The 144,179-nt window shown below is 42.4% G+C and overlaps 3 protein-coding genes across 3 annotated transcripts in view; 1 reads left to right on the top strand and 2 right to left on the bottom strand.

The window, feature by feature from the left end:
- The first annotated feature begins 53,630 nt into the window (after nt 1-53,630).
- LOC116476821 (actin-related protein 2/3 complex subunit 3-like) lies at nt 53,631-54,378 on the top strand. The gene is given in 2 exon segments (XM_032167174.2): nt 53,631-53,786; nt 53,789-54,378. Coding segments are annotated over 2 exon segments (534 nt in total). The 5' UTR covers nt 53,631-53,656; the 3' UTR covers nt 54,193-54,378.
- A 2,727-nt stretch (nt 54,379-57,105) lies between these two features.
- On the bottom strand, nt 57,106-110,937 carry PANX1 (pannexin 1). The gene is made up of 5 exons (XM_032167173.2): nt 110,282-110,937; nt 87,362-87,501; nt 64,010-64,233; nt 62,349-63,004; nt 57,106-61,813 (listed from the first exon to the last, which is right to left on the bottom strand). Exons 1-5 carry the CDS (start codon nt 110,460-110,462, stop codon nt 61,734-61,736), a joined length of 1,281 nt encoding a protein of 426 aa, XP_032023064.1. The 5' UTR covers nt 110,463-110,937; the 3' UTR covers nt 57,106-61,733.
- Nucleotides 110,938-125,576: 14,639 nt separating this feature from the next.
- Nucleotides 125,577-144,179, bottom strand: part of HEPHL1 (hephaestin like 1) — a 92,885-nt gene continuing 74,282 nt past the window's right edge. The window contains exons 14-20 of the mRNA XM_032167172.2: nt 138,473-138,613; nt 136,796-136,902; nt 135,078-135,300; nt 133,705-133,844; nt 128,791-128,953; nt 128,251-128,319; nt 125,577-128,164 (exon numbers count right to left, since the gene is read on the bottom strand). Coding sequence (XP_032023063.1) covers nt 127,962-128,164; nt 128,251-128,319; nt 128,791-128,953; nt 133,705-133,844; nt 135,078-135,300; nt 136,796-136,902; nt 138,473-138,613 — 1,046 coding nt within the window. The 3' untranslated portion in view covers nt 125,577-127,961. The remainder of the gene's footprint in view (nt 128,165-128,250; nt 128,320-128,790; nt 128,954-133,704; nt 133,845-135,077; nt 135,301-136,795; nt 136,903-138,472; nt 138,614-144,179) is intronic.

Raw genomic sequence — 144,179 nt, 5'->3', positions numbered from 1 at the left:
CATCAGTTCCTTGCCATGCGGGCCTCTACATACGGCAGTTCACAATAGGGAGCAAGCAAGGCAAGAAGGGCAAGAGAGCACCTGAAAGCCACAGCCTTTTTGTAACCTCATCTCAGAAGTGACAATGCCTCACTTTTGCTGTATCTATGTGTTGAAAGGGAGTCACTAGGTTCAGCACACAATCCAGGAGAGGGAATTCCACAAGCGTGTGAGTACCAGGAATCAGGGATCATCGTAGAGGCTGCCTGCCACAAGGTGTAATTTACGTATCATAAAATGCACAGATCTTAGGTATTCAGATCAATGAGTTTTGACAACTGTATGTGTCATGTACCCATCACTCAATAAGATCTAGAACATTTCTGACCCTCTGGAAAGCTTCCTGATGATCTTTTCCAGTCAACTCAACACATTCCTTTCTCACTCCCCACCACCCCTCCCCTCCATCACAGAGCCAACCACTTTCTTATTTCCACCAGCATAGACCTGTTGTGTCTGTCTGTGGACTTTATATAAATGGAATCCTTCAATCTGATTTTTTTTGTGTGGGTACATATATTTTGTGTGGGTATATATATTTATAGGATTCATGGCATATTTTGATACAGGCATACAATGAGTAATAATTACATCAGGGTAAATGGGATATCCATCACCTCAAGCATTTATCCTTTATGTGACAAACAATCCAATTATACTCTTTTAGTTATTTTTAAATATACAATAAATTATTGTGGACTGTAATCACCCTGTTGTGCTATCAAATACTAGATCTTATTCATTCTTTCTAACTATATTTTTATACTCATTAACCATCCCCACTTCTCACCTCCCTGACTACCCTTCCAGGCCTCTGGTATCCATCATTCTACTCTCTATCTCCATGAGTTCAATTGTTTTAATTTTTTAGCTCTCACAAATAAATTAGAACATGCAAAGTTTGTCTTTCTGCGTCTGGCTTGTTTCACTTAACGTCTTTCAGTTCCATTCATGTTGTTGCAAATGACAGGATCTCATTCTTTTTATGGCTGAATAGTACTCCATTGTGTATATGTACTACATTTTCTTTAACCATTTGTCTGGCGATGGACACTGATCCACTTAAAAATGGCCATTGTCCATATTTATATTCAGCTTTTTGGTTGTTTTCATTTTTATATTCAGCTTTTTGGTTGTTTTCAAAGACATGAGGAAAAAGATCCTGGGTAACTCTGTCCTACTTAAAATTCAGTAGCATGAGAGAAACAGCAGGCAGGAATGGAGGCTGTATTCACTGGTAAAAGCAACTTTAACAATCATCAAACATGCTGCAGGGAACCCAACAGGACAGAGGGAACATGGCCAATGCTGAAGGAAAAACTTCCAGGGCCTGGAATTAAAAGCCCTGGAATCAAAGTTGGCCATTTTGAGGCACTTAGAGACTAAAAGATGAATCTTTAGGGCCAGCTTGAAATCTACCTTCTTTATTTAATGGGGATACCCTGGGTAAAGTGGGGTGGGGTGGGGCCAGGCCTTGGTCTGGAGAGATTAGGAAGGAGGCTCCTACTGGGCCTGAAAATCCCACCAGCAGTAGCAGTCTTATTAGCAGCTTGGATTTCCATGGTCCACAGCTTGCACAGCCATTCTGATCATTGAGGATAAGTCCCTGAGGATGACTTGAGAAGGGAAAGTAGGAGACTAGGCCTCCCGTTTGTTTTCAGGAAAGTCAAAGAAATGAAGATCTGGAGAGAACAGGCTGCCCTGAAGGGATTCCAAAGTGAAGGTGGCAGTTCAACAGAAGGAACGTCAAATGTGCCTTTTCAAGATTCTAAGGCAGGTGTGGTATGGTGGGGAGAAGGACCTCTGGTTCTACTTCTCATTCTGCTGAGTGTAAATGCCACAGAAACTTGAAAAATTCTGACAAGGTACAAGAGGACATTCTGCCTTTGTGCTACCATCCTCAGGCAGTACAGAAGGAATGAACTTCCATCTTTCTAGGCTGATTCATCTAAATCTTTGTTTTCTCAGTCTGCCAGCACTTTGCTCAGGCCTGCCTTTAGGGTTGTTTTGTTTTGTTTTTCTTTTTCTCTCCCAAAATCTGCTTGGAATTTCAATTATATTTTCAATCTCTTTCATTGGTCCTCCAAAAAAGAATTTGTCTCATAAACTCACCACTTAAAATATAGAGATGCTACTATTTTCTCAAGCAATAGATTGCTTTAGAAGCCTAATTTTTTTTCCCAAAGCAGTTTCTTTTTTATTTTTTACACAAGCAGATTTTGGGAGAGAAAGAGAAAAACAAAATGTTTTATCATGCCTCCTCCTGTTTTATCATGCCTCCTCCCTTACAGGGAAGCAGGATTTTGTCTGGCAGACAGGATGTGAGGGCTCCAGCTCTTTGGCTCTACTGCTTTACAGCCCTCCCATCCTAAGAGAAACTTCAGTCCTTCAAGGGCTCCCTGCAGTCCCACCTTTTCCAGAGAGACTGCCCTTCTTAACTCCAGGGTTCTTTGATAGTTTCCTTCTCAGGAACGCACCTATAAGAGTTACCAACAACTAGTGAGTGGAGAAGCACATTTGAGATGACTCAGGAATGATAGGGAAGTGTCTGGTGGTGCCTTTAAGGCAGTGGTGCTCAGTCTTGAATTCATTTTGGAATCTTCTGGGCAGCTCTGAAAAATCCCAATGCCAAGACCCAACCCCATTAAATCAGGCATACTAAATCAGAATCTTGGGGGATGAGGCTCAGGCATTCATATTTTTTTAAAAAAGCAGGAAAGACCTAAAATTGACACCCTAACATCACAATTAAAAGAACTAGAGAAGCAAGAGCAAACACATTCAAAAGCTAGCAGAAGGCAAGAAATAACTAAGATCAGAGCAGAACTGAAGGAAATAGAGACACAAAAAACCCTTCAAAAAAATCAATGAATCCAGGAGCTGGTTTTTTGAAAAGATCAACAAAATTGATAGACCAAGACTAATAAAGAAGAAAAGAGAGAAGAATCAAATAGATGCAATAAAAAATGATAAAGGGGACATCACCACCGATCCCACAGAAATAAAAACTACCATCACAGAATACTATAAACACCCCTATGCAAATAAACTAGAAAATCTAGACGAAATGGATAAATTCCTCGATACATACACCCTCCCAAGACTAAACCAGGAAGAAGTTGAATCTCTGAATAGACCAATAACAGGCTCTGAAATTGAGGCATTAATAGATTACCAACCAAAAAAAGTCCAGGACCAGATGGATTCACAGTTGAATTCTACCTGAGGTACAAGGAAGAGCTGTTACCATTCCTTCTGAAACCATTCCAATCAACAGAAAAAGAGGAAATCCTCCCTAACTCATTTTAGGAGGCCAGCATCATCCTGACACCAAAGCCTGGCAGAGACACGACAAAAAAAGAGAATTTTAGACCAATATCCCTGATGAACATCAATACAAAAATCCTCAATAAAATACTGGCAAACTGAATCCAGCAGCACATCAAAAAGCTTATCTACCATGATCAAGTGGGCTTCATCCCTGGGATGCAAGGCTGGTTCAACATACGCAAATCAATAAACATAATCCAGCATATAAACAGAACCAATGACAAAAACTACATGATTATCTCAATAGATACAGAAAAGGCCTTTGACAAAATTCAACAACCTTCATGCTAAAAACTCTCAATAAATTAGGTATTGATGGGACGTATCTCAAAATAATAAGAGCTTTCTATGACAAACCCACAGCCAATATCATACTGAATGAGCAAAAACTGGAAGCATTCCCTTTGAAAACTGGCACAAGACAGGGATGCCCTCTCTCACCACTCCTATTCAACATAGTGTTGGAAGTTCTAGCCAGGGCAATCAGGCAGAAGAAGGCAATAAAGGGTATTCAATTAGGAAAATAGGAAGTCAAATTGTTCCTGTTTGCAGATGACATGATTGTATATTTAGAAAACCCCATTGTCTCAGCCCAAAATCTCCTTAAGCTGATAAACAACTTCAGCAAAGTCTCAGGATACAAAATCAATGTGCAAAAATCACAAGCATTCTTATACACCAATAACAGACAAATAGAGAGCAAAATCATGAGTGAACTCCCATTCACAATTGCTTCAAAGACAATAAAATACCTAGGAATCCAGCCTACAAGGGATGTGAAGGACCTCTTCAAGGAGAACTACAAACCGCTGCTCAATGAAATAAAAGAGGACACAAACAAATGGAAGAACATTCCATGCTCATGGGTAAGAAGAATCAATATCATGAAAATGGCCATACTGCCCAAGGTAATTTATAGATTCAATGCCATCCCCATCAAGCTACCAATGACTTTCTTCACAGAATTGGAAAAAACTACTTTAAAGTTCATATGGGGCCAAAAAAAGAGCCTGCATTACCAAGTCAATCCTAAGCAAAAAGAACAAAGCTGGAAGCATCACACTACCTGACTTCAAACTACACTACAAGGCTACAGTAACCAAAACAGCATGGTACTGGTACAAAAACAGAGATATAGATCAATGGAACAGAACAGAGCCCTCAGAAATAATGCCACATATCTACAACTATGATCTTTGACAAACCTGACAAAAACAAGAAATGGGGAAAGGATTCCCTATTTAATAAATGCTACTGGGAAAACTGGCTAGCCATATGTAGAAAGCTGAAACTGGATCCCTTCCTTACACCTTATACACAAATTAATTCAAGATGGATTAAAGACTTAAATGTTAGACCTAAAACCATAAAAACCCTAGAAGAAAACCTAGGCAATACCATTCAGGACATAGGCATGGGCAAAGACTTCATGACTAAAACACCAAAAGCAATGGCAACAAAAGCCAAAATTGACAAATGGATCTAATTAAACTAAAGAGCTTCTGCACAGCAAAAGAAACTACCATCAGAGTGAACAGGCAACCTACAGAATGGGAGAAAATTTTTGCAACCTATTTATCTGACAAAGGGCTAATATCCAGAATCTACAATGAACTCAAACAAATTTACAAGAAAAAAAAACAACCCCATCAACAAGTGGGCAAAGGATATGAACAGACACTTCTCAAAAGAAGACATTTATGCAGCCAACAGACACATGAAAAAATGCTCATCATCACTGGCCATCAGAGAAATGCAAATCAAAACCACAATGAGATACTATCTTACAACAGTTAGAATGGCGATCATTAAAAAGTCAGGAACAACAGGTGCTGGAGAGGATGTGGAGAAATAGGAACACTTTTACACTGTTGGTGGGGCTGTAAACTAGTTCAACCATTGTGGAAGTCGGTGTGGTGATTCCTCAGGGATCTAGAACTAGAAATACCATTTGACCCAGCCATCCCATTAGTGGGCATATACCCAAAGGATTATAAATCATGCTGCTATAAAGACACATGCACATGTATGCTTATTGTGGCACTATTCACAATAGCAAAGAGTTGGAACCAACCCAAATGTCCAACAATGATAGACTGGATTAAGAAAATGTGGCACATATACACCATGGAATACTATGCAGCCATAAAAAATGATGAGTTCATATCCTTTGTAGGGACATGGATGAAGCTGGAAACCATCATTCTCAGAAAACTATCACAAGGACAAAAAACTAAACATCACATGTTCTCACTCATAGGTGGGAATTGAACAATGAGAACACATGGACACAGGAAGGGGAACATCACACACCGGGGCCTGTTTTGGTGTGGGGGGAGGGGGGAGGGATAGCATTAGGAGATATATCTAAAGTTAAATGATGAGTTAATGGGTGCAGCATACCAACATGGCACATGTATACATATGTAACAAACCTGCACGTTGTGCACATGTACCCTAAAACTTAAAGTATAATTAAGAAAAAATTTTCCTTAGCATCTTTTATGTCTTGCCAAGGTTAAGAATTATTGCTCTAAGCACAGTCCTGGTCCAGCTGCCAAACAGAATAAAAACAGGCCATCCTGAGCTTACTCCAAATATCCTGTCTCCTGTTTCCCAGACTGGTTTCAACTATGCCTCCCCATATACACCTCAAGGCTGGCTGTACTCCCACTTAGCTCCTGGTGTCTGTCCATCCCGACGCCTGGTACCTGGAAATCCAGGCCTCTCAGGCTGGGTGTGACTCTCACTCCCACTCCCTCCAGCCAGGACACTCCACCTCCATCTAACTTTGCATGCTATTAGGTGTGATTCCCAGATTGCTTCAGGAAAGTCTCACTTCCTTAAGGAGATTTTAAACTCATCGAAGTCAGAGTCCTAATCTATTTCCAGGAGGGACTAGCATACTATTGAGCATACAGCAGACACAGCCTCAATATCTTTATCTGTAAAATGGAGATATCTGTAAAATTGCCTGTAAAATAGAGATATCTATAAAATTTATAGGCACGGAAATTTATATCTTATTCCAAAAGAGATACTTGACATGATGCATAAAAAGTGCCCAAGAAGATCTAAAACACAGCAAGGACCCCATAAGTGGTAGCTATTATTGGATTCATTGAAACCCAGGCATTATGATTTCTGGACCAGTGTTTCTTCTAGATCTCAAGTCAACATGACCTACCAGAAAATAACAGTATCTGAGTCATTCAGAGTACTAATGATGTGGCATCAGGAGCCCATCAGCCATGTCAGCCTGCCTGTGTACCTTATGCCAGGCCAATGCTTAACTTATTCTATGAAAGATGCAACTGGCTAGCATTGGCCCTCCTTTTTCTCTTCATTCTGCCTGGATTTTCTGAGAAGACTGTGAGGACCTGCTGTTCTGGACAGTGTGTGGGATGGGCAGCTTGTTTTGCCACTCAGCAGGAGGAAGGACACATACTTTGTTTTGTCGTCAAAGGAAATAACAACTCTCAGATGTTGCAGTGTTGCCAATAGAGGCAGAATGCAGAACTGCCCCAATCCTGCCTCAGTTTGTCTCTTCTGTTAAGAATCAATAGTTGTCAGATTGGAAAAAGCAGGGTCATACTAGCTAGACCCTATAGAGATCCAGGAGCAAAAAAGACCATAAGAGAGTTCAGAATTCATCTAAGTGACCTTGAGGCTCCCCTGATAGAATAATTCTCACTGTGCTGGGAGAAGTTGCAGATGAAATTGCGGATCTCTTGTTAGTACTTCAGGGGAAGTAGTGGAAGAGAAGGTCAAGACAAGGGAGACCACTGTTACCCTGTTTTAGTTAAAGTGACTCTAGCTGCTGTATGCTAAACCTTGCAGTCTCTGTGACTTAGCACAATACGGGTACCTCTCCCTAGGACACAGTCCGGTGTGGTGGCATGGCCCAGCAGCCTTCAATATCAACATTCAAGTGCCCAGTCTCTTTCCAACTGTGGCTCGGCCTTCCTTATGGTGGTCAGAGTTTTTCCTATTCAACTGGTAAATGAGGAGAGAGACAAAGAAAAAGATACACCCACCTGCTTCCGTCCAGAAATGATACCTACTACTTCTGGCCATGTTTCATTGGCCAGGGCTCAGTCATATGGCCACAACTGATTGCAAGAGACATGGAAAATGTGGACTAGGTCTAGTTATGTGCCCAGGAGGAAAGGGAAATGGACTGGATATGACAAAGCAGCAAGTCAAAACATAAAGCTAACTGAAATACAAATGCATTAGTATAAATTAAGTATTCAGAATTTTAATGCTGTTGTCCCAATTTATTTCAAGCTGGTAAAGACAACCCTTGAGTATTTTGTTCCATTCAAGATGCTACACGAACAGAGACATTGAAATACTGGAGTGCATCAAATAATGAGTGCCATAATCTGAACAGTGTGTCCCCCCAAAATTCAAATATTGAAATCTAAATCCCAATGACATGATATTGGAGGTGAAGCCCTTGGGAGATAATTAGATCATGAGAGTAGAGCTTTTATCAATGGGATTAGTGTCCTTATTAAACAGACCCCAGAAAGCTAGCTAACCCCTTCCACCATGTGAAGACACAGAAATAAGGCACCATCTATGAACCAGTTAACAGTTCCTCACCAGTCTCTAAATCTGCCAGTGCCTTGATGTTGGACTTCCCAATCTCCAGAACTGTAAGAAATAAATTTCTGTGGTTTATAAATTAGCCAGTATATTAGTCTGTTCTCACACTGCCAATAAAGACATACCCAAGACTGGGTAATTTATAAAGGAAAGAGGTTTGACTGACAGTTCAGCATAACTGGGGCGGTGTCAGGAAACTTACAATCATGGTGGAAGGGGAAGCAAAGACATCCTTCTTCACAAGGCAGCAGCAAGAAATGCAGAGGGAATTGGGGGGAAAGTCCCTGATAAAACCATCAGATCTCTTGCGAACTCACTATCACAGTGACAGCATGGAGGTAACCACCCCCATGATTCAATTACTTCCCATGGGTCCCTCCCATGATGTGGGGATTATGGGAACTACAGATGAAGATGAGATTTGGGTGGGGACACAGCCAAACTATATCACCTAGTTTATGGTATTTTTGCAGCAGCCCACACAGACTAAGATAATGAGAAACCAGGGTGGAGAGGAGACTTGACAATTTTGCATACGAGGATCATCAGAGAGAACTGAGACTGTGTATGCTAAAAAGAAAAGACACCAAGGAACATAACCATCTTCAGATATGTGAAGAGTAGAGTAGAACAAAACTGTGCATCAGGTGAAGTTATTGTCTAGAAGATACCCCTTCCAAATTATCTGATTCTAGTCTGTCATCATCTTTGAGCTATTTTACAACTCTATGAGTTGTAGGCAGCTAAGAATGATGCAAAATGATTCTTACATACATGTGAATTCTAGCCTGTACTGAGGAGGTCAAGTTGACTTCCCTCCTCCCTGTAGAAAAACCAGGTTTGCCTCCCTTTGTATATTAATTTAACTACTTTGATCTATAAGTGTATCTGTGCTTCACATTATTATTTGAACCAGTTATAACATGAATAGAATAACATCTTTCACACATATACTCATTTTTATATTTGTATGAGTCATGGTTTTATTTTTTTAAATTATTTTTTAACAGTGATTGTATGTGGGAAAAATGATTATAGATTATGATGAAGAGGCAAAAGGAAAAAATGTGGTTTTGGCACAAAATAAGGAAAAGAGTATGAGTTCAAAGGTCAGAAAAATCTAGATTCAGTTCCTGGCTCTAGAAATCTCTACAGTCTGATTTGGGCACATTTCTTTATCTCAGTTTCCTCAGCTATCAAATGGAAATAACAATGGTACCAACATCATAGGACTCTTGGGAAGAGCAGAGACAGTAATCTAAACAAAACTGTTCATGATATGCCTAGCATATAATGAGTGTTCAATGGGCAGGAGTGATTGTTGTTATTAACTTTATTCATTATTCTCCATGAAAATAAGAGGATCTGCTCAGAGATGGCAAGTAGATGGTCTTGGAGGGTTCCAAGAAGGGATTGAGCAGCTGCAGTCAAGGTGCTGTAGAAGGGATTTCTGCTTTAGGTGGGAGGAAGGATCCCCTGCTTATCCAAGCACGAGGTTCTATGTGCCATGCCCTTTCATACTTCTGAGACTTGGTACATTTCCTCTATGTGAGAGTACAGGACCCTCCTCCATCTAAGCCTTGGTAACCTCTTACCTCAGAACGCAAATGTCCTCTCCTTTGTGAGCCTTCTCTGTGGCCCCCAGGTAGTCAGAAAATCCCATTCTCTGTATTGTTGTGTCACCTTGTTTGTATATAAGAATCCAACTCCATCGCTCTTCTCTTGACTTGAGCCATGATGGCTCGTGACCTGGGACCATATTGTTTTCCCCTGGAATCTCCAGCAGCTAGAACAGAGTAGGCTCTTAATCACTGATATTGAATAAAAGATTTCTGGCAGGGAATCATCTGAATTAATGACATAGCACTGGCTTCCCTGCCATGAAGATGTACCACAGTCTCTACATTCCAACCTGGTGAGAAGCTGATCAAATATACATTTTAAGCATAATTAATATAGAAAAAGAAAGAAAATGCCAAGTGTTGATGAGTATGTGAAGGAACTGCAACTTTCATCGACTGCTGGTGACTGTATAAATTGGTACAACCTCTTTGGAAACAGCTCAGCCATATCTCCTAAAGCTGAACATACGTATACCCTGTGACCCAGCGTTTCACTCCTAGGTGTGTAGCCAATAAAAATGCATAAATCTACTCACCAAATGACATGTTCTGGAATGTTGAAAGCAATACTATTTATAATAGTCACAGACTAGTCACTGCCCAAAAGCCCATCAAGAGTAGAATGAACAAATAAATTATAGTATAGGCTGCAGCAATAAAAATGAACAAACTATGACTACACACAACAATGTGGATGGACCTCACAACTATAATGCTGAGTGAAAGAAGTTAGGAAAGTGTCTATATTGTTTTATTCTATCTATATAAACTACAAAACAGTCAAGTTGGAGTCAGAATAGTGACTCCCCTTGGAGATGAATAATGCCAAAATAGGACAAAAGAGCTTTCCTGAGTGCAGATAATGTTTCCTCATCTGACAGTTGGCTACAAGAATGTATTTGTTTGTGAAAATATATTAAGTTAGAATTTTGACTTATGTTTCTTCTGCTGTGTGTATATTTCGATAAGAAATTGTTTTTTTTTTTGAGACGGAGTCTTGCTCTTTCACCCAGGCTGGAGTGCAGTGGCGCAATCTCGGCTCACTGCAGGCTCCGCCCCCTGAGGTTCACGCCATTCTGCCTCAGCCTCCCGCGTAGCTGGGACTACAGGCGCCTGCCACCTCGCCCGGCTAATTTTTTGTATTTTTAGTAGAGACGGGGTTTCACCGTGTTAGCCAGGATGGTCTCAATCTCCTGACCTCGTGATCCGCCCGCCTCGGCCTCCCAAAGTGCTGGGATTACAGGCGTGAGCCACTGCGCCCGGCCAAGAAATTGTTTTTAATATTAGTATCCTCAACCCACAAAAGTCTCAAAGACCTTGAGGCTTCACTGTGCCTAGATAGCCTTGCATATGGTAAGTCTCAGAAAAAAATAATTTGGAAAATATTTATTTAGCCATTGTTATGTTCAAGACCCAAGCAATCCAAAGATGAATAGGACAAAATCCCTGACCTCAAGCAACTGATAGTATTGTTTGGAATAAAGCAAGATCTCCGATTATAACATGGCTAGAATGCTGTCAGTGGGATATGGAAAAGGATGATAACAGCTAGCAAAAAGTACACAGGTACTATGTGCTTTATGCATATTAATATATTAATATCTCATTTTCATAGTAGCCCTAAATATAGATATTACTATTATTCCCATTATATAGATGAAGATATTGGGGCATGGAGAGATTGAGTGCTTTGCATCATCGTCTCTGTTCCTCCCCAACTTACTATCTTTTAATATTCAAGCTCCTCTTTGCTCTGTTTTCATCACAGTAGTTTCAGTTTCTCTAGGTGGGTCCCCTACCTCCTGCCCAGGACTTTGCAGACACTGTTTCCTCGCTGGAACCATTCTCCTTCCTCTAAGCCCTGTTATCGTCCACTCATTTATTAGCTCTGTACAAAAACATCACTTCCCCAGGGACTTCCAGATAGGTACAATCTTACTGTTATAGGTTCTCAAACACCATATACTTACTCTACCTTCACAGCATTTGTCTCAGCTGAAAATTTACATATTTTAGTGAGATGATTTTATTAAGACTTTCTTTATCCCTAGACTATAAGCCTCATGAGGGCAGGAACCATGCGTGTTTACCACTGTTATCTCAGTAGCTAGCGTAGTAGATACATAATAAATATGTGCTGAGTAAATGAGTATCCACCATGACCAATTACTATATTTTTAAGTGATACAAAATTTAGAGCAAGAATTAAATATAAATGACATGATTATCATCTGGTACAATTTTCATTAATTAAGTATAATCACTGCTTATTCTTCAAAGCCAAGCAGAACATGTTCTTCTAACTTACTCTGAGCCTTTTTATTAGAATAATAAATTTTTAGAAATATTTAGAAACACATTCAGAGGTCTGTCTACAGCCTGTTTTCCACTTTCCTGTGGTTTTCTTTCTTGCTCTAGTAGGAAAGACAGTCTTTGAGTTGTCTGCTTAAATGTTCTCAAGGGAAAGGCCTTAGTTGTCCTGCCAACCCCTTTGATCTTTCCTCAAGGCAGAAGCAGAGAGATAAGACTGTGGGGAAAAAGATTGAAAGCACAGCATATGCCTATATATCAGCAGCGTGAATCCCAATAATTGTGTTTTTTCAGTTATTGGTTTTCCCAACAGTAGACGGGGCTACCATTCTAGAAACTTTTTCTCCCATAAGATGGCTTAAAATTCCCAAGAAATAGTATCTTCAGTAAACTCTTGGGTTTCCAGAGGTTATAACTGGGTCTCTGACTCTGCTTTCTTGACTTTAAATGTAAGTTTTTTGCTGCAATCAAACAGAATATATAACATTCTCAAAGAGAGACAAAAAAGCAGTTGTCCACTATAACTCTGCTCTGCTAGGAATTTTATCTGATCTAAGAGTCAAAGGCTATTCCTGGTGTCAACCAAAGTGCCTTCTGCTACATCATCAATGCTTTTTATGATGGGTTTCAAGTTTGTAGGGTACTGATGCCACAAGTTCATCACCTTTTCCACATGTGAATACACCTTCCTGTAATCACCCAATCTTCCAGGGAAGCAAAAAATAAAAATAAATAAATAAATAAAAAATTCCATTAGAACCTTCCTTCGCCCTGTGCAGTCCCTGAAATGTGAATTTCTAACTAGAAGCAAAAAGTTAAGATCTATAGTTTTATCCCAGCATCCTTCCAAAGGGCTCAATATTTGGGAAACCAACACCAAAAACAGTGCAAAGGTGCCACCAGTCCAAGTGAGCATAAATGCTTCCCTAAGAGATTCTTAGAAGATCCTTCCAGTCATCAAGGCTGTGCAGATAAGAGGCCGACCTCAGCCCCAGCAATCACTCAAGTATCTGCCTGGTGGGGGCTTAATACAAAATCTGTCCTCCAATTCCAAACACCTGCTTCATAGGCAGAGGCCTGGGAGATTCAGCAGCTTTTGTAGGGGGGATCTTGAGGCCAGATAATAACTGATATCCAGTCACCTTATAGGGAGCCAATATATTTTTGAGAGAGAAAAATGTAATAGCGTCTTACTAGGGAACCTCCTAAGGCCCTCCTTCTTAGCAACCATACTAGAACAGTAAAACAAGAACAAACAAAAATTCATAAGATTAAAACAAATCTCCCCAACTACTCCCAGAGAACAAACACTGACATTTATCCCAAGTGGGCCTTCTTTTGCCCTACTCTCTGAGAACATGATGGGATCTTTGAGTCGTGGTTTCTTTCTTTGGGGAGATTCCTCACTCACATAAATTGCTGTTAAGTTAAGCGCTCTGCCTATCTCTGAATCTGTGGCTCAGCATTAGGACAGGTGAAAAGAATCTAACTCTTTAAGAATACTTGCTATCTGTCCAGTGTTCACATCTGCAGTTTTATTCATACCTCACAATTACCTGAATTAGAATGGAAGCCATGAGGCACATATTTCTGTCTAGTTTTTCCACTGCAATATCCCTGGTACCTACAATGGTATCTGGCATGTAGAAGAGCTCAATAGAAACATGAATAAATGCAAGCATATTATTATGGATATTATTATTCCTGATTTTCAGTTAAAAAACTGAATCTCAAAGAAATTATGAAACTATTCAAAGTCACAGGTTTTGTGAGTAGCAGAGCCCTTTCTGATGCCAACTTTTATGCTCTCTGAACTCTGCCTTTCAAGGCTCATTCTTCAATTTCCCTATCCAAGAAAGCCTCTTTTCTCGATGTTTGTCTTCCTTATCTTTCTCCTCCTTTTTCCCCTCCTTCTTACGAGCTACACCACACTTATAGCCAGTTTATTCATTTCTTTCTCCTGTGCTTCTTCATCTGCGCAAAGAGGGGAATAATCTTCACTCTTATGGAAAAAGAAACCTCCTTATGACAATAAGGAAGAGAGAGATCTGAGCTGTAAAGGTGCTGTACCTACTGCTGAAAACATGGACTGCTCCTAAATGTGTGATTTTTTTTGTGTATAGCCACCCATCCAGAGAAACACTTGTTAGACCTCAATGTCAGACCAAGGTTTCTCCTCTTGAACTACTGGTTTGGTTTCCTTTTGAAGACAGTCTGATTCTTCTTGCTGATTCTTTTTCTGTCATCATTTGCTCACTACAAACCTCAATGGTGGGAACTTTACAACGTGTGCTTCTCCTCACCAAAATTGGTAGCCTTTCCTTCAAAATTCACATCCACTTAGATTCTCAGAATGTGACCTTACTAAGAAATAGGGTCTTTGCAAAATGTAATTAAACTAAGAAGAGGTCATACCTGATTAGAGTGGGCTCTAATTCAATGACTGGTGTCCTTACAAGAAGAAAAACAGAAACAGAAATACAGGAAAGAAGGCTGTATGACAATAGAGGTGGAGACTGGGATGATGCAGCCGCAAGCCAAGTAATGCCTGGGATTGCCAGCGATCACCGGAAGTTAGGAAGAGGCATAGCAGGATTCTTCCCTAGAGCCCTCAGAGGAAGCATGGCCTGCCTGGTACCTTGATTTTGGACTTCTAGCCTCCAGAACTGTGATAGAATAAATTTAAGCCACTCAATTTGTGGTACTTTGATATGGCAGTCCTATAAAATTAATACAGGGAGTCTGAAACATCATGTCATGCCAGAAAGCAAGGAATCTATCAAAGACCAGTAGGACCTTTTCAAAAAAATTCAGGAACTAAGTTGAGGAGCCTCCCACTGGCCAAAGATGTAACAGCTTGAACAACAATAAGGATAAAAACTAAAATGAATTTAAACATGTTAAGTATGTTTAAATTCATGATTTATAATAATACAGAATTGGTCATTGATCATCTTTGGAGGGTGCTTTAAACCTTACATATTATTTGAAAACTGGCAAATAAAAGGAAATAAGCATATTTCCTTTTTTCTTCTGGGTAACAAATAGTTAATGAAATGAAGCTTCTCTATATAAAAACAAAGAAGGAATGATAGAATAAGAGCATCAACATTTGTAACCCCTAAGGAATTAACAGACCTAAGTCATGATCAGCAACAGCTGCTGGCATCACAGAACGAGAAACGGTTGGAACTTACGTGCTTCCTGAAGGAATACTCACCACCACTTATGAAATAGTCTGCGCACACACACACACAAATGTGAATCTGATTAAGTCTCTAGATTTACCTACCTATTTGCAAAAAACATAGAGAACAGTGAAACATGTTCATCATGACAAATGAAAAATGGCATCATGAAGATGAGTCAGCAACATCAAGGCTGTGGGAAATCCTATAGGAATAACAACTTGTTTTCTTCAACAAATAATTGCAAGGAGAGGAAAACAGATGAAGGGTGTATTACTAGGTAAAAAAGACATATTATTCATAGAAATGAAAAACAATGAATGGCTCTTAATTGAACCTGATTCAAACAAGCTCTAACTATCTATCTATCTATCTATCTATCTATCTATCTATCTATCATTTATCTATCTATCATCTATATAAAGAAAAAAATTCATGGACAGAATATTTTAAATTTAAAAATTATGATTAACATTTAGGTAAAATAAATTCATGATAGCTTTTTTATATTTCTTTTAGAAAGACGTACTGAAATACCTATGGATGCAATTATGTCTGAAATTTTCTTTACAATAATCCATGGGGTGGGAGGCAGTATAAATGAAACAAGACTGGCTATGAGATGAGAATTGTTGCATCTGGGGGGTGGTTACATAGGGGTTCATCATACCATTCTATTTCCCTACATGTTTTAAATTTTTGTCATAAACAGTTAAAACTTATATTCGTACCACAGTCAGGATTGGCTTAGGAAAATAGGGTACACCAGAGGCTGCAGGAGGGTAGGCATTGGTGAGGTCAACTATGAGAAGTCGTGAGCCTGGAGAAAGAGCCAGGCTGACATGGGAGTTGGGACTCAAGTATAGAACTTGCATCCTGGGGTCACTTGCCTAATCTTTTCCTCCTATGCTCACACATTTTTTTTCCTGCACATCCACTTGCCAAACCACCCTTACTCCCAAGCTTTATCTTCCCAAGCTATGTACCCAATAACCTTCTAGTGGCACTCACCAATCCCCCATTCACTACTCTGTTTCCTTCTCTTTCTCAATGTTTGAGTACAGAGACATGAGGCAGTGGGTAGGCCTATATCTGCTCAAGAATGAACAGGTGGTCTTTGTTGTGTTTAAATGCTGTTGAGTTTCTAGAAGTCAGTAAAGCACTTACTGGTAAGTAGAGACTTCTAAATTCCCTCACAGTTCCTATCCAAGCTATAAACTTTCAGTTGATATTTCATCTGTAATATTTTCACATCTGACTTTTATAGTATGAAATAAATCTCTGGTACATTTAGAGAATTATGTTTTCCAACTTGACGGCAAAACATTTCTGGTTGCTTCACTTTTTCCATCGAGTAAGGAGTAGCCCTTGTTCTTCTCTGCTTCATATGGACTATTTCCATAAATCCTCATACAGAAGGTACTATGGAATTCCAAGGCAATCTAGTGTTGGTTTAATGCAAACCTGGAGACAAGAGTGAGTGAACTAAACTAATTGTGTTGTAATCCCATAGCTTGGCTCCTTTAAGTCACATACACAGTCTAAACCATTATTTACAATAAATTTGCCTTAAGATAGCTTATTCAGAAATATTATAGAGGCAAAGGAAAGGAAAAGTCAGAATTAGCTCTTACTAAGCACCTTCAATATGCCAGGCACGATGGTGTTTATCATTACTCACATGCGCTATGTCATTTAGTACTACAAGGGTTTAAAGAAGAGTAAATGAGATGTAAAGCAATAAGCACAGAAGCTGGTTCATAGAAAATATCAAAAAAGTAGTGCTCTAAAACAAATAAGAATAGTTTTTATTATTAACTCTGGAATAGTTATTGTTACCCTAATTTTATAGATAAGAAAGCAGGGGCTCAGAGCCATTCACCAGCTTTCCTAAGATCACACAGCTAATAAGTAGTAGAGCCAGGGCTTGAACCAAGTATAAAGCATATACTTGAATCAAAGTATAAAACTTGTGTGAGTCAGAGCTCAACCAAAGGGAGATATATAGAGAGATGTTAATGAAAGCAATTGGGTTATGCAATTATGGGGACTGGTAAGACAAGCTGGAAATCTGTAGGTCAGGAATGAACTCTTGGGCACAGGCCGATGCTGCTATCCCAGGCAGAATGTCCTCTTCTTCAAGGAATCCTCAGCTCTGCTCTTAAGAATATTTAACTGAATCAGGCTCACCCAGGTTATCTAGGATAATCAACTGATTATGGATCTTAATCACATCTATACAATACCTTCACAGCAACACCTAGATGAGTGTTTGATGGAATAACTGGGACTGTAGACTAGCCAAGTTAACATATCAGAAAACCATCACAGAGTTCTTCCCACTTTGCTTTCTAAATATAAATTTAGAGCAAGAAGTTACCTTAGGCCTTATCAACTCTAACTTCCACAGTTTAGAAGTGAGAGAAATGAGGCTCAGAGTGGTGGAATGGCTTGGCCAAGCTCACACGGACAGAGCTGGTACCAATGCCCAGGCCTCCTGGCCCTCAGCACAGTGCTCCTTCCATAATAGCAAATGTACGAGCTCACTCAACAAGGATTTGCAGTGTCATGCCGCACCTTGTGGGGCACAAGAGATATGATGTAGTGTATGATCAATGCTGTAACAGGTGCGTGTAGTGCACAGTAGAGGCACAAAGCAGGTCAATTCTACCTTGCAGAGGAGTAGGGTCAGAAAGGGCCTCAGGATAGAAGAAAAGCTGAGATTTGGAAAATGTGCTGATACTGGCCAAGCAGTCAGCGAGCAGAAAGCCATCACTGAAAGAGGAAACAATGGGAGCAGAGGCTTTAAACAGGATTTGTTTGAGATAAGAAGAGAAAGGTCTGGCCACAAGGAAAGCACAGACCTTTTCACATTACAGTATAAGCAATAAACTAGCTGAGGCTCACCAAGGCATGCTCCTCTGGGCCCTGCTGGGCCCTGACTTTATCTTGAGAACCACTGCTGTGCACTAACATATAAAAAAAGAGGTAAACAGGTATCTCAGTTGTTAAATATAGAGGACGATTGGGAACTCTGGCAACTCAGCTAGACTCACCCAGCTCTGAAGCAAAATTTCACCATTCTCCGGTGTTCATGATTAGGAAGAGCCAAACCTTCACCATAACAGGACGTGTCAGCACTGTGTCTCTGGGGATTTTTCTCTGCCTCAGGCATTGTCTGGGCCTCTAGCTGGAGTGGTCTAAGGATTGAAGGATCACTGTTCTGTTCGATGGAATCCTTTTATCTGGTGGATAAGACGTCCTCTGTGATGTGGTGGAGTGACATTTACTACCCTCTGACAAAAGGGGACAGTGAGGGCAGTCCTGCTGCAGCCAAAATGTGCAGGGAACAGTTCTTTGAAGCAACTAAACATCCTGAATAAATTTAAGCTGGCTCTAATACTGCTTCTACATAAAAGACTGGAGGGCAACAGGACCTTTGAGAGTTTGGAGAGGTATACTCCCAGGGGTAGGACAAAGGGCATATGGGGCCTCTCTGAGCCTGCAAGGAAAATGAAACAATATAAAACCCTGACTCCAGGGTTGCTGCAAGGGCATTGGGAGGTAATGCAAGGACAAATGTCCAAATGGCATGTGGAAAATGTTTGTGGAATTTCAAAATCATGGAAAATCTATACTACACGTCAGAACCTAACTGTTGCGGGAAGTCAGGGACCTTGAACAGAGGGACCGGCTGAAGCCATGGCAGAAGAACATAAATTGTGAAGATTTCATGGACATTTATTAGTTCCTCAAATTAATATTTTTATAATTTCTCATGCCTGTCTTTACTGCAATCTCTGAACATAAATTGTGAAGATTTCATGGACATTTATCACTTCCCCAATCAATATTCTTATAATTTTCTATTCCTGTATTTAATCTCTTAATCCTGTCATCTTTGTAAGCTGAAGATGTCTGTCGCCTCAGGATCCTGTGATGATTGCGTTATCTGCAAAAATTGTTTGTAAAGCATGTGTGTTTGAACAATAAGAAATCTGGGCACCTCGAAAAGAACAGGATAACGGTGATTTTCAGGGAACAAGGGAGATAATCATAAAGTCTGACTGCCTGCGGGGCTGGGCAGAACACAGTCACATTTCTCTTCTTACAGAAAGCGAATAGGAGAAATATCGCCAAATTCTTTTTATCAGCAAGGAATAGCCCCAGGAAAAGAATGCATTCCCAGGGGGAAGTCTCTAAAATGGCCACTCTGGGAGTGTCTGTCTTATGCAGTTGAAGATAAGGGATGAAATACGCTCTAGTCTCCTGCAGCACCCTCAGGCTTGCTAGGATTAGGAAATTCCAGCCTGGCGAATTCTAGTCAGACCAGTTGTCTGCTCTCCAACCCCGTTTCCTGTTAAGATGTTTATCAATGACAATGTGTGCCCAGTGAGACATGGACCTTCATCAGTAATTCTAGTTTCACCCTGGCCTTGTGATCTCACTCTGCCTCTCTGCCCTTGTGACCTTTTATTGCCCTCTGAAGCATATGATCTCTGTGACCCACTCCCTATTCGTACCCCCTCCCCTTTTAAAATCCCTAATAAAAACTTGCTGGTTTTGCAGTTTAGGGGGCATCATGGAACCTGCTGACATGTGATGTCACCCCTGGAGACCCAGCTGTAAAATTTCTCTCTTTTGTACCCTTTCTCTTTATTTCTCAGACCAGCCAACACTTAGGGAAAATAGTAAAGAACCTACATTGAAATATTGGGGGCTGGTTCCCCTGATACCTAACTCCCCACGGTTAAACATAGTTAGACATATAGTAAGAGAATGTTCAAAAGGGGATTAAAGCCACCAAAAGTCTTCCCTGAACTCATCCCCCATTTCCCATACCAAATAAATTAGTTTCTCCAGCTAGGTAATCCCATAGCATCCTAGTACATTATCAACATAACACTGACCAGACTTTTTAATGCTTGCTGGCTAATTGTTGGGCTTCCTTGATGGACTATCAGTTCCATGAGGGCAGGGTCCATATTTGTCTTGTTCCCTACTGTATTCTCAGAGGCTAGGATAGGTTTAGCCCATGGTAAGTGCTCAATATTTGTCAAATGAAAGGTGGTAGGAGGGAGTGGGCATCCCCAGGTGCTTTGCCTTCATCTTCTGCACCCTTGGCCTGGCTTCCGGCATAAGATTTGGGAAGAGCATCCAAGGGAGCCAAAATCAAGTTATGGAAGACCTAGACCCAGCTTTGCCTCCAAGTCACCCAATAAGACCTATGGTCTGACTTCTATATGATCTGGTCATTTATGGTCTGACTGGGGCAGAGGGTAAGGAAGAGATGACTGGAACACAGCCTCTCATGAGCAAGTTATAAATGTGTGGTATATTGATTACCTAAGCCCATCAGGCAGAGCCTAGGATAGCTGGAGCTCACAGGTTTGTCACCTCCAGCCAGAAGTGGCTTCAAGTATTTATCCCAGGAGGCCAGGTAAATATTCTCATGCATAATGTAATATAGAGAAAAATAAGTTGGGAAGCACTGTACTGGATGAATACAGATATGGTCCCTGGCCTACAGCACTACTATTCCTCACTTAGGAGGAACTGGGCATTTGGAGGCTGAAAAGGACTCTTCAACAGCAAAGCTAACCTGAGAAAATTGAGCTGCCCAGAAAAAAAACATTAGAGGAGAGGGCCCATGGGATCTGTCTGTGGGGCTGAATCAGCTCCCAGCAAGTTGAGCCCATCTCCTCTCTTACTTGGCCCTGACTTCTGCTATCTTGATCTTTTCTATTTTTACTGATCTTAGAACAATGATGTTGACGTCATCTCATTAGGCCACTACAAGCAATCATGGCAAATTCATATGTGACCCAGCCCAAATATCCACTGTGCCAGTAACATTCATCACATCTGAGGTTCTCTCTACCCTCAGCCACTCAGGAATCTGCCCCTCCCCAGCTCTCCTCCTCTGGACTGTATCTCCTGCAGATTAATAGTTTAAAATTTGGTTACTAAAGATTCAAGGGAAAAACAGCCAAGGAGATTGCTGAATTGTGTGAGGGAAGATCAGTTGTGCATGGCAAAATATGCCTGTCTGAACACTGGTCTGAGCTCTAAGGGAGAGAGACCCAGCCATGTATATAGTCTGCCAGTATTATTTAGGGTAGGCTAGGTTATGCTGTGGCAACAAACAATCCCAAAACCTTCTTGGCTGACCACAGTGAAAGTTAAGTTCTTGCTCAAGCAAAGTCTTCTGCAGGACCAGATAGCTTCCCAGAGAAAATTTCCTCCATAAGTTGACTCATCATTCTAGGCTATTTTCATCTTACAGCATCTCCATATCAAAAAGTGCTTCTGGAAGTTCTAGCCAGAGCAATCTGGCAAGAGAAAGAAATAAAAAGCATTCAAATAGCAAAAGAAGAAGTGAAGCTATCTCTCTTCACTGATGATATGATTATATGCCTAGAAAACCCTAAAGACTGCCAAAAGGCTTTTGCAACTCATAAAGGACTTCAGTAAAGTTTCGGGATACAAAACCAATGTTCAAAACTCAGGAACATTTCTACACACCAATAACATTTAAGCTCAGAGCCAAATTAAGAACACAATCCCATTTACAATAGCCACACAAAAAATAAAATACCCAGGAATACCTCCAACCAAGGAAGTGAAAGATCTCTACAAGAAAAAACTATAAAACAATGCTGAAAGAAATCATAGATGACACAAACAAATGGAAAAACATTCCATGCTCATGGATTGGAAGAATTAATATCATTAACGTGGCCATACCACTCAAAGCAATCTACAGATTTAACGTTATTCCTATCAAACTACAAATGTCACTTTTCACAAAACTAGAAAAAACTATTCTAAAATTCATAAGGACCCAAAATAGTGCCCAAATAACCAAAGCAATCCTAGGCAAAGAGAACAAAGCCCTAGGCAACACATTATCCAACTTCAAACTAACTATAAGGCTACTGGTACAAAACAGACACATAAACAACTGGAACAAAATAGAGAACCCAGAAATAAAGCTGTGTACTTACAGCCATCTTCAACAAAGTTGACAAAAATAGGCAGTGGGTAAATGACTCCCCTGTTTAATAAATGGTTCTGTGATAGCTGTCTAGCCATATGCAGAAGAGTGAAATTGGATACCTACCTTTCACTTATACAAAAATTAACTCAGGATGAATTAAAGATTTAAGTGTTAGACTGTAAACTGTAAGAATCCTAAAAGAAAACCCATGAAACACCATTCTAGACTTTGGCCTTGAGAAATAATTTATGACTAAGTTCTCAAAAGCAATTGCAACAACAAAAAATTGACAGGTGAGACCCAATTAAACAAAAGAGCTTCTGCACAGCAAAAGAAACAGAGTAAACTGTGACCTATGGAATGGGAGAAAATATTTGCAAACTACGCATCCAACAAAGGTCTAACATCCAGAATGTATAAGGAACTTAAACAATTGAACAAGCAAAAAAACAAATTACCCCATTAAAACATGGGCAAAACACATGACCAGACACTTCTCAAACAAGATATACAAGTGGCCAACAAACCTATGCAAAAAAGTTCATCATCACTAATCATCAGAGAAATGCAAATCAAGACCACAATGAGATACCATCTCACACCAGTCAGAATGATTATTATTTTAAACATAAAAAATAGCAGATTCTGTCAAGGCTGCAGAGAAAAGGGAGTGCCTACACATTGTTGGTGGGAATGTAAATTAGTTCAGCCACTGTGGATAGCAGGTTGGAGATTTCTCAAAGAACTTGGAGATTTCTCAAAGAACTTAGAACTACCATTTGATCCTGCAATCCCATACTGGGTATATACTGAAAGGAAAACAAAACATTCTGCCAAAAAGATACATGCAAATGTATACGCATTGCAGCACTATTCCCAATAGCAAAGACATGGAATAAATCCTGGTGCCCATCAATGGTGGATTACATAAAGAAAGCGTGCTACATATACACCAAGGAATACTACACAGCCATAAAAGAGAATGAAATAATGTATTTTGCAATACGGATGCAGTTGGAGGCCATTATCCTAAGTGAATTAACACAGGAACAGAAAACCAAATATCACATGTTCTCACTTATAAGTGGGAGCTAAATATTAGGTACTCATAGATGAAAAGATGAAAACAGCAGACACTGGGGACAACTAGAGGGGAAAGGGGAGGGAACCACTGAAAAACGAACTATTGGGTACTATGCTCAGTACTTGGGTGATGGGATTAATTGTACCCCAAACCTCAGCATCACACAATGCAAACCTGCACAGGTACCACCAAATCTAAAACAAAAGTCGAATTTTTTTAAAGTGCTTCCACGTGTTAAAAGCTGTAGCAACGGAAGAGGGAAAACTGGTGAGTTGACCACTAAGACTTAAGCACTTGGTCCAAAAGTGACACACATCCCTTTTGTTCTCATTTTATTGGCTATATCTGGTAACACAAACATAGCCAATTTTAAGGGGGCAAGGAAACACAGTCTTATTTATCTTGACATAGAGAAGAACCACACATTGGCACCCATTGGCAGGGTCTACCACATTGGCATTGGGCCTTGGTGTGATGTATTTAAGTCAGATGTACCCTGTTCGAGTCCCAGCCCTGCCACTCGCAGGGACAAATCACTCAATCTTGCTATTTTTTCTTTTTGTGTAAAATGGAGATGACACCTGTTCCTGTTGAGACTCAAATGAGCTAATGTAATTGCAAGTGTTTTGAGAACTGTAAGCACTAGCTATTAATTGTTAAGATTATCAGAAGCTCTTGCAAAATTTAATAGAAAAGGGAGCTGAGGTTTCTAAATAGAGAAATGACAAAGTACAAAAACACCATCAGGGGAAACATTTCTAGCAGTTAGGACTAGAGAAGGGATTAATTTTTCATTTGTTCTTAGTCCTCACTGTCTTATATAGCTATTTTTTGTTCTTTTATGAATTGATTGACTCATCATGTACATGTTTAAGGTTTCAGGGACAATGAATTGCATCTCTCTTTTCTATCTGTTTGGAATCAATTGAAAAATAGAAAGAAGTCAAGCAGAGGGAAAATAAAATGTAAATTTTGTTAGTAATAAAGCTGATATTGGAAAACATGGCATTAGTGTATGCAACAGTGGGTTTCTTAATACTAAGTACTAGAATTAGATAGATCCTCTCAAATCATTTCAATATAATGCAAGTGTGTTTAAAGAAATGTGTGCAGAGAGCTATGGAAACAGGGCAAATTACTCCTCAGCTCTGTGGTGCCAACCACAAAATAAGGATGGATTAGAATGTCAGCCCACCATCCATGGCTGTGCAATTGTGTACTGCACAACTCTAGAGGATGTTATAGCCTATGTGCTATTCCCCCTTCCCTCCAACAACAAGTTGAGTAAAACACAGCTTGAATGACTACACATAGAATAACTGCATGAGAAGAATAGACAACCTTTAGGGCGTGTAAACCACTTTGAAGATCTAATGAAATACAGGGATAACACTATCTGTAGAAAGATTCACATAGTGTAGAATTTCACAAATAATTTCAGCGGTGACACAAACTGTCAAAAGCTCATCTTTGAAGAGCCAATTAAGAATTGCTTCAGAAAATGATCTCCAAAACCCTTTATAGCTCTGATAGTCCATAATTCTGGATTGCATGGTTTACCTGGCAACAATCTGGGGAAAATGTATGAATGATAAGGTTAAAAAAAAAAAGATAAACTTCAAAACACAATGCACGCATCAGCAGAGCACAAATGACCCAAGCCTAAAAAGCTCAGGCAAAAACCTAGAGTAGTTACTAGGAGAGGCTTTTGAAATTATGGATAGCTTCATTTCTCTCTCTTTTGACATTTAGAAATTGCTGTGTTATTTTTATAATGTTTAAAAAGAAAAAAGAAAGAGATAAACAACCCCTGTGGTTTCTGTGTCATTGGCATTTCTTTGAGAGTAGACGTTGTTACTGCAGGGGAGGTAAGATTTCCATGACTTCCTGGCTTACCATTTCAGTTGACTCTCCAGAGGTCACGGTCAGTGAGACTCACCTGAGTCCCAGCCCCTGGCCTGGTTTTACTTCTGAAATCACGTTCAGAAGAAAGTTAGACCAGCAGGACCACGTGAGGGGCTGACTTTAAATGAGCTTTGAAGTTTCCTTCCAAGATGCGGTGGACCCTGTAAAGACACAGTTAGGTGTATATTAAGCTTTTCAATTACTTTACTCTGTGAACGAAGGTGCCTCTTTCCTCTCCATTCCCTTCAGTTAACATATCATGGGATGATAACACAATACCTCAAATGAGGCTTTTAAAAGACTTCACTTTTACTTTGAAGAACATTCTCATCTTTTCGTGGGAAGCAACTACTTTTTATTTCCCAGGGATGTAGGAACACCAAGGAGGTAGAACAGAGGGCACACAACAGAGGCATGGGAAAATGCGAGGGATGAGAACATGGACAAGGAGACCGATATTCTCTCCTCTGAAGGACTTCCCTGTTCTGAGAGCTTCCAAAAAGTGAGAAGGCAGGATAAAAGCCACAGTAACCTGCTGGGAGGCCTCCCAAGGAAATTAAAGTCTTCCAATCCTTGTTAGTTTAGACTAGGCTAAGCAGACATTTTATATGTGTTTAATTGGTGCCTTCCATCATGTGAAATGGTTTAAATCTGTTGTTCTTGGTGCAGTGTGGTGGCTCATGCCTATAATCCCAGCACTTTGGGAAGCTAAGGCAAGAGGATTGCTTGAGCCCAGGAGTTCGAGACCAGCCTGGGCAAAATAATGAGACTCTCCCTTCACAAGAAAAGTTAGCAAGGCACGGTGGTGCATGCCTGTAGGTCTAGCTACTTAGGAGGCTTAGGTGGGAGGATCGCTTAAGCCCAGGAGTTGAGGCTGCAGTGAGTTGTGATCACACCAGTGCATGCCAGCCTGGGAGACAGAGCAAGACCCTGCTCCCATTACACATAAAAATTAATTGTTCTCAAGCTTCAGGATCATCTGGATGATTAAAATAGTTGGTTAAGATAGTGGCCTCACCCCCAGAGTTTCTAATTCAGTAGATGTGGGATAAAGACCAAGGGTTTGCACTTCTCACAAGCACCCAGGGAATGCTGTGGCTACTGGTCCACAGACTACACTTTGAGAACTACTGGTTTGACTGTTTGCATTTCCTATTTTCAGAATGAGAAAAACAGAATATGAACAGTGTGTTCAGGGCAATAGAGGATGCTGGAGAGATAAGGAGAATCCAGTTTTCCTGGAATGTCAAGCAAAAAAGTCTATATTTATTCTAAAGTAATAAGAAGTTACTGAATGATCTTAAAAGAGTGAGTCAGACGGCCTAAATTAAAATTTAAGAGATTATTCAGGAGGCATTCATCTCCCCTCTTCCCTTAGAAAGACACCAGAAAGACGTCAAGGGTTAGGCTTACACCAGGAACTCCAGGTGAAAAATGGATTGAAGATAATATACAGTCAAGGAAGGTGATGCCCATTAAGACATGGGTAGAGGGCTGAGGTGGAGGAGGTAGTCAAAGGAGCAGCATGTTTCTAATATCGGTTTAAAGGGTGTAATGAGCATCCATTGTCTGGGCTCTGGGAACAGGCTATTGATTATATTCTGCATGCAGCATCACCAAACTTTCAAATTTAAATCTCTGGCTTTTTCTCCATATAATACTCATTATATATACATCACATAGAAGAAATGTACATGTTAAAGAAAACACATAGTGCATCACACAGATTATGGACATTGTATAAATTATACCACAATGCTTACCATGAGAAAATTTTCTGGGCAAAAGGAGAAGGAATTACAAAGAGTGAAAGAGGAAGCTGTCCCATATGGGATGGGAGCTGGGGTTATGACATTTCAAGATGGAAGGCATGTAGTGACAATATATATTTGCTGAGAAGTGAATGGATGCATGAATGCATAATTTAACAGTGTCAAATTAAAATCTATTGAAAAGATTTAGAATGGAGCAAACCCAGTGGCTTTAAATGCTATGCACTCAGTGGTTTTCAGATCATGAGAATTAACCCCACTGGCTCTCTGCCCTTTCATACTACAAATGGAGACTGTGCTCAATTCATAACAGGACATTTTGAGAGGGCAGTCACATGTTTTTGTGAACTGAGGGAAAGATAATGGCTCTAGGAAGATGGCTCTATGTGAGAAGTTGCCTGTGTCATCTTGTGTGGATGCTTGATTCTGACTGCCCTTGGAGAGCTTGGGTCCTCCTCATTATCTTATACATGTCTCATGCAGATTCTTAGCTCTCCTTCAACTTTCAAATGATAGTCACTTCTGGGTTGAGGTTGGCACTAGAGTACACAGAGTTCCCCTCTACCATCAGTCTCCACCTGCCCTGCTCCTGCCATGATGAAGCCTGGGACCTGCCCTAGGGCAACACAGTGATTTTGAGAACCAGGAGATTTCAAATGTCTTTGCTTGTTCAAACAAAGCCCAGTTATTTTCCTTTGCCAATAATTCACAACTTCTGGCCAGATTGTTTCTGGATGTTATGTTCATTTTATGGCTACATATGTCTTCAAAGCTGAGAAATAGCTTCTGACACAGTCTCCTCTGGCTCTGTTTCAGAAATGCCTGAATTTTCTCTTCATCACATCCTTTTGATGGATCACATTTGGGTCACAAAAAGTGATTCCTATGATCAGTTTGGGCTTTACAGTCCTATAAAATTCTGGATGAAGCACAGAGGACCTTTGCACTAGATTTTAATGTTTCACTGTTTGAGTGGGCTCTCTTAACTGTGCACATGGGGTGACTGACTGCAATACATGCCTCTTTCTGAAGCCAAGCAGTTCATCCAAATTAAACTGCTAGAATCTGCAATGAGCTTCGAGGCAAATACTCTGTCTTCCTAGTGGTTTCAACTGTATAGATAGAAAAAATTGTACATAGAGCTAACCACACACACACAAATCTAGTTTTGGCCACTGGTTTGGGCACACTCAAATCCAAAGTTGGTTTCTTGTTTTCCTCAGCTTTACTGAGGTGTAGCTAACAAAAAACTATACATTTATTATGTAACAACATGTTTTGAAATACGTACATTGTGAAATGCCTACATTGACCTAATTAACATATGCATTACCTCACCTACTTATAATTTTTGTGGTGAGAAAGAACATTAAAAATCCAGTCTTAGTGATTTTCTGGTTTTCTTCCTTCAACTTTTATTTTAAGGTCTGGGGTACATGTGCAGGATGTGCAGTTTTGTTACATAGGTAAACATGTGCCGTGGTGGTTTACTGCACAGATCATCATATCACATAGGTAGTAAGCCCAGCATCCCTTAGCTATTCTTCCTGACGCTCTCCCTCCCCCAAACCCCTATTCCCCACGGGCTCCAGTGTGTGTTGTTCCCCTGCCATGCGTCCATGTGTTCTCATCATTCAGCTCCCACTTATAAATAAGAACATGCAGTGTTTGGTTTTCTGTTCCTGCATTAGTTTGCTGAGGATAATGGCTTCCAGCTCCATCCATGTTCCTGCAAAGGACATGATCTCATTCCTTTTTATGGCTGCATAGTATTCCATGGTGTATATGTACCACATTTTCTTTATCCAGTCTATCATTGATGGGCATTTGGGTTGATTCCATGTTTTTGCTATTGTGAATAGTGCTGCAATGAACATCACGTGCATGTATTTTTTATAACAGAATGATTTATATTCCTTTGGGTATATACCCAGTAATGAGATTGCTGAGTCAAATAGTATTTCTGCCTCTACATCTCTAAGGAATTGCCACACTGTCTTCCACAATGGTTGAACTAATTTACACTCCCACCAACAGTGTAAAAGCATTCCTTTTCCTCCACAGCCTCACCAGCATCTGTTGTTTCTGGACTTTTTAATTATCACCATTCTGACTGGCATGAGATGGTATCTCATTATGGTTTTGATTTGCATTTCTCTAATGATCAGTGATGTTGAGCTCCTTTTCATATGTTTGTTGGCTGCATGAATGTCTTCTTTTGAGAAGTGTCTGTTTATGTATTTGCCCACTTTTTAATGGGTTTTTTTTTCTTATGAATTTGTTTAAGTTCCTTATAGACTCTGGATAGTAGATCTTCAACAGATGGGTAGATCGCAAAAATGTTCTCCCATTCTGTAGGTTGTCTATTCACTTCGATGATAGTTTCTTTTGCTGTGCAGAACCTCTTCAGTTTAAATAGATCCCATTTGTCAATTTTAGCTTTTGTTCTAGTTGCTTTTGGCATTTCATCACATAATCTTTACCCATGCCTATGTCCTGAATGGTACTGCCTACATTTTCTTCTAGGGCTTTTATTGTTTGGAGTTTTACATTTAAGTCTTTAATCCATCTTAAGTTAATTTTTATATAAGATATAAGGAAGGGGTCCAGTTTCAATTTTCTGCATATGGCTAGCCAGTTCTCCCAGCACCATTTATTAAATAGAGAATCTTTTCCCCATTTGCTTTTGTTAGGTTTGTCAAAGATCAGATGGTTGTAGGTATGCTGTCTTATTTCTGAGTTCTCCATTCTATTCCACTGGTCTATGTGTCTGTTTTTGTACCATTACATAATGTTTTGGTTACTGTAGCCTGTAGTACAATTTGAAGTTGGGCACCATGATGCCTCCAGTTTTGTTCTTTTTGCTTAGGATTTTCTTGGCTATATGGGCTCTTTCTTGGTTCCGTATGAATTTTAAAATAGTTTATTCTAGTTCTGTGAAGAATGTCAATGACAGTTTAATGGGAATAGCATTGAATCTATAAATTACTTTTGATAGCATGGCCATTTTCACGATATTGACTCTTCCTATCCATGAGCATGGAACATTTTTCCATTTGTTTGTGTCCTCTCTGATTTCCTTGAGCAATTTTCAAGAATATAATACACTGTTATTAATTGCAGTCACCATATTTTACAATAGATTTCTGGAACCTATTCCTCCTAACTGAAATTTTTCATCCTTTGATAAACATCTCCCCAAATCTCACCTGCTCTTAGCCCCACCATTCTACTTTCTGCCTCTCTAAGTATGTCTTTTAAAAATTACACATATAAGTGGGATCATATAGTATTTATATTTCCGTACCTAGCTTATTTCACTTAGCATAATGTCTTTCAGATTCATCCATATTGTAACAAATGTTAGGATTTCCTTATTTTTGTAAGGCTCAGTAGTATTCCATTTTGTGTGTGTGTGTGTGTATATATATATATAATTTTCTTTATCTATTGATCCATTAAGGGACAATGAATTCCGTGGTATCCCATAAATTTTCTAGGCTTTCATCTTCTTTTTTTAATTCTTTTTTCCCTTTTCCTCTTCTGACTCAACATTTTCAAGTAACCTGTCTTTGATTTCATAGTTTCTTTCTTCTGTTTGACCAAGTCTGCTGTTAACTCTCTCTATTGCATTTTTAAATTTTATTCCTTATATTCTGTATCTCTGGAATTTTGTTTGGTTCTTTTTAAGTGACTCCTATCTCTTTACTGAACTTTTAGTTTAGTTCATGTATTGTTTTCTTGATATCATTTAGTTTTTTATTTGTGTTCTCTTGTAGCTTTCTGAGCTACAACGGTTAAAACAATTACTTTGAATTCTTTGTCAGGCAATCTGTAGATGACCGTTTTTTGGCATCAGTTACTGAAATATTATTGTGTTATTTTGGTATTGTCATGTTCCCTTAATTTTTCATGTTCCTTGAGGTCTTGTATTGCTGTCTGCACACTTGAAAAAACAATTACTTTTTTCAGTCTTTACTGACTGGCTTCAGGAAAGAAATGCCTATACCAGTTATCCTGCTTATGGATTCTGAGGCTCTCTCAAAACCTTTTTATGAATGTGCCTGTTTCATACTTCTTGTTCCCTTTTGGCAGGGAATTCTTGAGATTGTATGCCTCTCTCAATCCCACTAAGCCAGATCAGGTGTTGAAAGCCTCTCATTTGTTTTCCACAGGGTAGTGCCCTGAAACGCTCAACTTTGTATGCCTTCTCCTAATCCTGTAGAGTCAAGTCAGCTATCTGCATGGGATGAACTTACCATCCATGGGGACAGGCTTGAGGAGGAGCTGGCCTGGGGAGGGAAGATGAAGTACACAGAGCATTTGGGTTGCTGGTGGATCAGGTGTGGAGGGGGTCCATAGATGAGGTGTCCCAAACAGCTCGTGGGCAATCTTCCTGATGGAATCTATGGAGCAGTTAGTAGGCTACACAACATCTCTTCCTTGCTCCCAGACTCTTCCAACCTGTCAGCTTTGCTGATCACCTCACTAATACAGGTGAGGTAAGAAAGAGGTGGGCCTCGCTGGCAGCACCTTGCATGACTGGGAGAGCTGGATGATCACTCACTATGTTCCTACTTTCCCCTATGGGAGAAATTGGACTGGGTGGGGGTGTCTTTTGGCACCAAGCTATGCCACCTTAGAGGAGAGGTGATGTGTGTAATGTGAAACTCTTTCTGTATATTTTATGTTTTAGAGACAGGGTCTTGCTCTGTCTCCCAGGCCGGAGTACAGTGGTGTGATCATAGCTCACTGTAACCTGGAACTCTTGGGCTCAAGTGATCCTCCTGCTCTAGCCTCCTGAGTAGCTGGGACTGTAGGCACATGCCATCATTCCTGGCTAAGTTTTGTTTTATTTTGTTTTTAACATTTTTTGTAGAGACGGAGTTTCACTGTGTTTCTAAGGCTGGTCTTAAGCTCCTGAGACCTCAAGTGCTCCTCCCACCTCGACCTTCCAAAGTGCTGGGATTATAGGCATGAGCCACTGCACCTGGCCAAAACTGTTCTTCTTACTCTTTTCATGCATCTATTCTCAGATATTTTTCTCCAACAGTGTGCTGGAACTTATCCACTGGAATCGTGCCACCGCACTCCAGCCTGGGTGACAGAGCAAGACTCCGTCTCAAAAACAACAAAAACAAAAACTTCTCCACTGGACTCCCAGACTCCCACTATTCATGAGTACTTGTCGAAACTGATGCCTCTGCAAATGACAGTAGAAATCTTCTATTCTGTCAACTTGCTGACATCCCAAAGCTGGTTTATCAAGAATGTCATGCTTTGTATATAATATTGATAATAATTTGTTTTGAGCACCCTCTGGCCTGATAATTTTGTATATATTATCTTATTTAACTGTGACATTGGGAATAATAACATTTGCCATATAGTGTGGATTTTCATAGGCTAGCCTCTGTGCTTTATGTAAATTATTCAATGGAGCTTATCAACAAATTTACGTTGTTATCTGCATTTAACAGATGGGGAAATTCAGTATGCTCATATTTAAGTGGCTGACTCAGCATTTGGACCCAAATCTGTCCAGGACAAGGGCCATACTCTATCCACTAGGACACTCTGGCTTCCTCACAGGGAAGAAGGTCATGGCCTATGCAGCTTAACCAAGCCCTAAAAACCTCTCCCACCCCAACACACGTAGGTGCAGCTGGTACATCCACATGCATTCTGACCCTATGACAGTCAGGGCTCCTATTAGCTGATACACACACAGAGAGAACACAACCCCCCGGGAGTGTTTCATTAGACCTGCATGTGGTCTGTTAATAGATGTTGCTCTAGCATATTCAATGGTACCAATTTGGCCCCTGACTTTTAATTTCCACAAAAAACTCTCAGTGGTGTATCATGGAAGCGGTTCTGGAAAGCCAGACTGACAAGCTTAGGCTGACAGCTAGTCCTAACTGCTTGTCTTTCTTGGGTTAGGTCAGACCCTCATGATTCTCAAGCACCCTAAGCCACCTAGCAGAGTTCTAAGCAAAAGGTTGCTTCCCTGGCCCAGCAAATCCTCAGTTTCTTTGTCTGAAAAACAAGATGATTAGACTAGGGAAGCATTTTTCAAACTTGAAAGGTTTTGTTCATAAAAACAGCTTAGACTTAGCATTGACATAAACATTTTTTGTTATATAATGCATTTTTCACATCTGTTTGCTTGTCTTTTTTTCCCTTTAGTCTGTTCATGTTGCCATAATGAAAATACCAGAAACTGGGTGGTTTAAGCAACAAACTTACTTACTTTCTCCCAAGTCTGAAAAAAGCTGGGAAGTCCAAAATCAAGGCACCAGGAGGTCCAGAGCTTGGTATCTGTTGGGGGGCCACTTCTTGGCTTGTAGAAAGCACTCTGCTTTCTACCTTACTTGCATCATTTCATTCAGTTCTCCTAGCAACCTAAAGGCACAGATATTATTCCAGTTTTACAATTGAGGACATAGAAAGTAAAAGGCTTAACTAAAGTTAAGCCTAATAAATAAGTGAAATAACTGAGGTTTGAACCCAGGTCTAGATTGAGCCTAAAGTACCAATACCCACAATCACTGTGTAGGCTGCTTCTAATGGAATTTTCCACATCACAGGTGCCCTCATCTCCCATCTCCATTGCTTTTTTTCATCCAGATTTACCACCATTTCCACCTTTCTTTTGGAGCTTCTTGCTATCCCTTCACAGGGAAGGGAAGATGGAGAGGAGAGAGAGATAAATACATTTTATGCATATCCATATTCCCAGCCTATTGCACAGTCCCTGGCACACAGTGGACATTCAGACAATATTTGATGAATAAATGAATATATGTATAAATGAGTAAAGGAATGGATGGAAGACTGGGTGGATGGATGGATGGATGGATGGATGGATGGATGGATGGATGTCTGAAACAATGAGGAGAGTTGCTGAAGATGTGGGAATAACCCATGATGTGGTGGTAGACGTCCTCTTATACTAAAGGAAGAGAAGTGATAAAGAAGTGGAATATGAAGACCTTATTCCAAAAAAGCATAGATGTGGCAATGGCATGAAGCCATCAATGAACGTAGCAATATCTCAAACAGACCACACTTAAAGTTTACTTGTCCAGCCAACACATATTAATAAGCATCCATTATGTATGTATGAGTGCACGTTGGCACTGTGCTGGGAGCTCCAGAATCAGAAATGAGTAAGACACAGCTTGTACCCTTAAAAAATTATTGGTTATGAGGACAGACAAACATATAAACAGAATTTTTACAATATAGTCAGTCTAAAACAGAATGTATCAATCAGTATAGGTCAGTTAACACTACAGTAACAATCCACAACTTTCAGTGTTTTTAATCAACAAAGCTTGTCCTAAATGTTCATGGCCTCCACTCATATAATTCTCACTCTAGGGCCCAGGCTGACATAGCAGCTGTTGCTGGTTGCTGTGGCAGAGGGAAAGGAACCCTAGCACACTGTGCATTAGCTCATAAGGGGCATGTCACTTTCACTCATGTTTGCTTCATCAAATTCACGTGGCCATATTTAACTCCAAAAGGGCTGGGAGGAATTTAACTCCAAGGGCGCAAAAGGAACACTGGAAGCATCTGGTGATTATTAAACAGATGTATAAACAAACTGCACTGGGAGTACACAAAAGCGCATTACTATGAGTGAGCCGGGGTCCTGTTCAAAGAGGAGCTGCCGTTTGAACTGAGTCATGAAAGGCATGCACTAGTCACACTGATGCACAGGGTCTAGGAGGTCAGTCTACAGGGAGGTCAGTCACCTTCGTGCTGTCTGGAGGTGCCCCAGGGGTCCCCATCATTGTGTAGTGTATCTGCAGTATGTGTGGTGGTTTCAGCTTCACTGGAGACATGATGATGCTTAAAATTACTGTTTTTTCTTTTTTCTTTTTTTTTAGACAGTTTCGCTCTTGTTGCCCAGGCTGGAGTGCAATGGCTTGATTTTGGCTCACTGCAACTTCTGCCTCCTGGGTTCAAGTGATTCTGCTACCTCAACCTCCTGACTAGCTGGGATTACAGGTGCCCACCACCACACCCAGCTAATTTTTTTTTTGTATTTTTAGTAAAGACGGGGTTTCACCATGTTAGCCAGGCTGGTCTCGAACTCCTGATGTCAGGTGATGCACTCACCTTAGCCTCCCAAAGTGCTGGAATTTGCTATTCATTTTCTATCTAAGAGCCTTAAAAAATGGGAGGTCTGCATCCCTCTTGGCCTGGGCAAGGCTCCCATAGGTGCCAGGCACTCTGCTTTCTAACTTCCTTGTATCATTTCATAATTTCTCCAGGCAACCTAAAGGCACAGTATTATCTCAACTAAAACAAATGAGGAAATGAAAGCTGAAAGGCTTAATTAAGCTTAAGCCTAATAAGTAGAAGAAGTGAGATTTGAACCCAGGTATAGCTTGATCTTAAAGCCCTGACACTTAGAATCACTGTGTAGGCTGCTTCTGATGGAATTTTCCACATCTCAGGGCCACTTACCCTCCTTGTTGCTTTTTTTCACCTGGGTTTACCAACATTTCCACCTTTCTCTTGGAGCTTCTGCTTCCAATTGCTCCTCCTGACCCAGATGGAGGTGGCAAGCTGGGAGAAGCAAGCAGAGAGAGTCAGCATTTTGTCAAGCATAAAGTCAGGAAGGAATCCCACTGTTGCACTAGAATTTGATGGCTTCCACAGCAACAGAATCATTCAGTTAATCAACAATAAATTGTTGAGCATCATCTGTAAACTCAGTTCTGTGTTGCAACTGAAGGGCAAGGAAGAGGGAAGAGGGTGGGAGCAGAATTATGAAGATGAAGGAGGCATGGAGCGAGCTGTGGGTGTGGGGGTGGGTATGGCTAGTTTCCTGCACCAAATCTGTGCAGAGAGGCCAGAAGTTGGCTGTGATTCAGAAAGGCAGATGGATATCATTCTGAGCTGCTGCTCAAAACTCTAAACCCCAGAGCCACTGTTGGTTGATCTACTGTGTTCAGGTACTTTTACAGAAACCCTGGCAGCTCCTGAATGTCAATAGAGGAGGAATTAGGGGCAGCCATATAGTTGCTTGAGCGTGGGCTAAAGGTTTTGTTGTGAAACTGCATTTATTTAGAAAGCATACTGACTTTTTTACTTAAATTTCGGATGGCTGGGAGGTGGGCGGGTCTAATTAGGAGGAATTAAACTACCCCCTCCCTGTTCTTGACCAAAGTATTTATTAAAGACCTATTAAGCACATGTTACTTTGCCTTTTCAATGTGGATTTTAAAAGCAGAACAAAGACCGAGGATAATTAAACATACTCTAAGGAATGGTGAATTTAATGCATTCATAACAAATATAAATTGTAAAAATTGAAATCTACCAGCATAACTACGATGCAGCTCTGATGGCATCTCCAGTTCCTTCTCACTAGGCAATGGGTAAAGTTCTCAGCAGGGAAGGCTAGGACCCGGTCTTCTGTTGCTCTCACTGGCCCACAGCAGTTCTTGGTGGCCCTGTCACTTCCTTTGTTCACAGATATCATGCCAGTCATGGAGGTAGCTCTCTCCCTGTTAGTTTTAAGGGAGAGAGCCTTTGCCAACTGTATTTCCAGAGCGCTGCCTACTTCTGCTGCCTGCTGCTGTGCAGATCCCTGTTTAAAGACTGGAAATGAGGCGGCAGGAGAGCCAATTCTCAAGCCCCAACACACATAGGAATCACCTTCAGAGCTTGTGAAGAATTCATATTTCGGGGCCTCACTGTCAAGATTTACTGAGTCAGAGGAGGGGTCAGGAATCACTCTCCAAACATCCCACAAGATTCTGAAGCCTGCGGGACCACCTCTGGGAAACACTAGTGTGCATGGTGGTTGGGAGAATGAATTCTAGTCAGGGAAGTCTGTATCTTCACCTTTCATATCTTGTCCTCTCAATTGTAAAATGGGGAAAAGAGCACCTTCCCTTGGGAGGCCAAGTGCCACACCAGGCCCTGCAGCTAGTAAGTGGCAGAATAAGGCTTGTACTTGCTGGCCCTAAAGTTGCATTTAACCTCGACGTCAGAGTGGGTCTAAAAGCTGTGATATGACTCCTCCCCAGGTCTCCAGCCACCACAGGCCACGTGGGGTGTCATGTCCGTGAGGATGATAAAGAACATATGAGTAGTGCTCACCACAGAGGATGTACTCAGAAAATGTGTGATGAATAGATGATCAGACAATAATTACAGTGGCATCATTTGTGGAGTCCCTTCTCTGGACTGGACCCTCCACTGGTGCTTCTGAGTCCTGCCCTGGAAGTGGGCCCCACTATCTGTCCATGTAGTGACCACTCATGTTGACAGCTACCAGCTCTCCCCCTCCCTACCTCAGGACAAATTAGAGGATATGACGCCCTTCATCTAGCTTCTTTCCCCCTCTACTCTACCTCCCTACCCTGTCTCAGAACTCATCTTCCTCACCTATAAAGTGGGGATAATTGACCCTCTTTTTCCTGCTATTGGAGTACAAAATGAGACGACGTCAGTGCTATGGACCAAATGTATGTGTCTCACCAAAGTTTCTATTTTGAGGCTGTAATCCCCAATGTGATAGTGTCTAGAGGTGGGACCTTTGGGGGATAATTAGATCATGAGGGTAGAGCCCTCATGAATGGGATGAATGTCTTTTAAGAAGCAGCCAGGGAGTGAGCTAGCTCTCCCTCAATCATGTGAGGATACCGTGAGAAGGCATCCCTCCAAACCAGGAAGTGAGCCCTCACCAACAACCAAATCAGCCAGCACTTTGATCTTAGACTTCCCAGCCTTCATACTGTGAGGAATACATTTCTGTTGTTTAAGCCACCCAGTCTATGGTGTTCATGTTCTAGGAGCCCAAACTCACTTAGACAACCAATATAAAGTGCCCCCTCCACCATAAAGGATGTTTCTGACCCCTCTGGCTCCCTTCCAGAGGGACTAATCCACCTAAGGATGGTGTAGTAGTCCGTTTTCACGCTGCTGATACATACCCAAGACTGGGAAGAAAAGGAGGTTTAATTTTACTTACAGTTCGTCATAGCTAGGGAGGTCTCACAATCATGGCAGAGGGCAAAAGGCACTTCTTACATGGCAGTGGCAAGAGATGATGAGGAAGAAGCAAAAGTGAAAACCCCTGATAAACCCATCAGTTCTCATGAGACTTACTCACTATCACGAGAATAGCATGGGAAATTACCTCTGCTGGGTCCCTCTCACAACACATGGGAATTCTGGGAGATACAATTCAAGTTGAGATTTGGGTAGGGACACAGCCAAACCCTATCAGAGGGCCAACCACATTGGCAGCACTTAGCCCCAGTTCAGGGTGGGCTACACTCATGGGGGTGGGGTGCACAGGCCCATCAGGGATGCCCAGCCCTTGAGTCAGGGTGGGCAGCCAAGATAGTCCAGTGGTCCACAGCTGGTGCTACCTCATTGCTTCTGTGAATGTATCTGCCCTCTCAGAACACTGTCTTTTCTTGGAATTGGTGAAAGGAGCTAGAAATGTGTGCAGGGCACCAGGCCTCTAGCATGGCCTATAGTGGGGGTGTCCTCAGGGACCCTCACTGTTCCTTTGGTTCCCAAGAGCTCCACTAGATCTTCCTAATAAACAGGTGTTGACAGATTCTGATCCTTCTGGAACAACTTCCCCTTCTCCCAGCTGTCTTCTGCTGGGTCCCCCTGGTTCAGTGCACAGGCAGGCAGTACAGCACATAGCAAGGATTCTCAGATGTTGGTATGTTTCAGAGTCACCAGGAAGGTGTGATAAATGCACATCCCCAGGCCCTGCCCCAGAGATCCTGACTCAGTGGGTCTGTGGAGAGGCCCAGGAATCTGCCTTTTTAACAAACATGTCCACATATTCTGATGCGAGCAGTCCTCCGGCCACAGTTAGCACTGACGTGACTTGGGTTTTCGAGTCAGGCTGGCCCAGGATTAGATCCTGGCAGTGTGGTTTGGGCAGGTCATGGAGGCTCCCAGGCTTCTGTTTACTCTTCTGGAGAGGGTGCCAACCTACTCATTATTACATAGTAAGGGGTAAACTAGTTCATTTAGACTGTGTGCTTTAGCAAAGCACCTACCACAGCAGGTGCTTAGTGAAGGAAACTTCCTAGGGCCAGGAGACTTCCCGCCTGCCCCCTAAGCCTGTGCACCACAATCTGAGTGCATGGCTCTTCTGATGACATGATGGGGAGTTATCTGAAGGCAGGTTGGTTGCCGGCTTGTTCTGGGGGCTGTAGGAAGAAAGAGGGGACCCCAGGGTGGAGGTGAGCTAAGAAGAGATAGAGTTGGCCTAACCTAGCCTTGGCCCTCGCTGCTCTTCACCAAGAGGCCTCTAACTCTTCCCTGACCCACAGGCCACATGCACTCATCTTGCACACCTGAGCTTGTGCTGTCCCCTGCCTGGAATGCCACCACTGTCTTGTCTTCTTAATCTGGTAAATTAGAAGCCATGTTTCTAGGCTAAACCCAAAGGTAACCACTTTTGTGAAGCTTCCCCTGTGTTCCTAAGAAGTATTCCAGTGATATTTTGTATACCTCTTGACAGCACTTAACAAATTGTATTGGATTTCCCTCTTTATCCCCTTACTCCCAGGCCAGAGTTCAGAGTGCCTGTGAGCCCTCAAGGGCAGGAACTGGGTCTGATTCATCCCCAGTGTTTGTTACAGTGTTGGCTACAGAGGTAAAGTACAACATGTTTGTTCAATAAATAAGTGAATGGATGCTACCAAGCTGATTCTGCTACAAGAACCTCAGAGTCCTCACATTTCAAAGAAGAGAATCAGCCTGGCATAACAGTTAAGAGCACAGGCTTTGGAGTCCAAATTCTACTTCCCTTAAAAGCTGCTTGCTTTGGTCTGAATTAATCTCTACAAATTTCATCTTCCACGTTTGTACAACTGGGGTTGACAGTATCTATTTCACACAGTGGTTATGGATATCAATTGAGTCCATGTCTAAAAAGTATTTGGCACAGTGTCTGACAATTAATAAAATTCCAATACCATAACTCCTGTCAAATGGCCTGGTCAAGCCATACAGATTTCAGGTGATTTTTATTGTGTATACTCTCCAAATTCTCCCCGATGAATGCATACTACCAGTCTAACAAGGAAAATGCATGTACCCGTTGCTAAGTCTTGCGCACTGGAACTGACTCCTATGGACTTGGATTCTGGATTATCACAAGCCTAAGTTCAACAGGCTCATTTCAGAGACTGTCAACTGGATAGATTCCTATTGTGAGGTGACCACTAAAAACAGGAAAACAGGCCAGGCGCGGTGGTTCACGCCTGTAATCCCAGCACTTTGGGAGGCTGAGGCTGGTGGATCACCTGAAGTCAGGAGTTCGAAATCAGCCTGGCCAACACGGTAACACCCCGACTCTACTAAAAATACAAAAATTAGCATGGTGTGGTGGCACATGCCTGTAATCCCGGGAGGCTGAGGCGGGAGAATCACTTGAACTTGTGAGGTGGAGGTTGCAGTGAGCCGAGATCATGCCACTGCAATTCAGCCTGGACAACAACAGCGAAACTCCATCTCAAAAATAAATAAATAGAGGGTGGAGCCAAGATGGCCGAATAGGAACAGCTCCGGTCTACAGCTCCCAGCCCGAGCGACACAGAAGACGGGTGATTTCTGCATTTCTGTTTGAGGTACCGGTTTCATCTCACTAGGGAGTGCCAAACAGTGGGTGCAGGACACTCTCGGTGAAGCGCACTGTGAGAGAGCCGAAGCAGGGCGAGGCATTGCCTCACTCGGGAAGCACAAGGGGTCAGGGAGTTCCCTTTCTTAGTCAAAGAAAGGGGCAACAGACGGCACCTGGAAAATCGGGTCAGTCTCACTCTAATACTGCACTTTTCCAACAGGCCTGAAAAACGGCACACTAGGAGATTGTGTCCCGCACCTGGCTCGGAGGGTCCTATGCCCACGGAGTCTTGCTGATTGCTAGCACAGCAGTCTGAGATCAAACTGCAAGGCGGCAGCGAGGCTGGGGGAGGGGCACCTGCCATTGCCCAGGCTTGCTTAGGTAAACAAAGCAGCCAGGAAGCTCGAACTGGGTGGGGCCCACCACAGCTCAAGGAGGCCTGCCTGCCTCTGTAGGCTCCACCACTGGGGGGCAGGGCACAGACAAACAAAAATTCAGCAGGAACCTCTGCAGACTTAAATGTCCCTGTCTGACTGACAGCTTTGAAGAGAGTAGTGGTTCTCCCAGCACGCAGCTAGAGATCTGAGAACAGACAGACTGCCTCCCAAAGTGGGTCCCTGACCCCCGAGCAGCCTAACTGGGAGGCACCCCCCAGTAGGGACAGACGGACACCTCACTCGGCCAGGTACTCCTCTGAGACAAAACTTCCAGAGGAACTACCAGACAGCTGAATTTGTGGACTCACGAAAATCCGCTGTTCTGCAGCCACTGCTGTTGACACCCAGCCAAACAGGGTCTGGAAAGGACCTCTAGTAAACTTCAATGGACCTGCAGCTGAGGGTCCCGTCTGGTAGAAGGAAAACTAACAAACAGAAAGGACATCCACACCAAAAACCCATCTGTACATCACCATCATCAAAGACCAAAAGTAGATAAAACCACAAAGATGGGGAAAAAACAGAGCAGAAAAACTGGAAACTTGAAAAAGCAGAGCACCTCTCCTCCTCCAAAGGAACGCAGTTCCTCACCAGCAATGGAACAAAGCTGGATGGAGGATGACTTTGACGAGTTGAGAGAAGAAGGCTTCAGACGATCAAACTACTCTGAGCTACGGGAGGAAATTCAAAACAATAGCAAAGAAGTTAAAAACTTTGAAAAAAAATTAGAAGAATGGATAACTAGAATAACCAATGGAGAGAAGGACTTAAAGGAGCTGATGGAGCTGAAAGCCAAGTATGGAGAACTACGTGAAGATTGCAGAAGCCTCAGTAGCCGATGCGATCAACTGGAAGAAAGGGTATTGCTGATGGAAGATGAAATGAATGAAATGAAGAGAGAAGGGAAGTTTAGAGAAAAAAGAATAAAAAGAAATGAACAAAGCCTCCAAGAAATTTGGGACTATGTGAAAAGAGCAAACTTATGTCTGATTGGTGTACCTGAAAATGATGGGGAGAATGGAACCAAGTTGGAAAACACTCTGCAGGATATTATCCAGGAGAACTTCCCCAATCTAGCAAGGCAGGCCAACATTCAGATTCAGGAAATACAGAGAACACCACAAAGATACTCCTCGAGAAGAGCAACTCCAAGACACATAATTGTCAGATTCACCAAAGTTGAAATGAAGGAAAAAATGTTAAGGGCAGCCAGAGAGAAAGGTTGGGTTACCCACAAAGGGAAGCCCATCAGACTAACAGCTGATCTCTCAGCAGAAACTCTAAAAGCCAGAAGAGAGTGGGGGCCGATATTCAACATTCTTAAAGAAAAGAATTTTCAACCCAGAATTTCATATCCAGCCAAACTAAGCTTCATAAGTGAAGGAGAAATAAAATACTTTACAGACAAGCAAATGCTGATTGATTTTGTCACCACCAGGCCTGCCCTAAAAGAGCTCCTGAAGGAAGAACTAAACATGGAAAGGAGCAACCAGTACCAGCTCCTGCAAAAACATGCCAAATTGTAAAGACCATCGAAGCTAGGAAGAAACTGCATCAACTAACGAGCAAAATAACCAACTAACATCATAATGACAGGATCAGATTCACATATAACAATATTAACTTTAAATGTAAATGGGCTAAATGCTCCAGTTAAAAGACACAGACTGGCAAACTGGATAAGGAGTCAGGACCCATCAGTGTGCTGTATTCAGGAAACCAATCTCATGTGCAGAGACACACATAGACTCAAAATAAAGGGATGGAGGAAGATCTACCAAGCAAATGGAAAACAAAAAAAGGCAGGGGTTGCAATCCTAGTCTCTGATAAAATAGACTTTAAACCAACAAAGATCAAAAGAGACAAAGAAGGCCATTACATAATGGTAAAGGGATCAATTTAACAAGAAGAGATAACTATCTTAAATATATATGCACCCAACACAGGAGCACCTAGATTCATAAAGCAGGTCCTGAGTGACCTACAAAGGGACTTAAACTCCCACACAATAATAATGGGAGATTTTAACACCCCACTGTCAACATTAGACAGATCAATGAGACAGAAAGTTAACAAGGATATCCAGGAATTGAACTCAGCTCTGCACAAAGTGGACCTAATAGACATCTAAAGAACTCTCCACCCCAAAGCAACAGAATATACATTTTTTTCAGCACCACACCACACCTATTCCAAAACTGACCACATAGTTGGAAGTAAAGCTCTCCTCAGCAAATGTAAAAGAACAGAAATTATAACAAATTGTCTCTCAGACCACAGTGCAATTGAACTAGAACTCAGGATTAAGAAACTCACTCAAAACTGCTCAACTACATGGAAACTGAACAACCTGCTCCTGAATGACTATTGGGTACATAATGAAATGATGGCAGAAATAAAGATGTTCTTTGAAACCAACGAGAACAAAGACACAACATACCAGAATCTCTGGGACACATTCAAAGCAGTGTGTAGAGGGAAATTTATAGCACTAAATACACACAAGAGAAAGCAGGAAAGATCTAAAATTGACACCCTAACATCACGATTAAAAGAACTAGAAAAGCAAGAGCAAACACATTCAAAAGCTAGCAGAAGGCTAGAAATAACTAAAATCAGAGCAGAACTGAAGGAAATAGAGACACAAAAAGCCCTTCAAAAAATTAATGAATCCAGGAGCTGGTTTTTTGAAAAGATCAACAAAATTGATAGACTGCTAGCAAGACTAATAAAGAAGAAAAGAGAGAAGAATCAAATAGATGCAATAAAAAATGAAAAAGGGATATCACCACCGATCCCACAGAAAAACAATCCACCATCAGAGAATACTACAAACACCTCTATGCAAATAAACTAGAAAATCTAGAAGAAATGGATAAATTCCTCGACAAATACACCCTCCCAAGACTAAACCAGGAAGAAGCTGAATCTCTGAATAGACCAATAACAGGCTCTGAAATTGTGGCAATAATCAATAGCTTACCAACCAAAAAGAGTCCAGGACCTGATGGATTCACAGCCGAATTCTACCAGAGGTACAAGGAGGAACTGCTACCATTCCTTCTGAAACTATTCCAATTGATAGAAAAAGAGGGAATCCTCCCTAACACATTTTATGAAGCCAGCATCATCCTGATACCAAAGCCTGGCAGAGACATAACCAAAAAAGAGAATTTCAGACCAATATCCTTGATGAACATTGATGCAAAAATCCTCAATAAAATACTGGCAAACCGAATCCAGCAGCACATCAAAAAGCTTATACACCATGATCAAGTGGGCTTCATCCCTGGGATGCAAGGCTGGTTCAACATATGCAAATCAATAAATGTAATCCAGCATATAAACAGAACCAAAGACAAAAACCACATGATTATATCAATAGATGCAGAAAAGGCCTTTGACAAAATTCAACAACCCTTCATGCTAAAAACTCTCAATAAATTAGGTATTGATGGGACGTATCTCAAAATAATAAGAGCTATCTATGTCAGACCCACAGCCAATATCATACTGAATGGGCAAAAACTGGAAGCATTCCCTTTGAAAACTGGCACAAGACAGGGATGCCCTCTCTCACCACTCCTATTCAACATATTGCTGGAAGTTCTGGCCAGAGCAATCAGGCAGGAGAAGGAAATAAAGGATATTCAATTAGGAAAAGAGGAAGTCAAATTGTCCCTGTTTGCAGATGACATGATTGTATATCTAGAAAACCCCATCGTCTCAGCCCAAAATCTCCTTAAGCTCATAGGCAACTTCAGCAAAGTCTCAGGATACAAAATCAATGTACAAAAATCACAAGCATTCTTGTACACCAATCACAGACAAACAGAGAGCCAAATCATGAGTGAACTCCCATTCACAATTGCTTCAAAGACAATAAAATACCTAGGAATCCAACTTACAAGGCATGTGAAGGACCTCTTCAAGGAGAACTACAAACCACTGCTCAATGAAATCAAAGAGGATACAAACAAATGGAAGAACATTCCATGCTCATGGGTTGGAAGAATCAATATACCGTGAAAATGGCCATACTGCCCAAGGTAATTTATAGATTCAATGCCATCCCCATCAAGCTACCAATGACTTTCTTTACAGAATTGGAAAAAACTACTTTAAAGTTCACATGGAACCAAAAAAAGCCTGCATTGCCAAGCCAATCCTAACCCAAAAGAACAAAGCTGGAGGCATCATGCTACCTGACTTCAAACTATACTACAAGGCTACAGTAACCAAAACAGCATGGTACTGGTACCACAACAGAGACATAGATCAATGGAACAGAACAGAGCCCTCAGAAATGATGCTGCATATCTACAACTATCTGATCTTTCACAAACCTTACAAAAACAAGCAATGGGGAAAGGATTCCCTATTTAATAAATGCTGCTGGGAAAACTGGCTAGCCATATGTAGAAAGCTGAAACTGGATCCCTTCCTTACACCTTATACAAAAATTAATTCAAGATGGATTAAAGACTTAAATGTTAGACCTAAAACCATTAAAATCCTACAAGAAAACCTAGGCAATACCATTCAGGACATAGGCGTGGGCAAGGACTTCATGTCTAAAACACCAAACGCAATGGCAACAAAAGCCAAAATTGACAAATGGGGTCTCATTAAACTAAAGAGCTTCTGCACAGCAAAAGAAACTACCATCAGAGTGAACAGGCAACCTACAGAATGGGAGAAATGTTTTGCAACCTACTCATCTGACAAAGGGCTAATATCCAGAATCTACAATGAACTCAAACAAATTTACAAGAAAAAAACAACCCCATCAAAAAGTGGACAAAGGACATGAACAGACACTTCTCAAAAGAAGACATTTATGCAGCCAAAAAACACATGCAAAAATGCTCATCATCACTGGCCATCAGAGAAATGCAAATCAAAACCACAGTGAGATACCATCTCACACCAGTTAGAATGGCCATCATTAAAAAGTCAGGAAACAACAGGTGCTGGAGAGGATGTGGAGAAACAGGAACACTTTTACACTGTTGGTGGGCATTGTGGAAGTCAGTGTGGCGATTCCTCAGGGATCTAGAACTAGACCATTTGACCCAGCCATCCCATTACTGGGTATATACCCAAAGGACTATAAATCATGCTGCTATAAAGACACATGCACATGTATGTTTATTGCGACACTATTCACAATAGCAAAGACTTGGAACCAACCCAAATGTCCAACAACAATAGACTGGATTAAGAAAATGTGGCACATATACACCATGGAATACTATGCAGCCATAAAAAATGATGAGTTCATGTCCTTTGTAGGGACATGGATAAAACTGGAAAACATCATTCTCAGCAAACTATCGCAAGGACAAAAAACCAAACACCGCATGTTCTCACTCATAGGTGGGAATTGAACAATGAGAACTCATGGACACAGGAAGGGGAACATCACACTCCGGGGACTGTTGTGGGGTGGGGGGAGGGGGGAGGGACAGCATTAGGAGATATACCTAATGCTAAATGACGAGTTAATGGGTGCAGCAAAACAACATGGCATATGGATATATATGTAACAAACCTGCACATTGTGCACATGTACCCTAAAACCTAAAGTATAATAATACAAGAAAAATAAATAAATAAATAAAACATGAAAATACAGTAAAAAATTTCTGAGAGTTCTACTGTAAGGCCAAAAACAGATTCTAATAAAATAACCAGAACTAATATTAGGCTTCACCTGTGCCAGGCATTGTAGTTGCTGACATCTGTTCCCTCTTTTAACCCTCACAAGAGTCTTCTGAAGTAAGTGATATTATCATTATTTCTTGGTTGAATATTGTGTTGTTAGAAGATCGAGGAAGTTCTTTAAGTTGTGCAGCAAAACTGCATCTGCTGGCCTTCAGAGCCTCTTTAAATCCAGTTGAAAAAGAATTCCTGAAACCAGTGACACTTGACCAAAATGTTACATGTTGATAGAAAAATATGCTTAAATATGTATCAGAAAATTATGATGCTCTTTCCCTTCTGAAACAATTCAGTCCTAAAATTATTAGACAGGTGAGCAAGCCACCTTGGTGCAGAGTATCAGATCTCAAGACAAGCGAGGTGGTGGACACTCTGGTGATAACTGTGACTCTGCTGGGCAGCCCAGACTGGGCTTGTGAAAGGCAGCAATGCATGGAGGACCCTCACTCCATAGACAGTAACGCATTGCATAGTGATAACATTTCAGTTGAGGACAGACTGCACATACAACATACCTTATTTTTCTGCACCTTTTCTATGTTTAGAGTTGATAGATACATACTTAACGCTGTGTTACAGAATTCAGTACAGTAACATGCCGTACAGGTGTGTAGCCCAGGAGCAATAGGCTGCATCATATGGTTATACTATCTAGGTTATAGTAGCTAGGTTTGGGTAAGTTCTCCATGATGTTCACATGACAAAATCACCTAAAGAAGCATTTCTCAGACTGTATCTACATTGTTAAGTGATGCATGACTATATTTCTGTATTATCTGATTTTCTTTTGCAATAAATGTATACTCATCAATAGCTTGCATCATCTTTTAAAATTAAAACTAAAACTAATAAATGGCAAAAGAGAAAGGAGGAGTAGAAAATGAGAGGAGCCAGTGGCCTGTTTTGGGATTCACCTTCTGCCACCCCAGCCAGGCAGGGCAGGATGAGCTGGCAGCCCTGGCCCAGGGACAGGAGCGCTGAAGCAGGCAGAGCGTGTGTCTCCGGCAGTGCCCCCGTGGGTTTGCACAATGGGCCTGGGGGCTGGGGTTCCCCAGGTAGCTTCTCCAGCCTCCGCTCCAAATGCTCGGGAGGTTCACACCCACAAGGTCCATCTGGCTGCTGCCTGTGCTGAGTCAAAGATGTTCTTGAGTCATTCCAAAAATGCCCACGGCACCTTCACAACTCTGCCATCTTTGCTGCCACTCACGCGGGGCCCAGCGACAAAACCTGGGGGTTGCGGGTAGGGTGTCTTGTTGCTCTTGGATGAGGTCGAGTTTTTCTGTCTTAGCAATGGCCTTTCCAGTATCCTTTCCTAGCTGAATTCGCCTCCATTGGGTTCTGAGCAGCAGCTCGAAATGACGTCCTTTTCACTTAACTATTGTAAGTGGGTTTCTATTTGAAGTAAGATAAATAGCTATTGTTGAGCTCTTGTAGAGTGCCAGGTACATTATTCTCATTGAATCCTCACAACAACCCTGAAAAGTAGACACTGGTACAGAGAAAACATATCAAGTGACTCACTGGGTCACCTCTTGGAAGTATTAGAGCTAAGACTCCAAACCAGATTTTCTGATGTCAAAACTCAAATTGAGCTTCCTCAATATGCTAACCCACCTTTCTGTAATGCTCCAATAGTTGGGGATTTTCTTGTTTTTCAAACATGGCTTACGATGTGAATAAAAAAAATGCTGCTAGATTTAAAAAAGACTGAGGGACTGAGTGTTTATTATGTGCCAGCATTATGTTTACTGCCTTTGTTTAATCGACTTCAGCCCTCATCAAAACCCATGACTTTCTGTCATAGAGGAGGGAACAAAGGCCCAGAGGAGTAAAGAACACAGGTCAGCAGGCAACCTCAGGCCAGAACTCAGGCAGCTTGTCTTGAGAACCCATTCCCTTAATGTCCCTCACCCCAAAACTAAAGGAACATCGTCACTGGATTGTGGAGATTTAATGAGCTAATATGCACTGTTTAATGCCTGGCATGTAGGCACTCAACAAATACTAATTTCCTTCCTTCTTTCCATCTGGATTCCCAGGGATCTAGTGTGGGACACGATGAAAGAAGATGTAGACCCCAGAGACACAGACCAATAGATTTTAGAGGTTGTTTAGTCCAAGCCCCTCACTGGGCAAATGGCTCAGAGAGGTGAAATTATAGATGGAAACAAAGCTTTAGGCTTTCTTGGTCTTCCTCTTCCTTTTTGCCACCATAATTCCCAGCAAACTCCATGAGCCCAGAGGCTTACTGGATTTTTCACCTTAATATGCCCAATACCAGATAGCAGGTGTTTGAAAAACCCTTTGTTGAATGAATGAATGAATACCAACTTCACTCTGCAACTGAGTCTGAAGTCATGAAGGCTATTTCCTCATGAGAGCTTCCTATCTAGAGAAAAGCCAACAACCCTTGGCTCCCTGCCCCAACCTGATCAATGCTCAGGGATGACTCACTGGCTTGAATACAAGCCCAGCTTCTCAGTTGATGTGCTGCACAAAGACCATCCTTGGGCCAAGTGGGAGATGAATCACCTGGCACAGATTGCAGGCTTGGAGGAAGGCACAGGATAGTGAAGGGAGCACTAGGCGGGGAGAAAATAGCATATTAATTTTTCTCCACTTAGGCAGTGGGAGTCTATGACTTAGAAAGCTCATCTGATGGGAAAACTTTTGGAGGGACTCTACCATGTGCTCTTATTACATTGCTTTCTCCACTTCACAGGTTAAAGAATGAGCACCCGTAGTTTGCTCTCAGAGGGGTGAAACACTGCATCACCCACACACTGACTTTCAGCTTCCATCCATCTCCCCTCAGCTTGCTGTGTGCTCAGCATGTTGCTAGACTGAGGTTGGGGTGGGGAGGTTGACAGATTATTTGCTCCTACTGTTAGGTTGAGTTGGCCAGAATCTCCTTAACTTCTGATGGTTCCTCTTAGTAATTTTCCATCCAATGACCCCCATCCTGCTTCTTGGTTATAAATTTCCACTTGCCCATGCTGTATTCGAAGTTGAGCCCAATCTCTCCCACTGTGAAATCCCATTGCAGTGGTCCTGATACCCATTGTGATGGTCCTGAATAAAGTTTGCTGTCCCGTGCTTTAACAAGTACATCGAACAACTTTTCTTTAACAAAGACTACTAAGAAGGCACTAAGATGCCTGAATTTAACAGACTTGTAGCCTTTATGAGAACAAGGACTAGCAACAAAACAAAACAAAATAAACGTCAATAATGACAATTAAGGCAAGATAGCGTGGGCACTGGGGAAGCAGCCCAGTTCTTACCAGTTTATTTCAGATAAAAAAAGCCTCAAAGGGAGGAGGCACTTAGTTTGCATCACTGTGAGCAGGTGAGAATATGCATCCAGTTAACCAATTCTGCTTAGAGGGCAACTTAATCTTGCAGAAAGGAGACAGACCTCAAGGGAAGTGAATCCCAGGCCAAAAGAAAGACACTGACAAGGACACAGGGACAGTGAAGCACTTCATCATGTGGGAACAGACGTGCATAAAACAGTCTGGTCAACCTATTCTGTCCAATATGTTAGCCACTAGCTACATAGGACTATTGAGCTGTTTAAATGAGGCCAGTGTGAAATGAGATGTGCTCTAAGTAAAATATACACACTGAAATTAAAAAACTTAGAATGAAAAGTGAAATATCTCAATATTTTGTATCCTGAGACTTTGCTGAAGTTGCTTATCAGCTTAAGGAGATTCTGGGCTGAGACAGTGGGGTTTTCTAAAGATACAATCATGTCATCTGCAAACAGGGACACTTTGACTTCCTCTTTTCCTAACTGAATACCCTTTCTTTCTTTCTCCTGCCTGATTGCCCTGGCCAGAACTTCCAACATTATGTTGAATAGGAGTGGTGAGATGGGGCATCCCTGTCTTGTGCCACTTTTCAAAGGGAATGCTTCCAGTTTTTGCCCATTCAGTATGATATTGGCTGTGGGTCTGACATAGATAGCTCTTATTATTTTGAGATACGTCCCATCAATAGCTAATTTATTGAGAGTTTTTAGCATGAAGGGCTGTTGAATTTTGTCAAAGGCCTTTTCTGCATCTATTGAGATAATCATGTGGTTTTGGTCGTTGATTCTGTTTATATGCTGGATTACATTTATTGATTTGCATTATGTTGAACCAGCCTTGCATCCCAGGGATGAACAGCCCACTTGATCATGGTGGATAAGCTTTTTGGTGTGATGCTGGATTCGGTTTGCCAGTATTTTATTGAGGATTTTTGCATCGATGTTCATCAGGGATATTGGTCTAAAATTCTCTTCTTTCGTTGTGTCTCTCCCAGGCTTTGGTATCAGGACGATGCTGGCCTCATAAAATGAGTTAGGGAGGATTCCCTCTTTTTCTATTGATTGGAATAGTTTCAGAAGGAATGGTACCAGTTCCTCCTTGTACCTGTGGTAGAATTTGGCTGTGAATCCTTCTGGTCTTGGACTTTCTTTGGTTGGTAGGCTATTAATTATTGACTCAATTTCAGAGCCTGTTATTGGTCTAAAAATCACAAGCATTCTTATACACCAATAACAGACAAACAGCCAAATCATGAGTGAAATCCCATTCACAATTGCTTCAAAGACAATAAAATACCTAGGAATCCAACTTACAAGGGATGTGAAGGACCTCTTCAAGGAGAACTACAAACCACTGCTCAATGAAATATAAGAGGACACAAACAAATGGAAGAACATTCCTTGCTCATGGATAGGAAGAATCAGTATCATGAAAATGGCCATATCGCCCAAGGTAATTTATAGATTCGATGCCATCCCCATCAAGCTACTAATGACTTTCTTCACAGAATTGGAAAAAACTACTTTAAAGTTCATATGGAACCAAAAAAGAACCCACATTGCCAAGTCAATCCTAAGCCAAAAGAACAAAGCTGGAGGCATCACGCTACCTGACTTCAAACTATATTACAAGGCTACAGTAACCAAAACAGCATGGTACTGGTACCAAACAGAGATACAGACCAATGGAACAGAACAGAGCCCTCAGAAATAGTACCACACATCTACAACTATCTGATCTTTTACAAACCTGACAAAAACAAGCAATGGGGAAATAATTCCCTATTTAATAAATGTGCTGGGAAAACTGGCTAGCCATAAGTAGAAAGCTGAAACTGGATCCCTTCCTTACACCTTATACAAAAATTAATTCAAGATAGATTAAAGACTTAAATGTTAGACCTAAAACCATAAAAACCCTAGAAGAAAACTTAGGCAATACTACCCAGGACATAGGCATGGACAAGGACTTCATGTCTAAAACACCAAAAGCAATGGCAACAAAAGCCAAAATTGACAAAAGGGATCTAATTAAACTAAAGAGCTTCTGCACAGCAAAAGAAACTACCATCAGAGTGAACAGGCAACCTACAAAATGGGAGAAAATTTTTGCAATCTATTCATCTTACGAAGGGCTAATATCCAGAATCTACAAAGAACTCAAACAAATTTACAAGAAAAAAACAACCCCATCAACAAGTGGGTGAAGGAGATGAACAGACACTTCTCAAAAGAAGACATTTATGCAGCCAAAAAACACACGAAAAAATGCTCATCATCACTGGCCATCAGAGAAATGCAAATCAAAACCACAATGAGATACCATCTCACACCAGTTAGAATGGCAATCATTAAAAAGTCAGGAAACAACAGGTGCTGGAGAGGATGTGGAGAAATAGGAACACTTTTACATTGTTGGTGGGACTGTAAACTAGTTCAACTACTGTGGAAGACAGTGTGGCGATTCCTCAAGGATCTAGAACTAGAAATATCACTTGACCCAGCCATCCCATTACTGGGTATATGCCCAAAGGATTATAAATCATGCTGCTACAAGGACACATGAACACGTATGTTTACTGCGGCACTATTCACAATAGCAAAGACTTGGAACCAACCCAAATGTCCATCAATGATAGACTGGATTAAGAAAATGTGGCACATATACACCATAGAATACTATGCAGCCATAAAAAATGATGAGTTCATGTCCTTTGTAGGGACATGGATGAAGCTGGAAACCATCATTCACAGCAAACTATCGCAAGAACTAAAAACCAAACACTGCATGTTCTCACTCATAGGTGGGAACTGAACAATGAGAACACTTGGACACAGGAAGGGGAACATCACACACCAGGGCCTGTTGTGGGGTGGGGGTAGGTGGTAGGGATAGCATTAGGAAATATACCTAATGTAAATGACAAGTTAATGGGTACAACACACCAACATGGCACATGTATATATATGTAACAAACCTGCACGTTGTGCACATGTACCCTAGAACTTAAAGTATAATAAAAAAAACCTCAATATTTTTATATTGCTTACACGTTGAAGTTTTTTGGATATATTAGGTTAAAATAACCATTAATTTCACTCATTTATGTGGCTATTAGAAAACTTAAAGTTACTTATACACGTCTCTCATATTCAACTGGACAGAGTGTCTAGACCATCCTTTAATTATTATTTTTATTTTTTTGAGACGGAGTCTTGCTCTGTCTCCTAGGCTGGAGTGCAGTGGTGTGATCTCTGCTTACTGCAACCTCTGCCTCCTGGGTTGAAGCGATTCTCCTGCCTCAGCCTCCTGAGTAGCTGGGATTACAGGCACGTGCCACCACGCCTGGCTAATTTTTTTTGTATTTTTAGTACAGACGGGGTTTCACCTTGTTACCCAGGATGGTCTCGATCTCCTAACCTCGTGATCCACCCGCCTCACCCTCCCAAAGTGCTGGGATTACAGGCATGAGCCACACTGTGCCTGGCCCCTTATTCTTTTTTTAATGTTTACTCTTTTTTTTCTTTCTGCTCTCTTTGCCACAGCCATAGTTTTGGGTACTTTCTTTTAAATGAAGCTTCCCTTATCTCATGGGTTACTTACAAAGATGATAAGGAACTCCAAAGGCCTCTGTACTTAACAATGCTTCCGATCCTGCTCCTCTGGGTTGAGACCCGGGCGCCGCCAAGATGCCGGCTTACCACGCTTCTCTCATGGATCCTGACACCAAACTCATCGGAAACATGGCACTGTTGACTATCAGAAGCCAATTCAAAGGACCTGCCCCCAGAGAGACAAAAGATACAGATATTGTGGATGAAGCATCTATTACTTCAAGGCCAATGTCTTCTTCAAAAACTATGAAATTAAGAATGAAGCTGATAGGACCTTGATATATATAACTCTCTACATTTCTGAATGTCTGAAGAAACTCCAAAAGTGCAATTCCAAAAGCCAAGGTGAGAAAGAAATGTATACCCTGGGAATCACTAATTTTCCCATTCCTGGAGAGCCTGGTTTTCCACTTAACGCAATCTGTGCCAAACCTGCAAACAAACAGGAAGATGAAGTGATGACAGCCTATTTACAACAGCTAAGGCAAGAGACTGGATTGAGACTTTGTGAGAAAGTTTTCGACCCTCAGAATGATAAACCCAGCAAGTGGTGGACTTGCTTTGTGAAGAGACAGTTCATGAACAAGAGTCTTTCAGGACCTGGACAGTGAAGGGAGCCCAGGCAGCCACCGTCTCCAGAGCCCTGGGCAGCATTTTCCATCAAGATGTACACAATCTTTTGCCTTTATTTCGTAAAGTTTTATACAGAAGAGAGAAGAGCATGTCTTTACTTGAAAAACTCTTGATCAAGAATTTGGGTGGGAGAAAAGAAAGTGGGTTATCAAGGGTGATTTGAAATTTTCTGCATTACGCTGGCGCTTAATAAGTAATAATAAGGAAATTTCTAACATTCAAAAAAAAAAATGCTTCCTTTGTAACAGTTCTGATATTCCAAATGAACAAATGAGACAAATCTCTTTGAGTCTCTTTAGCTATGAAATTACCTTGAGAACATTGCCTTTTACATTTCTCAATCTTCCATGAAAGCTTGGGTTTTATTATTGGATTCTTTGCTTCCTGAGGTAATGTGAATTTCATTTCTGGGAATTTGGAAGTGATTTTTTGGTAACACTTTAGTTGTTTCCATTTCCTTGTGTCTGAGAAAAAGTACATTGCAATACTGGAACAGGGCTCTTGGGAAGATCCATTTTGACTTTTCCTCATTCATGGGCTTGGTGTGCTTCTCCTTCCCCTGAGGGGTCTCCACAGTCTCTGGTGTAACACAGAGGAGCATTTGGGCCTTTCCTTTCCACTCCTCTTTCAAAGAGGGGAATTCAGAACACTGGCATTATATGAGGGGAGAAGAGGTAGGATCTGATAAGCAAATTATCTCATCTGCAGTTTCGTTACTGTAATTTGGTTTTATCAAGGAGGACACAGGTCGGTAGCCTCCAGCCTTCCTCCTCTGCTCTCAGCACTGGGTGGTGGCAGAAGGGGGATGTGGGGTGGGGGAAAACTTCATAAACATCTTCCCTGGGTGGACAAAAATTATGAACAGAAAAGCCACCACTATTCTTACTACAATGGCATTAAGTATCTCAGATCAATAGCACACCAAACTGTGGAGTTCAAATAAGCTGGTGAATGTTAGAACTCTTAGGAAAGTGAGGCCACTCAGATATAAATTAGCATGGGTGCAGATGGGAGAAACCACCACCAAGAGAAGTTTCTTAGAAGTGCTTTAGAAAGCCTTCAAGTTAAGCCCTCTATTACTAAAATAGGAGAAGGAAATACAGGATGAGCTGTACTTGGCCACTTCAAATTGGGCAAGGTAGGAGTCGTGATAGAGATGGGTAAGGCCTGGGGGAAGAATTCACTTCTAACCTGATGCTGTCACCCACTCTGGACATGTTCAGAAGGCATTCATGGGGGCAGATGGGGGCCTAAATAATCCCTCAGCACATGGACATCAGGCTGTGTGCCAGGTGCTGGGAACACAGGGGATGTGGAAGGCACCACCCAGCCTCAAGGGCCTCCAAGGCAGGGGGAGACAGACAAAGCCATCAGGGTAGTGCAGAGTGCTAAGCACTGAGGCAAGGAGCAATAACAAGCACAGAGGGCATCTAAGTCAGGACAAAGGGAGGGGCAGGTCACGAATACTTCCTGCTGGGGAGGCTAGAGGTGACTTCTGAATAGAATGTATGAGGCGGATGAGGACAGACAGCATCCGAGAAAGCAGAGAGGCTTTTAAGAAACAGTGCATGAGGCTGTGTAAGAGAAGAGAGGGAGAGTAGTGGGTATGTGATGATCCTGAAGAGGTGGGGCCATGTATGATCTAAGAAACAAGGTTGTTCTTTGTCCTGAAATCCACGAAGAGTCCCAAGGGATTTAAAAGTGGTGATGGTTTAATGTTTACTCTTAAACATTTAAAAGTACACTTTTAAATGGTTTAAAAGAGTAAACCATTTCAAAATGGTAGGGAGGGTTTTCATGATCACAGCTGCATTCTAGGAAGTCCACAGACAGGAAATGTGTTAGCTGGGTTAGATACAGTAAGACTATCAGAGGAATTCAGGAGAGACAAGGGCCTGAATGACACCACTGGGAACAGAGGCCGGCCTCAGAAGACTGTTAAGGGGGTAAAGCTACAGGTCTCTGAGACAGACAGGGTAGGATTTAGGTTATCTGTGCTGACAGAGTGTAATGTGGCTCCATGACTCCCACTTAGAGTGTGGGCAGGACCTGTGACTTGATTCTAGCCAAGATAATATGGCAAAGGTGGAGGGTTTTAGCAGATGTCATTAAGGTCCCAAATCAGTTGATTCTGAGTTAGGCAAAATGAATTCTGCCAACAACCTGAGGCAGCTTTGAAGCAGCTCTTTCCCCGGTTGAGCTTGCAGATGAGAATACAACCTTCCACAACTGGGTTGTAGCACTGTGAATCCCTGAGCACAGGACCTAGCTGAGCTGTGTCCAGATTCCTGACCCAGGAAACTGCAAGATGATATATGTGTATTGCTTTAAGCTGCTAAGTTTGCAGTAATTTGTTATGGAGCAATAGAAAACTAATACAACATCCAAGGGTCCTGGGGTTGCCACCCTGGGAACAGCTGGTGAGCAAGACAGTCAAAGCTAGCACTTAGAATTTACTATATTTGTGATATGCCAGGAATGGCACTAAAATTTCACATGGCTCTGATTACCCACAATAGTAAGCTGTACTAATTAACCATTGTACAAAGGAGTCCTCCTTTTGCGAGAGATGAGCAGAAGAACCCATGTTTAGCAGCACATCATTGCTGATCTTTTTTCCCCAAGCCCAGGCAAACAATCCTCAATCAGAAAGCAAGTGATCTGTGCCTTAGAAATTCCAGAATCTGTGGGCCTTAATCAAGGACTCTCTTTCTTTAGTCACTGCCAGCTGGATTTTGGCAAGCAGCATGAAGCCTATGGAATTTTATGTTTCCAGCAGAGAGGAATGAGCCTCAAGACATTTTGGAATGCATCTCCCATTACATCTTCCACGAAATGACTCTCCCTAAAGGGAAGGCAAGAAATATTAAGACATTTTTCATTACTTGCTCAGTTTTATTTAGGTGGACACAACAGTGAAGAACTCAAACATAGTTTGACCTTTATCTACAGACATAGCAGCCTGGATTTTCAGCCTTTCATTCCTCTTTAAATGTAAGTCAGCAGGCTCAAAATGCAGAGCTTGGCTAAGTGACTTCTGTGGAAATATGAAATACAGTAGTGATAACCACCAAGGGCTTTCAAATTCTTGTGTTCTTCTAAGGATCCTTTCCTAACACCATGATTTGTTCTCATCTTTGTGGAAATGAAACCAAGATAGTCTTAATTTGTAAAGTCCTTTTTCATCTGTTGGCAGTCTTCTTACAAAGGATGCAGCAAAAAGAACATATTTTTCTTTCAAAGTTTTGAAGAAATATAGTCATTAAAAAGAATTTAAATTATGCCTAGAGCACCACTTTACAGAATACCATTAAATTGTAATTACGTGCTTTTAAAAAGCCACCTTGTTAAAGAGGAGCTGATGGTTTCAGTTTTTGTAGGGAACACTTGTAACACTGCAGAATTCTACAAGGGCTTTCTCCTCCGGTGGGCAGGGAAAAAACCACCCAATTCATGAGAAACCTCCATAGCTTTCAGGAACTTGAAGAACAATTGCTGATTAAATTTCATGCTTTAGTGATGAAGTATTTTTACAGCTGAAAGAAGAACCCAGAAACATAATACATTTCATTTAAAGCAGGCAGAAAAACCAACCACAAATTAATATCTATTGTATTCCACATGACACAATATCATCATTGTCAATCGTCTTAAATGGTTTCACTTTATTTGTGAAAAATAAAGCCAAAATGCCAACAACTTCCAAGAAGGAACCATTTCATCAGCTCCATCCCCTCAGATAAAACCTCAATTACTGGTAATTGTACATTTCCATCAATATCCCTTTTAAAGAGGTTTATTCTGGGGAATTACTGAGACCAGGAGCTTTAAAAGCTTCAATTTCCCTAATCTCTGAGAGGCTATCTTGAACTTGTATTGAACTTGGAAAGTGGTCAAGACTCACTCCATAATAAGAAGTTAAGGACTGTCACTACTTAAGGTGGAAACCTATTCATTTGCAGAAATATTCCTCTCTCTACCAAGAGGCTAATGAGCCTCCCCTCCTCTTCTCCTTTCTAAAATAAAATCACGTTTGCCTTCTAAAATCAAATAACAGTTGCCAACAAATTAGGATTTATCCTAAGAGTTTGTCCATTCATTTCAACAAACATTTACAGAATGCCTCATCTGGGCCAGTCTCTGTTTCAAGCACTTGCGATACAGCAGTGCATACAAATTCTCACCCTTACAAACCTTTGATTGACCCAGGACTGACAGTAAGCAAAACAAACCAAAGACGAGCACATTTTAAAAAGGTGTCTAAAAACCTGCCTCTGATAGCTGAGCTAATTCTCATAGGCACAAACTGCCCTGACCTGAGCTCACTCTTGGACAGGCAGTTCCCACAAATGAAACTAAACATGCAAACCAGACCCACTGTACAGGTGGAAGTTTCCAGCTTTTTCACGGTACAAGTGTAAGGTAGGACGCAGCATTTTATAGTGTTATGTCCTTCCTCCCCACATTCCTGTGAGGCAGAACAGGAACAATTACTTGACCCTGGAGGAAGATAACGCCTTGTGGTCAGGGAGAGAACAGCAGTTCACGCGGGCTGCCTGGTCTTTCCAGGCCCGCTGCTGCCCAGGCTTCTACTGACCTTGTTAAGTCTGACTCTAGAAAATGAAGGCAGGTACTCAAAAGGTACAGTTCACCCAGAAGAATGTAAATGTGACTGAGCTAAGCAAACGTACAGCTGAGTCTTAGTGTTGGGGGAAGTAGCTTTCATGAAGGCAAAGGGAGCCCCATTCTCTGCCGTGTGGCTTGCTCTTCAGCCATTGGAGCGCAGCTTTTTCAGAGGCATGGACTAAAATGACCTAAGGTGCACTGAAAATGTTGGCTGTAGATCTGAGGAGAGGGTCCATAGCTATAAAAATATTTGGAAGGGGGTTGTAACCCCTCGAAGTTTAAGAACCTCTATGTTGGAAGTCTCTGCCCATCCCTTTGTAAAAGTGAAGATGTGTCGGAACGCTGCCTTCACAGTACTCTGTGTCCCTCCCAGCTGCAAGAATGTTGTTTCCAGCCTGGTTCAGCAGCTTGCTGGTGGTTTACTAGGCAGACGTGAGCCAGAAACAAAATCAGCAACCCTGGAGTGGTCATTTAGGATCTGTTTGTCTCCTTTTACAAAGCAATGAGTGCTTTATAAAAGCATTTCTCCTCAGGAAACTGGCTCCTCAAAAGTCGTTCTCCAAGCCAGCAACTCACAGTAGATGGATGAGTTTACCTGTCCTAATAATACTTTTTTTCCAAGCTGAAATGTATCCCCAGGCCTCCACACCAGCCTTCTGGGGCCCTGAAAGTTGTTTACCAGTAGCTCCACATCCTCCACAGGCTTGTTCTCTCACCTCTGTGAGGGAAGGTTTGAAAGACAACTTGGATCCCTTACTATTCAAAATTACTGTGACTATTTCAAGCAAACTTCAACCTAGAGGATTTGCAGCTAAAGAACCTTAAGGTGGTCATCTGCCTCTGGGAAAAATGATAACTATATCCTCAAAACCAGCAGTTACAGAAACCATAGGAGAGAAAACAAAAACAATGTGGCCTCTCCCAAGAACATAGAGCATTTGCTAGGAGTTTTCTGGCATAGCTTTTACTGTGGCTACACTTTCTCCTCTCAGGCACCGGCCCATGTTTCTGTTGCCTTTTACTGGACTCTGAAGTCCTCAAGGATGGGACCTGCCTATGCGTATCTGCACATCCAACTTGGTACTGGTGCCTGGAACATCACAGACCCTACTGGAGTTCAGAGAGTGGGAATGGCTTGGAGACTTCCTGGTCTCCTATCAATTTTTACCATTTCAAAATACAAACTAAGGATAGTCTACAGAAGACGAAGCTTTTTGTAAAAAAAAAATCATATCCTAGAAAATGTGTCTCATAAATCTTTTTAAATTTTCAAAAGCAACCAGTGTAGAAACTTGTGATGGAACATCTCAGACACGGCAATATAATAATTTTGCAAATTCCATTATTTAGGTTACTGCCATTTCTAAGTCACAGTATAATTCAACAGTAATAAATATCATGTAACAGAATAATTTAACGCACTGATTGCTACTTTGATATTTATCATCAGCTTTCCATTTCAGAAAACATCACAGAAGTACAAATAAAATCTGCTTTTCTGAATATTCTGAAAGGCAGACAGCAGCTTATATAACTTCCGTTCTTCAGAAAACAGTAATTAGATTATGTAAACAACGGTCTGTAAGAGCTAAAAGTAACCTTGGAGGTTCCTCACTTATGGAACCTGCTAACTTTCTAAGACTAGAACTGGGAAGTTCCACAGATGTTAAAGATTTTTTTTGTGTGTGTGTATAAAATGTGAACATAGGATCTATTTACATAGTTGGAATTGGGAACAGTTTTTAACATGTTCTGAATCAGCTTTAAATGTTTATGAAATAAGCTTACATTTGTCTTATCCAACCATTTGTAATCTTTATTCTATAATTCTCCGCCAGTGCTAGAATTTTCTTACCAAATGGCCTCAATTCGGACACTGAATAAACGATAATGAATTTCTTAAAGCTGTGCTTAAATATAAACAAAATAAACCGCTAAGTTTTTCTGGCTCCAAGCACGCCATATGAAGCACACCAATGTCACTTATGTGCCCTGATCACATTCAGGCAAAGTGTTCTTCACTTTAAATACTCCTGTGTTCCATTATTGTTTAAGTAAAATCCTGTTTCAAATGCCTTTGATAACAGAGAAACATCCTGTAGACAAACTCTTTGAAAGTGACTGAATTAACATCTTTTGTGATGTCAGATTTCCCCACTGGGCTCTTTTGGAAGCATTCTTCCTGAATTGAAGTCACTGTGAATATCCTTTAGGTTTCGTCTTGTTAACTCAGTTTTCAGTCAGAGCAGCACTTGGGCCTGCTGCCCTTCAACGCACAGGGCAACAAATAGTGGTTATGGGACTTCCATCAGCCAAGATTGACAACTAACAATGTAAAGAGAGCTTGAGTGTGGGCCAAGGCATCAGACCTTACACCTAACTTAGGACATAGGTCCACCTATGGATCATTAGCCAGTGCATGCTTTTCTTGTCTAACAGTCTTTAAGGGCACATAAGAAACTCACGTTAAATTATATCCTGACATATTATTATTCCATGAAAACAAAACAAATCTTCCAAAGTGCTTGTTTTCCAGTAGCTCTGGGTCTTGTCTCACCACGGGTACAGAAAGGTATTGCTCCGAGGCTCTGACAGGGCTACTGCTCTTGACTAATTATTCTTGTCTTTCTGCTTTTCATTTGATGAGGACTTAAACATAGTTACTTGCTGCAGTTTACTTATCTCTCAGGTGCTTCCTATGAGAAGTTCATAAACCATTCTTCCATAACCTTTTGTTGATCGCCATTTCCATTAGGGACTCAATAAGACACGCTCAATATCTCCCCCAAGAACCATTTATTGCAAACCGGCTGTGAAACCAACAGGGGTGCTTTAGCCAAGTTAAATCCCATGTCACATAAGTCACAGATTTACAGCTCAAGGAAAAAAATCATCAGCAAGAAGAATCCAGAAGTCTCTGTCGGGCATTCTTCTCTCCATTATTTGCTTTAGTTTCACTGTCTATGTTCATAGCTGTCAAAATTGAAAACAAATATTTATGACAGAAATATAGCAGGAATTACCAATAATAATCAATTTCTCTTCTGCCAAAAATTCCTCTCACAGTCTATACCATGTTTTGCTTCTTGGCCTAACTAAATGAATCAATAAACTTTCAGTCCCCTTTGAAAGAGAAAGTCAGAGAGTAACAGAGAAGGAGATCAGAGGTACAGAGAGGAAAGCCAGTAAGGTAAGACAAAAATAAGCAAGAAAGACAAGGAAGAGTGCTGAGCAAGAGAGAGTATGAGACAGAGAGAGAAGAGGGAAATACCAGAAAAAGCACAGAAGTTATCCTTCTTTGGAAATGTAGAGCAGCACCAATTCTTTTCCTCTCTCTCCTAATACTGAGGGGTTCCCACCCCCCATCCCCCCCTACCTTGGTATTAAGGTTTTTAATGCTTGGAAATGGTTTAAATGATGGGCAGGGTAAAGACTGTCAATATTCCCACAAGGCTGCTGCAAAGGCTCTCGGTGGGCTCCCGTAGCCTCTGCCAAAAGCAAACCCTACCTTGAAGCTCTGCTGTCTGGTTCCCCTGCTCCTCTCTCGTCTCTGCAGACATGGGAGTTTTCCCATCAACAACATCCATCTTGATCATGCCAAGGTTTGTCAGGAGTAGCATTGGGTCGATCCCCTGACCACTGCTCTTAATATTCTCCAGTACCTTAAGACACTTGTATGACTTGACCTCACTTATATTTTCCTCCAAGAAGAGATTGTAGAGGCTCAAATCGTTGTACCCTTCAGATTTGAAATGCAGAACTTCAAAAGTGGGGAGGATTTCATACACTTTGAGAACATCTGTCTTCTGTCGGAATGGAACAAACAGCGTGTAGACAACCACGGGAGCCAGCAGGACATAAACCACAAGGTTAATGACACTGAGCAACTGGAAGATGCCCACGGCAATGAGTTTGCACTGAAACTGATTGGGCACGGTGCTGTCATTTCTCAGGATCCCTGATTTGATGCTGCACACAAACTCGTCTGAGAGTGAGGAGAGGCTGAAGTAATAGCCCAGGTAGATACACGCTAACAGTATAATGATGAGTGTCAGCAGGCGGCAGCTAATGTACTTGATGATTAAATTAGTAGAATTTTTCTTTGTCTTCAAGTACTGCTCCACGATTGGGTACTTGAAGTGGCTTTCAGATATCTCCCACAAACTAAAAAATAAAGGAAACAAAAATAACTTACGCACTCATCAAGACCATCAAATATTAAAGGCAGATACACATTCAACAATGTCACACTAAAAATTTCAAACACTCATACTTCTTTACCTACAACTTCAGTAGAGTAGTCAAAAATAAAATCCGTTTAAAAGAGGGAAGAAAAGGAATAAAATACTTTTCCCCTTAATATTTAACAAAAGGCCTAGTTAATTAAATGAGTTAATATTTGGAAATTTTTAGAACGATGCCTGGCATCTGGTAAATCCTAAATACGTGTAAACATACGCCTCTTACAGGCGAGGGGTGGGACAACTCAGGGGGTATGGGCACAAACTACGGGGTCTAAAGGGCATGGTTCAGTTCCCAGCACTCTCACAGCTACAGAAGAGTGTTTTTATCCAGAACAAAAGTGGAGGAGGAGGTTAACAAATGCACTTAGTAATGTTGATCTGAGGGTTAAAGGAGATAATGTACTTAAATAACTCAATACGGTGTGTGAGATATATTAAATATTCAAAAAATGATGGCTATTATTATTCCAATTATTCAATAACAAGAACCAAAAGAAGATTGTGAAAAGGCAAGCCAGGACCTACTCGTTCCCCATTTCTCTCTCATCCCTTGCTCAGCTACCTTGAAATCCTCTGTGCGTCTCCATTAAGGAGTTAAATAGATCAAAGCAAGCAAGCTTCATATAGCACCTCAATCTGTTACCCCTACAAGAACTGCATTTTTAAAATGAGATGGTAACGTTTCACTCATCAAGGGAAGGAGTCTTGACAGAAGGACAAACAAATGGGTGGGATGGGTCGGGGTGAGATTTGGGGACAGTGGACATCCCTGGATCCTACAGGCTGTCACTAGGTGCATGACGTCCCCCTGACTCCACTCCTGCCCTGCCTCCTAGCAATGAGAACTCTGGGCCCAGACTAGCAGTAGAAGGGCAGAGAATTTGTCCTACAAAACCCGATGAGCTGCCTGCTGGGGCTAAGTTACCTTTGCCCTAAGTTGTCGGTAACACCTGGAACTGAGCAGGCTCCATTTCTCATGTCAAGGTCACGTGCACTCTTTGCAGCCTTAATTGCGCGGTTGTAAACTTTGTCAAGTTCTTCCATGATAAATTTCAAGTCTGAGCAAATATGAGGAGCAGCTGTGAAACGCCAGAACAGCGGGGGCAGGTACAGGAGGATCGCAAAGAGCAACAGGATGTAGGGGAAAAACTGAAAAACAAGAGAACAAATCGTGGGCTTAACAGACCCCCCCCATGCAGTAACCTAATGGTGCCAAGTGATGCTCTCATTTTCTCACATCTTGAGACAAATGTGCAGTGTGGAAATTGGGCTCATTACCTAATAACTACTTCTTATGGCTAAATTCCCCTGTCCAGGTAATACCTGACACAGGTAACTACCTATTTTTTTTCTTCCATAGGTATTAATTTGAAGTAATCAGCAACTGCATGGTGACACATGCTGTGTGCGTTCTAATCACAGAAAGAAAATAAAAAAATAAAATTATTCCCATTCCCTGAACAAAATCCCAGTTAAGAAACCTGTAGCTATCACCAAGGCTTCTGCTGGGTTTTTGTTGTTTAATTTTTGTGGTTTTAAGAAGCAACTAAGGCATATGGCTCCATTTTTGCCCTCCTTTGGAATCTGGGAAAATGCCAAAGAAACATATAACTTCCCCCAAAACAAATTAGAAAAGCTTTGACTTCGGTGATTCAGTAATCATCCCAATAAGACAGCTGAAATAAGAAGTTGAATTCACAGAATGCAGAATGAACATGGAACAGACTTTGAAGGCAGTCCAACACCCTCATCGTATAGTTGGATAAACTTGGGCTCAGAGAGGCCATCCACAACAGGCAAGGTAATCAAGAGGAGAGCGTCCAGATCAGGGTGCAGACACACACCAAACAAGACGGGATTTGCACGTCAGAGAGGGTGAGGAGCACCCCAGTAACCAGGACCACTGGTTGGTTAGAGGTGGCTTAGCCTCAGCAGAAGACTTAGGAAGACTGTAAACTGCAGTCAGTGCAGATCTGAATTGAAGCTCAGCGCTGTGGCCTTAGGCAGTGAGGTCACCGAGTCTCTGACCCTCAGTTTCCTTATCTATGAAATGGTCATGGAATAGAGGTGTCATGAAGATTAAAGGAGATAATTGATGGAAAATGCTTAGCAAAGGGCCCGGCATGGAATAGGCACTCAAACACTCCAGGTAACCACAAAAAGGTTAGCTAGGTGGACACGTTATGTTCAGTCCTCACAGTGACCCTGGCAGGGACTCTATAGATGGCTCCATTCCACAAATGGGAAGAGAAAGCCGGAAGCAGTTTCTGGCCCCAGATCACAAAGCTGGTAAGTGAGAGTCAGACTATGTTGCCAACCTCTGTGACCCCAGAGACATCTTTTTCCAATCTAACACACTCTCAATTACTTTACTCCTCTGGAAAACTTCTCCTTACTTTTGGATGGGTCTATCTCCACCATTTCTCAGAGTAGTAATGGAAGAGGCCATGATGGCCTCTAAGTTGACATGAAACCCTCCCTCCCCAAACATTTGTGGGAGTGGATGGCAGACCCCACAACATGGCCCTCACTGTAATTTCAGATGTACAGGGCATTCCCATAAGCCCCTCACTCAGTTTCCCCCATTGCTAATGACTCATATTTCTGTGATACATTTGTCAAGACTAAGAAGCCAACATCGGCACATTATCAGAAACTAAACTTCAGACTTTTATTTGTAAAGTACAGTAGTAGTTTTTCCACTACTGTCCTCTTCCTGTTCCAAGATCCAAATCCAGGGTACCCACTGCATTTAGTTGCCATGTCTCCCTAGACTCCTTGGTTTTGTGACAGTTCTTCAATCCTTCCTTGTTTTTAAATGCATAAAATAATATACATATAAGTTCACAAAGGAAATAGAACACTGATATACAGTTATCAAAATATTAATGTTTTGCATCTGCTTCTTTATTCATACTTAAATTAGGATCTAGCAGATGATCTAACAGCTATTGAAACTTTGAAGTAGTGAAGAGTAAACGATATTCCAGGATATCTGTGATTTTCTGTGGGTGACAAACTCACAGGTACTGCTAATATCACTATGGATTGTTGCCTACATAAAAACTTTTTTAATGCTAAATTTTAGTTGGAAGTGAATAAAAAATAAAGCTGTCATATATTTTCCTATCCCAGTTTGCAGGTCTCCTGTCACTATCACAGACCCACATAAGGAATCTCTGCCCCAGACGCAAGAGAGAAATAAGCACAAATGACCCCAAAACTTTGCAAAGCCCTCTTACCAAGACAGCTGCTTTACTTTGGCATTCTGGCACAGGATGAGGTGTTTCAAAAGTATTAACCCAATTTGCAAAGGGCTGCTACACAATGACACACACAGCAGGCTGTGATTAGCTGAATTTTGGCTGCATAATTCATAGCTGGCTGTGGGGAGAAGGAATGTTCGTTTAATTCTTGCCCAGTCGGAAGGGTGCCCATTAGTTTAAAAACATAACTGCATGACACAGAGTTTCTGCTGCTTCCATAACCATGAAAGCCAGGCATTCTATCTGGGAACCACAGGGAGAAAACTTTTTCTAACATGGGCTTGTGAAACATCTGTATAAGTCACTTTTGTTTCAAAGCTATTTGAATAATGGCATTTCACTTCGAACTGTTCCCTTGAATTAAAAAGTGACTATTTACAGTCTGTGGCATTTTTAAACATGCCCAAGTGGTACAATAATTTGGTATAATAAGTGGTACAATGAATAGTTCAGCACAGCTCATTGTAATTAGAAAAACACATTACATATTGGGTGTAAATTTCCCTAAAATACCCTTGTACCTTGATCACCACTATAATAACATCATTTAATGCCCCATCTCTTGGTTTTCTCCACACTAAAACCTCTTTTTATTTTTTTCACACCAAAAATAAAAAGGCAACTTTCAGTGAGTCTATAAAAATGTAGTAAAACAGGAAATAAGAATCCAAAAAAACCATAAAATTACAGTCTTTAATTTCAAATAAGAAACATGGAAAAGCTGCAGGGCTTTGAGGGTGCATCTGCAGATAGAAACAGCTTTGTTCGTAAGTTGTGTCAACTCCACATTAGGCCTGGGATGCTCAGCATCTCTTGAAGCCATGATGGCACTATTTTGCATGATGTTCGAGTGAGTATTGAGCTCTTCCAAGATTAGGGAAACTTCTCAAATCATCGTGGAACCAAACAGCTGTCCAACTACAATTTTCAGTCTATCTGCCTTAAAAATGTGTGCTGTTTCTGGAAGGGGTTATAGTTAAAACAACAGAAACCTCCAGATGGAAGGAACCTAGAGGGTGAGCAGTACAACTTCCCTCCATATTCAAATCCTTTCTACCTCATCGAAGGCAAAGAACCATCCAATTCGGACTGAACATCTCCTCGCCTAAAATGCATGTGACCTCATCTTAGGGGATTAAGTGCAGATGGGTAAATTCACTCAAAAACATCTCCTGGGGACCTGCTATGTGCCAGGCAGTGGGCTGGATGCATGGCCCCCACAGACTAGGCACAGAGTCTGTCCCAAGATCATACAGGACAGGTGGGAACACAAGCTGATAATTAAATCATCAAAACATGTAGTTACTAAGTACTGAGGGAACAGAAAAGTCCCTAGGGAGGTGGTCAGGGACACTTCATAAAAGAGATAACACCTGAACTATGTCTTAAAGTACAGTGTGGCAATAAAATAAAACAAAGCCTTATGTTAAGACACAGCACAAATGTCACCTCTGTGGCCCTTTGGAATCCTCTTTCCTCTGTTTGGAATCCTTTCCTCCCTGTTTGTCTGTTGAATTCTCACTCATCCAGAGCACCAAGGTAAATGAGCAAGCCTGTGAGTGAGGAAGTAGACAGAGCAGAGGCTGGAAGGGTGTGCTGGGTTGAATACTGCCCCCCAACCCTAACTGATGACCACCTGGAACCTCAGAGTGTGATACTGTTTGGAAATAGGTCTTTGCAAATATAATTAGTTAAGATAAGGTCATGATAAATTAGGGCGGGCCCTGATCCAATGACTTGTGTCCTTATCAGAAGGCCAAATGAAGACACAGAGACAAACAGGAAGAAGCCCTGTGATGACAGAAGTAGAGACTGGAGTGATGCATCTACCATCCTAGGAACACAGAGGACTGCCAGCAGCCACCAGGAACTAGAAGAAAGCACATCACCGACTCTCCCCAAAAGCATCAAAAGGAGTCAATTCTGGCAACACCTTGATTGTGGACTTTTGGCCTCCAAAACTAGGAGGAAATACATTTCTGTTGTAATTTGTTACAGCAGATCTAGGAAATTCACAAAAAGTGTAAGCAGAGACTGAATTAAGAAGGCCACAAATTCCCACACCATACACCATGGGGTACCACTGGTAGAGGGCAAAATCAGATATATTTCAGAAAACCACTATAGAGGCAAAGAAGAAACACATGGGAAGGAGAGGGACCAGGCAGGAGGTCACTGTGGCAGAGAGGCAGGAAGAGAAGACAGATCTGAGAGCAACAGATCGGGGAGACACACACTTCAGTGTCCACACAGAAGAGGGGGATAGAAAAGGAGAAGAACTGAGGATCACGCTGGGTGTGTAGCTCATGCAAGGGCATGGGGGTCGGGGCGGCGGGGGGGGGGGGGGGGGGGCGGGCGGTGGAACCATCAGGTGAAATAAATGAAGCATCCCAGATTCAGAGCAGACGGAAGTGAGGTGGGAGGCAGACCTGAGAAGATGAGAAATTTTGAACATGAGATACCTGCAGTCAAAACGCCCTGGTGTGTAGTAGATAACTGAAAATAAAGGAAAAGAATCTAGCTGTACAATTCAGAATTTGGCAACACACATGTGGTCAAAGCCAACCGTATGGTTAAGATCATCCAAGGAGAATGGGCAGAAGGAGAAGACCAGAAGACCACGGACAGGCCTGAGACCCTATAACACTTAAGGGTCAGGCAAAAAGAGAACCTTGGAAGAAATGGAGAAAAGTGGTCAGAAAGTAGGAAGTAGGTAAACCAAGAACGTCCTGCACTGGGGAAGTGGAGTAAAAAGATGCACGAAGGATGTCTCTTCTGGCTATATGCTGTTCAGGTAATACCGCGGTTACAGACAATCCTAGACAGTGGGAGTCAAGAGTGAATGGCTACCCCAAAAAGCTAATGTGCACTCCCTGAGAAGTTTACAGAAGGCAGAAAATACAGATGGCATGGCTTCTATTCGGCACCCAAGGTGCTGTGGTTTGCACTGGGTGACATTCTGGAGTGCAGCTGGAGGGAACCCATCATGGGGAGAGCCCTGGAGAAGACAGTGAGCAAAGTGTCTGTTCACAGAAGGAGGAAAAGATGCCTACCAAGATAAGTAGAACCAAGTGACAAGGAGCAGCCTTTCCATGGATCTATGAAATGCAGTGAATTGTAATATGAGGCAAGGAGCTCCCTTTCAGTGCAATTTGTGATCATCTGGGAGGGCTTGAGTATTCCAGATTAAGGGTCCATAGGGTTTTCTTGTAAAGGGCCAGAGAGTAAATATTACAGGTTTGAGAGCCACATGGTCTCTGTTGCAGCTGCTCAACCCTGCCATTATAGTGCAAAAGCAGCCACAGATAATGTGTGAGCAAATGGGGCACAGTTGTGTTCCAATAAAATTTTATTTACAAAAACAGGTATGGACTGATTTGGCTCAAGCATGTGTGCCCTAGTTTGCCAACCCTGGCTCTGGATTCTTGCTTCTCAAAGAGTGGTGTGGTCCATAGACCACAAACCTCAGTTATCACCTGGGAGTCTGTTGTAAATGCAGAACTGCAGGTCCCTGTCAGACCTGCTGAATCAGAGCCTAAAGTTCAACAAAATCCCCAGGTGATCTGCATGCACAGAGAATTTGAGAAATGGTCTAGATGGGTGGTGCCCACATTGTACGGCAAGACGGGCTCACATCAGAATCTCCTGGGAAGCTGATAAAAACCACATTCCTGACCTTAACCACAGAAGCTCCAACCTAATGGCCTGGATGGCCTTGGGAGCCTGAATTTTCACAAGGCCACTCTGGCAATGCTAAGGTTTGGAAGCCTCTGGTCTGGAAGCCTCAGAGGATTCCTCCAAGTTTCTGTGAGTCTACTTAAGAGAAATAAAGATTTGCCCACTCTCTTAATTTTGTTCTTGTTTTTCTTATTGGTTTTTTCAGTAAAAAACGGACTCTCCTGTTCTAGAGAGAAATCTTACTAATAGTTGCCTCCTACATTCTAAACTTGAACAAAGGCAACAGAACACTCAAAGAAAAAAAAAGCCAGTTCTCAAGCAGTGTTAGAGCGCCACCTACTGGGTGCCCCCCCTGACTGTACCCACATCTCCAGCAAAGGCCTCACAGTCTGTCCTTAGAGGGCATCAGTAGTGCATGGAGTGGGAGAGAAAGGGAGGAGGCAGACGGAGAAATCAAAGTCGGTTGGGGAGAAATGACACCATTGATCATACCAGTGTCATACCAGTGCTGACTTAAATATTACACTGAATAGCTTCTTTGGGGGAATTGAGCTCTCCTAACTTCATCAGAATTAAATTGAGAAGTGCTGAATAAACCCTGTGCCTCTAATCCCCTATCCTTTGTCAGGATTCTCCTAGAGAACCAAGTCTGGTTCTGAACAGGACACACAGCTACCTCACTGCCCTCCTCCCTTCCATATATACTCTTCAAGCACCCACTATGGACTACACATTGTCTCAGGGGTACATGGATAAACAAGACATAGTCATGGTCTCTGCCTGCATAAAGCTTACAATCTTAAGAGATAAAGAATTAATTAAGCAGAATTATGGCAAGACTCTTCATGTCAAGCTTCCATTTTATTTGAAAGTGGTTGGGGAAGGCCTTGGAGGGCAGGAGGCAGAAATAGGGAGTGGGATGCCTGAAGTTAGTTTCAAGTGACAGCAAGTTCAGAATGAAGTGGCCACAGGAACTCATGATGGAAATGGAAAGGAGGTAAAAGTTCTTGCAGATGAGACAGACTGAGGCTAGATGTGCCACCCGGGAGGACACAGAAGTCACCTTGGGGTGGTGAAGGAGGATGAGCATAACTGAGTCCTGAATGAATGAGGGGTGACTGGGAGAATGAGAGCAATGAGGAGGGCACGGGGAAGGCATAGCCAGTATCCAGAACAGCTAAGGAACTGAGTTTTCTATGAAGAAACAGTAGCAAGGTAAGGAATACAGGCATGGGAAGAAACTACACAAGTCCATGAGCATGCTGAACTAAGGACCTCCTGGGTCAACAGTGGGCTCCCCTGCTGGACAGCTCTTCTGCCAGAAAGACTCTCCTTGTGTTGAACTGCAGCTCATCAGCAGGTGACTGTCACCTACAGGCTACAGTCCAGAATTCTGAAGCCACAGAAGTTAGAACTGGACCTTCTCACACGAGAAACATGTCTGAAAACTGAAGGAGGCTGTGGGCTCACCTGCCATCTGGCTGTGCGACCTCAGAAAAGGCACTGATCGCTCTGGCCCTCGGAGCCTGAATGAGAGGACCCTAACAGCTTAACAGTCCCAAGTCTGCTCAGTGTGGAGAAGCCACAAGAAAACCTTTTTATCTTTGAAAGAGAATCCAGCAATTCCACTGTGGGGTATGTATCCAAAAGAAACAAAGTGAGGACTCGAACAGATGTTCACAGCAGCAATATTCACAATAGCCAAGAAGTGCAACCAACCCAAGTATCCACTGACGAATAGATGAACAAAATCTCATACAAATTTACAACGGGATGTTATTCAGTCTTAAAAAGGAAGGGGATTTTGATGTATGTTACCGCGTGAATGAACTGTGAAAACATTTTCTTAAGTGAGATAAGCCAGACACAAAAGTACAAATATTGTATGGTTTCACTTATATGAGGTATCTAGAATAGGCAAATGCAGAGACAGAAAACAGAATGGAGGTTGCCAGGGGCTGGGGGGATGGAGAAACGGAAAATTACTGCTTAATGGGTGCAGGTCTCAGTTTGGGAAGATGAAAAATTCAGGAGATGGATAATGGCGATGGTTTCGCAACAACGTAAATGTACTTAATGCCACTGGGCTATACATCTACAAAGAGAAAGGTAAATTTTATGTTATGTATATTTTATCAAAAAAGAAAAAGAAAATCTTGAAAAAGAGATCAACGTAGAAATAAAGCTGCTGCGATTACTGAATCCGGCCTAAGAAGGCCACGCAACTAATATTCCTATCTGGTATAGGTTTTATTTCTCCAATTAGGCTGAATCTTCATTTCTCTCTAACTCCCAGCATTACCAACCAAATCCCACAAATTTGATGGCTTAAAACCACAGAAATTTTTTGTTTCATGGTTTTAGAGGAGTTCAAAATCAAGGTGGTAGCAGGGCCATGCTCCCTCCCGAGTCTCCATGGCCGGATCCTCCCAGGGTCTTCCAGCTTCCAGTCGCCCCAGCATTCCTTGGCTTGGCAGCATAACTCCAATCCAGCCCCCTGTGGGCATGTGGCTGTTTTCTCCTTGAGTGTCTTCATGTTGTCTTCCCTCTGAGCATGTCTGTGTCCAAATTCCCCTCTTCTTATGAGGACAGCAGTTATACTGAGTTAAAGGCCCACCCTACTGCAGCAGGACCCCATCTTAACTAATTACATCTGCAATAATTATATTTCCAAATAAGGTGTCACGGTTTAGGGCACACTGGGTTAAAACTTCGACATATCTTTTGGGGGACACAATTCAACCCATGATACCACCCAAATGTAGAGTTAGCCTAAGTCTCAGTCCTCACCTTACTTGCAATCTTGGCAGCATTTGACACAGGTTATCATTGACACCATCTTTCTTTACAAGATACCCTGCCTTTCAAGCATACAGCACACTGTTTACACTTTCCTCATCACCCCACCTCTCTGTGTCTCCTCTGTTGACTGGTCCTACCCCACCCTCTCTTCATGTTGGAGCAGCCCTCAGACCTTTCCCCTGTCTGCATATAATCACCCCCTAAGAAACCCCATCCACGCCTATAGCTTTAAACACTATCTATTTTCTGACAATCTGCCTTATCTATAGCTCTACTCTAGCCTGCAATCTCCAGATACCATATCTCACTGCCCACCTGACACATCCTCTGGACCATGGGGCACCTGATTCAACATGTTCAAGCAGAACTCTTTGATTTTCCTCCAAAATCTGCTTCTTCGCCAGGCTTTTTCAAGTGTCACGAAGGTGTCATTCCATCCGGTGCCTGAAACTTTGGTCGTGTCCTTAATCCTGATCTTCCTCTCATCTTCCCATGTCCAATCAGCACATCTTGTTACTTCTGTATCTTAGAAAAGATGCCCTGAGCCTTAGAAAAGATGCACTTCTCATCTCTGCTGCTGTCACCCTAGATCTCAACTGCTGTCACTCTAGACCAAGGATCAGCAAACTGCTACCCCTGAGTCAAATCTAGCCACAAGGAATAATGTCTACTCCGCAGAACTGAGTAGCTGTGACAGTGACCATGTGATCTGCAATGACAAAAAACTTTATGATCTGGCCCTCTGCAGAAAATTTTGCTGACCCTGGTCTAGGCCCTTGATGTCACTTTCGACTATCCTTTTGCGTGATCTTCTAATCAGCAATAAGACATAGAGTATTGCTTTTTGTTTGCTCTTTGCCTTCTTGGACATAACTGCTTCTTTTCCTTTCTGTTCCCTAATTAGAACCCTCACTCTGTGCTTACCAAGTGGCTCTCCCTGCCTCTATTCCCTCCTGTACACCGTTAATGAGGCTTAACTCTTGGAACCGCCAAGTTCACCCTGCTCCGATACTTGCAATGGCTCCCGCTGTCCAGCATTTAGCCCATCCATCTGGTTAGTTTTCAAAGTCCCCTGTAACCTAGCCTACCCTGCATAGTTAATCAAGGCCCCACTGCTCCCCAACAGGCCATGCCTCTCCCAGAAAGTGCTTCCCACCCTCCCAGACAGTGGTTTTTTTGTGCTTGTTGGGCCTGTATTTTCCTTCCAGTTGTCACCCAGCTTGTTCCTCTCTCTTCTGGTTATCAGGAAGAGAGAGTTTATGAAAAGGGAAAAAAAAATTGTAAAGAAATTGTCTAATCATCTTCATTTCCTTACCTCCCATTCACTCTTCACCACAGTCATCTGCCTCCCACTTCTCCACTAAAATCATTCCTGCTGGATCCCCAACGTTTTCATTAAATCCAGTAAGTTGTATTTCTCCCAGACTGCACTGGCTTCTCTGCAGCAGCATTTAACAGAGTTCACTGCTGTCTGAAACACTCTCCTTTTACCATTTAGCTGATTATTCCCTCTCACTGCCTTCTTCCATGTTTATTTTTTCCACTGAACAACAAGCTCCTTGATGAAGGGATCATGTCATCTGTGGCTTTCTGCCACAGCATATACATTCTAGCATATGGTAGGCCCTCAATCAATGTTAGCTGAAATCAACTGTGACTAAATGTTTTCAGCTCAAGAATTTCTATTTGGCTTCCTTCCTTCCTTTTCTTCCTTTCTTTCTTTTCTTCCCTCTGTTGCCCGGGCTGGAGTAGAGTGGGCACGCTGCAGACTCCCTGCCTCCAGCTCCCATGATTCTCCTGCCTCAGCCTGCCAAATACCTGGGATTGCGGGCACGCACCACCACCCCTGTCTGGTTTTTGTCCTTTGGCTGGAGGCGCGGTTTCGCCATGTTGGCCAGGCTGGTCTCCAGCTCCTGACCTCGAGTGGTCTGCCCGCCTCGGCCTCCCGAGGTGCTGGGACGGCAGACGGAGTCTCGCTCACTCAGTGCTCGGTGTTGCCCGGGCTGGAGTGCAGTGGCGTGGTCTTGGCTCGCTGCAGCCTCCGCCTCCCAGCCACCTGCCTTGGCCTCCCAGGGTGCTGGGATTGCAGCCTCTGCCCGGCCGCCGCCCTGTCTGGGAGGTGGGGAGCGTCTGCCTGGCCGCCCATCATCTGGGATGTGAGGAGCGCCTCTGCGCGGCCTACCCGTCTGGGAGGTGAGGAGCGCCTCTGCCCAGCCGCCACCCCATCTAGGAAGTGAGGAGCGTCTCTGCCTGGCCGCCCATCGTCTGGGATGTGAGGAGCGCCTCTGCCCGGCCGCCACCCCGTCTAGGAAGTGAGGGGCATCTCTGCCCGGCCGCCCCGTCTGGGAAGTGAGGAGCGCCTCTGCCCAGCCGCCCATCATCTGGGATGTGAGGAGCGCCTCTGCCCGGCCACCCATCGTCTGGGAAGTGAGGAGCGCCTCTGCCCGGCCGCCCATCGTCTGGGAAGGGAGGAGCGCCTCAGCCCGGCCGCCCATCGTCTGGGATGTGAGGAGCGCCTCAGCCCGGTCGCCCATCGTCTGGGAAGTGAGGAGCGCCTCTGCCCGGCCGCCCATCATCTGGGAAGTGAGGAGCGCCTCTGCCCGGCCGCCCATAGTCTGGGATGTGAGGAGCGCCTCAGCCCGGCCGCCCATCATCTGGGAAGTGAGGAGCACCTCTGCCCGGCCGCCCTGTCTCGGATGTGGGGAGTGCCTCTGCCCGGCTGCCCCGTCTGGGAGGTCTACCACAGAAGCCAGACGCAATGTGGGGGCCGGATGTGGTGGCTCACGCCTATAGTTCCAGCACTCTGGGAGGCCGAGGCGGGTTGATCACTTGAGGCTAGGAGTTCGAGACCAGCCTGGCCAACATGGTGAAACATATGAAAAATACAACAGACAAACCAACCAACCAAGTGACAACAAAACAGGTCTACCCTGGATACTGTAATTTTTTCTATTTTCCTCCCTTACTGATCTTTTATCCCACTTGCTTTTTCTTCCTCTTCCTTCTCCTTCTTCTTTGTCAAATAGAGGATTGAGTTATTATCATTGATCCATACAAAGTCCCTCTCTCATTTACTTTCTTTAATTCCCACCCCCCATTTCTATTCCCTGTCTTCCCATGTGCAACCTTCCTAATATGTTTGATATGCATCTTTGTTTGTATTTTTAGAAAATGTTTATTGTTTTGTGTGCAAAAAAAATTAATAAAATTCCTTCTAGTCCTATAAAAAAAAGAATTTCTATTTGATTCTTTTGGTGCAGTTTTCAGTCAGTTCTCTGTAAAAATCTCGATATAACCATAATTCTTTGAATATATGATTATGATTAGTTAAAATGCATGGTTGATCAATCTACTATCTGGATCTCCAACAGGTTTGTTTCTGTTTCTGATTTTTCTCTTGGTTTTCTTGTACATCTAGTTATTTCCTAGTGAGTGCTGAATATCGTATGTGAAAAACCTGAGCAAGAATTTGACAGCACATAAGAGGAGGCAGAGCAAGATGGCTGAATTGAACCCTCCAATGATGGACCCCCCTGTTAGGAGATAGACAATATAAAAAGACATAAAGTATCCATTCAAGAAAGCACCCTCCTAAGAATTAAAAAATCAGATGAGCAATGACTGTACCTGGTTTTAACATAACAAGGAAAGTGGCATTGAAGAGAGTAGGAAGTACGGTCTTGCATTGCTTACACCACCCCTCCCCTAAACCCAGGCAGTACAGTCTGGAGAAAGAATCCATGTGCTTGAAGGAGGGAGAACAAAGTGAGTATGTGACTTTGCATTGGAACTCAGTGCTGCCTTGCCAAAGCCTCACACAACACCAGGCAGACTTCTGCCAGGTCCCACAAAAGAAGCATTTAGACCAGCCCTGGGCCAGAGGGGAATCTTCTGCCCCAGTGGGAGAAAAGTGAGTCCTGCTGGCTTCACCACCAACTGACTAAAGTGACTTAGGGCCCCAAATAAATCTGAGTGCCAATCAGGACATAGTAACTGTAGGCCTTGGACAAGCCCTGGTGCTGCACTGGTCTTAGAAGCAGTGGGCTTGAGATGTGACCCAATACGACATTAACTGTACCAGCCAGGGGAACACCTGCATCACCTCTCTCCCAACTCCAAGCAGTGCAGCTTGGGGAGTGATCTTTCAACTCGGGGAAAGGAGAGGAAAGAGTACAGAGGATAGTGTCTTGCAACTTAGATATCAGGCTCAGTCACAATAAAATAAAGCACCAGATAGATGCCTGATATAATATGCAGGTACAAGAAGGTTAAAGGACACAAAGAAGACTCAACCCAAATAAGACTACCTCAAGGAATATAATAATCCAACTTTCAAAGGTGAAGGACAAAGAAAGGATCCCAAAAAACACCAGGTGAAAAGATGCAAATTACATATAAAAGAGTTCCAGCAGACTTTTCAGTGGAAACCTTACAGACCAGGAGGGAGTGGGATGACATATTCGAAGCACTAAAGGAAAAAAGCTTCCAACCTAGAATATCATCACCAGCAAAGTTATCCTTCAAACACAAAGGTGAAATAAAGACTTTCCCAGACAAACAAAAGCTGAGGTATTTCATCAACACTAGAACTGTCTTACAAGACATGGTAAAGGGAGTTCTTCAGTCTGAAGGAAAAGAATGCTGATGAGCAACAAGAAATCATCTAAAAATACAGACTCACTGGTAAAAGTAAGTACACAGACAAATACAGAATACTCTAACACTGTAATGGTGATATGCAAACCACTCATACCTTAAAATGAAGACCCTAAGGTAAACCTATCAAAAATAATTATAATTACAACAATTTGTTAGGAGATAGACAATATAAAAAGATATAAAGTGACAAGAAGTCAAAAGCGAGGGGGGGATGGTTAAAGTCCAGAATTTTAAGTTTTCTCTTTGCTTGTTTTTTTATTTTCATTGTAATTGGAATTATCTTCAGTTTAAAATAATTGGTTAATAACATAACCAATAATAATAATAATAATAGTTATTATTATATTATTTGAAACAGAGTTTCACTCTTGTTGCCCAGGCTGGAGTGCAATGGTGCGATCTCAGCTCACCACAACCTCTGCCTCCTGGTAAGTTCAAGCGATTCTTCTGCCTCAGCCTCCCGAGTAGCTGGGATTACAGGCATGCACCACCACGCCTGGCTAATTTTGTATTTGTAGTAGGGACAGGGTTTCTCCATGTTGGTGAGGCTGGTCTTGAATTCCCAACCTCACATATCTGCCTGCCTCGGCCTCCCAAAATGCTGGGATTACAGGCGTGAGCCACTGCGCCTGGCCACATAACCAATTATTTTAAACTGAAGATAACTTAATTCCAACCGCAGCCTCATGTGCAGCCTCATGGCAAACAAAGTAAAAGCCTATAAAAGATATACAAAAAATAAAAAGCAAGAAATTAAAATATACTACCAAAAAAAATCACTTATACACAAGGGAAGACAGAGGAAAAGGAAAAAAAGAGAAACTAACAAAACAACCAGAAAACAAATAACAAAATTGCAGTAGTAAGTCCTTACCTATCAATAATAACATTGAATGTAAAGGAACTAAATTCTTCAATCAAGAGAAAGAATGGCTCACTGGATAAAAAACCAAGACCCAGATTGCTGGGAAGGGAGCCAAGATGGCCGAATAGGAACAGCTCAGGTCTACAGCTCCCAGCCTGAGCGACACAGAAGACGGGTGATTTCTGCATTTCTGCTTGAGGTACTGGTTTCATCTCACTAGGGAGTGCCAAACAGTGGGTGCAGGACAGTCGGTGAAGCGCACTGTGCGCGAGCCGAAGCAGGGCCAGGCATTGCATCACTCAGGAAGCGCAAGGGGTCAGGGAGTTCCCTTTCCTAGTCAAAGAAAGGGGTAACAGACGGTACCTGGAATATCGGGTCAGTCCCACCCTAATACTGCACTTTTCCAACAGGCCTGGAAAACGGCACACTAGGAGATTGTGTCCCGCACCTGGCTGGGAGGTCCTATGCCCACGGAGTCTCGCTGATTGCTAGCACAGCAGTCTGAGATCAAGCTGCAATGCGGCAGCGAGGCTGGGGGAGGGGTGCCCGCCATTGCCCAGGCTTGCTTAGGTAAACAAAGCAGCCAGGAAGCTCGAACTGGGTGGAGCCCACCACAGCTCAAGGAGGCCTGCCTGCCTCTGTAGGCTCCACCTCTGGGGTCAGGACACAGACAAACAAAAACTCAGCAGGAACCACCACAGACTTAAATGTCCCTGTCTGACTGACAGCTTTGAAGAGAGTAAAACCTAACAAACAGAAAGGACATCCACACCAAAACCCCATCTGTACGTCACCATCATCAAAGACCAAAGGTAGATAAAACCACAAAGATGGGGAAAAAACAGCAGAAAAACTGAAAATTCTAAAAATCAGAGCGCCTCTCCTCCTCCAAAGGAACACAGCTCCTCACCAGCAACAGAACAAAGCTGGATGGAGAATGACTTTGACAAGTTGAGAGAAGAAGGCGTCAGACGATCAAACTACTCCGCGCTAAAGGAGGAAGTTCAAACCCATGGCAAAGAAGTTAAAAACCTTGAAAAAAAATTAGACGGATGGCTAACTAGAAGAACCAATGCAGAGAAGTCCTTAAAGGACCTGATAGAGCTGAAAACCAAGGCACGAGAACTACATGACGAATGCACAAGCCTCAGTAGCCGATTCGATCAACTGGAAGAAAGGGTATCAGTGATGGAAGATCAAATGAATGAAATGAAGCAAGAAGAGAAGTTTAGAGAAAAAAGAGTACAAAGAAATGAACAAACCTCCAAGAAATATGGGACTATGTGAAAAGACCAAATCTACGTCTAATTGGTGTACCTGAAATGGGGATGGGGAGAATGGAACCAAGTAGGAAAACACTCTGCAGGATATTATCCAGGAGAACTTCCCCAATCTAGCAAGGCAGGCCAACATTCAGATTCAGGAAATACAGAGAACACCACAAAGATACTCCTCGAGAAGAGCAACTCCAAGACACATAACTGTCAGATTCACCAAAGTTGAAATGAAGGAAAAAATGTTAAGGGCAGCCAGAGAGAAAGGTCGGGTTACCCACAAAGGGAAGCCCATCAGACTAACAGCTGCTCTCTCAGCAGAAACACTACAAGCCAGAAGAGAGTGGGGGCCAATATTCAACATATTTAAAGAAAAGAATTTTCAACCCAGAATTTCATATCCAGCCAAACTAAGCTTCATAAGTGAAGGAGAAATAAAATACTTTACAGCAAAGCAAATGCTGAGAGATTTTGTCACCACCAGGCCTGCCCTACAAGAGCTCCTGAAGGAAGCACTAAACATGGAGAGGAACAACTGGTACCAGCCACTGCAAAAACATGCCAAATTGTAAAGACCATCAAGGCTAGGAAGAAACTGCATCAACTAACGAGCAGAATAACCAGCTAACATCATAATGACAGGATCACATTCACACGTAACAATATTAACCTTAAATGTAAATGGACTAAATGCTCCAATTAAAAGACACAGACTGGCAAATTGGATCAAGAGTCAAGACCCATCAGTGTGCTGTACTCAGGAAACCCATCTCACATGCAGAGACATACATAGGCTCAAAATAAAGGGATGGAGGAAGATCTACCAAGCAAATGGAAAACAAAAAAAGGCAGTGGTTGCAATCCTAGTCTCTGATAAAACAGACTTTAAACCAACAAAGATCAAAAGAGACAAAGAAGGCCATTACATAATGGTAAAGGGATCAATTCAACAAGAAGAGCTAACTATCCTAAATATATATGCACCCTATACAGGAGCACCCACATTCATAAAGCAAGTCCTTAGAGACCTACAAAGAGACTTAGACTCCCACACAATAATAATGGGAGACTTTAACACCACACTGTCAACATTAGACAGATCAACGAGACAGAAAGTTAACAAGGATATCCAGGAATTGAACTCAGCTCTGCACCAAGTGGACCTAATAGACATCTGCAGAACTCTCCACCCCAAATCAACAGAATATACATTCTTCTCAGCACCACATCACACTTATTCCAAAATTGACCACATAGTTGGAAGTAAAGCACTACTCGGCAAATATAAAAGAACAGATATTATAACAAACTGTCTCTCAGACCACAGTGCAATCAAACTAGAACTCTGGATTAAGAAACTCACTCAAAACCGCTCAACTACATGGAAACTGAACAACCTGCTCCTGAATGACTACTGGGTACATAACGAAATGAAGGCAGAAATAAGATGTTCTTTGAAACCAACGAGAACAAAGACACAACATGCCAGAATCTCCGGGACACATTCAAAGCAGTGTGTACATGGAAATTTGTAGCACTAAATGCCCACAAGAGAAAGCAGGAAAGATCCAAAACTGACACCCTAACATCACAATTAAAAGAACTAGAAAAGCAAGAGCAAACACATTCAAAAGCTAGCAGAAGGCAAAAAATAACTAAGATCAGAGCAGAACTGAAGGAAAGAGACACAAAAAACCCTTCAAAAAAAATCAATAAATCCAGGAGCTGGTTTTTTTGAAAAGATCAACAACATTGATAGACCGCTAGCAAGATTAATAAAGAAAAGAGAGAGGAATCAAATAGATGCAATAAAAAACGATAAACGGGATATCACCACTGATCCCACAGATATACAAACTACCAGAGAATACTATAAACACCTCGAAGAAATGGATAAATTCCTCGACACATACACCCTCCCAAGACTAAACCAGGAAGAAGTTGAATCTCTGAACAGACCAATAACAGGCTCTTAAATTGAGGCAAAAATTAATAGCTTACCAACCAAAAAAAGTCCAGGACCAGATGGATTCACAGCTGAATTCTACCAGAGGTACAAGAAGGAGCTGGTACCATGCCTTCTGAAACTATTCCAATCAATAGAAAAAGAGGGAATCCTCCCTAACTCATTTTATGAGGCCAGCATCATCCGATACCAAAGCCTGGCAGAGACTCAACAACAAAAAAAAGAAATTTAGACCAATATCCCTGATGAACGTCAATGCAAAAATCCTCAATAAAATACTGGCAAACCGAATCCAACAGCACATCAAAAAGCTTATCCACCATGATCAAGTGGGCTTCATCCCTGGGATGCAAGGCTGGTTCAACATACGCAAATCAATAAATGTAATCCAGCATATAAACAGAACCAATGACAAAAACCATATGATTCTCTCAACAGATGCAGAAAAGGCCTTTGACAAAATTCAACAATGCTTCATGCTAAAATCTCTCAATAAATTAGGTATTGATGGGATGTATCTCAAAATAATAAGAGCTATCTATGACAAACCCACAGCCAATATCATATTGAATGGGCAAAAACTGGAAGCATTCCCTTTGAAAACTGCCACAAGACAGAGATGCCCTCTCTCACCACTCCTATTCAACATAGTGTTAGAAGTTCTGGCCAGGGCAATCAGGCAGGAGAAGGAAATAAAGGGTATTCAATCAGGAAAAGAGGAAGTCAAATTGTCCCTGTTGGCAGATGACATGATTGTATATCTAGAAAACCCCACTGTCTCAGCCCAAAACCTCCTTAAGCTGATAGGCAACTTCAGCAAAGTCTCAGGATACAAAATCAATGTGCGAAAATCACAAGCATTCTTATACACCAATAACAGACAAACAGAGAGCAAAATCATGAGTGAACTCCCATTCACAATTGCTTCAAAGAGAATAAAATACCTAGGAATCCAACTTACAAGGGATGTGAAGGACCTCTTCAAGGAGAACTACAAACCACTGCTCAATGAAATAAAAGAGGACACAAACAAATGGAAGAACATTCCATGCTCATGGATAGGAAGAATCAGTATCGTGAAAATGGCCATACTGCCCAAGGTAATTTATAGATTCAATGCCATCCCCATCCAGCTACCAATGACTTTCTTCACAGAATTGGAAAAACGTACTTTAAAGTTCATATGGAACCAAAAAAGAGCCCGCATCGCCAAGTCAATCCTAAGCCAAAAGAACAAAGCTGGAGGCATCACGCTACCTGACTTCAAACTATACTACAAGGCTACAGTAACCAAAACAGCATGGTACTGCTATCAAAACAGAGCTATAGATCAATGGAACAGAACAGAGTCCTCAGAAATAATGCCACATATCTACAACTATCTGATCTTTGACAAACCTGACAGAAACAAGAAATGGGGAAAGGATTCCCTATTTAATAAATGCTGCTGGGAAAACTGGCTAGCCATATGTAGAAAGCTGAAACTGGATCCCTTCCTTACACCTTATACAAAAATTAATTCAAGATGGATTAAAGACTTACATGTTAGACCTAAAACCATAAAAACCCTAGAAGAAAATCTAGGCATTACCATTCAGGACATAGGCATGGGCAAGGACTTCATGTCTAAAACGCCAAAAGCAATGGCTACAAAAGCCAAAATTGACAAATGGGATCTAATTAAACTAAAGAGCTTCTTTCTGCACAGCAAAAGAAACTACCATCAGAGTGAACAGGCAACCTACAGAAGGGGAGAAGAATTTTGCAACCTACTCATCTGACAAAGGGCTAATATCCAGAATCTACAATGAACTCAAACAAATTTACAAGAAAAAAACAAACAACCCCACCAAAAAGTGGGCGAAAGATGTGAACAGACACTTCTCAAATGAAGACATTTATGCAGCCAAAAAACACATGAAAAAATGCTCATCATCACTGGCCATCAGAGAAATGCAAATCAAAACCACAATGAGATACCATCTCACACCAGTTAGAATGGCAATCATTAAAAAGTCAGGAAACAACAGGTGCTGGAGAGGATGTGGAGAAATAGGAACACTTTTACACTGTTGGTGGGACTGTAAACTAGTTCAACCACTGTGGAAGACAGTGTGGCAATTCCTCAGGGATCTAGAACTAGAAATACCATTTGACCCAGCCATCCTATTCCTGGGTATATACCCAAAGGATTATAAATTATGCTGCTATAAAGACACATGCACACGTATGTTTATTGCAGCACTATTCACAATAGCAAAGACTTGGAACCAACCCAAATGTCTAACAATGATAGACTGGATTAAGAAAATGTGGCACATATACACCATGGAATACTATACAGCCATAAAAAAGGATGAGTTCATGTCCTGTGTAGGGACATGGATGAAGCTGGAAACCATCATTCTCAGCAAACTATCACAAGGACAAAAAACCAGACACCACATGTTCTCACTCATAGGTGGGAATTGAACAATGAGAACACATGGACACAGGAAGGGGAACATCACACACTGGGGCCTGTTTTTGGGTGGGGGCAGCAGGGAGGGATAGCATTAGGAGATACCTAAATAAATGATGAGTTAATGGGTGCAGCACACCAACATGGCACATGTATACATATGTAACTAACCTGCACGTTGTGCACATGTACCCTAAAACTTAAAGTATAATTTAAAAAAACAAGAGAAAAATAATTTAAAAAAAAAAAAAAGATGGATGACAATCATACCCAGAAAATCCTCCAGAAAGGATTTATTTTTACTTCTGGCAGGCAAGTAGACCAGACACTGGCAATCCCCGATCTCTGTTATTCAACTAATATTGCAATGATTTAAATCAGGACTCTAGTCCCTATGGGAGCTAGATTAATTCTGGATTGCCCCTTATTCTCAAGGAACAGCCTTTCAGAGTCCCAACCAAATGCCAAGGAGTGCTAATAAGGGTCCTTCCAACGTGGCAGGTCCTGACTTCAATTTCTGTCCCCAGCCTTGTGAATCTGGCCAGAGCTCTGCTGAGAAACTCCGATGAACCTCCATTCACACAAGCAGTCTTCCACTGCCAGAAAGAGGGATTCTTAATCTCTCATTAATACCAGGTAACTTAGGTTTGGCTACCTATACTGTTTGCAGATTTCCCTTTCCTTGACTAGAAGAGCAACGGGCTAGAAGTCTGAAGATCTGAGCTCTGGTGTGTTGGTCAGTAACTGGTCCTATGACCTTTAGGCTAGATCCCTCAAAGTTCCCTTACCCTTAAATGTAAAATACATCTGGATAAAAAATCTTTTAGTTTATTCTTGCTCTAAAATAATTACTAATACCCCTGCCAACTCTTATATTAGACCATTCTCCTGTGGATCCATCAAAGCCAGCCCAGTGACTCATTAAAACTCTCCATTTTCATGAGAACACTATAACAAACGAACTTAAACTACAACAGTAAAAATTTGGATTTACAAAGCAAGCTGTTAAACTTTAGAACCATGGCCATTCACACTGCAAGTCCTATTATTTGTTGCCTTGGCTACTAAACCATGCAAAGCTGACGAGAACCCACCTATGGCTGAAAATAAAGAGCAAAGCCCAACCTAAATGAAGAAAAGAGTCACTATAGGGCACCACTATGCCAAATGGCAAGCAATACAGTTGACGTTTGAACAACATGAATTTGAACTACATGGGCCCACTTTTATGGGGCTTTTCTTCTGCCTCTACCACTCCTGATACAGCATAAACAATCTCTCCTCTTCCTCCTCCTCCTCAGCTACTCAACATAAAGACGATGAGGATGAAGACCTTTATGATGATCTACTTCCACTTAATAAATATTAGGTTGGAGCAAAGTAATAGCGGGTTTTGCCATTACTTTTATATATTTATTTTATTATTATTATTTTTTGGAGTCTCACTCTGTCGCCCATGCTGGAGTGCAGTGGCGTGATCTCTGCTCTCTTCAACCTCTACCTCCCGCATTCAAGTGATTCTCCTGCCTCAGCCTCCCGAGTAACTGGGACTACAGGCATGCACCACCATGCCTGGCTTTTTTGTTGTTTTTTTGAAATGGAGTTTCACTCTTGTTGCCCAGGCTGGAGTGCAATGGCACAATGTTGGCTCACTGCAACTTCCACCTCCTCGGCTCAAGCGATTCTCCTGCCTCAGCCGCCCAAGTAGCTGGGATTACAGGCGCCTGTACCACGCCCAACTAATTTTTGTATTTTTAGTAGAGATGGGGTTTCACCATGTTGGCCAGGCTGGTCTCGAACTCCTGACCTCAAGTGGTCCGCCCTCCTTGGCCTCCCAAAGTGTTGGGATTACAGGCATGAGCCAATGCACCCAGCCACGTCTGGCTAATTTTTGTATTTTTAGTAGAGACAGGGTTTTACCATGTTGGCCAGGATGGTCTCAAACTCCTGACTTCAGGTGATCCACCCACCTCGCCCACCTTGCAATTACTTTTAATGGCAAAACCCACGATTACTTTTGCACAAACCGAATAGTAAATATATTTTCTTTTCCTTATAATATTCTTAATAACATTTTCTGTTCTCTAGCTTATTGTAAGAATACAGTATATAATACATATAACATATAAAATATGTGTTGACTGTTTATGTCATTGGTAAGGCTTCCAGTCAACAGTAGGCTATCAGTAGTTAAGTTTTGGGGGAGTCAAATGTTACACACAAATTTTTGACTGTGCAGGGGACCAGTGCCCCTGATGCCCACATTGTTCAAGGGTCAACTGTAAACAAACAAACCTGAGTCATAGCTCCCTTAAATCATTCCTTTTACGAAGAAGGATGCTGATGGTGTGTCTGGAAGCAGGTCAAAGCAGAAGAGAGTCAAACTTTGGCTTTTGGGTTTTCAAAAGCTAAAATTCTATATTTTCTTCAGCAGAAAAGAATACCAGAAGATACACATTCTATTTGTTTTCACAATGGACAAAAGAAACAGTGGTTGAAATTAATGACAGACTGAAACGAAGTCCTACATTCGTAAGCACAGAGAAGACCTAATGCAGTCACTTCACAACTCAGAGAACATTCTTCTGCACAAACTTATCAACTGCTGCCTAAGTTCCTCACACTGCATCCCCTGCCACCTGCAGGCACAAACCACCACTTCCCTGACCACAGAATGTACCTCTTCTCTATGGGAAGTGGAACCCAGACACTGGTGTCTCTTGTGTAGTATCTCCCTTTCCCTGCAGTATCTGGATCTATCAAAAAGCAAAGGGATCCATTCCAAAAGCAGTGCTACAGCCAACACCCCAGAGGGCCTCATCACTAGGCTTTTTGATGCTCCAGTAACGTATCAGCTAGAAGCAACTGAACTCTAGGTCAGTCCTTACTTTCTGCAAGAGACCCTGTGTGTGGTAGAAAAGGTGCTAGCTGAGAAGCTATGCATGAATCCTAGCTCTGCCACTGTCTAGCTATGCTCATTCAGACATTCAAAATGTACTAAGAACCTACTATGGGCCAGACATCCTGCTGGGCATTATGATATAAAGGTGTCAAGACACAAAAGGTGCCTGCTGTTATAGAGCTAAAACTCAAAGAACACTTCCATTGCCCCATTGTGCTCAATGACAGTGCCTACACCAAGTCATCTCTGAGGTTCTTTTTGACTTTAAGGTGCTACAGTTTTATAATCTGAGATACAGCACTGGTTGGCTATAATATCTGTGTGGTCTTTGGCATAGCCTCCCTGGGCTTTAGTTTCCTTATCTATAAAGTAAACAGGTTCTATTTGGAAATGTCTCCCTTTACCTTATGCAGCCACAGTGGGAGGTTTCCAGAATCGCTCTGCAGTGAGTTCTTCTGCTGAACAGCCGCCCAGCAATATGAATCCACGAAGGCAGCCTGACGCCAGGAGAAAGAACTTGGAGAAAAACAGCTTATCTGTGTACCTAAGAAGCAAAACAGATAGTTTCCAATGAAAACACAGCTACCTGGACCCTTGTCCCCATCTCACATGTTTTTAGTTTTGTCTAAGTTAGGGAGCACCAGGGCAGGAGGTGGAGACATTAGGACAGAACTAAAAACAAACACCCAAGTTCATACTAAAACAAAAGATCACAGAGTGGTTTTGGCCAACACTGGTCATGACAGCAGCTTGGCCTCAGTTGGGGAAAAATTCTTAAAAGTAGAACTACCATACAAAGAAAAAGGAAGCAGGAAAAGAACCAGAGCCCAAAATGCACGAGGCAAGCGTGGAGAACTGGTTTAGTTTGGAGTAAGGATTGAGAAAAAGGAAAGGTTATGTGGGAGGGTCAGTGAGGCACCTGAATGCAGAAAATTGGACTAAAAAACAAGTTCTTTTAGAACAAAGAAGCAAAGAACTATTGGCCTGAGGAAGAGAAAGCTGAAGGGAACATTGGTAATAGAACACTGGATGGGAAATCAGAGGTCTTCTACCTCCTGTAACACTAAAGAAGAAACAGGCCCAAACTGCAGCCCAAGTGGTTTACATTTGGAAGGGAAATGCTCAAGACCGCAAACCTCCCAACAGCAGGTGGGCGCTAGATGGGGAATGGGAAGACCTGGGTCCTGTTGGGGCTCTGCCATTCAACTCGCTCTTCTGGGAAGGGACTCTGGGACTTGGTTTTCTCCCCTGCAAACTGAAGATTACATCTCTCTGCAGATGCTACCGTCATGTCTGTAAAACCTACCATCTGGAAGACTCTTTGTGCTCCTGACACACACAGGCCATGGAGTGAAACTGACCAATAGGATTGTAAGGCTCAGGCAGGGCTGTGTCTTCCCCTTCCCACCAGTGGCACAGAGGCTGGTGCTAAGCCTTGCCTGGCGCAGCCCTGATCCCCTGTCTCCACCTGGCACATTCAAAGGTGTGTGTGTCACAGGCATAGGGGTCAGAGCTAAGGCTCCATGACAGGCACACTCTCTTCCACATCCAACACAGCCTGGGACTGTGCTCAGTGACTGGGCTCTGACACGAGTCATATTTAAATTTGACTCTGCCACTCTGGTGGCAGTCACAGCTGGTAAGTCATTAACTTCCCAAAGCCTAGGATCTCTAAAATAGGAATGACATTAATAGTGTATCCACATTACAGATTTGTTGTGTTGAATACAAAAATTAAAAAAAAAAAGAACAAGAAAACCTTGCTGCAGCACTTGCTAGGGTGTCTGGTTCCCAGAAGTTGCTGAATTAGTGTTACATTTTCCTAGATGAAGTAACAAGCAGATTCTTGTATTGCCTTAAAGACTGGGACGTGCCTACCATTCTCCCTTCCCACCCTATGGAGCAGTGATAGGGGCAGTGGGAAGTTACTGAGCTGGACTTCCCTAATCCCTGGCACACAAAAGGCTTCAACACTCATCTTCGCCTTGGGAGGGGGTGGCCTTTATGCTTATGGTATAAGAAAGAAGTGATGGAGATGTTCTCAGGAGAGTATATTCTTGTGGTAGGAGCGGTATGCAGCAAGGCCCTGAGCACTTCTTCCCCATCAGGGGCCTGTGCACTCACAGACATCAAGAAAGGACTTCTCAGCAAGAGGCTTTGCAGGAAATCATCATGAAAAGTCACAAACATCAGCAAGTGTTCTATAATGGGGTAGTTCTTGCCATTCAAGAATGGCTTAAATATGAGTGGGGGACAGGTAAGATATTTCAAGGTCCCTTCTGTCTTATCCCATTAAGCTTAAGTTCTTAGATTTTATAAAAAGATGAGTAGTCGGAACAGCACAGGACTTGGCGCTAAGCTCACGTGGTTCCCGCATCGGTGTGAAATGCTTCCTAAGCCAACCACCTACCAAGGCTTATGAGGGCAACAGCAAATACCCGAGGGGACAGATAGTCCTCAGGTTATAATCAGACGGTTTCTGGCAAGGCTGTTGATGAGCTGCTTGCTTGGGAATATCTGTCCAAGTACTTACTCATGAAAATGAATAATGCTGTTATGATTTCACGAAAGCCTGCCTGGCCCAGAATGTTCCTTAGGCAAAGTCCTCACTGCGCAAGTATCCAACATTTATTAACATTCTTTCTATAGGAAAGAGTGCTTCAAGCTCTATCTTGGCATCTCGAGGACCTCCCCCTCAAGGCAGGGGTAGAAACTCCTGGAGCAGAAATAACTACAATTTTTATATCAAAGCTTTTGCAAAAGAGGAAGAAGGAAAATATAACAAAGAGAGGAGGGCAGAAACGTGAAACTCTTAAGAAATGGTCTTCATCTGGAATGGAAAGTCAGAAGAAAAGGCAGTGGGCAACTCATATTCACTAGACACCAACCAGCCCTTTAAATCATTACCTCATTTAAGCCTCACAACCAACTGGAGAGACACATCATTATTTTCCTTTTCTCCTGGAGTACACCAAAGCTCCAAGTGTTCAGTAATCCCCTACCCAGGCTAGTGAATGGTAGCAGCATTCATTTAAATCTGTATCCAACTTCCAGTTTCTCTCAGCACTCCTCTCTAAGCCAGTCACCCCTGCAAGGCCACCCTGGAGGAGCTCCTGGGGACCAGGGCTTTGTTGGAATGGGTGTGGTTCTAAGTAGGTGGTTCCTCCAAGTGGCCGGGAAAGGGAGAGCTTCCTGGGAAGGGTCAAGGGCATATCTAGAAAAAGAAACACATCAATCCCCAGGTATTGGGTATTCCCAGGCCAGAAATGGGAAACCAAGTCAAGGATGTCAAGAGCCAGGCAGGCAGGGGCAGGCAACAAATGGGGAGTGAAGAGCAGGAGTGAAGAGGGGGGCAAAGCAGGAGGGTACAGGGGACCAGCACAGCTGGGCTCTGAGCCCACACCTTCACCCAGGCTGCCTAAAGGCACCTAAATGCAGGGGGTCAGGGTGATCAGCTGCTGCCAGGGGGCTGGGGACCAGGAAGCTTGGAACAGGGACCATCCGGATTCATTTTTTCAAATGTATTTCCACATCCTCTATCTCATTTATTCTTCAAGATAATATTGGGAGGTAAACACATTAGATCTTTGTGTGTTTTCCAAGTAGTCTCTGAGTCAGGAAGGCTTCCAGTCTCTCCCTTCCCCACCTGTTTAAACTGTTGCCAGGTTATTCATCCTAGAGCTCAGTTCTATCTTGCCACTCCTGGGGCTCAACATTTTTCAGTGGTTCCCTACTGCCTGGCTTACAAATCCAAATCAATGCTCCAATCCAACTCAATGAAGGCTGTGGCTTGTATAGGCCCGATATGCACTCAGATCTATGCCTTACGTGATCCCCTCTGCCCGGAGGCCCTCTCACCAGTACCTGCTTGTTAAGTCAATGCCCCATACACACCATCTTCCTCAATGGCTCATCTTTCAAAGCCCTGCTCAGGCATCACCCTCTTCATAAAGCTTCCTCCCCACTGACTTCCCACAGTGCTTTTCTGCACATCTTTAAATCAGAGATGTGCAGAAAATAACTTTGAACCATGTCACATAGACACCCACATATGTCCTATCTCCTCTAGTACTAGCTCAAGGTTTTACAGGCAAGACATACTCTGTCTCTGAACTTCATGCACCACTGTGTACCAAGTAACATCTGTCTAGTGCTTTGAAAGTTTCAAAGTACTATCATAAATACTATCTCAATTAATGTTAAAGTATCCCCCAAAGATATCACCGTCCAACTTGATAGCTGAGAAAACAGAGTCCCATGAGATCCCCAGCCACAGCCCCATGCTCTGCTCCACTGTGTGTCAGCTTAACAAGTGTGTGCTATAATTTCTAGGGAACAGATTTTACAAGACATGCACTGCCTTTTATTACAGTACAGGAAATAAAGAAAGGAGTTTCAGGTTTATGCCAAGAACAACAAAGAATACTACTTCCACTTGGCTGAGAGTGCAGAGGCAGCTGTGGGCTTTACATTTATGTGCGTCTGGCCAAATAAAGATCACCAGGAGAAAACGTGTGCTCACAAGGCCCAGAGGAAGTAGCCACAACATCCACTAAATAATGTCTGTGGCAATCCATGCCACAGACATCTCCCCATCCACCCTCCTCCAGGTGCCTTGACCTGGAGCATAGGGGTGCTGGTCACACCTTCTGCCTGAGCAGCAGCACAGGTGGCTCTTGGTGTAGCCTAGACCTGTACTTATAGATGATTAGAGAGTAACATAGCCTAAAGAAAAATAGGACTGGGGCTGGGGTGAGCAAGCCAGAGGTTTCTCAAAGACACCACAGTGGGATGGCTCTCCATTCTTGTTCCACTTCAGCAGGAGGGCTTTGGCTTACTTTTGCTGTGATCTACGCCCCCCCCCCCCCCTTTTTTTTTTTTTTTGTTCCTCTCTTTTAATATGCTTTCTTTCATTCTCGTGCATTACTAACACAGGGTTAGGTCCTGCACCTAGGCAGGAGAAGGGAACTAACCCTTGCTGTGTACTTTCACCCCTATTTTAAAGGTGAGGAAAGTGAGGTGTGAGGCACAGTGATCTTGTGGCTAGTGGGTTGTGAAGCTGGGATATCAACTCAGCTCTACCTTCTAAACACAAGAAAGAGGAGGTGAAAGGCATAAATTATTAAAGAAAATCAGGTCAGCGATGGAGGGATGAGAAGGAAGGAGCCAGGAGAGAAAATCCTGGGGTTGTTCTGGAGGCTCAAAGGGAAAACAGAGAATATGATAATGATTATATCAAGTACAATTATTAGCATATACACATGATTTTAAAAGTCTGCAAAATGATTTTAATTTACAAAACAAAAAATTGGTTTAATTCACCTTAATGTAAATTATAGACACGCATACCCCATACATACGGGATCCAAGTAGATTATATTACAACCCATAAAGCACCAAACTTGAAAGGTCTGGCTATTATTTTAAGGTTGCCAAAAGATCTGAAAACTATTATAAATTCTCAGTGAGAACAATCATACAAAGAGGATCCTGAATGTGTGGTATAGAGAAGAGATGGACAGTGGTCAGCTCTGAAAACAAACACAGAACAGCAACAAGCACTCAGAAGGATGAAACAGGTCTGAATTTGTTTAAAGTACCTCTGACCCCAACATACTAAGACCAAATGACGTTTGCCCTGAAGGGTATTCTTGCCCAATACTTATAATTCTCAACTATCATAAAATACAATAATGTTACAAGAATCTCAGAATAACTTCTCTTACTAAAAACAAGCCAAATTCCTCTCCTTTCACCTTTCCAGCAGACTTCAATCCAAACCCATCTTTAGCTTCAAACACATGAAATTAAATATATTCCGGATGTCCCAAACTGTCCATTACTGCCTTTACTTTTCCTCTGTGGGAACTGACTCTGAGGCACATGCATGTTTTAAACCAGTGAGAAAATATAAGTACCCTCTGCAGCCCAAACTAAAAAATGGAATTGAAATACTTCTTTTTTTTCCTTTAAACCACGCTGGTTCACCAGGTCCTTCTTTACCACAGCTAAGCTTGGCTTTTAAAGAGAACACATCAGGGCTAACAGCTACTCCTTAGCTAAAGCTGGGCATCATCAAATGCTTCCTTTTAAATGAATAACAAGAAGCCCCAGATGCTTCCCTCCCCATCCCTGTTGAATAGAGCAACAAATAACTCTGGGGCATTTTAGAATGAATGGTTTGCCCCCGTGAGTCTAACAGATCAGACACGGCACTGTCAAGACAGCACTGCCCTCACCAGATGGAGGGAAGAATAGTCTGTACCTGCCAAATGCATAGTCCACGGTGTGATCACTCAACCCCACAACTAAAGAGAGCAAACGACCACGTTGCTGGGCCTCAGAAGGGAACCTACGAGGCTTATCGAATTGGGAATGACGGTGTGAACAACGCAGCCTGCTAAATGCAGGAACAGAAACGAGAAGGAGGCTGGGCTGGAGATGACAGCCACAAGCAACCACGAAGACAGGATGACACCCACAAGAATAGACAGACAAGAAAACTAAGTAGCAGTTTGAGGGGTTTCCTCCCTGTGTTAGCAAGTCCAGTCCCTCGCACACCCACAAGGTCTAAACCACACAAAAAAACCATGTAATTCCAATGTAAATGTCACCACTGTCGGGTGGAAAAAAAGTTCATGACCCAGGTACCAGGGAAAAAAGGCATCAGAAGAACTCAATGGTATATTAAGATGAAAGTACTGGATGTATTTAAATAGATATATTTTACTTTTGTCATCAGATTACAGATGATAAATACAGATTTTCAAACATACAGAAAATAATGTAACAGACACCTAAGAGTTTAAAGCAATACTGACATTTTGCTCTATTTACCTCATCTTTTTAAAATTATTTTGAAAATTTTTTCAGACCTACCAAAAGATTACAAGACTATTACAATGAAATCTGATATACCCAGCACTTAGATTCAACCAGTGTTAACACTCTGCCACACACACCCTCTCTCTCTATGCATATATAATATATCCTTTACTTTTCTGAACCACTTGCGAGTTAGTTGCAGAGATCATGACCCTTTACTCTCAAGTGTGTATCTTCTAAAACAAGGACGTTCTCTTTAAAAACTCTAGTGCAGGGCCGGGCGCGGTGGCTCATGCTTGTAATCCCAGCACTTTGGGAGGCTGAGGCGGGCGGATCACGAGGTCAGGAGATCGAGACCACGGTGAAACCCCGTCTCTACTAAAAATACAAAAAAAAATTAGCCGGGCGTGGTGGCGGGCGCCTGTCGTCCCAGCTACTCGGAGAGGCTGAGGCAGGAGAATGGCGTGAACCCGGGAGGCGGATTTTGCAGTGAGCCGAGATTGCGCCACTGCACTCCAGCCTGGGTGACAGAGCAAGACTCCGTCTCAAAAAAAATAAAAATAAAAAATAAAAAAATAATAATAAAAAATAAAAACTCTAGTGCAATTACCAAAGTTCTTAAAATACCAGATACAAGCGATTATCTATAGTCAGATCTCCCAAACGAGCCTTTATAGCAACTGTTTTTATCCAGCCAGGATCCAGTCCTGCCCTACACACTGCATTAGTTGCCCCATCTCTGTAGTCACCTTATCCTGGAACGGTTCCACAGTCTTTCTCTGTCATCTGCAACCCTAACGTGTGTGGCGAGCCCCACCTGTTTAATGCAATGCTCCTCAGTTTGGGTTTGTCTGATTGTTTCTCCACACTCCAATCCAGGTTCTGCATTGCTGGTAGGAATCCCGCGGAAGGGCTGCAGGTCCTCAGGACAGCACCCCGGGAGCATCGGATGACCTTTCCCCCGTAACTGGGTGACGTCAGCTATGGTGGGCACTCAGTCAAGGTGCTGTCTGCTAGGTCTCTTCTGCCGTTAAAAGTGCCTTTCCCTCTGTGCAATAAATGGTCTGTGGAGGGACCCTCAGAGACAGGGTCAATATTGTGTCCCAGAACACACTTTCACCCAGTGGTGAATCAAATACTTTAAATGTGGTTGCAAAATAAATATTTTTTTCCAACTTGATTCGTTCCTTCTACATGTATTAATTGCAATGGATTAAGAGGAGCTTTCTCTTGATTTTTTAGTATCAATATGGACTCATGTAATCCTTTGTTATTCAATATTTTATAATCCATTACTGTTATTCACTCTGATGTTCAAATGGTTCCTATTAAACTAGCTCCTGTGTCCTTTAACATGTTCCCCTCAGTTCCTGAGCAGTCCCATGCATCCTGGTACAAAATGTTCTGGGCTTGTCGTGTACTTTCTGTTTCCAATCCACAACTGGCCATTTCTGCAAAGAGCTCTGGGTTCCTTTTGGTGGGTAAAGAAATTTTAAAACCATTATTTGGGGGCTTGATGTGCTCCTTGTTACTAAGATGCCATTGTTCCTAGGCCCTTCAGCAGAAACTAGAAAAGAAATCTTTTATAAAAAATTGTAAATTGAGATGGAAACTTTTACTTCTAATCCACTACCACTGGGTTCTTCTTCATCTTCCCCCATCCCACGTTTGTTCTTTCTTCTTTCACAGTGAGAATCCTGGCTCCCAACAGTATCTATAGTTATTCATTTACTCAATCCCAAACTGTACGCAAAATAATTTCAGAATTCTTAAAGCAAAGTTAGTCTCTGATTTTTGTTTTAAATGGTTTAGTCTGGACACTATGTCAATAACTATCTGGGGTCAAGAACAGAAGCAGAGACCAGACAGGAATCTATTGCAATAACTCAGGAGATGGTATGAAGACACAGTCACAGCACATGTCTGCAAGAAATCTCTTCTATCACCTCTAGGTCCCAGCCTGGTACAGGCCAAAGATTTTGGTTCCATGAAATGAACATGAATGCAAAAAGCTAGATGGAAGGCAGAAAAGAAAACAGAGTATCTCTGCTATACAACTATTGATATGTTCACAAACGTGTTCTGCAAAGTCATGAAAATAACAGTGCTTATGGAGCATATAGGTTTGGGGCAGATCACTCAAAAATCTATGCAATTTTTTTTTTTAAACCAAGAGCACTAGAATCCTGATAAAAACACACTTGCATAATTAAGGGGTGTATAAAGAAAGGTTGAGGCTGCCAAGATACACACATAAGGACTAAATGCATAAAGAGCTGAGGCTGCCGAGTTACACACATAAGGACTAAATGCACAAAGAGCAGACAGCACTGTATAATAGCATTTCTAAGATGGAGCACATGGTCAAACAAAGCCAAGGGGAAAGCAGGGCATCACGTACACGCTATAGTCCTCTTTAGCTTGCTTCATCTAGATGTTGTTACTTGATGGCACAAATCATTCACATGTTGGAAAAAAATCACATATAACCAATGTGATTAGTTACACTGATATGATATTATGTTGATGTCATTTCCCCTATGTACTGATCACACACATGAGCTCCTTTCCATCACAGAGTCATGCGAGGAGATGGTATTTACTGAATACTACTGTAAGACAGGAATTAGATGCTCTCATTCAACCTAGTAAAAGAAACCTGTGAACTAGCTATCATCATACCCATTTTACAGATGAGAAATAGAGGCTCAGAGAGGTTAAGTAAAGTAAGACAGCTAATACTTGGTCAAGTTGCAATTCAGCCCTGAGTGTGTGGTCATACTCTTTCCCCAACACCTATGACACCCTGAGGATGAATGGCCAGGGAGGAGAGAAGGTGCAGACAGGCCATGGGGACTGGGAGGAGTGGAGAAGGATGGGCACTGTGGAATGCCAGGCCAGCCTGCAACACAAGCAGCAGCAAGAAAGGGCCAGCACCAATCTCCCCAGAAACCTGGTCCTGAGCTCTAGGCCCAGGTTCATTAAAAACCACAGAGCTGACAAGACTAGCCACCTGCAGTCAATGGCTGGAGTGTGAGAACCCTACGCAGAGCGCCTAAGGCTACTCTGTGTGGAGTCAGAAAGACTGCTGACAGGGTGGAGGGGACTGGCAGCATGGAGTTAACCTGGTGGAGACAGAAGCTGGACCCATGGAAGGAAAGGGCCAGATCAAAAAAAATGACATCATCAAAAATGTCACAACAGGAATGTGACATGTGAGAGCCGGGAAGTGAATCCTTGCAGCAACCCCAGAATGCTCACACATTCACCAGAGGAAATGTGCTTGGTCTTGGTTTTTGCATTGTAAGAAATGAATGTTGGAAAAAAATGGGGGAGGGATTGACTTCAGAAAAATGTTAAAGGAACAGACTATTTAAGGCCAAGGGGCAGCTTTAATAGACTTCTTCAAGTAGAAGAAGGGTTAGAACAAAATTACTCTTCAGCTGGTCTTCACTGACACAAAGCCCTAATGTGCATGAAACAAGTGGAAATCCAGTTAGATATGGGTGAGGAGGACTGGGCACCGTGGGTCACCCTATAATCCCAGCACTTTGGGAGGATTGCTTGAGGCCAGGAGTTTGAGATCAGTCTGGGCAATAAAGTGAGACCCTGTCTCTACAAAAAATTCAAAAATTAGCTAGGCATGGTGGCATGCACCTGTGGTCCCAGCTACATGGGAGTCTGAGGCAGGAGGATCACTTGAGCCCCAGAGGTCAAGGCTGTAGTGAGCCGTGTTCACACCACTACACTCCAGTCTGGGCAATATAGAGAGACACTGTCTCAAAAAGATATGGAGGAGGGACTTTTAGCTTAAAGGGGAAAAGTTAGGTAAGTCTTCTATAAATAGAGGTTCTCTGGAGTCTTTATTCCTGAATGTTGCTTTAAAAAAGATTCTATTATATTCAACAGACATTTGGTTTTCTCTTTTACTTCCCAGCAATTTACTTAACCTCTCTGAGGTTTTCTCATTAGTAAAACCTCATAGAATTCCTTTGAGGATTAAATAAAATGTCTGCTATAGTACCAGTACACAGTAAGAATTCAGTAAATGGGAACTGGTATTTTTATTTCTTTGTCAGGCAACATGGTAAGCACTGGAGATAGAAGAATGGAGGGCTCCCTTGTCGCATCCTCTATTACTTTCTTCCGTGCACTTATCATGAATTTCATATTTATTTGTTTACCCATCTGTCTTATCCTCTACAATACTAGAGCAAACACATCATGAAAGCAGGCCTCCTTGGATAACTGGGATCTTAGATTTAAAGGGCCCACAGCCTGAAACTAGATCCAACTTCATTAAGTCCTTCTGCATCATCTCTCCCTCAAAGATGCCTTTTAAAGGCTGGGTTTTGTAGTTCTTGCAACAAAGAAACCCTTTTGTGTAGGACAAGGCCTTGAGTGTTTAAATTCAGTACTGAAACAAAGATTAGTGACTGGCAACATGAAAAGGACTTACAATGACTGTTACTATTATGTAGACAACTGGTCATGAGACCTCTTTGCAAGCAAGGGCATTCTAAAGAGACAAAAACCCATGACAGACGCAGATGCTAGAGTGGCAAATACTTTTTAAAGGAACCTCAAAAAAGAAAAGGGACATCTACACTTTTTCATCAGAGCTGGGTATTTAATGCCGCATGGCCTTTGTGCCAGCAGCATGCCCTCCCCAGGGCTCCATTCTTCTGTTTCTACACGGGGCAACAGGGGACAGATATTCTCCCTAAGGCACTCAGCTCAACTGTGTGGAGCTTAACCCAAAAAGCATTCACTGGGCACCTATTATGTACATGGTACCATATGCAATGCAAGGGATTCAAAGATAAAGAAGACATGGTCCCGGCCCTCCAAGGGCTTACAGTCCAGTGGAGGCAGCCAAGGATATAAACCACCAATTACTGTAGATGAAAACAAATCACATAAGGGTAATGACTAAACCAGGATGAATGTTCAAACTCAAAGGAGGAGAGGAGGGAACCCAGACTTGGAAAACAGCACAAGAAAACACTGAGTCTTTAAACATGACAGCCCATTTAGGACAGGAAGCAGACCACTGTGTCTGGAGCACACAGTCAAGCTGGGGTCAGATAAAGGACAGCCTGGCGTGACAGACTGGGAAGTCCAGACTTAAAGTGATGAGTAAAGGCAAGGAGGGCTTGGCAGATGAGGGTGGGGAGCTGTGTTTTGTGTTTTCAAGCCCCCAGTGGTACTCTAATCCATATACCCATGTTCCTAATGATCAGCTGAGGCTGCGGTGCTGAACTGAGGGTGAAGGTGGTGGTGGTGCTTAACAGACTAGGCACCCTCCCCAGCAGGAATCCAAGGGGTGGGGAAGATAATCCCAGGGCGGCAAAGCCGGAGACCCAGGACAAACCAGCAGCTTCTGAGCTAGGCTGTGAGCTTGCCCTATGCAGTCCTGTGTCCCTCAGACACACGATAGGAAGGGGCAGAGAGCACATAGCAGTGCCTGAAAACCCAGGCTCTGGAAAGAGCAATGCACTCCAGCCCCATTCTTTGTGCCCCAGACACATTCCCCAACCCCAGCAGCCCCAGGTCCTCACCTGTCAAAGGGTCAAAACAGGATTAGGGGATGTTTAGCTGCGCTGAGTGCTTCCTACGTACCAGACACCGTTCCAGCGCTTCGAGCGCTAATGTATTTAATTCTCACCCTGTGACACAGGTGAGAATTCTATTACTGCCCCATTTACTGACAAGGAGGCTAGGCACTGAGAAATTCTAACTTGTCCAAGGTCTCACAGTCAATGTGTGCCGTGCCAGAATTGGAACCCAGGAAGTCTGGCTTTATAACTCATGCCTTAATCACCATTCTCATTTCCTAATAAATAATATTTGCTAGTTGACTAAATGTAAACAGGAAACAGAGGGCTCAGAAGTGAAACAACTAGGGTTTTTTTAAAAAACATTTTAGCTTAAAAAAATTAAAAAGTAGTTAAGATGGATTTCAGAAGGAAGGAGTATTTCATCAGCCAAGGAAAACAAGCTGAGACCTGTCACTCTCTCTAGGATCAAACATCTCAGGCCAAAGAAAAAGGTGGGCACTGGGGAGGGAGGGGGCAGTCACCAGACACTGCCAAGTGTCACAGTGAGCCCAGAAATGTGTGTCTCATGAAATCCTAGTGCAAATAGGGAACTACAAGCTAAAACAATGAGATGGCATTTTAACCATTAAGATTGGCAAATTTAAAACTCTGAAAGTATTATGCATTGGTAAAGAAGCGGGGCGGGGGGTTTGGCCTATACTGGTGATGGAGTGTAAACTGGTATTCTGGAAGGCAGTTGAAAGTGCCTTTTAAATTTAAAATGTGCACAACTTTTGTCCCTCTGATTTCAAACCCCACTAGAACAATGGTTCTCAAAATGTGGTCTGGAAACCCTGGAACCTGAGACCTTTTCAGGAGGTTCATGACATTAAAACTATGTTCACGATACTACGTTGTTACTTGCCTTTCTACTCTCGTTCTCTCATGAGTGTATGCAGTGCAGTTTTGGAGGCTACTGATGTGGGATATTACAACATAATGAATGAGAATCCAGAATCCAGTCATCTACTATGAAATGAAATATTAAGTAGATTTTCAAAAATAGAAATAGAAAACAATGCTATTCTTATTACTAAGTTTGTGTTTTATAATTATTTTTCATAAAAATATGTTATACCTGAACATGTAATGGGTTTACTTTAAATCAATTAATAAATATTTTTAAATCTGTTTTAATTTCTAATACGATAAATACCAATAGACAACAAAATCTCTTTGGAATTCTCAAGAAATTTTAAGGGTGTAAAGGGGTCCTAAGACCAAAATGTTTGAGAACCACAGCTCTAGAGAAACACATTCTGCACGAAGACGCACATGCAAGGATGTTCATTAAACCACTGTTTGTAGTAGGAAAAAGTGGAATGAACATACTAGCCCATAAACAGATGGTTGAATGAATTGAGGTATAGTCACATGATGGAAAATTGTGGCACATTTAAAAAGATGAGGCAGATCTGCATGCACTAACATGAAGATATCTCTGGGACATATTAAAGATAAATGAGCAAACTGCAAAAAAATGAGCACTGTAAAAGAATATGCACTAAACAGGAACAGTAGTTACCTCTGGGGAAGAAACTGAGATTGAGGTGTGTCCATAAAAAAGGGCAGGCCTTTAATTTTTCCTCTTACCGTCTGAATTTTGACATATATAGACATTCGGCAAATTAAAATTAACCTGGAAAATTCCCTCCACTGCCACACCAGCGGTAAGGTGAGGGTGAGAGGTGACAGCGTGCTGGCAGTTCTCAAAGCCCTCACTTGGTCTCGGTGCCTCCTCTGCCTGGGCTCCCACTTTGGCGGCACCTGAGGAGCCCTTCAGCCCACCGCTGCACCGTGGGAGCCCCTTTCTGGGCTGGCCAAGACCGGAGCCGGCTCCCTCAGCTTGCAGGGAGGTGTGGAGGGAGAGGCACGAGTAGGAAATGGGGCTGCATGGGGCACTTGTGGGCCAGCTGGAGTTCCAGGTGGGCATGGGCATGGGGGGCCCCGCACTCGGAGCAGCCAGCCAGCTCGCCCTGGGCAATGAGGGGCTTAGCACCCGGGCCAGCGGCTGCAGAGGGTGTACTGGGTCCCCCAGCAGTACCAGCCCACTGGCGATGGGCTCGATTTCTCGCCAGGCCTTAGCCGCCTTCCCGCGGTGCAGGGCTCGGGACCTGCAGCTCGCCATGCCTGAGCCTCCCACCCGCTCCATGGGCTCCTGTGCAGCCCAAGCCTCCAGGATGAGTGCCGCCCCCCGCTCCATGGTGCCTAGTCCCATCGACCACCCAAGGGCTGAGGAGTGTGAGCCCACGGCGCAGGACTGGCAGGCAGCTCCACCTGCAGCCCGGTGTGGGATCCACTGGGTGAAGCCAGCTGGGCTCCTGAGTCTGGTGGAGACCTGGAGAATCTTTATGTCTAGCTCAAGGATTGTAAATACACCAATCAGCACCCTGTGTCTAGCTCAAGGATTGTAAATACACCAATCAGCACCCTGTGTCTAGCTCAGGGTTTGTGAATGCACCAATCAACACTCTGTATCTAGCTACTCTGGTGGGATGTGGAGAACCTTTGTCTAGCTCAGGGATTGTAAATACACCAATCGGCACTCTGTATCTACCTCAAGGTTTGTAAACACACCAATCAGTGCCCTGTGTCTAGCTCAGGGTTTGTGAATGCACCAATCGACACTCTGTATCTAGCTATTCCGGTGGGGCCTTGGAGAACCTTTGTGTCCATACTCTATATCTAACTAATCTGGTGGGGACGTGGAGAACCTTTGTGTCTAGCTCAGGGATTGTAAATGCACCAATCAGCACCCTGTCAACACAGACCACTGGGCTCTACCAATCAGCAGGACACGGGTGGGGCCAGATAAGAGAACAAAAGCAGGCTGCCCAAGCCAGCAGTGGCAACCCGCTCGGGTCCCCTTCCACACTGTGGAAGCTTTGTTCTTTTGCGCTTTGCAATAAATCTTGCTACTGCTCACTCTTTGGGTCCACACTGCTTTTATGAGCTGCAACACTCACTGCGAAGGTCTGCAGCTTCACTCCTGAGCCAGCGAGACCACGAACCCACCAGAAGGAAGAAACTCCAAACACATCCGAACATCAGAAGGAACAAACTCCCGACGCGCCATCTTAAGAGCTGTTAACATTCACCGTGAGGGTCCGCGGCTTCATTCTTGAAGTCAGTGAGACCAAGAACCCACCAATTCCAGACACAAGGGGACCTGCTGGGGCTGACGCAGTGAGCACCCCAGGACAGCCATGGGGTGCCCATGAATGGGCCTGTCTCATTAGCTGAAGCACCAAGTCCATGTATAGCCTATTTATCCTTCATGCTGAAATATTCACCACTTTCTGAACCGATCTGGAAGTTGTAATCTTTTTCAAAGCATTTCTACTCTAGTTAGCCCATCCGTTATTTATTACAGCTTCCCACAATTACAAGAACAGCAGTAATAGAACTTCTGACCAACCAGCTATAAATTGAGGATTCCCACAACCCCTTCCTAGGGTTCATTCATTTGCTAGAGTGACTCACAAACTAAGGCAAACCCTTTACTAACTATTGGCAATTCAGGAAAAAGGATCTTTTGAAGGATACAAATGAACAGACAGGTAAAGAGATACACAGACCGAAGTTCAGAAGGGTCCTGAGTGAAGGAGCTTCTGTCCCCATGGAGTTGAGATGCACAACCCTCCCAGCATGGATGTAACCTGGATGACCTCTGAACCCTCTCCCTGGGTTTCTATGGAGGCATGGTTAATTAGATAATGAGCCACCAGTGATCAACTCAAGCTTCAGCCCCTCTCCCCTCCCACGAGGTCAGGGGTTGGGGCTGAGAGTCTCAACCCTCTAATCACATGGTTGGTTCCCCTGGCGACAAGCCTGCCTCACAGGGCTATCCAGGGGACCACTGCCATCAGTGACCTCATCAGCAGAGTGCTGGGAAACCAAAGACCAAATAAATATTTATTATATATCAAAATAGTGTTCCTCACAACTACAATATTTTAAAAAGTCCAATAGTGAGATAGCCTGACAAGTTTCCAGCAAGGATCCTGCTGATAATGATGCACTTCATGTAATTCAAGAGCCTCTTAAATATTTGATATGAGAAATTAATCTGTCAAGGAGATGTGACAATTGGTGCCAAGCAAGTCACTCACTTAGATTGCTGAGCTTCAGTTTCCCTGTCATGGTTCTAATATTTTATAACTTTAATTTACCTAGGTATCTACTCACATCTAAAAACAAGCCAGTATGAAAGCAGTGACAAAATGGATGGTCTGGTATTTTCATGAAAATTAATATACCAGTGGAACAATAAAAACAGCTCAAAAATAGGCTCACTTACTTGAGTTGACTATATGATTGGGAAATCATCACAAATCAATGAATAAGGAATGGGTTCCTCAATAAATGACAATGGGGGGATTATCAGCTAGAGTCTTGACTTATAGCACCAAAAGAACAAAACAGACTGTAGAGGTAAATGTTCAAATAAAATCATTAAAGATCATTTAAAAAAACTGATAGACCTAAGGATGGGCTATGACAGTCTAATCATAACGGAACTGAAGAAATAATTAAAAGATGGGTAGTTTTGATATCTTAAAATAACTTCTGCTTATCAAAACTTATTCTGTAAAGGTTACTGAGGGATGGCTGTCAGGGGAAATGGGGATGGTTAATGGGCATAAAAACAGAAAGAATATGATCCAGTATTTGATAGCACAATAGGGGGACTGTAGTCAATAATAATTTAATTTTACATTTTAAGATAACTAAAAGACTATAACTGGATTGTTTGTAACAAAGGATAAATACTTGAGGTGATGGATACCCAATTTCTCCTGATGTGATTATTACACATTGTATGCCTGTGTCAAAATATCTCACATACCCTATGAATATATACCTTTACGTACCCACAGAAATTAAAAAGTAAAAAATAAAAAGGCTTAACATAAACAGAATTCAAAGGAGATTGATAACTGGAAAAGAAAATACAATAAAGGCTAGCTAGAAAATATTTGAAACATAGAAATAGTTAATAAAACCCACTGAGAAACCAACATCCCTTGGAAAAATAAGCAAAAGATAAGAACAGACAATTCACAGAATTATATAAATGGAAAAAATACATACGAAAAAACATTCAATGCCATAACTGAATAAATGCAACTTAAAACAATGGCATACCTTTGTTCACCTATTAAACTGTGGACGATAATCCACTAACTTTTGCCAGCTGTGGGGAAAGCCACTCCCTCAGCTGCAGGAAGAAATGTCCATTAGGGGTCTATCCAGAGGGCAACCCAACCACACCAGTCAAGTCTTAAAAATATCTATGCATACTTTGACCTTGTAATTAGAATTATACAATCTGTTGAAATACTGAGATCTTTAGAGAGGTGTTTTATTATGTACAGGAGTGTTCTTCACAATGCTATTTATATTACAAAAATTGTGAAACAGTTAAATTTTGACACATGTGCACAACATTCCATGTCACTGCCAACAAAAAAAATCATGTACAACAATTTAAGAACATGGTAATATGACCTTGACTTAGTGTTTGGTTTTTCAAAACTTTTTAAAAGTTACTGGATATACATATACACATATATATACATATATATGTGTATATATATATATTTCTTGGGGAAAACAGACCAAGATAGAATAGTGGTTATCCCTGGTGGTATTATAGATTTACTGCTATTTTCTCTTCTGTATTTTCCATATTTTCTACAGTAAGTTTTATCTTTATAATCATATAATATACATATATATTTATATTTTAAAAAGGAGTGTAAGCTTTATAGAGAATTTATTGAAAAACAACAGAGTCCCCTCCCCACCATCCCTTTCACCCCCCACAGAACTAGGTGTGCCTGGTACCAAGCAGATGGCAAATTCTCTTTAGGCCCCCTTCTCCCAAAGTAACTAATGTCTCCCTGCTGCCCCCAGAAACCCCATGGCATGCAAGGGCCTGCCTCGCCGAGTTCCTAGCTCAGCCAGGGCAAACGCCCCCAAACTGCCTCCCTTTCTCCACTTTGGACCAAGTTCTCACTGCCTCAGTTAGGGGTTTGACAAGGAAGCAATCCAAGGAAGCAACCCGCTGCAGAAAAAAGGTGTTTGCATGGTTTTTTTAAAGGGATGTTGCTAATCCAAACCTAGAGTCCATGAAGGTCCTAAGACCTATTTTCAGGTTTTATCTATTTGTCTATTATTATTATTACTATATATTTTTTGAGACGGAGTCTCACCCTGTCGCCAGGCTGGAGTGCAGTGGCATGATCTCAGCTCACTGCAACCTCCGCCTCCCAGGTTCAAGCGATTCTCCTGCCTCAGCCTCCCGAGTAGCTGGGACTACAGGCACGCGCCACCACGCCTGGCTAATTTTTTTGTATTTTTCATAGAGACGGGGTTTCACCATGTTGGCCAGGATGGTCTCGATCTCTTGACCTCATAAGCTGCCCGCCTCGGCCTCCCAAAGTACTGGGATTACAGGTGTGACCGCTAGAAATGTGTAGCACCTCCCCCACTTTCTCTTGCTCCTGCTCCTGCTGTATAAGACATGCTTGCTCTGTGTTTGCCTTCCACCATGACTGTTTCCTGAGGCCTCCCCAGAAGCCAAGCAGAAGCCACTAGGTTTCCTGTACAGCCTGCAAAACCATGAGCCACATAAACCTTTCTTTATAAATAACCCAGTCTCTGGTATTTCTTCATAGCAACGTGAGAGCCACCTAATACTTCTATGTATCAAGTTTTTTTTTTTTTCTTTTTTCTTTTTTTTTTTTGAGATGGAGTCTTGCTCCGTCGCCCAGGCTGGAGTGCAGTGGTGCGATCTTGGCTCACTGCAAGCTCTGCCTCCAGGGTTCATGTCATTCTCCTGCCTCAGCCTCTCAGAGTAGCTAGGACTACAGGTGCCTGCCATCATTTGTTTTAAAAAATAAAATAAGGTGTACACGTTATGTTAATGCAGACAAAGTACAGCAATAAGGCTGCACAAAGTGTCCACCTACATTCGGTACATGGTGAAAGAGATTTATGAATCCTTTACTATGATAATGTATTTAGGTACTACTTGTACAAGAAACATATTAACAAAGTAAAACATGTATCCAACAGTAGACTCTCTGGACAGCATGCATCCTTCTAGAGGGGTTAGGAGTCTCTCTTGGCTCTTTGGTTTAGTGTGAGTTGAAGATGTTCTATTATAGGACCTATGCCATGAGACCCTAAATACTGGCCTATTCTGATAAGCAACCCTGAAAAGAACTGATCTGCTTTGCCAGCTGGTACACGCTAAAAAGCAGCCTGAAGATATTCCCAAAGACAGGTCTAAATTCAGCCACAACACAGCAGATAACTTAAGCCACCCAGCCGCTGACTCAGTTGTAGGAAATGAAAGGGGAACTCCAAGCAAACTATATTGGAAGCAGCTGCAGTTATATCTATCCTTTGACTCACTGGGGCTGGCCCAATGCCTGCCCTGTAATGATAGCAAAAGAGCAGTGCTAACTCAGAAAGACCAAGTCCTTCTCTACCCAGAATGGTGGCTGCCCACTGGGAGGTCAGTGGGGGAGGGAGGCAGGGTCCCCGGCTGACCAGACACCCTTTCCCTAGTAGACTACTGGCTGCCCCAGCTCCCCACCTGGTCCAGCCAGCCAGAAACATCCTGGCAGGAGACAGGGGCTCTCCTTCCCAGGGGATATGTGCCACATGAGGCACCAGGGAATCAAAGCAGCCCCTGAAGCCTCAGACCTTGTACAGCCCTAGCGCAGGGCACAGGAGGCCCTGTCAAAAAACCCCTTGAACATGAATCCCATTCAGAGTCTGGTCTGTTGACAGTTTTGTCTTCATCTAGGCTGCTGTAAGAAAATCCCACAGACTGGGTGGCTTAAACAACAGTCATTTTCTCACAGTCTGGGAAGTTCAATATCAAGGTACCAGCAGATTCGGTGTCTGGTGAGAGCTCTTTTCCTGGTTTGCAGATGGCCCCCTTCTCCCAGTGTGCTCACACACCCTTCCTTGTGGCCACACTTGTGGAGAGAGGAAGAGGGAAGAAGAGAGGAAGGGGGCTAGTGGGAGAGAAAGGGAAAGAGGGAGAGAGGGAGAAGATGGAGGGGGGAGAGAAAGAGGGATTTCTTCTTTTTCTAAGGGCATCCCATCATGAAGGTCCCACTCTCATAATCTCATCCAAACCTAATTACCTCCCAAAGGGATCTCCAATTAGCATCACATTGGGAATCAAGGCTTCGACATATGAATTTTGGGGTTGGGAGACACAAACATTCAGTCCATAACTGCAGCACACTAAGGGAATTCATAACTTTAGAGCAATACTTCTAGAATTTCAGAGCTTGAAGGTCACGTCATGCAATCATGCTTATATTCTACACAAAGCTGTCGCCCAGCCATTTCCTAAACCTCTCCCCCCTCAATGAAATGTGCAGCACCTCTAGAGGCACCTGAGAGTAGATGTGTTAGAAATGAAGGGCCTCGAGGCACTGTCTCCCAGCAGCTTGCACAAGGTGACACCCACAGGGTACCCAAGCCACACAGATCACACTCATCCTTCTTCCACAGTACAGCCATTCTGCACTCTGAACACAGATTCTTCCTCATCACAAAAATAACATAAAAAAGAATCTGAGGCACATGCAATATAACCTAAGCTTATAAATCAAGTGGGACAACTTACCTATCATGATGACGTACATCCTTTACTGCTATCATCACAGGCAGGTGTCTGGGAGGTGTCTGGGAGGTGGCCAGGACAGGCCTGACCCAGGACAGCACTTGTATCATTAAATGGCACTCAGAGGGCGCACTTCCAAGCAACTGGGACCCTTATCCAGAACACCCCGTCCATTCCCTCAGCACAGCCACTCTGGGAGAGTTCCCTAGTGTGCTCTGGCACTTCCTTCACTAAATTCCTATGGAACACTTGTTGAGGGCAAGACATGATGGAAGGCAAGAGGAAGGAAAAATGAGGGCTGGTGAAACCACTGATTCTCCCTTCTCTGGCTCCCACCACACAGCCTCTCTAGCCCAAACTCACAATTAAATTTAAACTGTCTTTTGCTGTGTGTCACTTATTTTCCCCCTACCCAGCTGAATCTCAGAGAAGGCAGATCTGCAGTATTTTAGAAAGGCTGAGCAGAAGTATCAGGCCTAACCAGACAGGTGAACATTTCAGTTCTTACATTCAATCCTTAGTATCTCACTGTCCAAAAGCCTTTAAAATGCTCCCAGGCACAACTCAGAAGAGTCTCCTTGCCACTCGGAGGGTCAGCACCGAGTTCAGCACACAGCTAGTACTAAAGGAGGAATTGCCCGAAGGGAGAGATTATCTCCAGGACTCATGCTACTTGGTGGTTTTGCTTTCAGCTGGGAAGCCTCAATTCACTGTCAAATGGAAAATTAAAGAACATCCCGATGACTATGCCTATGCAAAGAGCAAGAAAACGAAAAATTTATTTTCCACAATTTGGCAACTTCCTGCCAAACTAAACAACTTAGTGCTGCAGATTGCAAAATCACACTCATCGTCACTCTTTCCTAATCAGCTCTTCCCTCAACTTCACAATTCCCATCACCACCAACACCACACTCCACTCACCCAGACATACAACCTCCGCAGCACGTTTGACCAGTATTGCCCTTCATGGCCTATTAAAAACTAGGTACTCAAGTGCTGCTTATTTACTCCTTGATCTCACAGCAATCACCCACCCATTTGCTTCCACTCTTCACACCGTCTGTGCACAAGACCTCAACTGATGCCTTGCTCTCTGGCACCCAGCCCTCCCGGCCCCATCCTCTCACCTTCTTCCCAGACCCTAAATGCCACCATCAGACTAGTATTTACTTAGGGCTGTTTTCAACCGGTCTGTCCTCTGCTCCAACAATAACTTCACAGTTCTGAAACCATCAGCCTACACTCTTCTGTTCCAGGCTGAACCAGGCCCATATTCACTCTCAGACTCCAGGAACTCTGACTTATCCTCCTGCCTCGGCTAGGACAGTCACTGTGTCTCTCTTTCCAGGAACATATAACATTCTCTGCCATCTCAAAACCTTAACAAAGGTCTTACTCCTTATTATCTAAATCCCACCCACCCTCTGACAAAAGTTTTCCCAAAGTCCAGCTGCACTGGGTCCTCTCTCTTCCCCTGCCACAGAACTGTATTTAACCCTCCTGCACTACCTTCCTGTTGGTCCATAAACACTCTCTCCTGTGTGGAAAGTCAGAACAGCTGATGAGGAGGATAAGGCACGTAGCCACGTGATCCTGCCCAAACCACCAGACTTTCCAATCTCACACAACTGTTATGAAGCTCAAATGATAATTTACAGGAAGGGGACTTGTTCATCTCACACTCGTAAGACCATCCAAGTGGAGGATCCCTCTAATGCCTGCCAAGTGCGTATATTTCCTATCATTCACAACCCTAGAGAGCTAAGATCTCAGCCAATACCAATGATATGTAAGACACTGAAAGAACACACTTCTCATGGAGCACCGGTCTTCACATCCTCCATGTAGTCACTCAGGAACTTCTCTGGTGTAAAATTTTAGGCGGCTGGACAAATATGTAGGAGACAGGGGTGAAAAACGGGGACACAGCTATTCTTGGCAAATCTGGTGGCAAGGTGCCAGTTCTAAGGGTGGAACATAAACTATAAGCCACAGTCCGATCAGAGGGGCATGAGGAACAAAAGAACTGAGGAGTAGGGATGCGAGCAAAGTAGACCAGGGTACCAATGAAACACCTGGGCAAAGAACGCTTTGGACCATAAAACTGGGGCCACAGCCTTTCCTGACGCTCACGACCATCAGAGCTGGGCGTGCCCAGACTCGGGCCTGTGAGCCGTAAAATCGCAGCTCACCGGGCCAGACCGGGGCGGCCACTCCCCTCCGTCCTGGGCGAGGCTTACCAATCGAGATCTCCTGCGCGAAGGCCAGCGAGATGAGCAGCAGGGGCAGCCCCACGGCAATGCACGTGACCATCTTGTCCACGGCCAGCTCCAGTCGCAGCCCCTTGAACTTGGGCTCGGTGGGCTCCTTCAGCAAGAAATCCGAGAACACGTATTCCGTGGCCAGGTGAGCGATGGCCATGGCTGCGGCGCGCCAGGCTCTGCCAGGCAGGTCCGGGTACCGCCGGCGTCGGGAGAGCTGCGCCGCGCCTTCACCCTATCACTGGCCGGGCGCTTGGCTTCCGCTTTCCCTTTGCCTGCTCCCTAGCTGCTCCCGCATCCCGCCTGCCTTTGTGTTTCGGTGCCTCCTGCTCCCAGCGACTCCGCTGGGCTCTCGCGCTCGCTGCCTCCGCCGCCGGAGGGGCGGGTACCCGAGAGCTCGGGTTCCTGCGGTCCCACCCCGCACGCCCGTGCAAGTCCCCTGGCCGCGCGCGGCACTCGGATTCGCGCCTCTCCCGCGCGCCCGTAGGCGCGGGAACCACGCGCGGAACAAAGCGCTTCCCTCTGGCCCCTGCCCCTCCGCGCCGCCCTAGCTGCCGAATCGGCCTCCGGGCCAGCCTTGCGTTCTCAGCCGGCTGCGCCGCGCTCTTCCGGAACCATCCGGGGAAACCGAGTACCCAGGGGCGTGGAGCTTCCGGAAGACGCGGTGACGCGGGGCGGGGTGGGCGCGGCTGCATCCCGCGCCCCTCGGGCCACTCTCCGACAAAGGGATTTTCCCACTGAGCGGCACCGTTGAAAATTCTCCCGTCCCTCCCTGCTGGATTCTCCTCACGTCCTGGCACCCGGGATTTTTAAAATCATTTCTGCAAGCGACTCTTTCTGTGGACCGGATGGCCCCCTTTACGCCCCACCCCCAACATTTCCAACACGGTGAAATCGGGTTAGAAGGAGCTGCAAAAGCTTCAAAGAACAGTCAGTGCCATAAAAGGCCAATCGAGCGGTGTAGACCGACGTTGCCTTGCAGAGGGAGCGCTGGACCCTTCCAGGAGCTCCGCGTGAGAGGGTGGCGAGGAAACGGTAGTGAGTGTGGAGTATGACCCGTCTGAGGCCTGAGTAGCGCTGCTGGTCCCATTTCTCTTTCCTCTGCCATCCCAATCAGAGCCCTATTCCGGGAGTCAGCTGAGAGGGGAGCCTGCAGGTAGGTGGCTGTTGGGGCTGCAGAGAGTTGCTTCTGAACAGCTCACAGGAAGTGGATGATGGAAAGACAGGAGGAAATACTCTGACCAGTGTCCACGGAAATTGAGGCTAAGTAGAAATAATTTGATTTATTGGAAGCTAAATGTGAGGATCCACCCAAGAAGGCTTACCAGCAAAGTTGGGCATGTTTCAAAATTTGTTACACGTTGGAAGGGTTTTAGAAGAAAGTTTAGGAAAAGGGAGGAGGACCCCTCATATCAGAGTTGGGTTTTTTTTTCATCAGAGGGTATGGTACACAGGTTACAGTCACTGGCTGCAGATGACAACATACAGGCTAAAATGTTTTGTGCACAAGAAAATGAAAGTTTATGTGATTCAGAAACAAGTCAGTGTTCTTTCCAATGTCAGTATTTTACATATTAATCAGTACATCAACAGTTCGAGAAACTGACAAAAAGATTTGAAGGACTCACAGTAAGATTTTTTACTCAGGGACAGGATCTAAGCCATGAATCATAAGCCCTTTCTTAGATGGCTTAGTTTGGAAGCCCTGTCAAATGTGACATGTAGGTTATCACCAGCAACATTTGAAGCAGGCAGGACCTGCAAACATGAGGGCTCCTTGGGGCGGGTCTTGGCTCCCTTCTCTGTGGGTCCACAAATATAAGCCTCAACTCCCACGTGTACCTCTCCACCCCAGCCTGGCCTCTAAACACACATCAAAGAGTCTATACAGCTCTCTCCGCATAGACGGCTCATAGGGCTTCAAACTCATAATGGCCAGGACTTCAGTCTTCATCTTCCCCTTAAACCTGAACTCCATCTTCCCCATCTTACTAAATGTACCACCAGCCACCCGTGCACCCAAGTCGGAATCCTGGAGCACCATCTTCAATACTCCATTTCTCACAGCTGCCATAACCAATTTTCAAATTCTCTTGCTTCTTTCTCCTAAATATAGCAAATCTGACACCCCTCCACCTGCACTGCCAATACCCAATTCAACTCACCATCCTGTCTCCTAAACATATATAGGAAATATATGAGACAGGGTCGCCCTCCATTCTCTTCTACAGCTGCCAGGATGAGCTTTTCAAAACTCCAGTCGGATCATCTTTTCTACTTAAAGTGTACATTGTTTTTAGCATAAAATACAAATTTCTTAGCATGGCCTCTGCCTACCTCACTACCAGCTTCACTGCTTTCCTTTCAGTTCTTGAAGTTAGCTAAGCCCCTGGCCTCCTCCAGGCCTTCCCACCCAAAACACTCCCCACAGTGGCCTCTTTGCCTGGCCCACCTTTATTCACCCTCCTGGCCTCAGCTTGATGTCACTGCCTTGGGAAAGCCTTCCCTAAGTAGACAGACTAGATTAGGTCCCTTTGTGAAATTCTCCCATAATACTGCCACACTAGTTACTAGCTGTTAGTCTTGGGAGTTCTTTGACTCTCCTGTGTCTCAGTTTTCTCATCTGTAAAAAGGTTGTACCTCTTAGGACTGTGGTAAGGACCAAATGAGTTAACACGTGGGTAGTGCCCAGTGCCAGTGCCTGGCACTTTGTGAATCTAGGTACATATCATCTGTCATTGTTGCTCTCTATTTTTCCTTCTTAAAAATAGTCACAATTACAACTCAACAAATATTTATTCATTTATTTAGTGTTAGCCGCCACTTTATATGATCAGCTTCTTGAGGGTAAGCCCATGCCCATGTGTACCACTTTTATCCTCAACACTTAGCACAAATGCCTCACACTGAGTTGATGTTTTAATTCATGTTATTAAATAAATGTCTGAAGGAATCTGAACACTTTTTAAAACTGGCCCAGTTCACACTCATTTATCCATACATTCCAGGCATATATTAGAGGCTGGTGATGGGCCAGTTCTGGGCTCAGTGGATGGGGAAGCAGAAATGAAGTGAATGCATTCCATTTCCTCAAAGACCTTATGGCTTAGCAAGAGAAATAAGGCATGCACACGATTAACTATAATGCAAGGTAGAAAGAGTGATTATTGTGAAAAGTGGGGTATACCGAGGGAGGTGCAGAGAGAATGCGTCAGTTGGGACATTCAGAGCTGGGACAGGGGCTTTCTGGGAGTCAGGAAATCATGGGTGCGATTTCCCTTCTTTCCTTGCCAAAATCTAAGCATCTGACAGGCTCAAATGGCCCCTTTTTAGGAAGCCTTCCAGGATCCTCCAGTTGTAACGAATCCTTCCCTCTCTTGTTACTCTGTCCTCTGGCCTAGCAGTTAGTTCATTTTGCCTTCTGTGATGGGATGGTGGATTGTGTATCTCTTTTTTCATTACATAGCAAGTTCCTCTGAGGATCTGGACTCAATCTCAGCAGTTGCAGAAATTGCCCTCAGTTTTGGCAATTTTTTACATTCGGTATGATGTTATTCCACTTTTAATGAATTTAAAATAGAAGCCAGATGGAGAACTTGTTGGAAAATAGTGTGTCTGGAATTGATTCCTTCTGGTGGGTTCTTGGTCTCGCTGACTTCAAGAATGAAGCCACAGGCCCTCGTAGTGAGTGTTACTGTTCTTAAAGGTAGTGTGGACCCAAAGAGTGAGCAGCAGCAAGATTTATTGTAAAGAACAAAAGAACAAAGCTTCCACAGCGTGGAAGGGAAGCTGAGCAGATTGCCACTGCTGGCTCAGGTGGCCAGCTTTTATTCACTTATTTGGCCCCGCCCACATCTTGCTGATTGGTCCATTTGACAGAGTGCTGATTGGTCCATTTCACAGAGTGCTGATTGGCCCGTTTTTACAGAGTGCTGATTGGTGCATTTACAAACCTTTAGCTAGACACAGAGTGCTGATTCATGCATTTTTACAGAGTGCTGATTGGTGCATTTTTACAGAGTGCTGATTGGTGCATTTACAAACCTTTAGCAAGACACAGAGCGCTGATTGGTGCATTTTTACAGAGTACTGATTGGTACGTTTACAAACCTTTAGCTAGACACAGAGCGCTGATTGGTGTGTTTACAATCCTCTAGCTAGACGGAAAAGTTCTCCAAGTCCCCACCTGACCCAGAAGCCCAGCTGGCTTCACCCCTCAATCCCCTCTCTAAACAGGACACCCCAACTGCTGTTGGGAATCGGTCAATGACCGGTCTAGCTACTTCTGCTGTATAGGGGCAAAGAAGGAGCCCTGCAGTTGTAGTGTCCTCCAGAGGGGAACTCTTTAGGCCAGTGAAAGGGCCAGCGGGTTGGTTCAGGGGTCCTCGGTAGAAGTTGTTAGTTGAGCTCATTTGGGGTTCCATTTGTAAGACCATCTGTAGCTTGATGGCCTCAATCCTAGAGGAAACAAATTTAACAAGGAAGTTAAAAATACAGGGCCCGAAGGCGAGTAATAGCAAGATGGCTGCCACGGGACCTAGAAAGGGGAGAAGCCATGTTGCCCAACTCTAGAGGTTGGTGTAAGAGTCTGAAAGGCATTGTCTGATCTCAGAAGCCTTTTCCTGTGAACGTCAGGCAGCATCTCATACTATTCCTGACTGGTTAGTGTAAAAACAACACTCTTTCCCTAAGAAGGTGCAGAGTCCTCCTTTCTCAGCAGTGAGGAGGTCTAGGCCTCGGCGGTTTTGGAGAGTCGCTGCTGCCAAAGAGTCCATTTGGGATTGTAGAGTAAGGATGGGTTTTGTTATCTCTTGCAAACTGTCTGAGAAATCCTTTGAGAGTGTGTGGTAGTTGGATAATGAAGTAGATAAACTGGCTATTCCGGTTCCTGTAGCAGTAGCCATTCCTAACCCTATAAGTAAGGGTATTAGTTGTATGGCTCTGCACTAACGGACTTGAGCTTTGAGGGGTACTGATAGGGTCTCATTTCCTGGGGAAATGTTAATGTTGGGACTTAGAAAGACTAAGGTGCAGGTGCCTTCCAGTTAGTGGGGAGGCAGATATAGTTCGACATTCCACATAAGAAGAATATACCTTGGCTGGGTAGACAGAACTGGTTGTGTATGTTAAAAAGGTGTGTGAGTTGATTGTTTTCATTTTCCCATACTCCTAGAATGCTTGCCAAGGTAGCTCCAGTGAGTGGCTGGAAAGGGGTGTTGGGAGCCAACTGAGTGGCTCCCTGTGTTCTATTTTCCCACTGGAGAAAAAACCATTTTGTGTCTACTAGGAACCATTTGAGAGAGCGATTGAAAGAGGGGATGAGAAGGCATTCACTAGTGGTGGGGGCGCTGCTGCAGGGGGTCCAGGGGTGAATGGTCATGCAGGGAGTATGTTTGCCATTACAAAACCTGGACTGTTTGTTAAGCAGGGAGGAGGTGATGATTTTTTGGGGCCCTGAGAAGTAGACAAGCCATCTGAATGGAGCTGTTTGAGTGACTCGGAAGTTACTATGATCAGTTGGGGCTTGAAGTTGTAGGGTGTAATTACACTGATGGGGTAGTAGGTGCCCCAGGGGCAGGCCTGATAACAGGTTGCGTTGGATGCATAAAGGGGCTTGGAAAGTTAAGATGGTATTTGTAGTTACAGGGCCGTGTATGGGCTTTTCATTGCTTATGTAATAGGTGAGGTTGGAAATGTAAGAACGTAAAAGTTGGATTGCATGTCCTGTTAGGGTATTCTTGGTCCTATCAGAGATGGGGAAGTCAGCTAATGATTGCATATTTAGAAGTTGGAAAGGGTCTTTTCCTTCAAAATGTGGGTGGTTAAGTTGGTGAAGACCCAATTTTTTGCAGGAACGGGAGGTTCTGCCTGGCAGCAATTTTGGCCTCAGCATCTGCCCAACAGTTTCCTTGTGCCTTTTCTCCTCCACCTTTCTGATGGCTTTGGCAATGTAAGACTGCCACATCCTTGGGTGTTTGCACTGCGTGCAATAACTCCATAATTTCCTTGTGGTATTTAATGGGAGTTCCCCCAGAGGTTAGGAACTCCCTTTCTTTCCATATTGCAGCATGAGCATGTAGGATTAGATAAGCATACTTGGTATCTGTATACACATTTATTCTTTTTCCCTTTCCCAGTTCTAAGGCTCAGGTAAGTGCCACTAGCTCTGCTAACTGGGCGCTGGTCCCTGGGGGAAGAGGCTTACTTTGCAGTACGGTTACATCACTAACTATGGCATAACCTGCCCTTCATATCCCATTCTCCACAAATGAACTTCCATTGGTATATAGGTTAAGGTCAGGATTAGCTAAGGGGACTTCTAAGAGATCATCTTGGGTGGCATAAGTCTGGACTATAATTTGTTGGCAGTCATGCTCAATTGGTTCCCCATCGTCTGGGAGAAAAGTGGCAGGGTTGAGGGCCATGCACGTATGTATTTGAAGCACCAGTCCCTCAAGGAGTAGCAGCTGTTATCTAAGTAAGCGGTTGTCTGATAGCCATAAACTCCCTTTGGCACCTAGTATGCCATTTACATCATGAGTAGTCCAGACAGTGAGATCCTTTCCTTGTATTATTTTGATAGCCTCTGACACTAAGACGGCCACTGCCACAACTACCTGTAAACGGTGAGGCCAGTCTTTTGCTACTACATCAGTTTCCTTACTTAGGTTTGCCACTGGTTGTGGGGTTGTCCCACGAGTCTGAGTAAGGACTCCAAGAGCTATCCCTGCTCTCTTTGTGACGTATAAAGAGAAGTTTTGTCCTGTGGCAAGGCTTAAAGCTGGAGCTTGTACTGGGGCCTGCTTTAAGGTTTTGAAGTCTGTTTCTGCCCCTGCTTCCCATTCTCCTAGACGAATATTTGCCCTCTGGGTCTCCTTGATTAGAGTATAGAGGGGACTGGCTATCTCGCTGTATCCGGGGATCCATAGTCGGCAAAAGCCAGTGATTCCAAGGAACCCCCACAACTGTTTTAATGTCTTAGGGCAAGGATAAGCCAGTATAGGCTGTATTCGTTCCTTGCTGAGGGTTCCTCTGGCTAAGATTAGGCCTAGATATTTGACCTGCTGTAGGCAAAGCTGGGCCTTCAACCTAAACGCCTCTTACCCTTGGTTAGCTAGAAAGTTCAAGAGATCTAGAGTAGCCTGCTGGCATGAGGCTTCTGAACTGGTAGGCAAAAGTAAATCATCCACATACTGAAGGACCGAGTGCCTGGACTTGAGAAGTGGCCTGGATCTTGGGCCAGTGCCTGACCAAACAGATGAGGGCTATCCCTAAACCCTTGGGGCAAGACAGTCCACGTAAGTTGGGATGTGTGGTCTGTGGGATCCTCAAAGGCAAAGAGAAACTGGGAGTCAGGGTGCAGGGGAATACAGAAGAAGGCATCCTTGAGGTCCAGAACAGTGAACCATTCTGCTTCCTCTGGTATTTGAGAGAGCAGGGTATAGGGGTTGGGTACAACTGGGTATAGAGGAATTACTGCCTCATTGATGAGTCTAAGATCTTGCACTAGTCTCCACTGACCATTCGGTTTTTGTACTCCTAGAATTGGGGTGTTGCAGGGACTGCTGCATTTCCTTACTAAGCTTTGAACTTTTCAATGTTTAACAATATCCTGTAATCCTTTATGAGCTTCAGGCTTTAAGGGATATTGCCTTTGATTAGGAAAAGTGGTGGGATCTTTTAGCCTGATTTGGACTGGGCAGGCATTTTTTGCCCTTCCAAATTGTCCTTCCAATGTCCAGACTTCAGGGTTGATTCCCTCCTCAAGTAGAGGATAACAAATTGGTAACTCGTTCCCCATATTCATGTAGATAATAGCTCCAGCTTTGGCTAATATATCCCTCCCTAATAAGGGTGTGGGACTTTCAGGCGTAAAAAGAAAGGCACGTGAAAAGAGCAAAGTCTCCCAATTACAACTGAGGAGGTGGGAGAAATACCTGGTTATAGACTGTCCCAGCATTCCTCGGATGGTAACGGACCTTGAAGACAGTCATCCAGGACAGGAGATTAACATTGAGAAAGCTGCACCAGTGTCCAGGAGGAAGTCAATTTCCTGGTGCTCAATGGTTAAACATACCCGGGTCTCAGTGAGGGTGATGACATGAGCTGGCGCTTGCCCTGGGCACCCTCCGTCCTGTTGTTGGATCATCTGGTTGGGGGCTTCTGGCCCAGAGAACCATTGCACCCTGGGGCAGTGCACCTTCCAGTGATTTACTCGACATAGCGGACATGGATGAGGGGGTGGCTTTTTTCTTGTTGGACAATCTTTTTAAAAGTGTTCTTGTAAACCACACTGATAACAAGCCCTACTGGGTGATTGGCCTGCTCCATTTTCTGTCCTCTCTGAACCACCAAGGTTTATTTGTCTGATGGCCATGACTAAGGCTGCATCGTTTCTCTGGTCTCGCTTTTCCTTTTGGGCCTGTTCCTCTTGGTTCCTATTATAGAACACTGAGGTTGCCAGGTTTAATAATGCCTCCAGATTTTGTTCAGGGCTCGCTTTTGGAGCTTTCTCCTGATATCTGCAGCTGACTGGGTAATAAACTTTTAGGATCAATTGACCCTCTAGTGAGTCAGGTGACAGGGGAGTATATTTTCTTAAGGCCTCCTGTAGCCACTCGAGGAAGGCAGAAGGATTTTCTTCCTTTCCCTGAGTTATGGTGGACATCATTGAATAATTCATGGGCTTTTTCCTAATTCTCCTTAGTCCTTCTAGAACACAGGTCAACAGATGTTTATGACTCCAGTCCCCCTGATCTGAGTCAAGATCCCAGTGGGGATCCATACTGGAGACGGCTTGCTGACCGGTAGAGAATTTGTCCCTTTCTTTGGCTGTCATTCTATCATTTACTTGACTAAGATACCAGGTATCTCCAAACTCTTGGGCTGCAGCTAAAGCCACATTCTTTTAATTAAAGGCCAGGGTTTGATCTAACAATAGGATGACATCTCTCCAAGTGGGATTGAAGATTTGCCCTAAACCCTGTAGGACGTCTGTGTACCTATCAGGATCATCTGAGAACTTCCCCAGGTCTGCCTTGATCTGTTTTAAATCAGAGAGAGAGAAGGGGACATGTACCCGGGTTGGGCCAAATTCCCCTCCCTCTACAGCTTGAAGGGGACATAAGCGATAGCCCAGGGGTTTTTGTGGTCCTTTGGAGATTTCTTTGCTTGTTTCCTTCTGGGTGGGGGAGATTAGAGGAGGCTTATCATTAATAGGAAGGGGAGCGATAGGGAGGATAGGATACGGGGGTAAGCTGAGAGGTCCTCCTGTGAGGTGTAAATTGCAAGCTTTGCATAGTTGTGTATTCTCCTTCAATGAAAAGAAAGCTTGGACATAAGGTATTTTACTCCATTTGCTTTCCCTCTTACACAGAAGGCCAAGCTGCAGAATAGTATTGTAATTTATACTTCCCTCAGGTGGCCATTTTTCCCCACCAGAGAGAGAATACTGGGGCCAGACCATAGTGCAGAAAAAAATGAGCCGCCTCTTTTTCAGGGTTTGCAGGTCAAATTGGTCCCAATAGCTTAGGATGCATTTCAAGGGTAAGCATGTTGATGTCTGAGTGTTTCCCATCTGAAAGACAAAAACCACCCATGGGTTTGGTTGGTTTGTTTCTCCCCCTGCCCAAGAACCCGCAACGGTCCCTGGACCCTGCTGATCAGAATAGTTGCACTCACCAATGCAGCAGCAGAAACACTAATTTTCCTCCTAGGCCACAAGGAGGACCAAGGAAGTTGAGATTTAGTGGCACTTACTGACACATTCTCGAAAACCTGCACCCTTGCCTGCCCTCCTAGACCACAAAGAGGACTGAGAAAAATCAGATTTAGTGGCCCTTACTGACACATTCTCGAAAACCTGTTAGAGTCCTAAGCATTCTCCTGTTAGTATTGGGACTTTTCTCGTGTCCTATAAAGATGTTATGCCCCAAAAATGAAGTGGAGGGCCATACCCTAAGGGAGGGAAGGGATCTCCAGAGTTGGAAGAGTGATGCCTTTTGTTCTCACTTATATGAATAGGAAGGATGCAATTTCTGAAGCTCCCCATATCCTAGCTTGAGGAATAGCTTTTGTTAGGTCTGCTTGTCTGAGGAGGGATCCTAAAATTCCAGGTAGTCCCCCCTATGATGGGGCTTTGGGCAAAAATTATGTCTTTCTGATTGGTGAGTCTGAGTGCCTAAAGAAGGGAATAGAGTCCTGAAGTTTATACTAGAAATCATTCTTATAGGAGAAACTAGAAAAGCACTAGAGATAGGGAGTGGTTTTTAGAAGCGGAACTAGCCTTGGAGAAGAGAGGCAAGAGGAAGTTTGTCTGATAGGCATTAGGACCCAGGAGGCAAGGATCAGGATAGATAGGACAGATGGGCGAGTCTCATTTGGGTGACATGACTTTGAGAGTTCTGCTCATGGCCGCAGGGTCAACCAAATTGTTGTCAGGACCCCAGAGCTGAATGACTTTCCTCTCTGTTGACCCTTGGCTCAGCCCAGAAGTACAGGAAAAGTGGAAGCTGGTTCCAGGCAAATCACTGCTCCCAACTCCAAAGAGTCGGTGATTGTTAGAGAGCCCTTTCCCAGAAAGCCTGACACCCGTGTCTTTATTTCAGCAGCCTCGCTAGTCACTTTTAACTGGCCAACAGGTGCCCAGTATTTAGCCCCTGAATTCTAAGGAAAAATAGGACAGAATAGCAAGCGAAAGGGGTCCGATGGTACTCACCACTTGGCAATAGGCAATAGTCGCTTCGTGGTCACCAAAATGTGTCCAGAATTGGTTCCTTCCAGTGGGTTCTTGGTCTTGCTGACTTCAAGAATGAAGCCGCCAACCCTTGCAGTGAGTGTTACAGTTCTTAAAGGTAGTGCAGACCCTAAGAGTGAGCAGCAGCAAGATTTATTGTGAAGAATGAAAGAACAAAGCTTCCACAGTGTGGAAGGGGACCCGAGCGGGTTGCTACTTCTGGGACAGGTGGCCAGCTTTTATTCCCTTATTTGGCCCCACCCACATCCTGCTGATTGGTCCATTTTACAGAGTGCTGACTGGCCTGTTTTACAGAGTGCTGATTAGTCCGTTTTTACAGAGTACTGATTGGTGCATTTACAAACCTGTAGCTAGACACAGAGCTCTGATTGGTGCATTTTTACAGAGTACTGATTGGTGCATTTGCAAACCTTTAGCTAGACACAGAGTGCTGATTGGTGTGTTTACAATCCTCTAGCTAGACAGAAAAGTTCTCCAAGTCCCCACCTGCCCTAGAAGCCCAGGTGGCTTCACCTCTCATTAGAATGTAGAGCAACCAGACACTGGTGTAGGGCCAAGTCAAAGATGGAAATGTTGGGGCAGAGGAGTAGTTCGGATTTTTTTCAGTAGGCATTAGGGGGTTTTTGGAGGGGAGGAATATAAAGGATGTTGTGCTTTAAGATGATTAATCTGCCAGCCATGTGTACAATGGACTGGAATGCAGACAGTGGAGATGGAGAGGCTGGGTAAGAGGCTGTCAGTGTTTTGCAAAGGAGGAGTAACAAGGGCCCAAACTGGTGCTGTGGTCTGGAGGATAGAAATGAGTAGCACAGAAGGGTGTGGTAGCTAAAGGAGCCATTTTTCCTACTGTAAAAATCAAATCAGACAATCTGACATATGCCAACATTCTTTGGGGGTAATGAGAAGGTAAGACCCTGGGTTCAACTCCTGGGTTTGTCACTTACTTGATATATGACTAAGGCTGTGTCGCTGGAGATCTCTAAGCCTCAATTTCCCTATTCTCCAAATAGGGATAATGCTTCCGACCTCATGGGTTGTTCTGAGGATCAAATGTGATAATGTATGTAACAGTGCCTGCCACATTGGTGACATTTAGCATTTGATACCTGTCATTACCAACCACAGGACTTTAAGATGTCAAATGAGAGTGTAGATAACATTTTTTTTTAAAACATAGACTTTATCACTTGAGGCCAGAAGTTCAAGACAAACCTGGGCAACATAGAAAGACTCCATCTCTACAAGAAGTTTTATTTAAAAAATAGCCAGGTGTAGTGGTATGTGCCTGTAGTTCTAGCTACTCTGGAGGATAAGGCAGGAAGATTGCTTGAGCCTAGGAGTTTGAGGCTGCAGTGAGCTATGATTGCACCACTGTACTCCAGGTTGAGTGACAGAGCCAGACTCTATCTGTACATACACACACAGACACACACACAAACACACACACACCCAGAGACTTCCCATATACCCCATTCCTGCATCCATTCTACACATGACTGGCAGATTAATCATCTTAAAGCACAAGAGCCCTTTTATTATTATCTTACATTAGTATGGTATATTTCTTACAACAAATGAGACAATATCAGTACATTAATTAAAGTCCATAGTTTATTCAGATTTCCTTAGTTTCCCCCTAATATCCTTTTGTTCCAGGAGCCCATCTAGGATACCATAGTATGTTTCTTTCATCAGCATGTCTTCTTAGCTCCTCCTGGCTGTTTCTCACGCTTTGTTTTTGATGACATCACTTTTTTATAATTATAACATACATTTAGGGATTAAATCACACATCCTCCTCCCATGTCCACCTGCCTCTCCCCTTGTCCCAGTGTCATTTGTCAGAAGGAAACCAAGGTGGAGGCCAGGTGTGGTGGCTCGTGCCTGCAATCCCAAAACTTTGAGAGGCCGAGGCCAGTGGATGACTTGAAGCCAGGAGTTCGAGACCAGCCTGGCCAACATGATCAGCCTGGCTGACCACGTCTCTACTAAAAATACAAAAGCTAGCCGGGTGTTAGCCAGGTGTAGTGGCACATGCCTGTAATCCTAGCTACACAGGAGGCCGAGGCAAGAGAATTGCTTGAAACCAGGAGGTTGAGATGGCAGTGAGCCAAGATTGTGCCATTGCACTCCAGCCTGGGAAACAGAGCAAGACTCTGTCTTAAACAAACAAAAAAGAAGCCAAGGTAGTTTGTGAACCTCATAGGCAGTCTTTCAGAACTCTGTTTTACTTGTTTGAGACCGTTGATATTTGAATATGAGAGTTTTGCAACCAAAATAGTCTAAGTCAAAATAGTGAAGTTCAGTAGACTGCCTAATCTCTTTATATATATATTCATTCATTCATTCAATAAATATTTGCTGATAAACTATTATGTATTTGTACTATGATCTCTGCTGGGGATGCAACAGTGAGCCAAACGGGTCAGGCGTCCTTGCTTCCACAGAGCTACATGCCAGCCAAAGAGGCAGACAAAACTTAAGCCAACAGACATAAAGTGATTATGTCCTGTAATAAGTGCTGCAAAGGAAAACAGTGAAGATAGTAAATAACAGGGGAAAGGACCCACTTTAGAGAGGGAAGTCAGGGGAACCCACATGTGAACTAGAAAAGCTAAGAGAGTATGATATTGAATACTGAGTGTCAACTTGATTGGATTGAGGGATACAAAGTATTAATCCTGGGTGTGTCTGTGTGGGTGTTGCCAAAAGAGATCAACATTTGAGTCAGTGGGCTGAGGAAGGCAGATCCACCCATAATCCATTGGTCACAATTTAATCAGCTGCCAGCGAATATAAAGCAGGCAGAAAAATGTGAGAGGGAGAGATGGGCCTAGCCTCTCATCCTACATCTTTCTCCCATGCTGGATGCTCCCTGCCCTCAAACATCAGATTCCAAGATCTCCAGATTTGGGACTTGGACTGGCTCTCCTTTCTCCTCAGCTTGCAGATAGCCTATTGTGGGACCCTGTGATCATGTAAGTTAATACTTAATCAACTTACATATATATATATAAAAAATGAGTTTTTATATCATTATATATAATGAGTTTTATATATATATTTTATATATATATATAAATATAATGATCTATTCTACACATGACTGGCAGATTAATCATCTTAAAGCACAAGACCTGTATTATTATCCTCTTACATATATATATAGATATATATATATATCTATATATATATATTCTGTCCCTCTAAGAGAACCCTGACTAATATAGAGAGAGAATGAGGAAGCTAGGGAGGGAGAGCATTCCAGGCATAGAAAGCATCATGTGCAAAGGCCCTGAGGCAAGAAAGAACTAGCAGAGTATAGGAACGGATGAAAGCTGGAGCAGAGTTCAAGAGTTCAAGAAGTTGGAGGAGTGGGCATGGGCCAAGTCAAGCTGGGTCTTAAAGACCAAGGTAAAGAGTTTGGCTGTTATTAAAAGTGAAATGGGAAGACAGTAAAGGGTAGTAACCAGGGAAGTGATGAAATTTGGAAAAACACGAGGCAATGTGTGGACAGTGGTTGAAAGGAGCAGTAGTGATGATTGAGAGGCTGGTTTGGGGACTGCTGCAGTGACCCTACTCAAGCAGAATTTGTGTGAATCTGCAGCCCAAGGTCAGGGTTAGAGAAATACATTTTGAATTTATTTGTATAAAAATGATTTTCCGATCATAAGGATGGATAAAATAAACTATGGAATGGCTGGTAACACATTACCACAAACTTGGTGGCATACATTTCTTCTCTTACAGTTCTGGACCTCTGAAGTCCAAAATCAGTTTCAAGATATCTGCAAGGCCAACCTCCCTCTGGAGGCTCTAGAGGAAAATCCTTTCCCTTACCTTTCCCAGCTTCTGGAGATGCATTCCTTGCATTCCCTGGCCCATGGCCCCTTCCTCCATCTCCAAAGCCAGCAGCATGGCATCTTGCCTCGGTTGTCATATTGCCTTCTTCTGTAGCCAAATCTCCCACTGCCTTTCTTTCATAAGGAAACTCGTGATTACATATAGGGCCAATATGGATAATCCAGTATAAATTTCCTATCTTCAAGATCCTTAAAGTAATCATACCTGCAAAGTCCCTTTTGCCACATAAGGTGACATTCACAGGTTCAGGGATTAGGACATGACATCTTTGGGGCAATATTCAGCCTATCACAGAGGGTGAAAAGAGAAAAAGGACCCAGTGTCAAGTTCCGAGGCATGCTAACATTTAGGTCAGACAGAAGAGAAGGAACTAGAAAAAGAGATTGAGAAGGAATAGTCATTGAGGAAGAAGGAAGGCTGGCAGAGAGTCATGTTGCAGCGCCAAGGGACTAGAGACTCCAAGTGTTCAGAAGGAAGGAGCTGTTACTTGTTGCTGAGAGGTTGAGTAAGATAAAGATGGAGAAGAAGCCACTGGAAATGGCATTATGATTGGTGATCTCTACCACAGCAGATTGGGGTGTGGGGGCTGGGCACGCTGGATTGAAAGCCATCAGAATGGGCTGAGGAATGCAAGGGGTGAGGTGATACAGGCACCAAGTGTGAATACCTCTATGTTCTGCTATCAAAGGAAGAGAGAAACTGGGTCGGAGTGGGTTATAGAGGTAAATAAGACAGCTCATTGCTTTCTGTTTTTAACGGTGGGCATTGCTGATGGTTTTATAGAAAGATGCAGGAGGAAAAATGGATACCCAAGGGAATGAAGTCTTGAGAAAGCAAGAAGCAATGAGGCCCAAAGTCAAATGAAGAGACTGTCCTGCTAGGAGCAGGGACACTTGTATTGTAACAGGAGGAAATATGTGTGTAAGTGAAGGCAGAGTTGATTTTCTCAAGAGTGAGGCTGAGAACAAGGAGTGTAGTTATGTTTGAGGAAACAGTGTTTGAGAAGTCATATTATTTGTGGAGATACGTTATTTTGTTTCATTTCCTCTAACAAGTATCATTGGCATAGTCACAGCCCCTAAATATCTAAAAATTAATTCCCCTTTAACCACCTCCCCTAGTTCAGTGATAGATAATTTTAAGTGAAAATAACCATGCAAATAGCCACCTTATATGAAACTTTATTAAAACGATAAATGATGCAATCAAACTACTTTGTGGTTTTGTTTTCATTAAAAAAATAAACTGAAAAGAAAAAAACAACTGAATAACTTGTCTTACTAAGGTGGGTAATTAATAAGGCATTTACCATAATTATTATGAAATTATGCAGCCTACACATGTATGAAAACTGTAGAACATGTACTATGAAATCACACTGTCAATGGTTAGCAGACTGAAATTCGAAATCTTTTGTGTATGCTGTTTGATATGACATTCAAGCAAACTATGAACAGAACTATTAGCATTTGCATCCCCTTTTATGTTAAGACTACAGCTTCTATCCAATTACCCATTTCCCCTCATCAAGATGAAGATGAGACAGTATGAAAGGTCCCTCCACCAGAATATTTCTTAGGTCCTTGTCATTCACTTTGACATTCAAATGACCCACTGCTAAGGCAGGCATACCAGTATCACTCATCTAGCATTGGCATTGGCATCTCAGGGCATCTCGCCCAGAGATAAAAGCAATTTCTCAGTCTTGTAATAAACAATGTTGCTTTTATCAATCTTAAACCTACTGTCTAAGCATAGGTATGGACAGTGTAGATTGCCTCATAATGGGTTGAGTTTAGTTGTTCAATAATTTTTTGCATTCGAACCTTGGAAATTATGTATTATTTTTCAAAGCTGGTTTAATGGTTTAAGAGAATCTGCCACCAAGATTATTTTTCTCACCTTTCCTTTTCCTTTTTTTCTCCTTCCATAAAGGGGTATGTCTTTAAAAGTCATGGAATCTAGGATCTTCAGAGGTCCCTTCTCCTATCTAGTCACCTACATTGATAAATTCCTCCTGGTGTTTCTCATACAATGAGAATGTTATAATTTAATTTCATAGAAGATGGGGACTTGTAAAGAAAGATTCCCTCTAACTGAATGAAAAATCAGACTCCAAATTCAAGCCCAGACTTGCCTCCTGCAAAGCTTCCCTCCCTGATAGCTTGCTCTAAACTCTCAGGGAGTACCTGATTCATAAAGGGAGAGCTTAACATGTTCTTTTACAGATTTCAGCCCTCCCACAGTCTGAAGTAGAAATACAATTTCTCTGCTTGATTTTTGAAAGTACAAACATTGCCACAGAAACATATTGTAAAAATATGTAACATGAAGTGAGTTGTAAACATTCAAGTATTTCTACAGGTTTGAATAAAAACAGCAGCAATTTTTTAAAAAAACTTATAGCTTTGCTTTTTAAAACAAGCAGCGCACAGGCTATTTATATCAAAGAGGAAAAGGCCAGGAGAGCTGGTTAAAGCCTCCAAGAAATTTATTTGGTCTAATTCTATCATCATCAGCAGACACTGACTTAGACATTTCCAAGAACTCCTAAGAAAGATCTTTTCCACAGAACAACCAAGGGACGCATGTTTTGCAACAATGTTGAAAAAGTAGTGCCCTTCCAGTTAAATGTCTGAGGCACTCTAACTTTTTCTAGAAGCTGTTCACCTAGAAACTTTGGTGGTTAGCTAAGAAAGCACTGTCCAATAATGATAAAAGATGGAATATAAAGATAGATATCTTTCAGAGGGTCTCCCATTCAGTGAATCCATCCAACGAATAGACTAAGAGTTGACATTCTCAGCCATGCCCATTATCCTTTTTCTGTGTTTTATACCTGAGGATTATTCACAGCCCATTTAAAAATAAATAAATAAAAGTAAATTGCTTTGGATGATGTTTGAGAGGATCAAAAGGCTGATCCAGGATACAGTGTCAACCTTCTTGGTGAGTGATGCCTTGGTCCAGTTTCCCTGTTGGCTGCCATCTGGCCAGCTATGGGACATCACCCTTTCCTGTTGAGGGAGACCAGATGGTTCACAGAGCATCCGTGGGGAGAGCACAGGACTGGACTTGCTGGTAATCTGTCTGCTTCTTTGCAGAGCAGAGTCTGAGGGAGAGAATCACCGTGGTGATTAGAAGGAGGAGTCCAATGATGAAAAGGATGACCAAGGCTGCTTTGGCTCCTGTTGGACCCAGATTCTTGCCAAAGAAATACAGCTGCTCTTTGGCAGGTCGTTCTGTGAAAAAGATAAACTTGTCAGGCCCCTGACATTTTTGAGGAGTGAAATGTTCACTCATTTACATGGGGAGAGGGTATCATTACCGTTAGATGGCACTGTGGCTGGGTGAGATGCCACTCCAGGAGATGTGGTGGAGTAAGCAATCCTGTTGTCTGCACAAAGAAAACAAGTTCATTGTTTTATTAACAACAGAAGGGGATTATTTTCATGACACGAGTCATTTCATTTCACCAGAGAGGACTTATCCCATCAGTATCTGCCAATCATTTCTGGACTCTTACTCTGCTACTTCATTCCCATGTACATGCTTTCCTGCCCCAGCTGTCTTTCCCACTTCTGCTCACCCACTGAGTCTATCTGGAGCATCATGGCCTCTGTGAAACTTTGGCTCATATCCTCCAACTGTTACCCATTCCCTCCTACTGCTGCTAGTAAGCCCTGTACTCTGCATTCTGCTACGACACATAGCATACTTGATTATAGTTACATATTTACATATATGTCTCTCTTACTTGACTCTGAGCTTGTTGAGGGCTATATCTGGGTTTTTGTCATGTCTCCTGTTTTCGGGGTCTACAGGAAGCTTGGTGCCATCATCTGGCATCACTGACAGACAACAGTACCTATGTTACGAAGGACCGTGTAGGTTGTCTCCATGCCAGCATGGATGTGGTCAGACACATGACAGTGTAGCAGCCATGTCCCTGGGTGATCTGCAAACAGTTCAATGGTTTGGAATGTCCCAGGAAAGAGATCATATACATCTTCTCGGTAAGATTTATCTATCTGCAAAAACGTTTTAAAAAACAACAGCTAGTAGCCTTCTTTGATCAGAACAGCAAGAAGAGAAAGAAGAGCAAAAACAAATAAAACCCACAGTAAGCAAAAGGAAGGACATAAGAGCAGGAATCAAGAACAGAAGTACAATAGAGATAAGTCAAAGAAATCTAAAACATTCTTAGAACAGATCAATAAAATCAATAAATTCTGTAGTAGCCAGCTTCCATGATGGCCCACAATGATCCCCACCTCCTGGTATTCATAACCTTTGTAGTTCCTGCCTACATTGTATAAGGGTTGGTATGTGCAATCAATAGCATGTGGAAGAAGTGCTGGCATTCCAATTCCAAGATTAGGTTATCATTACTTCTGTCTTAGATACTCTCTCACCCTCTTCTCTTGGATTACTCACTGGAGGAAGCCAGTTTTCATGTCTTATCCACATGATGAGGAGCTGAAGCCTCTAGTTAACAACCATATCAGTAAGTATGGAAGTGGATCCTCCAGCTCCAGTCAGACCTTTGAAAACTGCAGCTCCAGTTGACATCTTGATTGCCTCCTCATGAAAGATTCTGAATCAACCAACTAGTTAAACTAATCCCAGATTCCTGATCCAAGAATTACTCGAGTAATTTATTATGCAGCAATAGATAACTAATACAAATCTCTGGACAGACTAACCAAGGGAAAAGGGAAAAGGACACATTAGAAATACCGAGAATGAAAGTGAGGACATCACTGATATCTTACAAACATTAAAAAGGAAATACTGCACAAACACCTCTTATCCATAAATTGTACAACTTAGATGGTATGAACAAATTCCTTAAAAGACACAAACTCCTGAAGATTACTCAAGAATAAGTTGATAACCTGAATAGCACTATATCTATTAAAGAAACTGTAATTGCTTCAAGATATTCCAACAAATTAAACTCCAGATGGCTTTACTGGCAAATTCCACCAAACATTTAAAGGGGAAATAATACCAATTGTAAACAAACTGTTTTGGAAAACAGAAGAGGAAAGAACAGTTCCAACTCATTTTATGAGGCCAGCATTACTGTGATACCAAAACTAAACAAATGCTTTGTGAGGAAAAAAAGCTACAATCAATACTCCTCATGAACATAGATACCATCATCCATAACAAAATACTAGCAAATCAATTCCTCAAAAAGGAATAATACATCATGACCAAGTAAGGTTTATCCTGAGAATGAAAATGTTAGTGTTTTAAAACTCCAAAATCAATAAATGTAATTCAGCAATGGATTAAAGAAGAAAAAGCATCTGATCATCTCAATAGATGCAGAAAAACCATTTGATAGAATTTAACATTTGTTGATGATCAAAACTCTGAGCAAATTTAGAAGGAAACTTCCTCAACCTTATAACGGGATCCACAAAAAAGCTGCAGCTAACTTTATATTCAAAGGTGAATGACTAAATTCTCCCCTTGTAAGATTAAGAACAAAGTGAGGATGTCCACTTTCACCACTCATATTCAAAATTGCACTACAGGTCCTAGCCAGTGCAGTAAGACAAAAGAAATAAAAGACATACAGATTGAAAATAAATGAAGCCATGTCTATTCGCAGACAACATGATTGTCTGCATAGAAAATCCCCCTAAAATCTACAAGAAAACTATTGGAACTAAAGTGAGTTTAACAAAGATGCAGGATGCAAGGTCAACATGCAAAAATCAATTATATTTCTAAATATTGGCAATAAACAACTATAAATTGAAATAAAAACACTATCGTTTACACTATTACCAAAGCCTTTTATATACTTAGTTATAAATAAATAAAAGAAAATATATGCAAGATCTCTATACTGAAAACTACAAAATACTGATGAAAGAAATCAAAGAAGAGCTAAACTATAGATATACCATGTTCATGGATTGGAAGCCTCAATATTGTTATGTCAGTTCTGTCCAACCCATTGTGTAGATTGCGTGCAATACCAATCAAAATCCCAACAGGATTTTAAAAATCAAAATCAACAAGTTATTTCTAAAATTTATCTGGGAAGGCAAACATCTAGAATAGCTAAAACAATCACCATCTGATTTTAAGACTTATTATAACACTAAAGTAATCAAAACATTGTGGCATTCAAGAAAGGGCAGACTATAAACCAGTATAACAGAAGAGACAGCCCAGACATAGACCCACATATATGTGGTCAATATGATTTTGACAAAAGTGAAGAGTCAATTCTGTGTGAAAAAAAGATGATCTTTTCAATCAGTGGTGATGGAACATTTGGACATACATATGAAAAAAAGAACCTTATTTCATATCTTGAACCACTTATCAAAATTAAAAATGTATCATAGCCCTAAATATAAAATCTAAAACTATAACACTTCTAAAAGAAAACAAAGACCTTTTTTGGGACCTTCAGTAAGACCAAAATTTTTTATGCATGACACCAAAAGTATGATCTATAAAAGAGAAAAAAGAAAAATTGTACTTCATTGTACTTCATCAAAAATTAAGAACTTCTATTTGAAAGCTGTTAAGAGAATGAAAAGATAAGCCACAAACTGGAAGCAAATATTTGTGAGTCACATCGCTGAAAAAGGATTTGTATCCAGAATATATAAAGCCCTCAAACTCTGCAATAAGGAAACAACCCAATTTTTTTAAATGGGCTTACAATTTGGACACTTCACCAAAGATTTACAGATGACAGATGGTAAACAAACACATGAAAAGATGCTCAATATCATTAGCCACTGGGAAAATGCAAATGAAAAACAATGAGATACCACTATAAACCCTCCCCAAGGAGGGAATGCCTAAGGGAAAAAAATGAAATAAAAACTAAAAATACCAACTGCATATGTGGATGTGCAACATATGGAGTTCTCATATATTTCTTTGGAAATGCAAAATGATACTGCCTTTTTGGAAAACAGTTTGGTGGTATCTTATGAAATCAAACATACACTTATCACATGGCTTAGCAATCCTACTTCTAGGTATTTTCTCAAGGAAAATAAAAACATATGTTCACACAAAAACGGGCACAAATGTTTGTAATGACTTGATTTGTAATAAACAACCTTGGAAATAACTCAAATGTTCCTCAACAGGAGAATAGATGAACAAACTGCATTATATCCTTACAATGGAATACTACTCAACAGTCACAAGAAACAAACCACTGATACACATAACAAGATGGATGCAATTTGAATGCCTATGTTAAATCAAAAAAGCCAGATTCAGGATGCTACAAACTATGATTTCCATATAACCTTTCAAAAAAGGCAAAACTATAGAGACAGTGGTTGCCAAGTGTTAAGTATGGGGAAGTAGTTGACACTAGAGGGTGCAATGGGAAAATTTGTGGGGGAAATAAAAGTATTCTATATTTTGATTGCTGTTCGTTACACTACTGTATGTGCTTATCAAAAGAGAACTGTACACTAAATATGAATTATATTCAATGTAAATTATATCTTATTTTTAAAGTATATATGTAAATTTTTATAACTTTGTTTATTAAATTTTATACATTGTAATATAATTTTTAAAATGTGAGTTTAAAAAAGCCAAATTCTGGAAAGCAGCATAGCCATTTAATATGTGACACTCTAATCATAGCAGGCTAATACTTGGTGTCCTAAACAATGTTGAAATATACAGAGGAGAAAGGATATTAAATGTTTTATTAAAGTTACCATTTATTCCTGTCTAACTAGAAAAGATCAATTCCAGTTTTCTCCACACATTGGATGCGATTGTCCTTTTCTATTCCACTTCCTTGTAGAAAGCACTGAGAACTTCAGATGACAGACTATTTGGACCTTATCTGTGGCGATTCTGATTCAGCAGGTCTGGGTCAGGGCCTGGCAGTTGGGTTTTTACATAGTTCCCCAGATGGCTCTGCTATACAGTGAGCACCACCCATATGGTATAGCTTGATGCTAGAGGGTACAAGGTCACACATGGTCCAGCCCAGCTCACTAGGGCAAAAGTCAACATAAAGTTTGAGGGCTTAGGCCAGAGCTAAAAATAGCTCCTTTACTGGATAGAGCTATTCTGTTAGCTAATCACACAGAAAAAGAAAAGAGTGGGGAGAAGGAAAGAGAAAGAAAAAAGGAAGGGTGAGGAAAAGGGACGAATGTTGTCAGTGTCCGTAGTTTCATATACAATATTAACAGCATATTCCAGGGTGGTCAGAGTTATCCCCAGATCACTAATGAGAAAACTCTCAGCTGTGGCTTGGAGAGATTTTTATAAGCACAATAATATACATATATATATTAAGAAATATCCAGGCCGGGCACAGTGGCTCACGCCTGTAATCCCAGCACTGTGGGAGGCCGAGGCGGGCGGATCATAAGGTCAGATCGAGACCATCCTGGCTAACATGGTGAAACCCTGTCTCTACTAAAAAATACAAAAAAAAATTAACCAGGCGTGGTGGCACACACCTGTAGTCCCAGCTACTCGGGAGGCTGAGGCAGGAGAATGGCATGAACCTGGGAGGTGGAGCTTGCAGTGAGCTGAGATTGTGCCACTGCACTCCACCATGGGCAACAGAGCGAGACTCTGTCTCAAAAAAAAAAAAAAAAGAAATATCCACCAGGGAAATGATACAATCACATTATTCTGTTCCATTCTCATCTCCCCTCACAAGCATTATTTCCAAGTAACTCTTATTTTCCACTGGAAATACATTGAATTTGTTAGTTCAAAAAAGTCTTTCCCAAAGCACTTTCCTTATACTTACTTTGAAAAGAAAGCTCTCAGCATGATAATGGATGGTATGTATGTCCACTTCACTTCCTATCCCTAACAAATACCAGTTTGTCATTGTATCTTCGTTCATTATGAGGCCATGGAGATTCCCAAAAATCTTTCCATTAATGGCTTTAAAAAGGTGATAAGAAAATAACCTTTGGTTAGTTAAAAGATAAGCTGATTTTTTAAATGTTTCCAGAAGATCTTTAGGTCACTGATATTTTCATCTGTCTAGTAAACATGTAATCTCACTCACCCCTAGCAGTGTCCTACCATTCTAGACCCAAAATTCAGATAACTGAGAAATCCTTCTACAAAGATAGCGAGAACAAAGAAATAGCAGTTTTAAAGCCATATCTTGGTGGCAGTGTTTTGTTTATTCAGCATAATCTCTTTATGAAGGGAATTACAGGCTCATTGGAGAGGTAGCCAGATTTATACCACTCTACAGAGAACAAACCAAGGCATAAACAAGTTTATGTAAATAAAAATTGAGTGGCTTAGAAACTATTTTCTTAATATTTCACTTGTTGAGAATAGTTTAAGCCTGGCTGAATCTCCAAAAATAAAGGAGAGCTTCACATGGGCTGAGCTCATGACCTAACAATGACCAAAGCAAACTGAGTTTACACGATGGTGACTCCCACTCCTCCACTGTCTACTGACTTTTGATTCTGTGCATTGTGGTGCAACCAAATGACCTGCATTCATTAAAAATGGAGAGCATACTAAGCAATCTTTAGGAGAAGAAAGCAAAACTGGTAGGGGAAAGAGTAGCTGAACGGGGAATCAGCCTACTATATTCTAATCTATATCAACAAGTAGCTTTGTGACCTTGGGCAAGGCCTTTTTGTGCACTTTTGGTCAAAAATAGCTGTTGATGAGAATCTGTGGATGTGTCAATGCGAACACATGACTCCCACCAACAAACTACCTTAAATTATATAGAAGTAACACAGATACATTAAAACAGAAATTTGATAGTAGTGTTTCATATCACAGAGACAATTAAACCTGGCCCTTAAATTTAAACAAACGGAAGTTATGGCATATTCTTATAAATTATGACAATAAACGATGATTTGTTTTTAAAGAATTACTTCACAGTCTTAGAGCTTAGAGATCCCAGCATTCAGAAATACATGTCCCTACAAGTTGGTTCAAAGCCTCAATGACTTTGTTGCCAGCCAATCAGTGGCTAGGCTGATTCAGTATGAAGGAAAGCATTAGAGGACTTTCTTCAGTCCAGGTGCCCCTGGGAAGGAGGAAAGGCTCAAAGAAGGATGCTGGGAGCCTCCTACATTTACAGGAATTCCTATGAGCTTATCTCAACACAGGCTTCTTTTTAAACTTTGGATATACCATGCATTCTGTTGCTTTCCTCAAAATCATCAGTGCACTTAAAATCTCGTGGATCTTTGTTGAGATACTTCTTAATATTGTCATCCAGATACCAGGATTCATTCTCATTAAATACCAAAAACAAGAGAGCAAATTCATAATCAATGTCACTTCTTCTTCCCTTTTCATTCAAGACTCCTTTTCGGCATGTAATAAGAGGACCCATCAAACCACTATACGTATCCTGGAAGAAAAAATTAACCGAGTTAAAAGAGCCATTAAGTAATTTAATGGTATTTCATTCCACCTGCCACTATTCTAGTGTAGAGTCATAATACCTCACCCTGGACTAGAAATTGATTCTTCTCTCAGCTCTGATTCACCCCACCTCCAGCCCATCCTGTTGACCACCATCACAGTAATCTTTATACTCCCATATCTAGAAGTCTTCAGTGATTTTCCATGGACTGCAGAATTAAATACAAACCCTTGCAGGTCTGTGAGCCCTCCATGTGCTCCCCTAATGAACTTTTCTGGCTTAGGCTACCCCTTGATTTACTACTGGACCCCATATGATAGCCAAATGGGACTCTCAACATGTCCCAAACACTCCCTCTACTTCCCTATTTTCAGCTGTGCTCATAATGCTCTTTCTTCCTAGACTCTCCTTCCAAAACCTTCTATAGTACTTTAGTTAACCTGCCACTCCGATAGAATTCACCAGATTCAGAGCTCTATTACAGTTACAAGTGTGGACATATTATTTTCCCACAAAGTTATAAGTTTCTTTAAGACAAGAGTATCTGCATCTCTCATAGTATTTGGTGGGGTCATTTGCACATCACAAGTGCTCAATAAATATTTGTTGTGATGCATAAAATAAATAAATTTGGATTTTCCCATAATTCTCATATGTAAATTTATTTATTCAAGTGCCTTGTATATCTATCTCCTGAACTCTAGAACTGTCCAGTACAACTCAAGGACATTAAGACACGCCATCTAATACCTAAGAGAAAGGTTAAGATAATCCCTCCCTTTTTTTCTTTAATAGGCAATGCTTACATTTTACATCAAATAACGACTTTAGATTGGACTTTGGTTTATGGCATGTAATTAAAGTCTGTGGTTGTTTTACGTACACATACCTGGCTCAAATTCAATGTTGAATCTTTGCCTTTTATTTCGAAGTTAGATCATTAATCATTCAAACAATTTTGTAGTTTCAGTTACTATGTTTAGAGTGAACTTTCTTCTCCTGAGCCCTAGTAGCCCTGATAATGCATTTAAAATAAACAGATTTCACACATCCAAAACCATACATAAGTTGTATTCTAAGTTATATTTATTTTATTGTTGTATATTTACATATCCTCTTTTGCTTCAACCCTTTTATCTTTTTAAGTTCTAAATTTGGTAATTGAAACATTGGGATTTTGTTTTTATTCCCCATACTTTAAGTCAAGGGTCACCAAACTTTTTTTTTTTGGAGAAAAAAGTCACCAGATAGTAAACATTTTTGACTTTGTGGGCCATATAGTCTCTGTTGCAGCTACTCAAGTCAGCCATTGACAATGTAAACGTCCAGCATGGCTAGCTTTTGTAAATGGGCCATAGTATGAGACCCTTGCTCTAAATCATTATACCCTTTCACATATACCAACCCAAGTTGTGATGACCCAAGTAGTCAACTTTCATCCAGATTATTTTAAGCCTTTTGGTTGCTTTCTCCACCTTACCTTCACAAAGTTTACTGTTGAATAGTAAACCCATGGAATACAATTGGGATCAGAAGGCCCTGGACCGGATCTTTTAGGGATATTCCATCTATAAGTTTTTACTTCTCCTGTAATAAATGAAATGGAAAAAAATTTATTAGAATTATCTGTGTTTCAGATGATTTATCTGAAGAAATATAAGCAGGTCTTTATATATTTTCATTAATGTTTATTGCCGGAGAGAATTATTCATTACAAATGTTCTTATTAAACTCCCATCTTGATTTCTACTATTTCAAAATGAAATGGCAGATTTGTCATTTCAGGCTCCAGCCTTCCCTCTAGTTTGCATTTTTCTATTGTCAACTGGTGTGTATTCAGGAAATAAAAACATTTTATACCTCACTGTTTTTCCTCCTTAAATGTTGTATCTCCTTCCCAAGAGCTGTCCTTGAGCACATCTTAGTCATCAATGACCTCTGCCTTGGCCTCTTATGGGAGTCACCAGGGAGCTTTGTAAGCCCTTGCTGCTCAGGCCTTACCCCAGACCAGCGAAATCAGAGAGTCTGGGGTCTAGGACTCTGGTGCCAGTGTTTTTTAAAAGCTTCTGAAGTAGGCAGGTGAGATCTGGTGAGAACCAGAATCAGAGAGACCTAGTTCCAAATCTCAACCCTATGACTTCCTATTTATCCCACATTTGACAAGCTACCTAACATCACTAACCTTTAGTATCCTTATCTGTAAAGTGGGTTGGTCATCATAGTTTTCTAATTGTTGAGGGTTAAGTGAAATAATGTAATTAAATACACAGGATCATGCTTCATTTTGAAGGCAGTTAATGTGTTAATTTTTATGTTTACTACAGTAGTCCCCCTTCGTCCAGGAGAGATACATTCCAAGACCCCCAGGGGATGCTTGAAACCACAGACAGTGCCATACCTATATATACTATGTGTTTTCCTATACACACATACCTATAATTAATTTATAAATTAGGCACAGTAAGAGATTGACAATTACTAATAATAAAATATGAAAATTATAACAGTACACTATAATAAAAGCTTTGTGAATGTAGACTCTCACTCTCAAAATATCTTTTTATTGTCTCTAATTGAAGTTATCTCAAAATTTCTTAATATTTTCAGACCAAGATTGATTCAGGTAACTAAAACCAAGGAAAGCAAAACTGTGATAAGGGGGAGCTACTGTAAGAACAACTATGGAGACAGTAAAAAGATCAGTGGTTGCCAGGGGTTAAGGAAGAGGAAAAAATAAACACCAGAGCACTGAGAATTTTTAGGGCAGCGAAACTATTCTTTATAGGACTACAATGGTGGACACATGTTGTTGTGCATTTGTCAAAACCCTTAGAGTGTACACACCAATACTGAACCCTAATGTAAATTATGAGCTTTAGGGGATAATGATGTATCAATGTAGGTTCATCAATTACAACAAATGTACTACTCTGGTGGGGGATGTTGATAATGGGGTCCTTAATGGAGGTTCCTAATGGAACCCTAGAAATTCCTAAACATTTGGTCATTGGATGAATGATGATCTCATACCAGAATGACTAGATGATGGCCGAAACACACTGACATTAAGATGAGCTCTTTAAGACACCTCTGAGACCAGAAAGAGTTGACGCCAGTGTTCTTCTTCAAGATGGAGCAGACCTCTGACACAACTTACCTGGTTTTGTCATGGGCACTTGCAATTGCTTTCCACTATCCATCTCCTCCACACCGTGGGCTGAGATGGAGTAGGGCCTACTGGCTTTGTTCTTAAATATGATCAGGACGGTGTCGCCCACCTCAGCATGAATCATTGGGCCTAAAGGCAAAACACAGGCCTGTGTGCATTATTATTGCTCTTTCAACATTAGTGTAATTTAAATATAGGCAGTAGTTAGTCAAATAAAATAGTTTGGCTTTAATTGTTTTTCTGAGAAAGGCATATATAACTACTTCACTTTAGAGAGCAACATTGTGTAGTATTAAATATCATGTAGTCTTTAGCAATGGGTTTAAATTCTGCCTCCTTCATTTATTAGAGGGGCCTTGGGTAAGTGATGTAATCTGTCTGAGTTTCAGTTTCCTCATCTGTAACGTCAGTTTAGTAATAACTTTCATGTGGGATTATAGTAAGGGTTGAATAAGATAGTGTATCTGAAAGTGTTTACTTCAATGCACTGATACACCATAAGTACTTGCTAAATGCTTTTTTACTACAGAGAAATCACCTCCAGGAAAAGCCATATCCACATGATATGGTGATTTTCAGTTGTAATCCCCCTGTGTATAACCTTTGATAAGTCTGAAATTATTCATTATCTGGTAAATGGATGACAATAATAATGAAGATCCAATGAAATAATGTGTGTAAAAGGAATTTGAAAGATTAGAGTGAAATAAAATCATTTATGTATTAATTTATGATTAATATAGTGACTTCACAAATGCACATCTAACTCTGTTTCTCAATATTTGTTTACCCAAGGAGACAAGCACTCTTCAGCCCCTCTGGTGTGTGCACTTCTGTTGGAAGCAACCAGGCTGGGTGCCAATGGAGATGAGCCCACACCTGGCTGAGAGGGCCTGTGGCAGCATGACTTGTGCACTGCTTCATAGTGAGTAGACTCCCATTTCAGAAGTGCCTGATCCCTATGGCTGTCTCTTGGGTATTTGGTGCACTCTACATTCACAGGGAGATACACTGACAGTCGGTGGTCTGGCCACACATATCAATTCCTTGCTGATTCAAGCCATGTATTTAATTGCTTTTCTGAGAAAGGTATATATAAATCTAAAATATGTTGGACTGTTATTATTTTCAATTTTCTCTCAATTTCTTAAAAGTTTCTTAGGGGGTGGTTCCAAGATGGCCGAATAGGAACAGCTCCAGTCTACAGCTCCCAGTGTGAGCAATGCAGAAGTCAGGTGATTTCTGCATTTCCAACTGAGGTACCGGGTTCGTCTCACTGCGGCTTGTCAGACACTGGGTGCAGGACTGTGGGTGCAGCCCACCGAGCGTGAGCCAAAGCAGAGAGAGGCATCGCCTTACCTGGGAAGCACAAGGGGTCAAGGAATTCCCTTTCCTAGCCAAGGGAAGCTGTGACAGACGGCACCTGGAAAATTGGGTCACTCCTACCCTAATACTGCGCTTTTCCAATGGTCTTAGCAAATGACACACCAGGAGATTATATCCTGTGCCTGGCTCAGATGGTCCCACACCCAAGGAGCCTCGCTTATTGCTAGCACAGCAGTCTGAGATCAAACTGCAAGGTGGCAGTGAGGCTGGGGGAGGGGCGCCCACCATTGCTGAGGCTTGAGTAGGTAAAGAAAGCGGCTGGGAAGCTCGAACTGGGTGGAGCCCACCGCAGTTCAAGGAGGCCTGCCAACCTCTGTAGACTCCACCCCTGGGGGCAGGGCATAGCCGAACAAAAGGCAGCAGAAACCTTTGCAGATGTAAATGTCCCCGTCTGACAGCTTTGAAGAGAGTAGTGGTTCTCCCAGCACAGAGTTTGAGATCTGAGAACGGTCAGACTGCCTCCTCAAGTGGGTCCCTGACCCCCGAGTAGCCTAACTGGGAGGCACCCTCCAGTAGGGGCAGACTGACAACTCACACAGCCAGGTACCCCTCTGAGATGAAGTTTCCAGAAGAACAATCAGGCAGCAACATTTGCTGTTCAGCAATATTCGCTGTTCTGCAGCCTCCGCTGCTGATACCCAGGCAAACAGGGTCCAGAGTAGACCTCCTGCAAACTCCAACAGACCTGCAGCTGAAGGCCCTGACTGTTAGAAGGAAAACTAACAAACAGAAAGCACATCCACACCAAAACCCCATCTGTACGTCACCATCATCAAAGACCAAGGGTAGATAAAACCAAAAAGATGGGGAAAAAACAGAGCAGAAAAGCTGAAAATTCTGAAAAGCTGAAAATTCTAAAAATCAGAGCACCTCTCCCGCACCAAAGGAATGCAGCTCCTAGCCAGCAACAGAAGAAAGCTGGATGGAGAATGACTTTGACGAGTTAAGAGAAGAAGGCTTCAGACGATCAGACTTCTCCAAGCTAAAGGAGGATGTTCGAACCCATCACAAAGAAGCTAAAAACCTTGAAAAAAGATTAGATGAATGGCTAACTAGAATAATCAGTGTAGAGAAGTCCTTAAATGACCTGATAGAGCTGAAAACCATGGCATGAGAAATACATGACGAATGCACAAGCTTCAGTAGCCGATTCGATCAACTGGAAGAAAGAGTATCAGTGATTGAAGATCAAATGAATGAAATGAAGTGAGAAGAGAAGTTTAGAGAAAAAAGAGTAAAAAGAAATGAACAAAGCCTCCAAGAAATATGGGACTATGTGAAAAGACCAAATCTGCATCTGATTGGTGTACCCAAAAGTGACAAGGAGAATGGAATCAAGTTGGAAAACACTCTGCAGGATATTATCCAGCAGAACTTCCCCAACCTAGCAAGGCAGGCCAACATTCAAATTCAGGAAATACAGAGAACGCCACAAAGATAATCCTCGAGAAGAGCAACTCCAAGACACATAATTGTCAGATTCACCAAAGCTGAAATGAAGGAAGAAATGTTAAGGGTGGCCAGAGAGAAAGGTCGGGTTACCCACAAAGGGAAGCCCATCAGACTAACAGCTGATCTCTCAGCAGAAACTCTACAAGCCAGAAGAGAGTGGGGGCCAATATTCAACATACTTAAAGAAAAGAATTTTCAACCCAGAATTTCATATCTAGCAAAACTAACCTTCATAAGTGGAGAAATAAAATCCTTTACAGACAAGCAAATGCTGAGAAATTTTGTCACCACCAGGCCTGCCTTACAAGAGCTCCTGAAGGAAGCACTAAACATGGAAAGGAACAATCAGTACCAGCCACTGCAAAAACATGCCAAATTGTAAAGACCATCAAGGCTAGGAAGAAACTGCATCAACTAATGAGCAAAATAACCAGAGAACATCATAATGATAGGATCACATTCACACATAACAATATTAACCTCAAATGTAAATGGATGAAATACTCCAATTAAAAGACACAGACTGGCAGATTGGATCAAGAGTCAAGACCCATCAGTGTGCTGTATTCAGGAGACCCATCTCACATGCAGAGACCCATCTCACATGCAGAGACACACACAGGCTCAAAATAAAGGGATGGAGGAAGATCTATTAAGCAAATGGAAAACAAAAACGGCAGGGGTTGCAATCCTAGCCTCTGATAAAACAGACTTTAAACCAACAAAGATCAGAAGAGACAAGGAAGGCCATTACATAATGGTAAAGGGATCAATTCAACAAGAAGAGCTAACTATCCTAAATATATATACACCCAATACAGGAGCACCCAGATTCATAAGGCAAGTCCTTAGAGACCTACAAAGAGATTTAGACTCCCACACAATAATAATGGGAGACTTTAACACCCCACTGTCAACATTAGACAGACCAATGAGACAGAAAGTTAACAAGGATATCCAGGAATTGAACTCAGCGCTGCACCAAGCAGACTAATAGACATCTACAGAACTCTCTACCCCAAATCAACAGAATAAACATTCTTCTCAACACCACATCGCACTTATTCCAAAACTGACCACATAGTTGGAAGTAAAGCAGTACTGAGCAAATGTAAAAGAAGAGAAATTATAACAAACTGTCTCTCAGACGACAGTGCAGTCAAACTAGAACTCAGGATTAAGAAACTCACTCAAAACCGCTCAACTATGTGGAAACTGAACAACCTGCTCCTGAATGACTACTGGGTACATAACGAAATGAAGGCAGAAATAAAGATGTTCTTTGAAACCAATGAGAACAAAGACACAACATACCACAATCTCTGGGACACATTCAAAGCAGTGTGTAGAGGGAAATTTATAGCACTAAATGCCCACAAGAGAAAGCAGAAAAGACCTAAAATTGACACCCTAACATCACAATTATGTACCCTAAAACCTAAAGTATAATAATAATAATAATAAAACTCACATTAAATGTAAAACTCAAATAAAATATATATATGTATATATATATATCTCCATCCAAATGTCATTGAAAAGTATGTTTATTAAATGAATGGTGGTGGGTATAAAAAAAAAAGAACTAGAGAAGCAAGAGCAAACACATTCAAAAGCTAGCAGAAGGCAAGAAATAACTAAGATCAGAGCAGAACTGAAGGAGAGAGAGAGACACAAAAAACCCTTCAAAAAATCAATGAATCCAGGAGCTGGTTTTTTGAAAAGATCAACAAAATTGACAGACTGCTAGCAAGACTCACAAAGAAGAAAAGAGAGAAGAATCAAATAGACACAATAAAAAATGATAAAGGGGATATCATGACTGATTGCAAAGAAATAAAAACTACCATCAGAGAATACTATAAACACTTCTATGCAAATAAACTAGAAAATCTAGAAACAATGGATAAATTCCTCAACACATACACCTTCCCAAGACTAAACCAGGAAGAAGTTGAATCACTGAATAGACCAATAATGGGCTCTGAAATTGAGGCAATAATTAATAGCCTACCAACCAAAAAAAGTCCAGGACCAGACGGATTCACAGCCCAATTCTACCAGAGGTACAAGGAGGAGCTGGTACCATTCCATCTGAAACTATTCCAATCAACAGAAAAAGAGGGAATCCTCCCTAACTCATTTTATGAGGCCAGCATCATCCTGATACCAAAGCCTGGCAGACATAACAAAAAAAAGAGAATTTTAGACCACTATCCCTGATGAACATCAATGCAAAAATCCTTAATAAAATACTAGCAAACTGAATCCAGCAGCACATCAAAAAGCTTATCCACCATGATCAAGTGGGCTTCATCCCTGGGATGCAAGGCTGGTTCAACATACGCAAATCAATAAATGTAATCCATCACATGAACAGAACCAAAGACAAAAATCACATGATTATCTCAATAGATGCAGAAAAGGCCTTAGACAAAATTCAACAGCCCTTCATGCTAAAAACTCTCAATAAATTAGGTATTGATGGGATGTATCTAAAAATAATAAGAGCTATCTGTGACAAACCCACAGCCAATATCATACTGAATGGGCAAAAACTGGAAGCATTCCCTTTGAAAACTGGCACAAGACAGGGATGCCCTCTCTCACCACTCCTGTTCAACATAGTGTTGGAAGTTCTGGCCGGGGCAATTAGGCAGGAGAAAGAAATAAAGGGCATTCAATTAGGAAAAGAGGAAGTCAAATTGTCCCTGTTTGCAGATGACATGATTGTATATTTAGAAAACCCCATCGTCTTAGCCCAAAATCTCCTTAAGCTGATAAGCAACTTCAGCAAAGTCTCAGGATACAAAATCAATGTGCAAAAATCACAAGCATTCTTATACACCAATAACAG

The sequence above is a fragment of the Hylobates moloch genome, unplaced genomic scaffold (assembly GCF_009828535.3).
Source record: "Hylobates moloch isolate HMO894 unplaced genomic scaffold, HMol_V3 SCAFFOLD_11, whole genome shotgun sequence".
NCBI classification, from domain to species: domain Eukaryota; kingdom Metazoa; phylum Chordata; class Mammalia; order Primates; family Hylobatidae; genus Hylobates; species Hylobates moloch.
Note: the sequence above shows the minus strand (reverse complement) of the source record. Positions and strands in the feature narration are given on the sequence as shown.

Excerpts from the sequence above, each read along its gene's own strand:
- PANX1 (XM_032167173.2), bottom strand. The coding sequence starts at position 110,462 with ATGGCCATCGCTCACCTGGCCACGGAATACGTGTTCTCGGATTTCTTG. Across the intron at positions 64,234-87,361 it reads TCCCACTGTGGCTGCATAAG|TTTTTCCCCTACATCCTGTT; the intron begins GTAAAGGGAGAC and ends CTTGTTTTTCAG. Across the intron at positions 61,814-62,348 it reads CCAGACAGCAGAGCTTCAAG|CTATGAACATAGACAGTGAA; the intron begins GTAGGGTTTGCT and ends CAATTTTGACAG.